We start from the raw sequence: 144,179 nt of genomic DNA, 5'->3' as shown, positions 1-144,179 counted from the left end.
GAAAAGCCCCCCACACCCTTCATGAAGAACGCTTTCAGACATCCTGCTGTAGACTAAACCAGATGTATTGCAGAAGAATCTTTCTTTTTTTTCAAATGAAGTATAGGAAAAGTAACCCATAGATGGTGTGTAAATGATTTTAACATCATATGACTGTACACATTCTGTACAGGTACAAGTAAAACATGCTGATGAAGCAAGGACAGATATACTGGGGGGGGGGGGGGGAGACATGTTGCCAGAAAATCCACTACTTCTGTCTGCGACCCTCCATGGGACCCGAAACCACAAGTACCCATACGGGGGTTGACCGAATGTGACTAAGGCATTGGGTATCCATTAACACTCTTCATCACCACAGTAAAGCGGACCACGGTTGCTTCTGTGAAGTGCTTTAATTTTGATAATGTACACTTCAAAGGCCACTAACCCGCTTATACCTTAGTCACTTACAAAAGAAATAAATTTTCAACCAGTTTTTAATCCTTTGGATTTGAATTTCATCACGTTTTTTTCAAAAAGTGGACCATATGTACCGTGACAACGCGCTGCACCACGGCTGCAGTAGAGATTCTGCGATACAAAGCGATATTTATATATGCTGATGATCACGATGTGTTACATAAAGCATCCGTTCAGAGAGAAAGTTCACCTCTTACCGCTTGTTTTAATCCAGATGATGAAGCTAAAGGTTGTTTTTAACCCTTGTGCTATCTTAGATGACCCCCTCCCCTTACACTGACATGTTCTCCCCTACCATGACAAAGGTGGATAAAGGTGGAAAGATTTCATGCAATCCATGGACACCAGTGAAGATCACAAATCTTCTTCTTTCTCTTTCGGCTTTTCCCATCAGGGGTCGCCACAGCGAATCATCGTTTTCCACCTCACTCTATCATGGACATCTTCTACCCTAACATTAGCCAACTTCATGTCCTCTGTTAAGACATCCATGTATCTCCTCTTTGGCCGTCCTCTTGCCCTCCTGCCAGGCAGCTCCATCTCCAACATCCTTCTACCAATATATCCACTATCCCTCCTCTGAACATGTCCAAACCATCTCAGTCTGGCTTCTCTGACTTTGTCGCTAACACAGGCAACATGAGCCGTCCCTCTGATGTACTCGTTCCTTATCCTGTCTAACCTGGTCACTCCTAAGGAAAACCTCAACATCTTCATCTCCGCTACCTCCATCTCAGCCTCTTGTCTCTGTCTCACTGCTACCGTCTCTAACCCATAGAGCAGAGCTGGTCTCACCACTGTCTTGTACACCTTTCCTTTGAGTCTTGCTGGCACTCTTCTGTCACACAACACTCCTGACACTTTCCTCCACCCGCTCCAACCTGCCTGCACTCGCCTCTTCACCTCTTTTCCACACTCTCCGTCACACTGAACTGTTGACCCCAAGTACTTAAACTCCTGCACCTTCTTCACCTCAGCCCCCTGTAACCTAACGCTTCTACCTTGATCCCTCTCGTTCAGACACATGTATTCTGTCTTACTACGACTGACCTTCATGCCTCTTCGTTCCAGAGCAAACCTCCACCTCTCTAGCTGTTCCTCCACCTGCTCTCTACTCTCACTGCAGATTACAATGTCATCCGCAAACATCATTGTCCAGGGAGATTCCTGTCTTACCTCGTCTGTCAGCCTGTCCATCAGCATAGCAAACAAAAAAGGACTCAAAGCTGATCCTTGGTGTAGTCCCACCTCCACCTTGAACTCCTCTGTCTGACCTACAGCACATCTCACCACCGTCATACTTCTCTCATACATGTCCTGAACTACTCTGACATACTTCTCTGCCACTCCAGACGACCTCATACAGTACCACAGCTCCTCCCTCGGCACCCTGTCATACGCCTTCTCTAAATCTACGAACACACAATGCAGCTCCTTCTGACCATCTCTGTACTTTTCCATCAACATTCTCAAAGCAAAAATGGCATCAGTGGTGCTCTTACGGGGCATGAAACCATACTGCTGCTCACAAATCTCCACCTCTTTCCTAAGCCTGGCTTCCACTACTCTTTCCCACAGCTTCATTGTGTGGCTCATCAACTTTATTCCTCTATAGTTGCTGCAGTTCTGCGTGTCACCCTTGTTCTTAAAGATCTGAACCAGAACGCTTCTCCTCCATTCCTCAGGCATCTTCTCACTCTCTAGAATCCTATTGAACAACTTCGTTAGAAATTCCACTGCTGTCTCTCCTAGGCACTTCCATACCTCCACAGGTACGTCATCAGGACCAACGGCCTTTCCGCTCTTCATCCTTTTCAGAGCCTTCCTAACCTCATCCTTTCCAATCTCTGCTACTTCCTGCTCCACAAAAACCACATCTTCCTCCCTTCTTTTCCTGTCATTTTCCACGTTCATCAGCTCCTCAAAATACTCCTTCCATCTTTTCTGTACACTCTCCTGGGTTGTTAGCACCTTTCCATCTCTGTCCTTAATCACCCTTATCTGTTGCACGTCCTTCCCATCTCTGTCTCTCTGTCTGGCTAGCCTGTACAAGTCCTTTTCTCCTTCCTTTGTGTCTAACCTGTCATATAGCTCATCGTAAGCTTTCTGTTTGGCCTTTGCCACCTCTCTCTTCACTCTACGCTGCGCTTCCTTGTACTCCTGTCTATCTTCCTCAGTCCTTTCTACATCCCACTTCCTTTTAGCCAACCTCTTCCTCTGGACGCATTCCTGTACTTCCTCATTCCACCACCAAGTGTCTTTACCGTCTTTCCTCTTTCCAGATGACACACCTAGCACCTTCCTACCTGTTTCCCTGATAATTTCTGCTGTAGTTTCCCAGTCATCTGGAAGCTCATCCTGACCACCCAGGACCTGTCTCAACTTCTGCCTAAATTCCTCACAAGTTTCTTCATTCTGTAGCTTCCACCACTTGGTCTTCTTTTCTGTTTTCCCTCTCTTCTTCTTCCTGACCTCCAGAGTCATCTTACACACCACCATGCGGTGCTGTCTGGCTACACTCTCTCCTACCACCACTTTGCAGTCATTAACCTCTCTCAAATGACCTCGTCTACATAGGATGTAGTCCACCTGAGTACTCCTACCTCCACTTCTGTACGTCACTCTATGTTCCTCTCTCTTCTTGAAGTAAGTGTTGACTACAGCCATTTCCATCCTCTTCACAAAGTCCACCACCATCTGTCCCTCCAGATTCCTTTCCTTCACACCAAACCTGCCCATCACCTCCTCATCACCTCTATTGCCCTCACCAACATGCCCATCAAAGTCTGCTCCAATAACAACTCTCTCTCCTCTGGGGAAACTCTCTATGACCTCATCCAACTCACTCCAGAATCTCTCCTTCACTTCTAACTCACAGCCAACCTGTGGCGCATACCCACTGACTACATTCACCATCACCCCTTCAATTTCTAACTTTAGGCTCATCATCCTGTCTGAGACTCTTTTCACCTCTAGAACGCTGTTTACAAACTCCCGCTTCAGAATCACACCTACCCCGTTTCTCTTCCTATCAACACCATGATAGAACAGTTTGTATCCTCCTCCAATACTACGTGCCTTGCTGCCCTTCCACCTTGTCTCCTGCACACACAGTACATCTACCTTCCTTCTCTCCATCATGTCTGCCAGCTCTCTGCCTTTCCCTGTCATTGTGCCAACGTTAAGAGTCCCTATTCTCAAACCTATGTTCTTGCCTTTCCCTTCTCTCTCTGGCCACGGACCCTTCTGCCTCCCCTCTTTCTTCGACCAACAGTAGTCAAATTTCCACAGACACCCTGTAGGTTAACAGCATCGGTGGCGGTCGTTGTTAACCCGGGCCTCGACCGATCCGGTATGTCTAAAGTGTTGTGGATGATTCGCATGGTTATTTTGGCAATTTTTACGCCGGATGCCCTTCCTGCCGCAACCCTCTCTATTTATCCGGGCTTGGGACCGGCACAGAGGCAACTGGCTTGCAACCCCTGTGGCTAGATTAGTGAAGATCACAAATCATTGAAGAAAAAAGGTTCAGAACACTGTCTAGTGTGTCTAGATCAGTGCTTTTCAACCTTTTTTGAGCCACGGCACACTTTAACCCCGACAATAAATCCTGCGGCACACCAGCATCCAAATAAAAAAAAAAGCAGAAATTCATGGTCTGTATTGATCGACCCCCCCCCCCCCCCCCCCCCGCAGTCTCATGTGGATTTTTGTGATAATTGTGGCAGAAAAAGCAGGAAGTTGCAGCTGTTTTTTTCTAGGAGATGAACGACCAGCTAAAGACGAGCTTTAGCTGGTATTTTTGTTAGAACTGAGCGACTTTATCAGCAGAATTAAGAACAAGGAAGTGAAGACTTTAACCACTTCTGATTGGTCAGACTGATGACATGTGATTAAGCCTTCAAGAATGATTGGCGGAGACAGTTAAAGGGGCGGGACTTTTCCTTACACAGTTATAGCTGCAGCTAAATCGCGGTACCGTGATTCTTATCAAAATGTCTTTAATAGAATCAAATAAACACAAAGAAAAAGTAATTTTAAGATCTTTTATATTCCAAACTACTCATTGTTTTATCAGGGCATGTTTGGATACACAGAGAGCTGATTTCTTGGAGATGGAAAATGTTTTTAGATCAGTGAATGAGTGCAATTTCCCACGGCGCACTTGACCATCTCCCACGGCACACTAGTGTGCCGCGGCACACTGGTTGAAAAACACTGGTCTAGATGACCCAACTCCCAATGTTAAAGTACCTAGGATAGCACAAGGGTTACAGAAGCCAGCGCAGTGATACAGAACAGTTAAGCTCGCATGGCTCGCGTGACACCACTATAATGAAAGGGCTTAAGGCACGCTTCATCTCTTTAATGGGATCATGCAGCACAGAGCGTGAGATAGTGGTTAGTTAGATAAACTTTTCTGGTTTGAGAATTGGTCATTCGTGAATTTATGTGGAAAAAGTGAGAAAAGTTGTGGTGTTCACATGGAAACTTCACAGATGAATCACAAATGAACCCACATAAGAAGTATGAATGAACCACCCAAAGAACACGTTAACCAACGTAAAAGCTAAATTTGGCCCAAAAATGAGTTTGTCAGTTGTGTAATTTTAATTGTTAACTGCGCCGTAGACGCGATACAACAGCTACACATCGGTGGTTCATGCATGAAAAGTCCGTTAGACATACGCGGAACGGTCGTGAAAAGAAAAAACTTTGCATCTCACAAAAATCATACACAATTGCGTTAGATTTTGTGATCATTTTTGTTATGATTTCCTATAGAAATGAATCACTTAACCCGTGTGCTATCCTATGACCCCCCCCTTCCATTGAGGTGTTCTCCCTACCATGACAAAGGTGGATAAAGGTGGAAAGATTTCATGTAATCCATGGACACCAGTGAAGATCACAAATCATTGAAGACAAAAGGTTCAGAGCACTGTCTAGTGGGTCTAGATGACCCAACACCCAATGTTAACGTGCTTATTTGTGATTTGTGACATGAACACGTCAATGTAAGGGTGGGGTCATCTGGACCCCATAGACAGCACAAGGGCCAATTTTATTCTCATTTAGATTTTCCCCCTCCTTGGACTAATGCTGGACTGCAAGTTCCCAAACTGGGTCACAGAGACGGCAGTAGCGCTGAAAGCGGCGGTCTTTAGGAAGCAGCTCCTGTGGTAGATGTTGAACCTCACCGTACTGGCAGAGTGTCAGAATGATCTCATGAACCCATTCAACCCATTACAATCACTTCTGAGAAGTTTCTGAGGAAATAACTTTAAAGCTGTAACATTTAGTTAATAACCATTAAAATGCTGTTAAAAGCAAAACTACATCAACTCTAAAGAAGGAGTTTCATTTCAGATTTTCAGTACAATTATCAAAATCTCTGTTCTTTAATACGATATTCACTAATCAAGCTATTGATTAGGAAATGAAAAACGCTAATTATGGATTTTCTACCTGAGATCGTCTCATCAAGACCCAGAAATGACGTCAACGTTTCATTCTAGAGCACAGAGAAACGTTGCTGAAACTGCTCATTCTACTTCCTCATTGGTTGAAACTACTTTCCTTTGATTTCTCCACAAAAAGTTCGACATAAAAAACCCTGAATTAAATTTACAAAATGACATTTTTAGATATTTGGATTTGGAGAAGTCAGATGTTGATTGAGAATAGCCAACGGAGTGGAGAACGGTCTACGGCCTACGGCCAGGGTGCATTTGTGGCCCACTAAACTGAACTAAATTATACATATCCTTTTCTATTTTTTTAAGGAATTAAGAAAGAGGGATAGAAAAAGAACCAAAGGAAGAAAACAAAGAAAAGATAAATATATATATAAAAATCTATCCTTTAAAATATACTGTATGTGTTAATACTCATTAACCCTTGTGCTATCTTAGATGACCCCACCCTTCCATTGATGTGTTCTCCCTACCATGACAAAGGTGGATAAAGGTGGAAAGATTTCATGTAATCCATGGACACCAGTGAAGATCACAAATCATTGAAGAAAAAAGGTTCAGAGCTCTGTCTAGTGGGTCTAGATGACCCAACTCCCAATGGTAAAGTGCCTAGGATAGCACAAGGGTTACAAATTAAAGCAGGTTTTCATCCACATGTTATTTCTTCCTCTGTTGAGGTCAATTACTAAATCCAAGCTCCTGTTTAGACCTTTCTGTAAAATTTTAGATCCCTTTGTGGCCCGCTCCTGGCTTAAGGTGTACCCCACCTTTGTCCGATAGTTGCTGGAAATGCCCCATCATCTCCATGACACCAAACGGACCTAAAGAATTTTAGCTGAAAGTCTCAGACATTATGCAATAAAAACGTGAACTAAAACTAAGCCCCAAACACCTGAAACTCATCTTTTTATTGTCCCCTCTCCAATGAAAATTGTTTTGAACATGGTCTGATGATGGAGCACATATATGAAGAAAATTATGTTCCAAAGTGCATTTGAGAGTATTTCTTTATTCAAATTGTTGTAAATCAGCAGCAGACAAAAAAAAAAAAAACATTTGAAAAAGAGCTTTTATGTGACAGAAATGACGCTGCTCTCTGATTTCTCAGCAACAGGTAGAGGAAAGGGGTTCCCGTCCATAGCTCACAGGTAGATTTCTAATGAACTCCTGCTGCTCTGCAGAAACTATGTCCTAGAAAACGACACAGGACTTTTGATTTGAACTAAAAACAACGTAATCCTAAATAAAAGACCACTCGGAACGGTTTGAAAACAGATCAGAAGATGGTTGGAGAGGGACTTTAATGAATTTACAGATCTGTTTAATCCATTTGTATAATCTAGCATTTTCCTCGTGAGTCTCTGGGATCCACTCGTCATGGTTCTATATGGATCTCTTTAACTTTTCATCGTTTCATTGACTCTTTTCTGCCTCGCCTCGGTCCAATCAGAGCTCATCTCATGCTGAGTCTGGTAGTTCAGCTCCATGACCCCCTCGTCCTTCCATTTCCTGATCCTGTGTTGAAGTCAATTCAACTCAATTTTGTTTCTATAGCCCAATATTTACAACCATAGTCGTCTCAATGGGCTCCATACCGGTAACTGTGTAATAAACATCAATGATAAAGAACATAAAGTCATAGAATTCAATAACAGACTAGACCCTCCTAACTTAGACCCTCCTTAAAAACCTTTGACCTTTGTTAGTTTTTTGTACCAGTCTTTTTGGAGGCAGGTGGAGGTTTTTGGTGATGGAGTCAGCCGCTGGACTGTTCAACTTATCCAATCTCTAGAGCCTGAGCACTCTGAGCTGCTTGGAGTTTGTCTGGTTTTGGTTATCAGATGATTTACCATAAATCTAATGGGCTGTGCACATGAAGATAATAAAGACTGTGTCTATCTTAAGCCCATAAAACCAGAAGAGGAAGTAATACATGTGCAGTCAAGGTACGACAAGTAACCGACCGAAAACCAGAAGAGGGAACTGGAGAGTATTAATGGCTGGTTGTGACACGTGGAAGTGGTGCAGACCTAAATGAAACATCGGCACAGAGAAGCGTCCATGCATGTTCTGCAGCCTGAAGGTGTGTTTTCTCACCAAGGAGCTGAAGTTCTGAGCCTCCCACAGCAGCCAGTCCTCGCTGAGCGTGTACAGAGCTTTGCCCGTCACGCAGTCCACCGGGCCTTTGGCGATCTGCTGCATGAGGGCGCTCACCAGGAAGAACAAGTGCTGGCCCACGCTCTCCTGCACCAAAACACGAACCCTGCTGGTTAAACTGGAGACATTCGTCAAACTATCGAGCTTTTTTCTGCTCCGGTTCACTCTGATCAGTTTGACACCAAAAAATGGCGGCAAAAGTTCTGTGCAGACGAGAAGGTCTGAGCAAAATGCATCTGGTTTTGATAACATCTGTTATGCAGCTGTCGTGTGAAAACCGCAAGTTTAAGACGTGTGGCTTGACATATTTATAACAAACAACTGTAACACTTTAAGATTAAAAAAAAGGAAACCGCTAAACTGCAAGTCCTTTCTGCTCAAACATTTTGCATTTCTTGTTGTCTATGTTTTTGAATGTTTACGTTGAAATTTCTATATGGAAGCTTTTTTCTTCAGGCACCAGACCAGCAGAGGCTTCTAAAGGAAAATCTCTAACAGAAATCTTCACAGAGGCAGTTTTTCTCACTAACAGACTCAGATGTCTGCAAACAACAGGGAAAATGATCCAGCATCCCGTCTCAGCGGGTTAGAACCGGCACCGTCCTGAAAGAACTACAGTTTCTTTCAGGCCTGCACGGCTGCAGAAGAGACGGACCACAGATGTGGTCGTATCACTGCTGTGGTTTCTACTGATGTTGTCGAAATTCTTCTGCTTCCTGTCTTTTCTCCTTTTGCAAAAGAAAGTTGGCTGCTGTCTTCATTTGCTTTTCTGGTTGCTGGGGTCAACCGTGAAGTGAATTGGTTCATTTCATGTCTAACATTCAGAACTTTTAGAGTTGAATCAGGCATAATACTGTATGTCATCACAAAGAAACGGGATGGGTGGTGTCCCTCAGGGCTCTGTTTTGTATTTACATTATGTTATGCTTCATAAAATACCTTTAGGGAAGCTGTCTTATGAAGGTAATAATGTTCTAAAAAGGACGAGCTTGTAGATTTGATGTGAGAAATGGTAAAATAGAATGTGAGATAAAAAAAATCTGCATCTATGTTTAAAAATCTTCTGCTGTTAAGTCTGTCAAACAAAACCACAACTGACAAATTCCCGTTTGCATGTGTTCATTTAGAGTTACAACCTCATATCTGTGATTAAAACCGCTCAAATCTGCTGGCGTGAATCACAAGTGCGACACAACTGCGCTGAGATGCTCGATTCCCTCGCTGGAGGGAGCGGCAGACGTTGTCCCTCGCCGCCATGGGGCCCTGTGTTGCCTGGGCAGCACAGAGTCACCAAGGTCCAGCGGCCGGCAGCAGGTCCGGATGTCGGGAAGGCGCCCCCAGGTCCCTCGGCTGGTGCCTGCAACAGCAACAGCCCCAGCCGCGGGGACCCCCCCCCCCCGTGGAGAGGGGAAGCGGGGACCACTGATTGATTGCAAAACGACCCTCAGACAGGCGTAGCCCCGGGGGTAACCTGGGGCGGCAAGGTGCGTTCGAAGTATTGATGATCAATATGTCTACAATAAAACAAAACAAAGATTTACTTTCTCAGAAAATATTGGTTGTAGCATGAAAACGAGGCTTCATTACCGGCTCATATATATGTAGACATTTATTCATTTTTGAGAGATTGATTTGTACAGAATGGTGTTTTTACGGAGCTTGCACTTTGTTGACAGTCCCTTGCAGGCCGCGTCGCTGCTGCAGCGTCTGGATTCACAGCTCGAAGAGATCATTTCAATTAAAAGGCAGGAAAAAAACAATCTTTTTCTTTAGAAATGCATTTGTGGTTCACCCTCCGTGTTCACACAAAGTGATTGAGATACATTTGAACGTTTATCAGAAGAGTTACTGAAGCAGGAAGTCCGGATCTGTGAGGATCTTTCTAACTCTCTAACTCTGATTGGTTGATCCCCCCCCCCCCCCCCCCATTCCAATTCAGATCAGTTTTGACACAAGTTTCTCCCAAGGAATGTGTCAGAAGTCCGAGCGCAGTTGTGATTCTATCACACGCAGCAGCACATTTGAACAGTTGTAATCTCAGATTTGAGGTTTTAACTCTAAATGAACACATGCAACCCTTATCAACCGAACTTTCCAATCACTCAAATCTGACAGTTTGAGGAGCACAGACCCGCAGGAAGCCGTAGAGGCAGATGGACATCCAGTTGGTCAGCAGCTTCTCCACTGTGGACTCGGTGCGTCGCAGCAGCAGTTTGGGTTGAGCGTTGCTCTTCTGGTGCATCAGGTCTTTGAGCAGAACCTCCATCACCTCAGTCAGGTAGGTCAAGTTGCTATGAAGTGCTACAGTGAGAAGGGACGCCATGGAACACCTGGAACAGAAGAGAAAATCTAAACGCAAAGCGTGGCAGGAAGATCCTGAGTAACAAAGGCAAACTTACCGATCTTTGATGCCAAAACTCTTCTGCTCTTCCATAGCTTGGACCATTGAAGTAAGAAAGAGTTTGTCCTCGATCAGCTTGAACAAAAGCTGGCAGCAATTATCCAGCTCAACCTTCACTCCATCCTGATGGCAGACAGTTCAGACACAGCAGCACGTTAAGGTGGAGTCACACCGCTGCTACCAACATTTTGTGCATTTTCCATGTAGGAAATTTCAGTCTTTGGTGATACATGCGTGATGTATGTACGTGGATGTATGTTTTAGCCAACAGGTCTTTACGTGAGATTGGTTTTGAGTAGGCCTGCACAATATACCGCAAATTTATCGTTATCGCAATATCCAGCTCTGCAATATGCATATCGCGAAAGACGGTGAATATCGCAATAGATCATAAACCCGAAATGTGTTAAAACAATCTTATGGCAGCTTGAAGCATTTAACGCATCAAATAAACCACTTTATGTTTTGACCAATCAGATGGAGGCCTGTTATGTTAGACGATTGTCACCTATGTCGATGAGGGTCATTTGGAGTATAATTTTTAATGGAAATGGGAATGATGTTTATGGTTATTTTTCTTTTTGTTTATATATCGCAAATTATATCGTAATCGCCATATTGATCACTTACATCGCATATCGCAAGTTGTCCTCATATCCTGCAGCCCTAGTTTTGAGCAGTTCAAAGATTTTTGGTTGGTTGAGAATTACGCAGTTTATTTTACGCAGTTTCTGCGCAACCATAACGTAAATCTTACGCAACTGTGGGTGATGTTTGCGAGATGCATTCGCAAATTTGTGGCTTTCTACGACCGTTCCACGTATGTCTAACAGACTTTTCACGCATGTACCACCGATGTTTAACTTTCTTATCGCGTATACGGCGATATCAAGTTAAAATGAAGTAATTGATGCACGAATCACTAATGAATTGCTAGTACCGGGGGCCAAAAAAGTATTTAGTCAGACACCAACTGTGGAAGTTTTCTCACTTAAAAAGATGAGAGAGGCCTGGAATTTTCATCATAAATAAACCGCAACAATGAGAGACTAAAAAGGGAAAGAAACTACAGAAAATTGTCTGATTTTTAAATAAATTATTTGTAAATTATGGTGGAAAATAAGTATTTGGTCACCAACAAACAAGAAAGATTTCTGCCTCTCACAGACCTGTTAACTTCTTCTGTAGAGGATCCTCTTTCCTCCACTGTTTACCTGTATTAATGGATCCTGTTTGAACTGGTTATCTATAGAAAGACACCCGTCCACAACCTCAAACAGTCACACTCCAAACTCCACTATGAACACCAAAGAGCTGTCTAAGGACACCAGAAACCAAATTGTTGAGCTGAACCAGGCTGAGAGACTGACTCTGCTATAATCTACTCGTCTTGATTGTTTGGAGAAAGAATGCTGAGTTGCATCCAAAGAACAACACACTTACCTCAGAGCATGGGGGTGGAAACATCATAGTTTGGGGCTGTTTTTCAGCAAAGGCACCAGGACCACTGATCCGTGTAAAGGAAAGAATGAATGGGGCTAGGTATCATCAGATTTTGGGTCTTTCAGCAGGACAACCATCCCAAACACACAAAGGAGGGGCTTCTTAGGAAGCATTTCAAGGTACTGGATTGGCCTAGCCAGTCTCCAGATCTGAACCCTGTAGAAAACCTTTGGAGGGAGGTGAAAGTCTGTGTTGTCCAGCGACAGCCCCAAAACATCACTGCTCTAGAGGAGATCTGCATGGAGGAATGGGCCAAAATACCAGCAACAGTTTGGGAAAACCTTGTGAAGACTAACAAAATGTTTGACTGATGTCATTGCACACAAAGGTTATGTAACAAAGTATTGTGTTGAAGTTTTGTTATTGACCAAATGAGACAAGGTGATTTTCTAGATTTTATTTTTTCATTTTGTTTCTCATAGTTGAGGTTTATCTATGATGAAAACGACAGGCCTCTCTCATCTTTTTAGTGGGAGAACTTGCTCCATTGGTGGCTGACTAAATCGTTTTTTGCCCCATTGCAAAGCGCAATAATCATGCACGGTGCATGTTCTACGTTGATGTCTGTGTTCTTTGTGTGGTTTATTTGTACTTCTTCTGTGGATTGAACATTGTTTTATTCATGATACGTCTGTGAAAATTTCAAGTAAAGACCACAACTTTTCTCATTTTGCTCATGTATATTCATGCATGACTAATTTTAATCCATGCAGTCTGCGCAAAATGTCCGTAGTGGTTGTGTGTAGTGGTCTTTACTTAGTGAAAACAGCCCAAACACAGCAGGCAACAATTACTACAAAACCTTACCGGACCAATGTCTTTGATACACAGCGCCATCAAAGCTTCACCCTGAAAAAAAACAACAAAAAAATCCCAGTTAATCTCCCAAACAAACATTTCTAGAGAGTCAAAAGGACAGAAAAAATGTGTACTGTTTTTAGACACAGTGTTCCTTTGTTTATCGCGAGAGTTACGCTCTAAAAATAACCTGTGATAGGTCAGATTTGTAGAGTAGATTATAGATGTTTTAAGGCGACTAACTCACTACACACTTTCTCAGACAGGAATGCACATTTTCACACTTTTTCTCTCTTGTTTAACCCTTGTGCTGTCCTAGGCACTTTACCATTGGGAGTTGGGTCATCTAGACCCACTAGACAGTGCGCTGAACCTTTTTTCTTCAATGATTTGTGATCTTCACTGGTGTCCATGGATTACATGAAATCTTTCCACCTTTATCCACCTTTGTCATGGTAGGGAGAACACGTCAATGGAAGGGGGGGGGTCATCTAAGATAGCACAAGGGTTACACTTCAAACCTTCCTTGGATGTATGGTTGGATGGATGAATGAACGGGTTACTCATGAATTCTGTAAGACTTTATGACGGACAGCAAATCTTAGAAACAGCAGATGGTCATCCTGACTGAGTCGGGCTCTGCTGGAGGTTTCTTCATCATCTACCACTTAAACAAAAATGTCCTCCTCACTTTCAACTTTTGCTTGTTTTCTACGGAAATTGCACCAAATATCCCTAAGTATTTTTTTTTGTGTCAGAGCTCTGTCTGTAACAAAAGACTGGTGTGCTCCTTTACTTTTCTGTGTTGAGTTGTGTTACTTTTCTTACATGTTCATGTTTTGGAGCAGGGATAAGGGCAGTGTTAAGAGGCACCTTTTTCACTTTTCTTACATATTTGAAACCATAGTTACAAGTATTTGCTCATATAAAAAGTTCATTGACTTATAGAAAATAGTCATGTTTGTGTGTATTTTTTATAAAATGAAATTCTAGTTCCTCTTTTTGTCTGTTTGTGTGACAAACTTTACCTCTGGAAAAAAGATCTTTGCTGCAAAGTGCTTGTAGTCCAGGAAAGGAATTGCTCCAACGTTCTCTATCAGGTCAGCTTTCTCAGTCTGCAAATCCACAAAACCTGCAGAGGACAGTTAATAAAAACTGATTTAAACTTCTGTACCCTGTTTTAAAAATGACAATAACAACAAAAAGTGTGGAAAGTGCCTACATTTGGTTTAATGTCGTGTCTCTTACTCCTGTGCATGTTGATAATGAGAGAATGCACCAATAACATTATTAGAATTTACTTTAAAAAGTTCAACATTTGAAAAAAGAAAAAGCTGTCCAGGATGTTTAACAACTAAAAAAAAAAAAGATGTGAAAGCAATGGTATCTGGCTTTGGACGTGGTAGCAGTAAAGGGAAGTGGTGAAACTTGATGAATCATTTGAGTCAAAAGACAGTTTCCAGAATGTTCTGTGACTACAGGGGCTTCGCTTTTTACAGGAACAAAAGCATAGAAACGTTATGGGTTCAAAGAAATTACCGAATGTGCAAAGACAAAACAAGTTTAAAAAAAAAAAGCCAACATAAAAAAAGTCTGTAAAATTGGATTGACTGACAGACTGAAACACTGCCACAGAATTATAAATAACCAAGAAACTTGAATTGACAAATGATATGAACCTCCTCCTTTGGTCTTCCTCTAGACCTCTTGCCTGGCAGCTGCAGACCCAGCATCCTTCTATCAACAGATTCACCGTCTCTCTGGACGTATCCGAACCATCTCAGTCCATTCTCTGACTTTATCTCCAAATCCTCTGACGTGGGCTGTTCCTCTGAGCACTCATTCCTGATTCCTGATCCCATCCATCATGGTCCCTCCCAAAGAGAAAGAACCTCAGCATCTTCCTCTCTGCTACCTTCAGCTCTTCCTCCTGGTCCTCCTCGGGCCAAAAACAAGGCTGGTATCACAACAGTTTTGTGCATCTTTCCTTTTATCCCTTGTGCTATCGTGTGGGGTCCAGATGACCCCACCCTTCCATTGACGTGTTCTCCCTACCATGACAAAGGTGGATAAAGGTGGAGAAGGGTATCCATGGACACCAGTGAAGATCACAAATCATTGAAGAAAAAAGGTTGACAACCTTTTTCGTTGGGAGTGGGGTCATCTGGACCCCACAAGACAGTACAAGGGTTTATCACACCTGAAACTTTTCTCCACCCATTCCAACCTGCCTGCAACTCGCTTCTTCACTTTTTTTCCACAGTCTCCATTAATCAGAACTGTTGACCCTGGATACTCAAAATCCTCCACCCATTTGACCTCGTCTGCCTGTAACCTCACTCTTTCACTTGGGTTCCTCTCTTTCACACTAATGTACTTCGTCTTGCTGCAGATAACCTTCATTCCTCTCCTTTCCAGGACAAACCTTCACCTTTTTAGCTTCTCCTCCACCTGTTCTCTGCTCTCACTAAGCACAATATCATCTGCAAACATCATAGTCCATAGTGATTCCGGTCTGACCTCATCTGTCAGTCTATCCATCACCACTGCAAACAGGGAGGGGCTAAGAGCTGATCCCTGATGTAATCCCACCTCCACCTTGAACTCCTCTGTCATCCCTACTCCACACCTCACCACTGTCTTACAGCCCTCATACATGTCTAACATACTTATCTTTCACTCCAGACATCCTCATAGTCTCTACCTTTTCTTGTCATAGTTCCAACATTCAAAGTCCTTATTCTCAGTCCAACACATGATTTTCCATTTCTCTCTCTTCTTACGATCGTGCCTTCCTCCTCTCCTTCTTCGCCCCTATCGGTGATCAGCGCCAATGGTGGTCCATGTTAACCACGGCCTCCACCGATCCGTTATGGATATCTGATTCATGTATTTGGTTTGCCAAAGATTTTATGTCGGATGCCCTTCCTTACATGACCCTCTGTATTTATACGAGCTTGGGATCGGCACTATGAGATCCACGCTTGGACCGCAATGTCGCTACTTTCTTTTTCCAAAAAAAGAAATGAAAATGAAAAATGTGTTTTATAATCCGGAGCGCCTCATGTCTAGATTAATTCTGGTTGTGCTCACTGATGCTGAAGTCTTTTGAGGGGTACCGTCAACAGTCAATCCGTACATGAAATAAAACAGGTGATGTTTTATTTCAAACTTGTTTTGCTTTCTCGCCGTGTTGGACTGCCTGGTCAGGCTTCTGTGTCTACAGATAACTGGACGATAAAATGACTCTACTTGGAGCAAAAGACTCAGCAGTTGTGTTTCTTTTGTGTGCAAACTCCTCAAATAAACTTAACAGATTACTACTGCTCCTTTGCTGGACTCAAACACAGAATAAAACAAAAAAAAATGTACATTAAGCCCTAGATTTAACCGCTAGGCCACATGTCCTGAGCTTTAGGCTATCAATAATTTTTCTTATTTCAACTAAAATACATTTTTGACCAAGGTAACGAGACATGATAGAATGCAGTTTTTAAGGGGGTAAAACGCCACTCTCTATGTGCGTCCTATTTGGGTAAAATAACACGTTTCACTGCAGTCTTGGGACAACAGAAAACTTAAGTAAATTACTCGCCCCTTTTTGGAAAAATATGTAAAAACGTTGCTTTTTATGGGTACTATGCTGCTTTTTAACGTAAATGTTCCTGGCACATTATGATTATTTTTGCTTGTCATAGAGCCTTGGCTTGTTAGTGTGTCCCACTGACCTTGTCGGATGTCATTCCTGATGTCAAGCTCCAGGTTTTCCATAAATCTGTTCATCTTGGCCGTCAGCTTCCTCTGTTTGTTACGGTAAACGATCAGCACCACTGAAAAGGAGCGAGCAAAGACACAGAACTGAACACGCTTGAAAGTTTGACTGCTTTAAGACGAGTAGCAGGGGGTCAAATTGTGTCTTCATGACTTATGCATGCTTAATGTTCCTACCAACTGTGATGACTGGTACCAGAAGAAGGGCAAGCAGCATCCAAAGTTGAGCTCCGGGTTGTTTTAGTACAACCGTCGTGTCTCCATACTTTATCTGTAGAAGATAGAGATCCTTATACTTTTAGATCATTGCTTCTTAGAATACAAGAACCCGATAAATGACTACAAGAAAGTCTCAAGTACTGATTGAAAATGTGCAATTAAAAAAAATCTAAAGTAAACACCAGTCCAATATTACAGAAACCCAGAACAGAAGGAACTATTGGAAAAGGCAGAAAAGCTTGGATTGATGGTGTAAATGGTTGAAGAGTAGTTTAAAGATGGTTTCTTATTCTGCCGTCTCAGCGACAGCTCTGGTATTAAAAGGTCAAATATTATCTTTGGAGGGTCAAATCCAGTCAAATGTGTTTTTTCTTATTCGTGAGTTTACCTTCAGCTGTTTAAAGTTGATGTTTCCGATGTTTTTGATCTCACAGATGAAGGAATCTGTCTTGTTGCTGCTTTCTTTAGCTTCCATGATGCACTGATACTCCTTCTCATCATGGATTCCCCACACTGACAGCTCCTCTTTCTTTATGTCCAGCTTGTCTCCCTTTTTCTAGAATAGGGATGAGAATACATTATTTTCAGTACATAACCAAAAGTTTTGGTGTAAAAATATTATAAATCGCCTTACCTGAATGATGACTTGGACGTCATTCCCCTTCCCTGCGTCTTTGAAGTTCGTGAACTTTGGATCTGGGTAGTAGATTATTTTTTTGGGGCATTCCAACGTTTTATTTGCCACTTTCATATAAACAGTGACCTTTTGGGGTGTTGCTGATGCAGGGGTGTGAAATTCAATAGTCTGCAAAAGTGGAACATTTTACTTTGATTGAGTCTGTGCACAGCAGCAAAACAAAAAAAAACGTGTTTCACAAAGCAGAACATAAACTGTAAGAGTTCTGTCCAAATTCTTATTGCATTGTGTTTCAAGGAAGCTCTGTTTTTCTGTGAATCTCGTTAGAAGGTTGGTATCAAAACCACAGTTTTAAAGGCAAACACCTGCTGGGGCAGCAGCTTCAAAGGCAAAGACACTGATCTGGTCGCTGAAGACAGTTGACTAACTGACAGGACTCTCTGAGAACTTTCCATTAAAAGGGTCATGGAGACCCAGTATGGTTTTTGCAGTACTAAAGCTGCATTTTTATTTGAAATGCATTTACAACAAAACAGCCCCAAGTAAAGAGGCCAAGTGTCATGTTTCAACTTTATTCTACCCTGAAACTCGTGTTTTCAGGATAGAACAAGGTGATTCAGTTTGGATTTTTTACAGAGTAATTTCTGATCCCTGACATCAGGGACTCTCAATAAGTCTAGCAGGAAGTTGCTAAAACATTCAGTACCGTTAGTTTTATAAATATTTACACAGTTCACTGTCCTTAGTATCAACCACTTCTACAATGTACTAAGATCTTTACAAAATGTTTTGTCTTGTTTCCAGGCAGCAGTGGATGCAGTTTATTTTTTTCAGACAGAAACATGGCAGAAACAGAGGTTAAGCTTTTTTTTAAAATTAAGAATAGTATAGTGAGAAAAAAAATCATACACTATTTTTTCATAACTCTACGTTTGGAGGACTAAATGTAGGGGTAGGGGAAGAATCCAGATTTGTCCTCTGTGTTAGTTATAAAAACACTGAGTGTGATTTTATGTGCAATGAAAACACACTTTGGAGAATAAGTGTACTTTTATAACCATGTTACATACAGGACAAACCATTTTAGGAAATTGTGTGAATGTAGAACAAATTTAGGTAAATTTGTCCTGCAGAAGAATTAAATGTTTAGACAAACTACAACACTAAATAGTAAATTACGTTCATTCAAAGTTAGATGTAGCATATTTAAATAATAATAAGGATTTAAAACAACGTGTTTCATTGATTCAACAACATTCTAGACTCTAGGACGTTTTCAAACCAATGTAACATGTAGAATCTACAGCATGTTTTATGAGAAAACAATGACAGTATTTTGAATGTCACCTTATTTTTGATGTTTATGTCATGCAAGACATGTGAAGGGTGGATGTATGAAAGCTCCTCCACAAATTCCAGATTAGAGCCGTTGAGGAAGACCTTTCTCTTCCCGCTGCAGGAAAACAGAGAAGCAGCCAATCAAGAGACAGGAAACTTGAAGTCAGCAAAAATCTTTTTCACATATTATCATGATTCTGATCCTTAGACTACAGTCACATATCCTGAAATGCCACCACACGTCTCATTTTAACATCACTTAATGTGATCCAGAATGCTCAGTTTAAAGGGTGTCATATCCAGAACAGGAAAAGTCACCCAATAAACCTGAACCTCCCTCATATTATTGGGTGGAACCCAATGCCTTTGTTAGAGTCCCTTTTACGCCTGAGAAGATATGTGTCTTTGGTAATGAATGTCTTCTTTTTTTTAACGTAGCTCCCTTTAGGGGTTGGCACAGGAAACCATCTGCCTCCAGCTCTTCCTCTGGGTAGCTCCAACCTCATCATCCTTTTACAAACATCATCTCTGTTCCTTTTCTCAACGTGTCCAAACCATCTCAGTCAGCTTCGGTGTATTTATCTCCAAAACATCTACCATGATCTGTACTCTGATGGATTCATTCTTGGTTCTATCCATCCTGGTTCCTCCCAAAGAGAACGTCAACATTTTCATCTCTGCTACCTACAGCTCCACCTTCCTGTCTCTGCACCAGAGGCAGTGTTTCTTTGACAAGGAAATTGCACAAATTGGATTTGTGATAATAATAATAAGAAATTCACCTTATGGAAACACGATCATTTAAAAAAATACTTCCATTGATAAAAAAAAAAACAGTTTTTTGCGCTTGGAGAAGGTTTTTTTTTTTCAGGTGCATTGAAATAGACATATTTCGCAAAACTGCAGTGGAAAAACTTCTTTCAAACTAAATGAGTCATGTGACCAACAACCGGATGGCGATGCGCTGCCTTGGTAGAAACTGGTTGCGTTGGGCGCTGCACAGCAGGCATTCATGTGGAATTGTTGGAGCCACAGCTCCTCTGTAAAATCACCACAAATGATTCCCCAACATTTCTTAATCTGTAGTCGCTCTGACGTGTAAGGAGCTGAAGAGGCCTGAAGAGAACGCCGACGTCTCCTTTGATAGATGATGATGAGCGCTAGGGCCGTGGCAGAAATCTGAATTTGTCTGCTGTAAATCAGAGTATTGCTCACATCAGCTGCCATGTTTCTTAATGACTAATCGCCTGAGTTGATTTGTGTTTATTCTGATAATTATGATTGAATGAAAACAGTGTTATTGCGAAACTATGTCTTTAATTTTGGTGACTTTTGTAGTATTTCAATAGAGGTTTGCTCATATTTGTAATGGAAACCCAGCTTGAGTCTCCAAACCTTCAACATGGCTGCTCTTACCACAGTCTTCTACACTTTTCCTGTCATTCATGCTGGAACTCTTCAGTCACACATCACACCTGGAACCTTCCTCCACCTGTTCCAACATAGAGCAACACGCCTCTTCTACTCTTTGTTCTGGACTGTTGACCCTGAGAACTTAAAGTTCTCCACCTCTGCTCCCTGATACTTCACTGTTCCACTTGAAATTTTCTCATTTACCCACAGATACTTTGACTTTCTGGAGCTTGGCCTTGATCCCTCACCTTCCCAGAGCAAACCTTCACCTCTCTAGCTGGTCCTCCACCTGCTCTCAATACAGATCACAATGTCATCTGCAAACGTCATGATCCACAGAGATTCTTGCCTAAGCTCATCTGTCAGTGTCCATCAACACAGCAAACAGGGAGATGATCCTTGGCGCTGTCCCACCTCTTCTGTCACGCCTACAGCACATCTAACATCTGGTTGTGCTCCGTCTTCCGGCTCTCATGCATGTCCTGCTCAACTTTACTTCTCTGCTATTCTAGACTTCCTCATGAAAATTGCTGCTCATCGCTCGGCTCCCTGTTATAGACAGACTTTCTCTAGATCTACAGAGACAGGATGCAGAGTTCTTCAGGAAGAATATGAAGATACCAAAACAAATGTGCACTTTTATACTTCTTAAACAAAAAGAAATAAGGATTTGACCTGTTTTTACCCTTTTTGTAAAATTGATGAAGATGAATTGAAAATATTGCAGTACATGGTATGTGTTTATGCTGAATAAGCATTGACACAGTTTATCTGTTTAGTTTGGGCGGGGGTCTTCCTCCCCTCTGCTTTAGCTTCTCCTGGAGAGTACCATTCTCTCTTCTGTGGTTCTGTTTGGAGTGCTGCACAGTTGTTTACTCTTAAGTTGTTTTATTTGGGTGGTATTAGAGTTTCTTTTAGGCTGCATTTACACTGCAGGTTTTGATGGCCAAATCCGATTTTCTGACTACATCCGATTTTTTTAACGACCCGCTTACATCATTACATCTTTTTAATAATTGTACTTAACCCTTGTGCTATCCTATGACTACCCCCCCCCCCCCCCCCCCTTCCATTGACGTGTTCTCCCTACCATGACAAAGGTGGATAAAGGTGGAAAGATTTCATGTAATCCATGGACACCAGTGAAGATCACAAAACATTGAAGAAAAAAGGTTCAGAGCACTGTCTAGTGGGTCTAGATGACCCCACTCCCAATGGTAAAGTGCCTAGGATAGCACAAGGGTTACGCCCCTGCAGAGAAGCTGAACACTTTTCCGTCTAGCCTAATCTTTTCTACTTATAGTAGTGTTGCAAATGCACAAAAGACAAAAAGACACTTTTAGTCACTGCGTAGAAAGGAGAAGTGGTCGGGTAGGAAAGAATGTCAACTTTAGTAAATGGCTTTCCCAGCAGATGACCCTCATATGTATATGACTCAAAGGTTTTGTGGAAGAAGCTTGAAATGGACTGTTTCTGGTGAAAGAGGACAGAATTAGCTCAAGAATTAGGAAAGGTCTCAAAAACCTCATCCAAGAGATTCTGGGGGAAATATCTCTGCAGATTGGTTCCGATTTGTAAGTGATTCTGGCGTTGCCATGGCAGCTTCCGTCTGGGAGGAGAACACACACATTGACCTGGCCCTTCTTTTCAGAGCTGGGAATGTTGAACGTCAGGTTCACGCCATTGTTGTTCCAGACTGGAGATCTGAGCAGAGCCAAGAGAAAACAAAACTCTTATATCATCTGCATAGAAAACTGGAAATAGAAAAAGCCTGAGACCATGACAGAAGCTCTGCATTATCCTACATCTTCATTTTTATAACTTAAAGTTGTCTTGTCATTAACAAAAACCAAGAAAAAAATTGATACATAATAAAATAATTTTTTTAAACCTTTTTTTTATCCATATAACTTTATTGTAAACATCAGAATCCCATAATCACAACACCAGAGTTCTTATTAGATAGAAAACATTTAAATTAACATTTGCAAAAAAATTAAGAATTTGATTTCACTTCCTACACCCCATGAAAAGAAAGAAATGTCTTTTATCGTCAAGAGTTTCAAAAATCTCCTCATTTCTTAACGTTTTACAATAAATTGTAGGGAGGAGTATTTCAAGAACAGACTGAAATGTTGTTCAGCTGCTTCAAACAGTCAAGATGGAAGTAATAAACCATCCAGCAGCAGCAGCCATCTCATTTTGAACACTGAATGAAACCCTGGGGGTCTTTGCCTCTCTGCTGCTGTTTGAAATAACTCTAGGGTTGGGGGGGTTGTAACAAAATTGAACCCACAACTTTCCTGCTCAAGGACTCGGTCGAGCACATTTCAAAAACAGATTTGTAAAAACATTGATTTGGGACATTAATCAACCAAGACAATAAGAAATATTTCCTTAATTTTTCGTTTTTAGTCACACTAAGACTTTGTGCTTGTTGAAAACCACCAAAGTGCTGCTTGCTAATCTGCAAATCTGTTTCAGGCTTCAATAACCTACAATTCGTTAAGCATATATGTGGTGGGTTAGTTTTTTTTACACTGGTTCCTTCTAGAACTTTCTAAACCAAATATAATACTTTACACTTATTTATTTGAGCTGTTTTAAGAATTTCTTCTGCTAATTCAGTAACACACCACAGTTTAGTTCCTTTTTCTGTTTTCCTTTTGGTGTTTTTTCAAGTAAAGTGATGATGAAATATTTTTTCATATATATTTTATTTTACAGGAAAAGATTCTAATGTTGTTCAGCTTTGTTTAAACTGCCAAACTGTTTGTTCAGCGAATTTAGCAAACACTGCAGCAGATTTAGCCTCGCTAAATTTCCCTCCAATCATCTTTTAATGTATTATCAAAGTTTTCCCAGTGTTCCTTTAATTATAATGATGCTGTTCTTGTCAAAATAAAATAAAAAAAACAGTATATTTTTCTAGAACATAATTTCTGCAGGGCGGCAGTAGTTTATTTGAAATTTTCCTCTGAATTGGGGGCAGAGCTGCTGGCGCAGAGTAAGCCCGCCCCCATTAACCATTATCCATCTGTTTACATGCTCCTCTGCTAGCTTACAGCTCCTCACAAACCAAACCTAACCTTACCAATGCAACAAAAATGGCAAGAAGTATTGGAGCGATCCATCAGTTTTGATCCAGCTCAGAAAAACAAAGATGAGCATGAATCTGTCGTAGATGTATCAGAATGGAGCGGAGCAGGGAGCTGGAGGCATGGCGTTGAGGATCCTACCTCACATCTACAAGCTTTTACAAACAGCATTTTTTCATCTGCTCCTGGTTCACAATGATCTGATAAATGAAATACTCAGAAATATTGTTTTGAGCCTATTTTTCTTTAAATATGTCCACTAGTAGGAGAAGAAATGGCACATGAACATGTTTTCATTGGAGTGGGTTTTTAAGAGAATATTTTCTTCCTCTTCTTTTTTTTAAGCTAAATTTTTGGAAAATATCACATTGATTCTTCTATTCTGCGCTACAAAAAGTTTCCTTTCACCCAATAACATTTCTATGACATTAAGAAACTTTATTCCAAAAATCTAATCTGAAAGGAGGAAATCTCAGGTTTTACACGTTTTTCCAAGGAAACACAAACCAAAGCGATCTCTCCTCCACAGAAGGACTCACTCAGGTTGGTTACAGTCCGTGTCAGTCTGGATTCTCACTCCAATCACATCCTGAAGGTTTCTGCCGGACAGAACAGCGCCGTTTCTGCCATGGAAAGACACATTGCTGGGAGTGATAGAGGAGATGACAGGCTCCTCCTGACAACAAAACAGACAAACACACTGTGCTTTAATATGTTCCACTTGATTGATGGTGACTAAAAACCAATCAGTCAAACATCAAAGGATGAAAGAATTGGTTTTGAGACTCACAGAAACCGGATTTGATGAGGTCTTTTGGCAAACACTGTCCTGCAGAAAGAAGATGGGACATCAGTTCAGCAGCAGCTTTACATTATATTCTATGCAGCACAATAAAAAGAGGAACTATAAGATGTTTGATTTCACATGTGTAACAGTATGCAAAATATAAAAACACGTGTTCATTAAAACACAAATGTATGTTTTAGTTTGGGGAAACTTATTTTACAATATTGAAAATAAGATAAAAAGAAAAACTAATATTGGAGGACAACATTTCTTTAAAGCCTAACGGCCATTACATTTATCTATTTGCATCAAGAGACTGAAGTATTTATTTGAGGAAAGCAAAAAAAGATTTATAAAGTTTGAATTTTTTTTAACTCAATCAAAGCTTTTTGTGAGAAAAAAAATCAAATAGAAGCAAAAAAAAAAAAAAAAGAATTTCCAGCGGGCACAGAAACTGAAAGGAAGTGTTTTTCATGGTCTGTGCACCAGTTTAAGAAAATTCACATTTAGCCCGACTGGAGTATGAGGACCAAACAGTAATATTGGGTTTTACCAGGAAGGATCAGAATGGAGAGGTTTATCTATTTTAAACTGAATCCTAACATTGATGGGTTAATAAAACATAATTTTAGCACATAGACTAACATGCTCCGCTTTTCTTCACCGCAGCAACTCTATGCAGGGAACAGATAAAACAGAAGAGGAAGTTACAGCAGTCAGGAGAAAAGGAAATGAAAGTTTGAAAGAAAGCCTTTCCTATAAGAACTACAGACCATTACTATTGTAAAAATGAAAATGCAAAGATTTGTGGTTTAAGAAGATCTAGTTTGATTGTAAAAAGCAAAGACTTTTTTAAATGATAGTATAGTTGCTAAAAGTATTTGTTTGCCAAATTTAAGTAGCAAATAGGTATTTACTGAATTCTGAGTGAGATTATGATTGGACAAAGGTGTTTTCTATCAAGAAATCCCAGTCTGATTTAGTATTCTATACATACATACATCTGAGAAGAGTCACTGACTGTTTCTGAATCACTACATGGGTAGAAGGCAGTGACACCAAAGGGCTGACATGATTATCTAGAGATCCACAATCGTTTTCTTCAGACCATAAGAGGCACATCTTTGACATGCAGCGTAGATTTACTCCTTATTTCCCCTTTGTTTTTTCTCCTACATAACAGCTTGGTTAAAAACATGTTGATTCTTCTAATTTTGTGTCATTTTTTTACAGCGTTGTCTGAATTCTAATGAAGCCAGCTCATGTCTTGAACCAGGTTCATACTTTTGCACAAAGTCATTGCTTTAAAAATCATGTTAAATGAAGACAAGAGGATCTTGTTTGAGTTTTTCCCTCGAGAATTTGTACACAATAGGAAGAAAATTATTGCTTTTACAACTGGGTAATGAGTAAAGTAATTTAATTACAAATGTCATCCAGTAACTAAGTAAAGCACTCAATTACTTTTTAGAAGTAATTTACCCAGCACCGTCTGGAATCTGGAACAGATGCTTGAGCCACATCAACTGGCTCCTCTCAACGTGGAGGATACTATGAGCTACTATAGGCTTCCTCTCGGTGAGCTTATAGTAGATACGTTGCTCCTCACTCTATCTCTAAGGGAGCCTCCAGCCATCCTGTAGAAGAAACTCATTTCAGCCTCTTGTATCTGGAATCTAATTCTGTCAGTCAAGTTCCAGAGCTCTTTTTTTTTTGATTTGATTTGAAATGGTTTATTTCAAGCAATCAAATAGAAATAATACACAAAAGCAATACAATCATCAGTTATACACTCATACAGTAACTAATCAAACTTAGGATAATTAGACATATTAATAAATATTGCTTGAAAGGGAGTGGGAGGAAGCGAACTTATATAATCCCACCCCGATTATACTGTAACCATTTTATTACATGATTTATCAATATCCGGTTCCTAGGTTTTATCAGACAGAATTAAGAATCATAAGGTATCAATAAAGCAGATGCCAAAGATGAATTACTTAAGTACTACGTCAAAAATAACTATTTTAGAAATCAACATGGCAAATGCAGATCAGTCATCTGAAATATATGCAGCTTATGTTACTTATAAAAGCCATTCATATGAATAAAACATAATACTATATCAGTAAAATAGACACAACACTGTTTCAGGAATTTTCATAGCAAAAATTTCATCAAGTATCAAAAGTTAAAAACATGTGCAAAATTATGCTACATTAGGAAAGACTTTTGAATCAATTTATCAAGTTTTGGAGAAAGTGAAGTAATATCATTAAAAGTCAATCAATTTAACAATTTTCAATAAGTGATTAATCATTTGTTTTACTTTTTTTTAATATTTTTTTTTTTTTTTTTTATAAAAAAGAAATGCTGTAGGGGAAAAATAAAAAGGGTCCATAACTGTAGATTGTCCAAGGTTGGGATTTCTTCTTTTACTGATAACAGCTGATCTCCTGGGTTCAAAACAGAGTTTTTAGTTCTCTTCCATGTTATGTCTGCAGACATTAGATTCAGGTCCATATCCTTCTTCAGCTGATATCAGTGACGGTGAAAGTTGAGGTCAAGTTGTCTGCAGGTCAGAACTCTGCTGTTATTCAGGTTACGTAAAGTGATGAATCCACGTGTCATATTTCTTGAAATTATTTGGCTCGTTGGTTTATTACTGCATGTTGTTTCAGACGACCGTGATCAAGCACTTCTCAAAGTCCTTCATGGTGTTCACAACCAGAACCTTGGCCCGGTCCTCTGGACCGAGCGGTTTGACGTAAATCCTGCAGCCTTTAACCCAAGTGTTCTCAATCTGCTTACGCTTCCTGAGAAGCTGTGCATGTTTGGAGATTTCAGCATTTCTTCTGGTCAGATCGTTGTTCAGATAAGCAGCAGATTCCTTCAGATTCCTCCTTTGATCCGTCAGAGCTAGCTTGTGTTTGTGATTCACAAACCTGATGAGGATCGCTGGTTTATCCGTCTCCTTTCTCCTGGGGAGCAGGTGGCAGGTCTCGATGGTATTGAGATCCAGGGAAATCCCTTTAGATGTGAGAAATGAATGTATTTGCTGTTCCAAAGACACTGCACCGATCACCGTATTGGCACTGCTAGCTACGCTAGCGCTAGCATTAGCAGTGCTAGCTCGAGGCTTGATTGGTACTCCAGTGAGAATGACATTATTCATCCTTACTTGCTGTTCCACATCGTCCAGTCTTTTCTCCAGAATCTCGACCTGGTTTTCTCGCTGCTCGTTTTGAGCCCGAAATCTTCTGAACTCTTCCATCATATCCCAAAGTGGCGTTAGCTTAGCCGACACTTGTTCCAAAAAACTTTTCAGCGTTTCTTGAATAATGTCAAGAGTCTTTTTGAGGTCTTCGTATTCCTGGGGTTTCTTCGGGGGCATGGTCAGCTCTCTTTTTTGAAAATCAACCTTTTAAGTAATTTGAAGATAGTTGTATTCGCAGAGAGGCACGCCACGCGTCCTGCCGTGTAACCCGGAACCGGAAAAATGACATTAGATGAGTATTAAAACAAAGATCATTAAGAGCTTCGCTTACTGTTTCAGGTTTCTTTTCACCCCAATGGACCAGTACAACAACCAGATAAGAGCAGATGCCGCACCAATCGCCGCACCAATTTTACTGTACTTGTGGGCAAGACCCCAAGATATTTAACTCCTCCATCTGGGGCTCAACCTCAAAAACCAGACTATCTTTTTCCAGGTGGAGAAACATGGCCTCAGACTTGACTCTGCTGACCCTTGTTAATGAAAAGTCATTCAAATGATTGATAATATCAAATGGTATACTGACAAAAGTACCATCAGCTTCCAGATTCAAATCCCAAGTCTTTGTTTTTTTTCACATCAGTTCTTGTGACACTTTCCACAATCATTTGCTGTCAATCGTGGAACCACAGGTTTTTTGTCCAAAATATTCTTCTCTTTTTTGAAAACATTTAATTTTGTAATTTCTTTCCTCAATATGCTACAGATTGTTTGATCCTTTAAGTATTTAGATTTGGAAGCCACCTTTTTTGCATTGCCTCTCTGCTTCCTGAGTGAAGATAATTCCTCGTCTATCCATAAAGCACTATTGTTCTTTTTACTGTTTCTTTTCCGAAGTGGAGCATTTTTCTCAACAGCCTTTCCTAAAATTGCCACAAGTGTTCAAAGAAACATTTACATCAATTTCCTGCAAAACTGTAGACCAATTTGAACTTTTGATATCATCAACAAATAGATTGGGATTCAAATTTTCTTTATAGGATCTATGATAAATAATTCTCCCACTGGATTTAGGCTTTTGTGCTTACTTTGTAATGGCAATCAAATAGGCTCTGTGCACGAAAGTAAGGAGTTCTACTTCCGCCGCCTTGAGTGTGAGGCCGACCATTTCCGGCTTGCGACTTCTATAGCAGCGACACGGCAGATTTTGATTCCGAAAGATGGTATATTTCACCCGTTTTCTACAAGGTTTCCCGAAAATCGACGTGAACGACATCTACAGGATTGTCGACCAGTGCGTGGTTACATGGGCAAAATATCGTGTCTAAAATATATAGTGTTGAAAATACCGAAAGGAAATCTGTCCCGTTGTAAACAAACCTGTGCTGTCACATATTTATGCAGCAGCTCGATAATATACAAAGCGATCTTCCAAACGTGCTTTTATTAATTTTATGAATATTATAAGTGCCTGTTCGCTCATGATCATTTTATATTTAATCCTCGTGGTCAGTGCTTTTTTTGTGGAAGAAGAACAGAACTGAAGAACAACCCAGTGTTAGGAGAGGCTAACAACACGGGCTAACAACATTAGCCTTTTGATGGAGACAAAATCCAGGACAAACCATGTGGGAAACGCTGCAATCTGCATCCTGGCTGCACGTAAATGATCAGCCTTTATTTGTCGGGGCACAATTAGAAACACAATTCCATGTGTCGTGATTTTTTTGAACAGTTTCTAAGGACTGAGCGGCATTTCTGCTCTGAAAAGCTCACACACACTGTGTGCTCTGCTCTGTCCTCGCGAGTCCGGCAGCCGCTAACCCAGAGCGGCGGTTCGGCTCGCAGTCCGAATTCTCACACATAACAAAACAACAAAACGCACACGTAACAAAGCACCCTCCCCTCAAACACATTAATAAATCCGGCTGCTCTGCTCAGAGAGGTTCACTCCGTCCACTGGCACCGGAGCCCGAACGCAGAGCTCGGATGCCGGGTCCAGACCTCAGTGGACACGCATCCCCCCCGCATTTCCTTCGTGAGGGGTGAAAGAGAGGGGAGACCCAGCGGGGCGAGAGCAGAGCGGGGCTTTACGCGGGGCGTCCGCAGAGCCGCTGGTCGGTCCCGTATGAGCTCACTAGCTTTCTCTCAGCGAAACACCGTCTATGCATGACGTAACCCAGAGCAGCAGTGACACACGATCGGAATGACCGTTTACATGAACAACGATCGGTATACCCAGCTATCTCGATCGGAAAGAAATTTTGATCCGAACGAGTCTGACCGGAGCAAAGTATTCTGATCGGCGTGTTTACATGACGCTTTATCTTTCCGATTGCTGCAAATACGAAACACGACTCGTCTTGCTTGGGGTGAAGTCCTCCCGCCGTGTTCACCATGATCCATTCGGCTCTCACCGACACATATACTGGAAAGCTTATAGTACTGTTGTACTTTGACAAATTCGCACACGGGTACACAACAATGTTGTGATGTCTTTGTCATGCGTTGAAACAACAAACGCCTTTCTTTTACCCGAAATCCGCTCCTATTTACTCAAAACTAGCAACTCAACAAAACTCCCCACAACAATAACACGACCAACAGGAAGTTGTCGGCCTCACACTCGAAACACGGAAGTTAACCGGAAGTTCTATCGTGCACGTAGGCTATTAGGATCGGAACATCCTACTCCAATAGAAACTGCCTGTTAACAGTTTTTACACTTGTTTTTTGTTTAAACTATCAAAGTTCAAACCTTCCCAGGAAAAAAGGCCAGTATTACAGAAGGAAAACAAAGATCTGTTCGCGATCGAATATTTATGTAACCCATGGTTTTCCAGCCCAAATGTAATCTAAAAACCATAAGAACCCCCCCCCCCCCTCCCCGCCACACACACACACACACACAAAAACACCCCAAAGGTTAGTCTAACTAAAAACCGCTCAACCAACTCTAAATCTGCCCAAGTTATGTCAACCCGCAAAAAGCTATTTTTGTCCAAAAATTAAAAAAAAAAAACACCCAGTTGGGCCAAATCTGGCAACACTGCAGCAGACGCAGCACAGAGGAGATTGATTGACAAGATCAGCAGCCAATCAGGCCACAGAACACTGCACTATAGAGAGAAACAAAGGAATGACTGCATTGAAAAAATTTGTGAAACAATGAAACAGCAAAGGGTGAACTGCCATATAGAGAGGGGCCACTGTATTGGCACATTCTGTAATATCAGCTGTTTGGTGCATTTAGTGGTAATTGAACTAGTTTGTACACGATACATGAAGTCTTTCAACATAAATTACTGTACAAGACAACTAAAACAATGTCTGTTTTTATTATGAATCATGAAAATTTTAGGTCTAATTTAGTTAACATGCTCCGCTTTGACACAAACAAGTACTGATTTCATCCAAACATCTAAAAGTAATGATGCATCCTTACAGTCTGGTCTCCTTCCCTGGCCCAAGAACAGCGGTTGTTTGTCCATGTACACCCAGCTCTGATACAATGCTGACACCTAAACAGGAAGAAGTCACAGTTGCTGAGATCAGCATCACTTGTAGGAGTTAAACAAAATTCTGAATAAAATGCACATTAAATTCTGTCAACTAAAGGTCAGAAATGTGTTGGCTTTTGTCACAAGAACATTAATGAGGTTTGATCATTTCTGGTTTTTCTACTTTTGACCTTGTCATAAAACAATTAACTAAAATACAGGAACTTTGAACTTTAATAAATGAATTGAAAGCACGCATTCAAGTTGAATGCTTCTGCCACAAGCCCCCTCTTCCATCCACCAGTTCCTGACACTCAGTTATAATAAAATGATGACATTGGTGGAAATTTCACTTACAAAGAAGAACTATGGTGTTCATGGATCCTAGAGCAGTTTTTGAGATGGACTTGTTCTGTCACCCACCCCTTTCCAAATGTGACATTAAGTGTAGATGACAAGCCTGTAAACAAAGACAGAGATGAGAACAGCAATGGTACTTGGTCTTTGCGTCTGCAGACTGTGTTCAGTAACTGTTAATAGAAGTTACAGTTGCTTTCACAGGGGGCTGATCCAGCAGACTTGGTTGGAACAGGCAGAGATGGCTAGTCAGTTTGAAAGGTCATTCAATTCTCTTGAGGATCTGAGTTGTTTGGACTGTTCCAGACTTCATGTTACCCTTCACATTTGTTAGTCACAACTGTCCTCATGGGTGACTTAGATTCTGCACATATCAGGGGGAATGTTTGTCCACTCTTCTTTGCAAATGACTTCTAAATCATGAAGATGTGGCGGCGGTTGCTCGACAGTCGGGAAGGTATTCTTGGGGTCAAGGCAGTATTTCTGTTCGCTCAAACACAACCATCTGAGTTGATGCCACACCTCTCTGTTTTCGTCTGACCTGACCAAAGCACCTTCACATCACATCACTCTCTAAATCAGGCGTGTCAAACTCCAGGCCTCGAGGGCCGGCCTCCTTCTGGTTATCCAGAAATCCTTCCTTATCTGCTAGTGATTACCTGGATCAGGTAAGTTTAGCCAATTTGTAGCTTCAATGGCAGGTTGGTTGGAAAAGATGTTGGACACCGGCCCTGGAGGCCTGGATTCTGACAGCCCTACTTTAAATAATAAAGGTGTTCATTAGCAAACATCAGGTGGACCTGCACATGTGTCTCCTTAAGCAGGGGGACTTTGCAACCACTGCAAGATGTTAAACCGCTGTGGCACAAGTATTCCTAATGGTTTTCTTGGTGACTGTGGTTCCAGCCACTTTGAGATCATGGACTAACTCCTGCCGTGTTGTTTCAGACCAATTTCTCACTGTTCTAATGATCATGGTAACTATGGTCAGATCTGGTTTGGAACCCAGACCTCAAGGTGGATTGATGGTCATGTTCTTGTATTTTGGCCCAACTGCATCAACAGTTGTCACCTTATAACCTCTTCTTGCTGATGGGTTTCTTGTCCATTCTGGTCTTATGCATGTCTGCAATCTTCTTAAATCCACTGAAAGCTCTTCAGTCTTTTCCATGTTCATGAGTTTGGAGTCTGACTGATGGACTGATTCTGTGGACAGGTGTCTTTTCTACAGGTGATTAGTTCAAACAGGTGTCTTCGATCCAGGTGACAGACTGATTAGGAGAGTCTAACTGGTCTGTGGGAACCAGAACTCTAAATCATATCTTGGGGATCAAATACTTATTTTCTTCAATGAAATCAGAATACATTGAAATAGGTTCTTTAAGGTGGATTTCATGTTTACTTTGTGATTTTATGTCTGTCATGGTTCAAAGGAATCTACCAATAGGATGACAGATTTTTCATTTCTTTTTAAGTTGGCAAACTCACAAAATAAAGCAAGGGATCACATACTTTTATGCTTCCATTGTATCATCAATGATACAATGGCTGGAAATCAGCCAACAGACACTGTGAAAAACGTTACACCAGAGGCTGTCAGGCAACTGCATCAGCAGTACCATGAAGAGCCTGCTGACAGCAGTGTGCTATGAGGACTGCTGCAGCAAAGACTGAGGCCCAACAGAACATGATGAGGTTACAGAACATTATTGGATGTAGTTTCACTTCTATGACAGTTATTACAGCTGGTGTCATGAAGATAAGAGGATCATTGTTCACACTCAACTCTAAAGGTTTTTCTCTTTTTGATGGGTATTGATCCTGCAAAGATGCTGAGAGACCGATCACCTCTGAAGTTATGATAACACTGTGGTGAAGAGGCATAGCTATCATCCACTACCTCACCCACAGTGAGTGCAACTGCTTTTATTACCAGCAGTAAAATTATCTTAGATACTCACCCTCAGCAGCAAGGAAAAGATGACTAGGGAGGACGACGGTGCATTGAGGGAACTGTGAAGACGAGTCAATGTTGTCTAGAGGCGCAGAGAAACGACAGGCAAAGCTGGATTTCATGTTTTCTCCAACAGTCGCATGTATCTGGACGACCAGTTTAATCTGAAACAGAAAAGAACATGAGAAACAAAATGGTGTCTGAGTGCAGAAGCAGAGAGATACCCACCCGTCCAGTGGTCTCCTTCACTACTTTGTAGGTCATCATTTTCTTCTGAGGTTTTTCAGGGATGGACAACCAGTTTGAACTGTTGCAGTCCACTTCAAACATGCAACTGGAAGAAGATAGTCATGAGATCTTGTTCAAAATACTACTTTAGATGAACAACACATGAAAGTATGGACCTGTAACAGACCTAGATGACTGAGAGTCTCTACTCAAAGTCACTCTATGAAAAACTACAACACATAGCTGTATGTCTTTATTCCCCCTCTAATTGGAAGAATTCAAGAAACACAGGTGTTTGAATCATCATCAAGGCAAATGGACTTCTTCTAACATTTGTGAATGAATGGTCCTCTCTCAATATCTTACTGCAGTCTAGTATGACTCCATGGCAGGATTCTCCTCTGCAATGAAGTTCAGCTAAGAACATTTTCATTCTACTAAACGGTACTATGTGGTGTTCTAACAAAGTGGAGGTGAATGGGTAGGACAGAAACTCAATCATAAAGTCTTAGAACCCGTAACCTAATAGTGCAGGTCAGCAGATGCTGAGGGGAACGATGGGCAGAGAAACCGTAACTACAGACAGTCAATTTCTTGTGGCTTTCAAATTTGATTAAGATCTGTTGGTTGAAAACTACATGGAATAGCCATCTATGTTCCAATGCACATGTAAAGTGTCACTGCAGGGATGTGAAGCACGTCACCATCATTCTATGGAGTAACCAATTCCTTTTCGTCTGAGCTTGGTTGTTGCCAGGAGATCTACAGCCTACCAGACTGCCTTGTATCTGTTGTGATGTTTGGTTGAGGAAAATTATGAGGTTGAGGTGCTTTTCAGAAGTTTGACTTGCCCCCTTAGATCCACTGAAAGGAAGTGAATACTTCAGTATACCGAGAGATTCTGGACAATAACATGTTCCCAGCTTTGTGGAAACAGTTTCGGGAAAGCGCCTTCCTGTTTTAATGTGACTATGCACCAGAACATCTAGGACACATGTGTCAAACTCAAGGCCCGGGGGCCAAATGTGGCCCGTCGTGAGCATAAAGTTTTTAATTTCTTAAAATACTTTTTTTTTGTTCATAACATGTAATTTATGTTTAGCTGCTGTTGTATTTATTCAATGTTTGCAGGTCTTATGTGTGTATGCAGACAAATTGTTGTCATCAAACCATCAGTTGGATGCGAGGCTGTGTGCAGCCTTTTTTTTGTCAAATGTTACACGTGTCATACATGTTCTTTTAGCTCAGTTTTATGTTATTTTTCTTTATTCACTTGACAGTTTGATCCTTCATTTATGGAGTTATGTGGGTTTTAATAAGCGGTCAAAATTTCAAAGAATTTATGCTAGAATAACAAGCAAACAAATGTTTTCTGTGCAACTGTAATTGTCACTTTAAAAAGTTATACTAAATAAATGAGTTTTTTAACATTAAGGAGTAGTTACATTTATTTTTCATTACATTTAGTAACATGTATAAGTTACATCTGGCCCTTTGAGGACAGACACTATGCTGATGTGGCCCTCAGTGTAAATGAGTTTGACACCCCTCATCTAGAAGGTCCATAAAGACATATTTGGCCCCCTTTGTGGCTACTTAGTTAGGCAGTAGTGTGAGTGGTCTTGCCCAAGGATCAACATTGGATGAAGCTCATTGCGACCCCTGGGAAACGAAATCTGGTTTCCCATGCGCCAGTCCTACAGTCAGCCATCCATCCAACCGGATTGTAGTTTAGTACATATACAAAAAAACTCATAGGCTAGCCAGAATCATTTAAGTCATGTCCTTCCATTTTAGTCTCACCAGCATTCCTCCTGTGGATGAACACATTTTTGGTTGCAGGTAATCTACAATATACACCATCTGATTCACGCCTTTTCTAGTTGTGGCAACCGTAAACACTACAAGTATTGACTATTATTTCACCCTGGTGGAAGAGTGTCCGCCCTGAGACTGGAAGGTCGTGGGTTCTAACCCAAGCCGAGTCATACCAAAGGCCCAATGCTTCCCTGATTGACACTCAGCATAAAGGGGTTGGATTGGGGGGCGTTAAACCACAGAATAGTTCGAAGAAGAAATTTCTCACACTTAGGTGGGAGACAACTAATGGGACTTTAAATTTAAACGATAGAATTGAGTTTACAGTTTGTTTATGTGTTGCTAGTGGTTGTGAAAGTTTGCTTGCCCTCCGACACAGTGAACAGGAAGTTCTGTGATGTTATTTGCAATCCTTCAATTCACGAAAAATAATCAAAAGGTATATTGGTTTTACATTAAGGAACTTTAAGTGTACCCAGATATATAGAGATAGGTTTTGGTTTTTGTCCAGCTGTAAAATAGTTTAAAGTCCCACTCCACTCATCTTTTGTTCTATCTTTGTCTGTTTGAAAGTGGCTGATAGTTCCCTGTTCTGTTGCATCTTGCTGAAAGGAAATTGCAGCAGTGAAACTCATCGGCTTGCTTACATCAGAGTAGAAAATCCCCCACAGCTGTAATAAAAAGAAAACTAACTATTTTCACTGCATCAGAGAGATTGATTAAATCTGAACCTAAAAATTTAAAATGGGAGTCAATGGGAAATGGCATTGTGCAAACATTTAAAAATCTCAAAGTCAGGCATGCAAACCTTTTGTTATTAATGTTTGTAAAACAGTGATGCATGATGGGATAAAACAACATTTATTAAAAAATAAATAAATCTATTATTAACCAGAAATAAAGTGGAAACTTGAATGTTTTATAAATGCATACAAAGTTTGTAATATTGAGTTCTAATGATCCAAATTATCCAACACATATTTGAAAATGTCAGCTACTTCTTCCCCGAGTCGGGAGTGGGTCATTTGCGCTCCGGCTGCCTTCCTTGGATGTGGTAGCGTGTCTTGGGCCCCCCTCCGGAATTGAACCCTGATTCCCCGTTACCCGTTATCACCATGGTAGGCACAGAAAGTACCATCGAAGGTTGATAGGGCAGACATTTGAAAGAGACGTCCCCGCCACGGGGGGCCAGCAAATTAGCTTGAACTGAATCCAGAAAACTTGCGGCGACAAGATCACGAGGGTTTTGAATGCAGAAGGCCGCATATTTACATGTATACGTGTATTTACTATGACTTTTTATTGAACGTAGCTTCACAGTACTTTTGCGTTACTTTTAAGGAACAAGAAAAAAAACTTTGGGTTTTTCCTAGTGGGACCCTTTTTGAGTTGAAAATAGATGAATCTTTATTTTTTACAATTTTTAGTTTCACCGACCTGTTGTTGGAGCCACACCAGACACAGAACGGATCCTGTGCACCCCAACATTCCTGCAGAGTTTTGTATTTGCTGCATTGTGACACAGGAACACGTAGAATCTGCAACGATACGCACATTAGTGAACAACTCCCCTTAAAAAAGCACAAGCATGAACATAAACGCTGAAAAAGGAAAGCACCTTCTTTTCAAACGGCACATAGATGTGTTTTTGATCCACCGGATCCAGTTGCATTCTGGGAAACACTTTACATTCATCACAGGGTTTGTAGAGCACTTCAGGGCAGAGGACTTTATAGTTTTGGCTCACAACAAGCTGATCAAGACAAGACAACAGGTTATAGAAGTCACTGTTTTATGACATTTTTCATTCACGATACAAATTATAATATTTCATAAAATAATAAAATAAACAAACTGCGGTCTTTCTGACTTCCTCAGATGTTTATCTTAGTTTATTCTATGATCTTCTAAGATGTGGCTGTGTCGTTAAAAAAGACTGGACTTACCGCACGTGAAATGCTAGTTATTTTTACAGCTGATGTTTTTGCACGCATTCACATGCGACCAGCACAGAAACGGATGGAAATACATTCTGTCCACACATAATCTGGCTGAGATGCACATTGCTGCATTGCCTGCATGAATTAGAAGTGTGCGTCCAAGGCTAAAGGCTTTTGTTGGTCGTATTAACGCATTGACCCAACCCTAAACCTAACCCTAACCCTTCCTCCACGTCCAAACGGCCAAGAAGAAAGTTTGCATGTATTTAGAAAATTATGTGCTAAGAGTCACGTTGTGTTTATGTTCATGACAGAAGTAAACTGACGATTGGAAAACGAATCTGATTCAATAAAAGCTGCTATGACTCAAAGTTTCAGGTCCTGCCTTCAGTCTGACCCTCAGCTGTTGTGATCAACATTGTTGTTTCCTGTTTCCTCTTAATGGTAACAGGAGTTTTATTTTGGTGCATAACAGTGACAAAAGCAAGAACTCTCAACAGAAATGTATATTTAAAAACTATAGCTGTCTGCATGTGATCTGGCTTGCATGAAGTAACACGACAGGAAAAGGATGTTACAATGCAATAGTTCACATTTTAGGTGTTGAAAATAAAACTGTTTTTCTGCGACTTTTTGACCAAAAACGTTTTTTTTTCTTAACTTGTTTAACTGAGTCATTATGCAGCCTACAAAAGAAACCAGGGAAGACTTCTCAACATCAGTATTTAACCGTTTCAGTTGAAAGGGAAAAAAAGAGAAATTGTAGGTGTAATTCATTTCCTATGCACCTTAATTAGCTGTCCATCCGCCGTCCCAACGAAGAAGACCATCCAGGTCTTCTGTCTCACAGCCAGCACAGACGTCATGCTGTTCTGCTTGTAGAGAACAGTTTCAGCTGTCAAGCTTTTCAACGTTCTCTGCTGAAAAACAGAAACACGTCTGTCATTGAACAGATTTGGGTCCGCAAACACCTAAAGATATAACAGCTATTAAATTGTGAAAGACTTTTGAATGGCTGATGGGTTAGTACAGTGGTTCTCAAACTTTTTCTCTTTTTCCCCCTTTGGGGGAGGAAAAATGTTCACACCCCCCCTCCCACTCCCCAACCGGGAAAAAACACAGGAGGTGGAACAGCTACAGTATTGACATGTGCACTGGACCAATTATTTATGACTTTGGATTCTAAAGACAAAGACGAAGCCTGAAATGGTGCAGCCACGTTAGATGGAGTTTACTGTTCAACTCAGTAAACTCCATCTGTGGGTGCACCCACAGCCACCCCCCATAACCCTACTCTCTACAACCCTCCTCCCCCGCCATATTGTCTAAGCCCCCCTCCCCAACCCCCTTAATGCCCTCCCCCCTCTGTGATGGGGAGGGAGAGCCCCAGAGGATCCCAGCGAGCCAGCCCCCAGGTCCGTCCCACCCATGCTGTTCCAGATTTTAGCTGCAGAATATTGAAACGCTGATTCCCCTTGTTTAGTTCTGACTCTGGGTATCAACAGGAGGCCGGCCCCTGAGGTCCTCAGAGTACGAGATGGTTCATATGGCACTAACATGTCAGAGATGTACTTTGGTGCGTGGCCATGGAGAGACTTGTACACAAGCAGAGCTGCTTTGAAGTCTATTCTTTGAGGTACAGGGAGCCAGTGCAAAGACCTGAGCACAGGACTAATGTGATCATACTTCCTGGTTTTGGTCAGGACTCGAGCAGCAGCATTCTGGATGTACTGAAGCTGTTTTACAGCTCGTTTGGAGAGGCCGGTGAGCAGGCCGTTACAGTAGTCTAACCTACTGGAGACAAATGCATGAATAAGTATCTCCATTACCGCAGCCGACAGGATACCCACAAGCCCGGCCGCCCTGAGAGGACCAGCCACTCCGGGGTCCCTCTGTGTGTGCTGTGTATTTGCTGTGTGTGTGCTGCTAACGTGCAATGTGTTCCACCAAACCCTCCACATAAGGCCCAAGTAAAACCGGGATGGAGGGCGGGCGCCGACGCGACCCCAGAGAGAGAAACACCCCCAGTGAGCCCCGCCAGCATACCCCACCCATCCAGTTCCCGGAGCCCTATGTACAACATTTGTTTGGGTGACGGCGGGGAGGAGTAGGCGGATGGGCACAACCGGGGGAAGAAGGCTCCCCCGAGCGACCGGCCCCCCAGCCGGCCGCGGTAGGCGCCCCCCCTCCCAGGGCGGCCAGGCAGTCAGGAGGCGGAAAGCCAGCCGCAGATAGAGGCTCGCAGCGCCGATAGACGGCCAGCAAAGAAGGGGCCCGGTGCCAGGACCACCACTAGCACAGGATGTGGTGCATCCGGGACCACCTCCGGAACAGGACGGGGCTGGGGTGCATCCGGGACCACCACTGGAAGGGGTCGTGGTGCGTGCCGGACCACCTCCGGAACAGGACGGGGCTGGGGTGCATCCGGGACCACCACTGGAAGGGGTTGTGGTGCGTGCCGGACCACCTCTGGAACAGGACAGGGCTGGGGTGCATCCGGGACCACCACTGGAAGGGGTTGTGGTGCGTGCCGGACCACCTCCGGAACAGGACAGGGCAGGGGTGCATCCGGGACCACCACTGGAAGGGGATGTGGTGCATCCGGGACCACTGCCGGAACAAAAACGGGTCGTGGACGGGGACGGTGGCGGCGACCACGAGGATCCCCCTTCAGGGCAAGATGGCTCCCAGTAAAGTCCAGGTGGCTCCCACTCCAGGCATATGAGGCAAACTGGGCCTGGTCGAAAACCCAATATGTCCTGGTCCGCTCTGCTTCTTGGCAGTAGGCCTCTAGCAGCCGCTCTGCTGGGTCCAGAAAATATGGCTGGTCCATTCTGTCAGGGTGAGGGGGGCTTGAGAGCAGGTAGGACCCAGACGCAGAGGCAGGAGGCACACGGTTCCAATGCAAGAGGGTTTAATAACAAACAAAAGGCGCTGCAGAGCAGGAATCAAAACAAAACAAAGCTTACTGTGGCGTGGCGAGGAACATGGAACATGGCATGAAGGGACGAAGACACATGAAGACGTTAACGGACCAGCACAAGAGGAAGGCAGAGACAAGACTTATATACAGACAGGGTAGACAAGACACAGGTGAACACGATCAGGGCAGATGGGGACCAAGGAAGTACAACTCAAGACATGACAAGACAGGAAACCTTTCAAAATAAAACAGGAAACAGAACCAAACAAGACAGAACAAGCACTAAAGCAAAAACCAAGACAAAACAAACTCAAACCATGACACTGACCTCCCTAAGGACTAGCACACCGCCCCCCCAGGCCCCCCCCAATTAAAAAAAGAAAGAAAAAAATAAGAAAAAATAATAATAATAACAATAATATATATATATATATATATATATATATATATATATATATATATATATATATATATATATATATATATATATATGGCCAACTACTGGCCAAGGGTGAAACATCGGCCGCGGGCAGACGACCCCAGGCCCCACAACCCCAAGCCCCAGCCCCCGCCACAGCGACCAGCCACCCAGCACGGCACCCGGCCGCCGTTCCCGGTCAGCCGCACTGACCGGGAACGGCCCAGGAACCCCTGCCAATTTGCCGGCAGAGTGCGCACCCCCACCCGAGCAACCAGAGCCCAAGCCGGGAGAGCGGTAGGCCCGGCCCACCCAACCAGCCAGGACCCGGCTCAACCCATCACCATCCCACCCCTACTAGGTGATGTGACTAATCACATCACAAATGGTGCAGCCACGTTAGATGGAGTTTACTGTTCAACTCAATGTTCTGAGCATGGATGATCGGGGGGTCAAAGTAGAGGAGGTTTTCTGTTTGTAAATCATGAACAGACAAGTTCAGCATAAAGAAAATCCTAGTTGGGATTTTAGTCTATTTTTTTTCTAACAGGGTTACTTTTCACTGAACACTGGCTGTTCTGCTTTTCCTTGAGACAAGAAAAAAACATTTAATTGTTCGTAGTTATTGAATATGTGAAAAGGAAATGTGAAACTAACTACAGTTTTGATTCTAAATAACTTTATTCTCTTTGCTTTTTAAGAAAAACACTTTCCAAACTTCAATTTTGCCTTCAAATACATTTAATACACTATTATTTTTGCAGTGATTAATTGTGATTATTCAGAGAAAATCATTAGTTTAAATGCAGTCAAACTTTTAATTCATTGCCCAAAATTTTTTAGTTGTTTCATTCTTATTGCCAGTCTCAATCATCATCCAACCATCTATTTTCCAAATCTGCTTATTGTCTTTTAGTGTCACAGGGTTGCTGGAGCCTATCCCAGCTACTGTTTGGTGAAGGGCGGGGTACACCCTGAACAGTCCATCACATGGCCACACGACCAAAAACATTCACATTCTCACATTAGGACAACGTGGAGTCATCAATTAACCTGTGAAGCTTGTTTTTGGACTGTGGAAGGAAAGTATCTGTAGAATAGGAAACTCACTGGCCATCTTTTTAGGCACATCTGTTCCACTGTTGGTTAATGTACACTCCTAATGAGTAGGGCTGCACGATATGAGGAAAACCCGCGATATTAGTGATCAATATTGCAATGACAATATATGAACCAATAGCAAAACAACCAAAAACATCATTTCCATTTCACTGCAACAGTTTAAAAATTCAACTCCAAATGACCGTCGGTTACATAGGAGGCGAACATCTAACATAAAAGAGCTCCAGCCGATTTGTCAACAACATTGGATTGGTCAATTGCAAAAATCGGTTTATTGGATTCGTTAAATACTTCAAACTGCCGTAAGATGGTTTTAGTACATTTATTATAACAATTTATTGCAATTTTCTCCGTCTTTTGCGATATGCATATTGCACAGCTCGATTGTGTGATTATAATAAATTTCAGCCAAAAATAGAAAAGATCCAGTTAGCAGCAGTTCTGTGGGCAGAACAACCAGACTGGTTCCAGCTGATAGAAAGACAACAGGAACTCAAAGAACCACTGGTTCCAACCGAGGTCTGCAGAAGATCATCTCTGAAAGAATAACACGTCCAACCTGGAGGCAGATGGACTACAGTAGCAGAAGACCACACCGGGTACCACTGCTGTCAGCTAAGAACAGCAAACTGAGGCTACAATTCACACAGAATCACCAGAACAGGACAATGCAGATGTTCCTCTGTCTCATTTATGTTTTCTGAAGGTCACTTTATCTTATGTGAATGCCACTTTTTGCTGTCATATTTCTGGATGTCTTTTTTGCTGCCGAAGATGAGAATCTCCCCATTGTGGGATAAAGAAAGTTTATCTTATCTTAACAGAAGATGGAAAAACGTTGTCCGGTCTGATGAGTCTCCATTTCTGCTGCCACATTCAGATGGTAGGGTCAGAATTTGGCCTCAACAACATGAAAGCATGGATCCATCCTGCCTTGTATCAACGGTTCAGGCTGGTGGTGGTGGTGTCATGGTGTGGGGCATAAAGTATTTTCCTGGCACACTTTGGGCCTCTTAGTACCAGTTGAGCATGGTTCCAACCCCATATCCTACCTGAGTATTGTTGCTGACCATTTCCATCCCTTTCTGGCCACAGTGGACCATCTTCTTATGCTACTTCCAGCAGGATAAGGCGCCATGTCAGAAAACTGGAATCATCTCAGACTGGTTTCTTCTTCCACCGTCATCAGATCTCAACCCACTAGAGCACCTGTTGCCCTCTGAGAGGCGCATCAGAGGCATCAGAGCCAAAACAAACAGACTCAAAAACAGCTTTTCCTCAAGGCAATAGCCATGCTAAACTCCAAAATGTACCTAATAAAGTGGCTGGTGAGTGTGGATGCGCCCTTTTCAAAGGTCAGAAGACAAGGAGGGCTAAAACATCTATCACCATTCACCCTTAAGCAGCATCTGTGGACTTCAAATATTTCCCAGTTTACTGTTGACCACAGGAATGACAGCAGAAAATGAAACATTTAAAAAGGATTTTAGTGTCAGGACAGAAGAATTCTTCAGCCACTTACCGCATTTGTGGGTGGTTTCTTGAAGTAGAAATCTGGTTCCTTGTTGGGATTATTGATGACAGGAGGGCTGATGTCAAACAGAACCAGCTGGGTATTGGTCTGTCCTCTGTCCACACAGAATACCCCGCTCCAAAGCACCCGCTCTCCACCTGGGACAACCGAGGAGGCCAGCAATCTGCTCCCATCCCATCCACTGATGTTGAGCGTAGCGGCTTCCAGAGATTCCAGAGTTTCTTCTTTACTTTTAGAAGCTTTAAGCCAAAGAAGACGGACTTTGTTTTTGTCCACGTTGGAGAGGATATAGATAGTTTGGTTGATCTGAAAGCCATCTACAAACTCCACAGTACCCTTACTTTCAATCACCGGAGTAAAGGTTTGGTCTTCAGTGAGAGAAAATATACCTCCGTCTTGAGCCTCAAGCGTGTTCTGCAGATTAATTGTCTTTGCATCAGACCTAGTACTGGGTTTATTTGGATCTTGCTGTATGGCAGTCAGAATGTAAGTTTCCTTCTGAGGTGGATTCTTCTCCAGTTCCACCAGGAGGCTGATGGATGCGTCGCTTTGCATCAGTGGCCCCACCTGAATGTCTTCACTGTGCAGAACTTTAGAAATGTTCTTCAGGTCCAGAACCTCACAGTATCCTCGTGGTTTTTTCTCTGTCACGCCGCAGATGAGCAGAGTTTTATTTGCCACAAAAGGCAGGAGCACGTTGACGGTGAAATTTGACTTCCATAATTCTCTTTCTGAGACACAATGAAGCGAAGCATCCCCCTGCCCCTCCCCACCTGACAGACCCCTCAGAGTGGGACAGTGCAGCGGTGTCAGGTTGTGGCTCAGCTGGTAGAGTTTCTCCTCCGTGGCGATGTAAACTCCGTCTGGAGCCACGGCCAGGTGTCGCACTTTTCCTTCCAAAGTGAAAGTTGTGTCCTCTTCCAGACTCACGGCAGGTTCTGCCCAGAGGGGAAACAGCAGAGAGAGAAGCAGGATCATGTTGAAGCAAAGCTGTTTCCTCCACAAGCTCCCCGTCTGCATGTCACTCTGCTCTGAAGATTACAGCTCAAAGGAGAAGTGCTTAGACGTGAGGCGAGGAGGCGGCGCATCCACCAACGCTGAGAACTGCAGAGCTTTTTCAGGTAGTGAGCTTTTCCTCGGTTTATTTTCTGCTTCCTACAGATACAGATACCAACTGGAACCAGATCTGATGCTGTCATTGATGCCAGCTCACCACAGAATAAGACAGAAGGAGTTGTTGTGTTCATCAGTCCTGAACAACCACTGCATGTTATCTAAAGAGTTCTAAAAACTAATCAGAGGATCAGGGATCAATAGACATTTTTCAGGGTCAATGTTTGCAGTTTAAGACTTCTAAAAACACTTTCTGACTTTTTCTCAGTAATATAACAGTCGCTTAAAAGAGTAAATCTATGCCGCCACCTACTGGGTATGTTGAGTAACTTTAGCAGCAATAAGAATGACACGATTCATTAAATTTACTGTTATAGATGACCACTTCAAGACCTGCTCCTTTGAAAATCGTGCTTCATGTGTTTTAACATGTTTCATGTGACATTTTTGTCATGATGCAGGACTTTTATAAAGAAAATTAAGTTAAAAATGGCATTTCTGAATATTTTGTTATTCAAATTGTGGTAACTCTGGAGCAGATGAAAAAGTACTGTTGGAAAAAGCTGTGATGCAGGTGTTACTGTCGGCGGGCCACAAGCTCTCAGGTTGTCTGCAATCTTAAAACTTCCTGCAGATTTGGTCCCGTTTTTCAGCTGCAGACAGCTCGTATCCACCTGTAAGAGCAGTTGTGACTGAGGCTGTAGATGTCAGCAATACTCCCTTATGATACTCGTGTAGGTGAAAGTGATATAATTCTCAACATGAGTTTGTTCACTTTATGATATTGGAAGACATCAAAGCAATAAAACACTGGAGGCTGTTTGCAATGACAAAATGTGCTGCAGGCAAAATAAACATGAATCAAGTTGAATCCAGATGGTAATTTTTTTTTTTTTTTTTTTTTTTTTTTTTTTTTTTTTCTAACTTGTCCTGTCCAACAGCTAGGCAGACAGATGAGAGCTGAGGGCCTCTTGGGTTGGACATATTTTACTTTAACAAGAGGGGTTATTAATCTTCAGACAAACCAAAGGTATGTCTGAATAAACCCCTTTTGTAATTGAGGCCAAACTTTATTAATTTCAAACATGTCTGAAAATCTTTGGTGTTGGACCGGACGGAAAAGGAAAGAGGGGAACAAGAGAGAGGGACGTTAGAGAGAGGGGGGGTAGGGGGTGATAATAGGAGGGGAAGGGGGATAAGACCATGAAGCAGCATAAAGCAGCAAGTTTACTGGTTGTTAATCATTATGGTAAGGTTCAAATGAAAAAAAAAACAAAAAAAAAAAAGAGGGCGGAGCCTGTCCACACACACACTCAAATGTTATAAACACACCTGTTAGTTGCAAAAATGTCCACCTGTCGACATGTACACAAAACAGATAGTGTTCACATGCATACTTATGCCTTAAAACCAACTAGTGTGAAATATTTCAGTCATTCAGTCTGTTGAGCTAACACCTGTGCTCAGGTGAGTGTTTATGTTCTTCTAAAATGGATGGTGGAACGTGAAAAGAAGGAGGGAGAGTGCCCAGCCATCCCCACCCCAAGACCCCCACCGCACCAGCAGCGGCAGCCGGAATCCCCCCAACGCCACACGGGAACCGGCAGGGAACAACCGCCGCCCGGGCGACCAAGCCCGCCACCCAGGCCAGGGCCAGCAGGGCCGCCGCAAGGCCCCCAGAGCCAGAGAGCAGGGAGGCACGGAGGGAAAGAGGGCGCCGCCCCAGCCCAACCAGGAGAGCAGCCCCCCCGCCGCGCCGGGAGAACCCAACGCAGGGCCCCACCGGAGAAGGACGCCCACAGCCCCAGACGAGCACCCCACCACCACCCAGGAGTTCCGGGCATCCCCCCGCCCCAACCCCAGGTACGAGCCAGGACCCCCCAAGGGAGACCCACTCCGCACTCCAGGCAGCCATCCGCCCGGCCCACGGTTGGTCCAGGGAGGAGCGAGGCAGGGGCCCGCCGCCCCCGCCCAGAAGGGGGGAACCCCGGGGAAAAAAAAGAGGGCCCACAAGGGGTGTTGTAAATATGGCCCGACCAGGCTCGGCCACAGTTGGAAATTTGGCAGGGCCCAGCACTCAGGAGCAAGGACCAGAACCCACCCCCCAGGGACACGAACACCCCCGGCTCAGATGTAATGTGAACCCCCCCACCGCGCGGAGAGAGCACCGCCGGGCCCAGGAGGCCAGCACCCCGGGGACACAGCCGCCGTTGCAAAGGGGCCCGTACCCCCCACCAGGGAAGAGGCAGGGGACAGATGGTCCCAGGTCCCACCTTCCTTGCAAAATGTGTGTGCGTGTATGTGTGTTTGAGAGAGTGTGTGTGTGCATGTGTGTGTGTTTATGTTGGGATGTATATATTGAGGGGGGAGGGGTGTGTGTACTAAGGGGGGTGTGGTTAAAATTGGCGGGTAGGGCACTAAGGGGACGTCTCCTGATTACTCACAGTGACGTCCCCTCACCCTCCCCACCAAGGGGCCCTAAATGTCTAAGGTGCGGTTAAAATTGGCGGGTAGGGTGCTAGGAGGACATCCGCTGCTTGCTGGCAGTGATGTCCAAGCACCCCCCCTACCAAGGGCCCTACATGTCTAAGGTGCAAATAAAACCGAAAGAGGGGGGGCCCACTCCATACGGCAACCACAGGAGGGGGGTCACTGCCTAGTAAACCCCCCCCCCAAGGCTCATCGCAGGCTAAGCCCCCCACCCCCTCACCCTATTATGAGGTTATATGAGGAAGGGGGTAAGTTGGGGACAGATGATAGACTGTCCCCCGGTGGTCAAACAGCCGTCCCCCGCCCCCCCCCCCAGCAAGGGGGCCAGGCCCACCCAGCCCCGGGGCCCCACCCCCGGAGGCGCAGACACCCCAGGCCCAGCACCACCACCCCCACACAGAGAGAGGGGAGCCAGAAAGCGCCGGCCCCCCCCGGAGCAAGCCCAGGCCCCCACCCCCAAACGCCGGCCCTAGAAGAGCTCTGGTCAGGCCTCGACGGGACCGAGGCAGCCAACCGGCCGGGGAAACCGCCGATGGCCTCAGCGGAGACCCCGACCCGTCAACCCCCCCTGCCCCGTACCAATAGTGCCCCCCCCCCCTCCCCCAGAATGCCCCCCCACAGGACAGGGCCGACAAGACCCCCACCCCACCCCACCCCCAGACCCCGCAGCCGAAGCGGATGACACCCAGAGCGACCGGGGGCCCCAAGAGGGTTGTCCCGTCCCGCCCCAGAGCCAGGGAAGGGCCGATCCCAGCCCCAGGCGTAGACGGGAAGCCCATCCAGCGCCGCTGGGCCCCTCCCCCCGAGCAGCGCCCCCCGCCAACCCCCCCCAGCACAGGCAAAGGGACCACCCCCCCAAGCCAAGCCAGACCACCACCCCACCCCCCACCACGCACCCCCACACCCAAGCCCAGAGGACCACGCAGCGCCCCAGGCCGCCCCACCCAGGCGCCGGACCCGACCCCCCGACCAACGGAGCCCCCACCACCCCCGGCCAGGCACCGGAGGCCCCGACCCCCACCCCGGCCCACGGCAGAAGGGCAAGGAGCAGCGACGACCATGCCCCCCCCCCACCCCCTAAGTCACGGAGTTAGCTATGGGAGACCAGAGAGACCGAATTCTTTCAAAGTTACTTGAACTTTGGGCTGACATTTTTTCCAAGCTGATATGATCAAGCAGCAGATTTCTGTGTTGACTTATATTTATATTTTTTTTGCTTTTCCAATTTATTAAAATAGTTTTTTTAGCAATGCAAAGAGTTATGAAAATGATAGATGCTAATCCTACTTCTACATCGATGGCACTCATGTCAACAAGCACACAAAGTGACGGTGAAGCAGTGATTGAAACCTTAAGCCAGACTGATAGATCGGCACATACCTGCTGCCAGAGAGCCTGGACAGGCGTGCAGAACCATAGTGCATGCATGTAATTGTCGGGTAGATTACTGTCACAGTGCTGACAAATGTCTGAGTTACTGAGACCCATCTTGAACATCCTCTGTCCAGTGTAGTAAATTCTGTGAAGAGTTTTGAAATGGATTAGCTGCAGATTTGGATTTTTTGTCATTTTAAAGGTGTTTAGACAAAGTTCTGACCAAAAACTTTCATCTGTGCTGATGCTCAAATCCGCATCCCATTTTGTTGTCGGAAGTGAAATATTGTTATCTAAATTACATAAAAGTTTGTATATTTTGGAGAGAGTTTTATTCATTGAGAAATTGATCAGAGTGGTAACTACATCTGGTAGCTTTAAATCGTTGTCTCTGTATTTAAACTTTTTAGTAATAATTGATTTAAGTTGCTGATATTCCAAGAAGTTATATATTCCATGTTTGTCTTGAAGTTCCTGGGGAGTTATGAATCTTCTATTAATAATTATGTGCTCTAGTTGTTTTATGCCCCCTGCTTGCCAAGCTGGGAAGTGGATAATTTTTTTGTTTATGAGGATGTCTGGGTTGTTCCAGATGGGTGTCATTTTGCACGGTTGAATTGATGATTTTGATATTTTGAGAAATTCCCACCAGGCTGTTAAGGTGGCATTTATATTAATACTTTTGAAACAATCCTGTCTTTTAACTATTTGACTAATAAATGGAAGATCTGACAGGTTGATCTTTCCACATAACGCCTGTTCCAAGTCTAACCATGAGTTGGTTTCTGGATTATTTTTTAACCATTTTAAGATGTATTGTAATCTATTTGCAAGAAAGTAATTGTGGAAGTTAGGTAATTCTAATCCTCCACAGCTTTTTGCAGATTTTAAAGTATTTAGACTAATTCTTGCAGGTTTATTGTTCCATAGAAAGCTTGATATGGATGAGTCTAATGTTTTGAACCATTTTAATGGCGGTTGTGTGGGAATCATTGAGAAGAGATAATTAACTTTGGGTAAGATTTTCATTTTAACCGTGGCTACCTTGCCCATAAGGGACAAAGGCAGGTTGGTCCAGCGTGTTAGATCGTCCTGTATGTTTTTCAGTAATGGGGTGTAGTTTAGCAGCACCAGTTCTGATATTTTGGGGGAAAAATAAATACCTAGATATTTTATATTGCCTGATTTAACTGGTATTGTGAGTCCTTGCTCCGCATTACTGTTCAGTGGTAATAAAACAGATTTATTCCAATTAATGGAATAGTCTGATATAGAAGAGAATTCATTAATGATTGTTGCCGTTTCATTTACAGAATGTATATTACTTAAAAACAGTAATATGTCATCTGCATAGAGACTAATTTTATGATGGCTGTGTTTGGTTTTAATTCCTTTAATACTCTCATTCTGTCTTATTGCTGCAGCTAGAGGCTCGATAAATATTGCAAAAAGAGAGGGGGAGAGTGGGCAACCCTGTCTAGTTCCTCTTCCAAGAAAAAACCTGTTGGAAGTCTGTTTATTAGTTCTAACTGATGCAGTGGGGTTGTGATATAATATTTTGATCCAATTGATGAATGATTCTCCAAACCCAAACTTATGGAGGGCAGCAATGAGGAACTTCCAGTTTACTCTATCAAAGGCTTTTTCAGCATCCAGTGATAGTATAGTCATTTCCTGGTTTTTGATGGTGGCAAAGTCTATTATGTTAACGAGTCTGCGGACATTGTCATCCGAGTGTCTGCCTTTGATGAATCCAGTTTGATCAAAGTCAATTATGTGAGGAGTGACTTTTTCTATTCTCTGTGCTAGTGCTTTGCAGATAATTTTTACATCTGCATTAATTAAAGAAATGGGGCGATAGCTTGAAGGACTCGTGGGGTCTTTGTCTGGTTTTAGAAGAAGGATAATGTTGGCAGAGTTCATGTTAGGTGGTAGAGATTGGCCTTCATTGATAAATTTTACCGTTTTATAAAACGTTGGTGCCAGTTGTTCCCAGAATTCCTTATAAAACTCTGCAGGAAAGCCGTCAGGCCCTGGTGCTTTACCATTAGGCATAAGTGACAGAGCTTCATGAAGCTCAGACAACGAGAGCGGAGAGTCTAAATTTGTGATTTGATCTTCGTTTAACTTGGGCAGGTTTATATTGTTGAGAAATGAGTTGATGCTTTGTTCTGATGGATTGATCTGTGGAGTGTATAAGTTTTGATAAAAGTCTTTAAACGCATTATTAATTTTTACCGGGTCATGGGTGACATTCCCTGTTTGGTCCATAATCGAAGTGATTGTTGATTTTTCTTTATTAATTTTAAGCTGATTAGCTAGAAATTTGCCAGATTTATTTGAGTTTTCATATCTTTCCAGTCGAAGCCTTTGTATCTGGAATTGTGTTTGTTTATTGATGATGTCATTTAACTGCAGCTTTAAATTTTTCAGGTCCCCCAGTATGTGTTCCTGTGCAGAAGCAGCATAAGCAGTCTCCAGAGTTTTTATTTTATTTCCTAATTCTAATAAATCTGCTTTCTCCTTGCGTTTTTTATGCGTTGAATAAGAGATGATTTTCCCTCTCATGACTGCTTTTGCTGCTTCCCAAAGAATACTTGGTGATATTTCAGAAGTATCGTTGAATTCTAAGAAGGTTGCCCACTCTTTTTTAAAGAATTCAATAAATTCCTGGTCTTTTAACAGAGACGTATTAAACCTCCAGGTTGAACCCGAGGGTCTGGGTACTTCCCTTGAAATAGTAACAGAAACTGGTGCATGGTCACTGATAATAATTGGATGAATGTTGGAACTTTTAATTTCTTTCAAAAGGGAGTTACTGACTAATAAATAATCTAAACGAGATTGTGAATGGTGAACTGGAGAAAAAAAGGTGAACCCCTTAGTGCTTGGATGACATGAGCGCCAAGCGTCGCAGAGACCCAGATCATTCATGTACTGCTTTAGAATACTTGCAGACTGCCATGTACGCTGGTTTGCTGCTGTGCTGAGTCTGTTCAAGTTCAGGGTCCAAAACAAGGTTGACGTCTCCTCCTATTATGATTGTGGAGTCAGAGTGAACTGAGAGTGAGGTGAAAAATCTGTGAAAGAAGGAAGAGTCGTCGAAATTAGGACCATAGATGCTGGCGATGCAAAAGTCTTTATTCTGAATGGATATATTAATGATTACAAATCTGCCTTCTGGGTCAGTAACTGTATCCTTATGAGTAAATGTAACATTTTTATTAATCAAAACTGCAACCCCTCTTTGTTTGGAGTTGAAACTGGCAGAATACATAGCTGGATACTGGGAACAGCACAGGAGTTGACCAGCTGATAATGATAAATGGGTCTCCTGCAGCAGAGCTATATCTGCTTTAAGATCATTCAGGTGATTTAACACTTTCAATCTCTTTGGCCCAGAACCAAGTCCACGCACATTCCAGCTAACGATGTTAAGACTGTTCATAGCTGTTCTAACCGGGAGAGTGCAAGGCTAAATAGTGCGTGTGCCCGTCCGTGTGCGCGTGCCCGCTGTGCGTACCTGCTACACTGACAAGCGCTATGCGTTGTGGGTGAACGTGTCTTGGCTATGAGCTGCATGTTACGTGCGTCCTGTGTGAGCCTAAGTGAGGTTTTTGCAGTTTATCAACGTGTGTGTGCGGGATCGCGTGTGCATGCTCTTATGCGCGCTAGTATGCGCGCGCGCCCGTTCCGTGCATAAATAAATACTCACCGTGGTTGCGTTGACTTTACCTGATTCACATATGAGGACATGGGAAGGGGGGGGGACAAGAGAAAAGAGAGAGGGAAAGAGAAAGAACAAAAAACAAAAACAACGAAACAACAACAGAAACATGAATGTGAGAGAAAGAAAAAACACTTTTCCTGAGAGGTGTGGATTATTGATGATCCGATTATTTCCTAGTTAAATAAGTTTGCGGGTTTCTTCTGGGCAGCGCAGATGTCAGTGCGCCTCTGAAAGCCTTCAGCACAGCCAGGGTGTTACCTCTGGGTCCCGGAACAGCTTGCCATTCACAAAAAGTTTATCAACAGCAACCACCGCGCGTGCTCCAGCAGACAGGTGCTTCCTCCTCAGCGGGAAGAGGATTTTCCGACGGCGGAGGATCTCGCCTGGAAACTGATCATTCACGCTGTAATGTGTGTCCTTCAGCTCTCGTCCTCTGCTTTTTACCTGCATCTTTTGTTTATAATGTTCAAATTTAGCAACAATAGGACGGGGACGCTGATTGTCCGGCCTCTTTCCTCCGAGCCGGTGAACCCTGTGGAAGGAGATCTTCTGGACTTCTTCCTTGGGGAGTTTCAGGTGGACCTCTATAAAGGACTTAACAATGTTCTCCGGGACTTCCCCTGCCTCTTCTGGAATCCCTGCGAACACTAGATTGTCCCTCATGCTCCTCGCCTGAAGATCCAGGAGGGTTTCCTTGATGGATCGGTTTTCCTCAGAGAGACGGGCGGTGTCGTGGCCCAAGGTCTTGACGGTCTCTCTGAGGGCCTGGTTCTCCGCTGCGAGCTCCTGCACCTGCTGTTGGCTGAACTCCAGAGACTCTCGCAGACCTTGGAATTCCTTATGGAGGATCTCCAGCAGATTTAAACGGCAATCAAGGCTGGAGAGCCTTTTATCAATTGAATCCAGGATATCACTCATGTTGCTGCCTGGGGAGGAGGCAGCCCCCGGGGAGTCTTCGGGACGGTTGCGTTTGGTGGACGGAGTGGCGGTGTTGGATTTCTTCATGAGGCAGGTATTGAAACACTCGTCGATGTAATTCTCCAGATCCTCCAGGTCCTCCAGGTCATCCAGGCTGGCAAATGCTTGACAAACTTTTTCAGATTTTTATTTTTTAAACTTTCTGGATTATTTAAATATGGCGGTGTAATTAAATAAATCAAAAATGTTTGTTCACAACTTACGCGCCGCCAAGTAAACTCACCACACTCCTCTCGTCGGCTCTCGCGATACTACAGCATCACGTGCTCCACCAGGCGCTTCTCACTTCCATTGAACTCAGATCATCTCGACTCTCATCTTCTCCCTCGTTTGACCATTTATTTTGAACCACACAACGTTGAACATCGCACATGGGTCATTTTATAATCGCTCATGTTTATACTCAGTGTGAAAGTTGGGCCTGTTTGTGAGAGCACAGAGCTGACATCTTGGCAGGAATTGAGGAAAGACACACACGAAGCTCTTCCTCCACAGCTCTCAGTCTTTGTTGGCCAGCATGGGGAACTCCTTGGCAGCTGCCAAACAAAAACTGTCCAGACGTAGAGCAGCAAAGTTTAGCTCGAGACCACGATCTTGTCTCAGTTCAGTTAGTTCCTCCTGCTCCTGTAAAGTCATGTCCTTTCCAACAGCTGATGCTGAGCTGAATGGGTCCCTAACCCAGTCAAGGCAGTCTGTGGAGGTTGAAGGAAAATACAATGTCTTCTCCTTAAGAGTTTTCAGATTCTTAACTACTATCTGACACAGTGCTGCAGTATTAACATCTTACCATTTATTGGTGAGTGGGAACATTTCAAGATTGCCACTTTCCACATGTTGCTACCAGAGTTGCACCTTTGAACGGAATCCGTTTATTTTATCTGTACTTCAATACTTTAATCCAAATGAAAGATAGCTTTCGTTGTATTGCCTCCCGCCAAAAACCTTCCTGGAGGTCACTGTCTTTGCCTTCTTTTGACCTTCACTCATACTAGGGCCTTCATCTAGGTCCGAATTTTGTCCAGAGTCCAGTTCAGAGCCAGAATTTTCCCTCTTCAAAAACGTATCCATGACTTTCCCTGTTGTCCTGTCATTCACAATGTCACCGTCAACGCCACCTGCCACTGCATGCATGTGTCACTAGTCCCCTCGACTACAAGCACCAAGCAATTAGTTATCTGCTGCTGCCACCTACTGGTATGGAAGAGTACTGAAGAGTAATGGTTATTCTGCCAGGCACTAGCATGCGCAGGCACTCAAATTGATCATTTCCCACGGCACACTTCACATTATCTCGCGGCACACTGGCACAGTCGTTGAAAAACACTGACTTAAAGAAATAAAATAAAAACTTGTTTTACATTGCATTGAGGGGAGAGCAAGATCAGAGTGGGGACATGAGAGCTCCATGCATACAGCGTGGAGCTCTCATGTGCGCCCTAACCCCAACACCTAACCCCTAAACCCCCCCAGGCCCAGCACAGGCAAAAAGACCACACCGGACCCACACTCAACCTCCCCACCACGGTCCCCCACCCCCAAGCGGGGAAAACCACGCGGCGCCCCAACCCGCCTGCCCCACCCAGGCCCCGGACCGAGACCCAACCCCCCAACAGATGGACCCCCCACCCCCACCGCCTCCGCCAGGGAACCAGAGGGCAACACCCCCTGCCCCAAACACGGCAGGACGACAAGGAGTAGCGGCGCCCAGGCCCCCCACCCCCTAAGTCATGGAGTCAACCACAGGAGACCAGAGAGACTGAATTCTTTCAAAGTCACTTGAACTTTGGGCTGACATTTTTTCCAAGCTGATATGATCAAACAGCAGATTTCTGTGTTGACTTATATTTATATTTTTCTTGTTTTTCCAATTCATTAAAATAGTTTTTTTAGCAATACAAAGAGTTATGAAAATGATAGAGCCTAATCCTCCTTCTACATCGATGGCACTCATGTCACCAAGCACACAAAGTGACGGTGAGGCAGTGATTGAAACCTTAAGGCCCGTACACACCGGGACGAATATTCGCCAGGCGTTATTCGCCAGCGTTTTTCGCCACATTTTTTGTGTTCACACCCAGGCGATTTTCGCTGACGATGAGTGGAGTGAACATGCAATTTCATTCCCTGACATTGGATGGCGCTTAATGTAAAACAGAAATACTCCTGTACACAAGGTGGCGCTGCGCAACTTTACGATTCTTAAAGTCGCTTTTCACTCAGAAGAAGAGAGCAAGTATTTACGCGCTTGTCAGAATAATACAAAGAAAACATGAATATTTCAAGCACCAGTTGCTCCAACTGCTGCTTGGTTCGGGGATGTTTTAGAATGTCCGTCATTATTGCTTCGCAGCTGTGTAGACGCTACTTGGCGTCTATCTTCTTCGCTGGTATGTGTGCTCAGCAAGGCAGTTTTGTGTTTGAGCGCACCCAAGTTGTGTTTTACTGTAACTTCAGAAGCTCCAGACACGTGAGCAAAAGCGCCATTCTCATTGGTCGAGTAGATTTCGACGCGACGCGTCGAAAAAAAAAAACGAACCCGAGGCGTTTGTTTTTTTGACGCTTTAACGCGTGGCGTTTTTTCGCGTCGGTGTGCACACTCTCGTTGGTGCCCTTTGTTTAGTCACGAGGCGTTAAACGTCGGCGAAAATCGCCGGCGAAATTCGTCCCGGTGTGAACAGGCCTTTAAGCCAGACTGATAAATCGGCACATACCTGCTGCCAGAGAGCCTGGACAGGCGTGCAGAACCATAGTGCATGCATGTAATTGTCGGGTAGATTACTGTCACAGTGCTGACAAATGTCTGAGTTGCTGAGACCCATCTTGAACATCCTCTGTCCAGTGTAGTAAATTCTGTGAAGAGTTTTGAAATGGATTAGCTGCAGATTTGGACTTTTTGTCATTTTAAAGGTGTTTAGACAGAGATCTGTGCTGATGCTCAAATCTGCATCTCATTTTGTTGTTGGAATTATTATCTAGATTGCATAAGAGTTTGTATATTTTGGAGAGAGTTTTATTCATTGAAAAATTAATCAGAGAGGTAACTACTTCTGGTAGCTTTGAGTCATTGTTTTTGTATTTAAACTTTATAGTAATTATTGATTTAAGTTGTTTATACTCCAAGAAGTTATTTAATCCATTTTTGTCTTGTAGTTTCTGGGGAGTAATGAATCTTCTATCGATATTAAATGCTGTAATAATAAATAATAATAATAATAATACATTTTGTTTATAAGGTGCCTGTCTGAGCACGCAAGGTCGCCGTACAACATATATACAGTATATAAAATACAATAAACAGTTAAGACAACAACAATTTAAATACATACACATTCAAATAAAACATTTTAAAAACATGAAAAAGTTACTGTAAAACTGAACAGGCCATTTGGAAGAGATGAGTTTTTAGCTTTGATTTGAAATGTGGGAGTGTCAGTGTTGCGGGGGTCAGGGGGGAGTGAGTTCCAAAGCCTTCCAAAGAGAAGTGAAAGAGAGACTACTGTCGAGGATGACACCCAAACTCTTTACCTGAGGGGAGGGAGAGATGATGGAACCGTCAATGGAAAGAGAGAAATGAAATGGTTGGTTTTGCTCAGGGTGGATTTGGTGCCTATCAGAAGAAGTTCAGTTTTATTGCTATTGAGTTTTAAAAAGTTTGAGGTGAACCAGGATTTGACTTCATTGATGCAGTCAACCAGCGCTAATGGAGGCAGTGTGGTGCTGGGTTGGCTGCAGAGATAGAGCTGGGTGTCATCCGCATAGCAATGAAAATGGATGTGGTGTTTTTGGAAAATATGACCAAGCGGGAGAAGGTAGATAATAAAGAGGAGTGGACCGAGGACAGAACCCTGAGGGACACCAGTTGTGATAGGGACAGAATGAGAAGTGAAAGATTTCAGTTAGATAAACTGAGTACGGTCAGACAGGTAGGAATGAAACCAGGAGAGGACGGTGCCAGAGATGCTAATGGAAGAGAGTCTGTTCAGGAGGATGGAATGAGAGATGGTGTCAAAAGCTGAACTGAGATCAAGCAAAAAGAAGGATGGATAATAAACCACAGTCAGCAGAGAGGAGAAGGTCATTAGTGACTTTTAGCAGAGCAGTTTCAGTACTATGAAGGGGACGGAGGACAGATTGGAAAAGTTCACACACATTATTGGAGGACAGATGAGCTTGAAGCTGAGCAGATACTGTTTTCTCAAGAATTTTTGAAATGAATGGAAGGTTGGAAATGGGACAGTAATTATTGAGGTCTGTGGGATCTGAACCTGTATTTTAAGTATGGGAGTGACAACAGTGCAGGAGGAACAATTCCAGAGGAGAGGGAAGCATGGATCATGTTGGTGATGAGAGGACAAAGAGAGGGAGCTGTAGCTTTAACAAGGATGGTGGGCAGTGGGTCAAGCTGGCATGTGGAAGGTTTGGATTTTGTAATGCATGTAGATATTTGACTAACTGTGGGTAGGGTAAATGAAGAAAACGTAGTGTCAGACGTAAAATACGGAATGGAAGATAGAAATGGAGCAGAGTAGGGGGTCAGCTGTTGATGGATAAAGTGGATTTTTATGGTGAAAAATGAAGCCAAGGAGTTGCAGAAATCAGTTAAATAGAGATGTGATGGAAGGGAGTTAGCAGGTTTGGTGATGCTAGAGATAAGAAAAAAAAGAATATTTTAATTTTCTTTATTTGAATTGATTAGATTGGAGTAGTAGGCAGATTTTTTGGAGATGCACTCTTTGAGTGTGCTGTGTGTACATGTCTTTGTGGATAGTTAGTCCGGTTTTGATGTAGAGTCTTTCAAGTTGGCAACCTTTTGCTTTAAACTGTCTGAGAATGAGGGTGTACCAGGGTGCAATATAGGTGAAAGAGACAGATCTGGATTTGAGTGGAGCAAGTGTTTTGAGGATGTGGTGCAGCTGTGTGTTGTAGTGTGAAACAAGTTGATCTGGAGCTGTAAAACTGTCTGTATTTAGAAGTTCACTGATCAGGGTAGATAAAATCTCCAGGTTGATATCCTTAGCATGACGGAAGGCTTGTGATTGGAAATAAATAAATTGACATCAAATGTAACAAGCATATGGTCGGAACACGGGATGAAGTTTGATTTACAGTCCATGGGTATTACACCTGAGCAACAGATTAAGTCTAGAGTGTGAGTGAGGTGGGAAAATCAACCAACTGTTGCAAACGAAAACTGTCCAAACAGGAAAGGAAATCATTAGTCAGTGAGTTGTTGACAGTGTCCAAGTGAATATTTAGGTCTCCTCATAATAAAACATTCAGTGAAAGTGCAGAGATATATGTTACAAAAGTTGAAAAGTCTGACATGAAATCCTTGTTTGGTTTTGGCGGTCTGTAAATAGTGGCGATGATGGTCGGGGTAGATCCAGAGAGCCGACATACAGTGGCCTCAAATGACTGGAAGATAGAAATGTCAAAGGAGCTGCTCTCAAACACTCACGAAAAATTTACGCAAGACCACCACCACGACTGGTGGCACGTGGTTGGGAGAAATAAACAAACTTTGGTGATGGGAGTAGCATCGTTCAGATCCATGAAGATGTTCTTCTGCTGCCACATTTCAGTCAGGCATAAAAAGTCCAACTTACAGTCCACCATCAGATCCTGGATGAGATGGCCCTTTTTGGTGAGAGAGCGGGTGTTCAGTAGACCAAGGTTTACTTTTGAGTTGCCGTCGGTGGTTGTGTTCGACGCTCTTGGGACGCGCACAAGGACTTATTCAGCACGGCGACCCGTGCTTCTCTTTGGGCTGCCAGTAGTGGACCAGTAAAGACGGGATGGAGCTGGAGTTTTCAAATTGAAAGTTCCGATGTGAGCCTTGATGAATAGGTCTGCGACAGGGAATGGGGAGAAGATCCAGGCGTTGGAAAACAGCAGGTGCATTATGTAGGGGTTTGTGGAGTTTAGCCTTAGCGGCAGGGTGCTGGAACAGAGCTTTCACTGGGTGGCGAGTAACCCACAGGATGAACCAGCGGACTACCAGCCACCCACAGTTCATCCACATCACTGTTTAAACAGGTTTCCACTTGGAGGTTAGCAGTGCAGGTCCAACAGCAGAATAATCCCAAAGTGTTTCTATATTTAAAGGTCCTTAAAAGCAGCCAGTTATGCAATTCTTGAAAGAGTAAAGGCAGTCCCTCCTTGAAAAACTGGATGAAGATTATTTGCTGGACTTTAAATATGTAGTTGTAGAGTTAGATAAGTTAATTCTTCTCGCCTGTCCGTCCTGGGGGAGGATCCCTCCTTCATGTGGACACCCCTCAGGTTTCTTCGTTTTTTCCAGATTCCGAGAAGGGGGGTTTAAGGGCAGGAATGCCAGTTTAGTTTAGTCTGTTTAAAGTTTCAGTATTATCCTATTGAATTCTATGCATTTATGATCCTTTTTGATTTTATCTTTACTGTACAACCACTGGTACAAAGCCCATTGAGACGACTGTTGTTGTGAATTTGGGCTATACAAATAAAATTGAATTGAAAAGTACTACTGTGGAAGAACACACTCAGATATTTCGTAAAATAGATAAATCAGTCAACACTGCACACAGGCCAACAAACAGAGGACTGAGCTGGCGGCCATCTTGACATCTAATAGTGTTACGCCCCCTGCTTGCCAAGCTGGGAAGAGTAACATTTATTTGTTTATAAAGGATGTCTGGGTTGTCCAGATGGGTGTTATTTTTAAAAATATTTTACTGACATTAGCTACAAGACATCAACTCATGCGGGGTTACTTCCTGGACATACCGATTCTTTTCAACCCCTGAGTATAAGCCAGAAATGTGGTTTATGTTTCTCCAGACATTTTGGATTATTCAGTGAGACAGGCCATCAAGTCAAAGTAGAAAGATGTCTCATCGCGCCTCTCTGCATGGAACAGTGTACGGTGAGGGCATGTTTGTGTCTCTTGGTAGCACAAGTGACCTTCCTGTTGCAGACAACCCCTCATTCATTATTGAGCATTTTTCTTGCTGGTACTTGAAGCACATCAGATGTTATGAACTTAACAAGAAACTCTCTGCAGATCTAGTTGTTGCTGAACCAGAAGGGCTAAACAGCTACGAACAACCTTCAAGGAAGACTCTTGGTCTCAACCAGGTTTTTTTTTTACCACATTAATGGAATTTATCTTTTTTTTGGGTCATGTTTTTTGTAAAGCTTCAACATATCAACAAGCATGTAGTAAGGGGATCAAAATGATGTCCAAAAGAGTCAGAGATCATCCGTCCGTTGATTTGTTTCTGTAAAACTCGAATGTTTGTTTTTGTGTTTCAGCTAAACAACTAAAAATCTTCTTATAATCAGCGGGGGATAGATATGGTTGGCACCCTGGAAGGAGGTCTATAGCACAATCATACAATTGTACTGTAACACTCTACGGTTCATTTAGAGTCTTACAATTGTCATGGGTTGACTTTAGATCATAATTAAACAAACAAATGAGTCAAGATCTACTTTTTTATCTAGCACAATTCACAATTTCTAGTTACACTCCATGAACCGCGCTCACAATATTTACAGGTCCGTATTTAAATTTGGCGCTTTTTTGTCCATCTAGTGTCCTCTGCCTGTAAGCGTGGAAGTGGCTCCAAGTCAAGAATTCCTCCCAAAGTCAAAAGAAAACTGAAAGGATCTCACCTGGGACTGCGGGTCAATGCCAGGGAGGCTCACTCTGATCTTGGTCCCTTTCCAGCCACGTCCATCCAGCGGCATAAAATCCTGTTGGTCTGTTTCCGGGTGGAACTCCGTGGGCGGTTGCTCCTTAGGGTTAGGAGCAACCCTCTCTGTTCTTTAGAGGTTGCACACTTCTTAGGAGAAAACCCCGCCTTTTCTGTTTCTCTTTAACCTGGAAGCCATGACGGGTGATCACACCCCAACTGATTGCATCCAGCTGTGCAGGGGTGACGTCAGCGGCATCACGGGTACACACATACACACATACACAAAAAGAAAAAGAAAACATAGGACCTGTTCACTTTACAGGGTTTAAAAATCAGAACACAGGATACCCTTATGTGCCTGTGTCACAGTGCTACCTCTCTTGCCGTCAGCTCATCTTTGAGTGCGTTGAAAGACGTCCACCAGCTCCTCGTCCGCCCAGCAGGTGCTGGCGCCAAAGACCAGAACTCCACGGCGTAATCTGAGAAACTAGAAGCTCCTTGCTGAAACTCCTTGAAGAAACTCAGAGGCTGCCTGGTGGGACATGGTTGGATCAAATACCATGAGGAATCGGGTAGAAAAAGCTTGAAAAGAGTGACAGAGCTTGGCCCCTCTGTCCCACTCTGCTAAACCCCCGTGCTTGACCCAGCCTGACAGAAAACTCAGAGGAAAGGCCACCATGCTCTGATCAGAGAGGAACTGACTCTGGAGAAATGGAACCGGCATGAAGTGAAAAACACCCGGCAATCCTTAGCCGTCCCATCAAACAGTTCAGATGAACCCAGTTGAACTTTTTGGGAAGGAGATGGGGTAGCGTGCTCCAGTTGTGACAATTAAGGCTGACAATTCCCCAGCTGTTGTGATCCTCCCACTGGGTCAGACATGATCGGCTCATAATGTCACAGTTAGGCAAGCAGGAGGAAACCCAGATGTCCGATAGAACCACAAACGCGTTTGTAGCAGTCCAAGGGGTTTAATTACAAAAGACATATTTGAACAAAGTACTAGAGCTCAGCAAACTAGGCAGGGAACAGAACGAGCAGACACTGAAGGCTTGGAGGTCTGGATAACAGTCAGGGTGGCAGATCTGGAGGACCAGGAATGAGCAGCCCTGCCTTAATCCCTTAACTCAAGGAGATTGCTCCTTTAAAGCTGTGGCTCCCAAACTGTGGAACAAACTCCCACTTTCCCTACGCTCACTGAACTCTGTCAACACGTTCAAAAGGCAACGTGAAACCCTTCTCTACAAACGAGCTTTCCAGTCCCAACAAATGAGCCGTTGTCTGGCTGACTAGTCTTGTTTTATGTACTTTTAAAATTGTTTCTGTATTTCAAGTTCTCTTAAGCACTTTGCGACTCATGTCTGTGAAAGGTACTATGTAGATAATCTTGATTTACTGTGTTGAAGTTGCTCTCGGTGAGAAGGCGCGGGCTGGTGTGGGTTTGTCCAGAAGCCATAGCTTGGTTGCTAGTTGTTGAAGTTCAACCGGAAGGGTTGATCAGAAGGTCATGTTCTGCGCCTTGAAGGTGTGTAACAGAACTCTGCCCCAATGGTGAACCCCATTGTCATCTTGAGTGACCCTCATGCCCATGTGGGCTACGGCAGTGGCACCTGCATGGGGGTGAACCTGAACATGGGCCACGTGTTGTTTTTGGACTTGTGTGATCATCACAGTTTCCCAATATCAAACACAGTGTTCATGCACAAGTGTGTCTATTAGTGCACTTGCCCTGGCAAGAGGGTTTGGAGCGGTTTAGGTAACCATTGGCTGTGTTTCTTTGTCACTCAGGGAGAGAGGGGAAGAGATGTCAACCAATAACTAGCTCATGATGAGCTGAATCCGCTGGTGGGTGAGGAGGCCGGGAAAGAGTTGGCAGACCCAAATGTCCTGTAGAAGATTGCTGGGAACTTCTGGCTTAGCTCTCTGTCTAGAGCCGTGGTCCCAAACTACCACCTGCTGGCCAGATGCAGCCCGCCTCCACATTTGACCCAGCCCCCTGAATGACATCACAGATGCATGATTTTTTGTAAAGTGGGTAATAAGGGTTTTCACATCCTTCACACAAATCCAGAGGTGGAATTTCCTCGCTCCTAAATATTCATCAGTCAGCTGTCAGCTCTATCAGAACAAAATGGAAGCGTTTAGGAACAACAGCAACTCAGTCACTAAGTGGTCGACCACGTAAACTGATGGAGAGGGGTCAGCGGATGCTTTCAACTCAACACAGAGGATAAAAAGGGACACACCATTTTATGGGTTAAATTTTAACTTAGAAAAAACAATGAACTCAGGGTAAAAAAGAAATAAAATAAAAAAACCAACAATGTATCGCAAGAAGTAAACCCAAGAAGAAGTAACCCAAGAGTTTTAAGAGCGTAGCTTTTTCATTCAAGTTTCAAATTTATAATGTTTTATATTTATTTTAAGTTTATAATGTGTACTTTCCAATTAAAAACAGATTTTAGCATTTCTTTTTTTTACCTCCAATTTGCTTAGTCCTTTTTTCTTCCCTTTAAGCTGCTCTTGATTTGACTCCATAAACGCCACACTGATCACGAATCTGCTTCACCTTTTTGAGATGTACAACTTTATTTGCATTAAATTACCATTTTAATTTTAAAAAAGCGTAACTTTTTCCTCATACAATTGTAACTTTTTAAAAGACAAATTTAGAATTTTATTCTGGTGACATTTTGACTCCTAATTTTGAGACATTTTTGTCATAGATTCATTGTTTTTTTTCTTTTATCGTGGCCCTTATACTGTTTTAAATTTAGCACTGTTACTAGAAAAAATTCTAGTTAAAAAAGTCATTATAAAAACGTGTCAGTCCAAAACATTTTCGTAAAAGCGTGTTAATAAAACTAGAAAGTGTTTTACCTGCTGCTGCCGCTAGGTGTCAGTGTGGTCCTCCTGCAGCAGCAGCAGCAGCAGCCTCCCCTCGGCTCCGCTCCGTATATTTCCTCCCTCCTTGTGCTGCGTGGATTCATTTACCTCCTCCTGAACTGCGCTTCGGTCCACCTCCAGAACCGGCTCGGTCGCCTCGGTCTCCATCCTCACCCGAGGAGCTCGCGGAACTTTTTCCTGTAGCATTCCTCCTCACCTGATCCATCCGCGGGGGGGGTCTCCTGTCTGCAGGCAGCAGCTGCTGGTGAGTCTGTGCCTGCGGCTGCGCTGAGGTGACGTCCGTCCCGCAGACCTGCTGCGCAAACGAGGGGCTTCACCTGCCAAACTGGCGGGGCTTTCAGGGGAGGTCATGGTAGTGGGGTCTGAAAAAAGGAATCCTTCTATCCTTTCATTTGTGAAACTACACTGAGGGCGGGAAAAAACCCTCTTCTTGGGCTCCAGGAGGTAATTATTATGCAGGGGCAGTTCTGGTGAAACAAAAAGCCCCAACCTCTGAGGATTAAGGGTCAGTCGCCCCAAACAGGGAGAAGAGTGCAGACTGAGCTTCCTGAGAGGGAGCAGCTGGTAGGTTGAAAGATTGTTTGATTGGTTGTTTGATTGGTTGCTGTTCATCGTTCGGCATATGTTGCACAGGTGCTTTTGGAAGATTTTTTTACACCAGACGCCCTTCTGACACAACTCTGTTCTGATTGATTGTTTGATTGATTGTTTGATTGCTGTTCATCGCTCGGGATATCCTCTCAGGGATCCAGCTTTCACTGATTTGCACATTGCAGGTTGTTTTGGCAGAGATTTGTAGCCAAATTCCCTTCCTGACACTCAATCAATCACACCGTGTGATAGTAAACGTGTGTGATTGATTGATTGATTAACATAAAAAAATTGATTAACCAAATGACAGAACAAGACAGTTTATTCAGAGCATTTTGTTTGTTCACAAAGATGCTTTTTTAAAGTCCCACTTTGATCATCTTGTGATCTTTTTCCAAAGTGGTCCTTTTGATTATGATGACGCTGGTTTGAGCCCAAATCAAAAACCGTTGTTTTCTAGGACATTGTTTCTGCAGAGCGGCAGGAGTTCAATAGAAATTCACCTCTGAGTTTTGGGTGGGGCTGTTGTAAGATCCCTCTCCCTTAAGCTAGCTCACAGCCCTTTGCAAGCCCAACATAACATTAGCAGTGCAACAAAATGGCGAGAAATATTGTAGTTATCGGGCCGCACAGTTGGATGGATAGAGAGATGGACTTTATTAATCCTGAGGGAACTTACATATCCATTCATTGCTCCACAAAATCCACAATACATTTAATAGAAAGAAATTTTAAAAAGTACTTGAGGGACAAATAGTCATAAAAACATCAAAATAATTGAACTTACTAAAAACAGAGTAAAAATAATAAAAGTAATAAAAGTTTGAGAAAGATATCTATACATCTTCTATATCGCTGCTTCAAGCTTTTTTTAGTTCCATTGCTTCTTCTACTCTGGATTCACAATAATTTGATAGAAGAAACGCTCTGAAAAGCAATTTGGAGCTTAATTCTCTTTAAATATGTCCTCCATCATCAGATAAATGTTAATCGGAACGGATCTTTAATTGTATTCTTTTGTTAAAACGATGAAAAATGTTTGTCTTTCTCTTCTATTGCAGTCGTATACGTTTTTTCCTGTTACAAGAAAACATTAGATGTTCTTTAGTTTTGCTTTTGTGAAGCCCATCCATCCATCCATCCATCCATCCATCCATCTTCAGAGCCCGCTGAATCCCTTTTGGGGTCACAGGGTTGCTGGAGCCTATCCCAGCTACTGTTGGGTAAAAGGCCGGGTTGGTACACCCTCAACAGGTCATCAGACTGTCTCAGGGCTACGCTCTCATTCATACCCAGGAACAGTTTAGATTCACTATTTTACCCATGAAGCATGTTTTTGGACCGTGGAAGGGAACCGGAGCAAACCATCTCGTACACGAGGAGAACATGCAAACTCCACACAGACTGGACGCAGCCGGGATTTGAACCCAGGCCCTCCTGCGACGAGGCAATAGGGCTCTTCCTTTAGTTATTCTTTTCAACTTTAAGGATTTATTCTTCGATTGCACCTTGGATCACGTGTTGAGCAGTAATTCCCTGTTCTGCTGGTGGTGTTGCTGGTTTTCCTCTTGTCTTCTGATGACAGGCCTGTGGTTTGATTCCCTTCTAGAACTGCTGGAGCCGCAGGTCTCCGCCCAAAGCTTGGAGCACAGCCGCCTGTAATCTCTGTAAACCACAGCATCACCACCCAAAAATCAAGTTTCAGAATAAAAGAAAAGAACAATCCAGCTGGATTTTCAGACGCACACACTCAGTTTGGATGAGCTTCTTGTGGGGCGGAGTAATAACCAACAGTAAAACACGAGTATGTGTACTAAGAGCTCAGGGCTTCATCTATTATCATGTTGTTCTGAAGGTTATTTTGGGCCTTAACTTTATTTTTACTAAGAGATACTTAAAAAGAAAAAATAAAGACCTGGTCAACAGCACTGCAGCTCAAAATCCACAGAATCTTTCTGTGTTTCTACAGAAATAGTATTTGTCAGTCACAGATTCTGCAGGTTGATCCATGTCAAAAGCTGTCGTTGGTCAGTGATATTCCTCATAGAAACACTTCTGGCGGCTGTGGTTCAGGCAGTTGAGGAGGGCGTCCAATGATCAAAGGGTCAGCGGTTCGATCCCCGCTCCCCCCAGTCAACTGTCATGTACTTGGGCAAGGCACTTCACCCTCCCTGCCTCCAGTGTTGCTCCACTAGTGTGTGAATGTGTATGAATGTGGCGGTGACAGTCAGGGGGTCCGTAGGCGCAAACTGAGTGCATGCCGAAGGTTAAACCACGTTCAACTTTGACTAGTCAAGGACTTGAAAGTGACGTATGGATGGCGCTCCTTTTATTTCACCAAAGTGTCTTTATTCAGGAGATTTGCACCGCTTCAACATTTCCCACCACGCCTCTTCCAGCTGTAGGAGGCAAACATGCGCTAGTCAACAGATGAGGAGGCCCCTCCCTGCTCATCCTGTGTAAACTAAGGGCAGGGATGCCAGTATAGTTTAGTCAGTTTGTTAGTTCAATTTAGTATTGTCCTATTGAATTCTATGTATTCATGATCCCTTTTGAGTTCGTGTTTCACTTTTTCAATTACCGATATGAAGCCCATTGAGACGACTGTTGTTGTGAATTTGGGCTACACAAATAAGATTGAATTGAATTAAACACCATGGGGTTAGTGTTAGTGTGTTCTTGAACACGCGTCACATGCCTCCTTCTGTGTCTTGGAGTTCGAGAGACTAAATGTAAAAAGAATCTAGGAAACTCCATTCTATCATAAAAGTTCACCTTAATGCTTTGTAGTGTAATCCCAGTTGTCAAAGACAGAATACAAGGTTTCACTGTAGCTATTTTGGTCCATTCCTCCCTACAGATCTTCTCAAGAGCTGTGTGTTTTGGGGCTGTTGCTGGAACTCAAACTTTCCCCTCCCTCCACAGGTTCTGTGTTGGATTTTGGTCCAGAGACTGGCTAGAACACTCTAGAACCTTGTGGGGCTTTTTACATAGTCCCTCTTTCTGGATCATCCAGATGGTCTCTGGAGAACTTTAGACGGGTCTGTCTGGACATGTGCTGGTTTAGGCAGAGGTACCTTTTGAGCCCTGGAGGATTTTAACCCACGGCAACTTATTGTGTTACTTTGATAACTTTCGTTGCGTTAGCTCCAGCTCTTTTCAGGTCAGTTCTGTTCTGAGGTGCTTTCCTATCTGTGCTTCAGATACTTTGTTCCATCTGGTGAGATCATTCAAGGAGCCCCAGGTGGAGGGAGAGTGTCAGTGATCTTGTATTCCTTCCATTTTCTGGTAATTCACCAACTGTTGATCTCTTGACTCCAAGCTGCTGGCTTTTTGTAGATTGGTTCATTCCAATCTTGTCCAGGTGGACTATCTATTCCCTTCTATTACCATTTTGCCCCTGTGTGGGGCGGCTGTGGTGCAGTGGTAGGGCAGTTGACCTCTGATCAAAATATTGCAGGTTCGATTCTCGTCTTGTGTCGGGACACATGGGAATGTGTGTCGAAGTGTCACTGGGCAAAACACTGAACCCCACCGTGCCTCTGGTTGTAGGCGGGCGCCAGTGTTCGGCAGCAGAGCCGCCACCAGTGTGTGAATGTTTGTGTGTGAATGGGTTTGTGACTGCAAAGTGCCTTCGAGGAAGGTAGAAAAGAGCTCAACAGGTACAATCTATTTACCATTAGGTAAAGTTAGGCGACTGAGCTGAAGTCTCAATAAAAGACCTTGATAGGCTAATAAGTGGAACTGCAACTCCATAGTGTTTAATTATTTGTATTTTTAAGTCATTTACCTTTTTTTTTGTTGTTCTTAATATTTGAGCAAAACATCAGTGGTTGTTGTTAAACTTCAATAGGAATCCATTATTTCATGTTTTTATCTGACTGACTGCAAACATGGTGGATGTAATATTAAAAATGTGTTAAAGTTGGACTTTCAATTAAATCAGGCAGTAATACATAATTGAGGATTAAATACTGCTAATTAATTAATTGCCCTGCCGGTTTAGCTCGTGCTGGTCTGCGGCGCCTTCCGTCCGTGAAACCCGGGTTCGACTCCAGGCTGTTCCCTGTTCCCTTCTCTACCTCTGTGCCGGTCCCAAGCCCGGTTTGAGAAGGTTGCGTCAGGAAGGGCATCCGGCGTAAAACATTGCCAAGTTTCCCATGCGACTTGTTCGCTGTGGCGACCCCTGATGGGAAAAGCCGAAAGAGAAACAAACAAATACTGCTAATTAATCCCTGATTAATATTTGGGGTGTTTTTTTTTCTTTTAGGAATGGTGGGTTTTAAATGACTTTTAGGCTGGAAAACCGTGACTCTATCTGGCAACACTGGCAGAGATTAAATGACGATTTAAGCATTTTTTAAAAAGTGGTCAAACGAAGCAGCGTGATCCGAGGGGCTGTGAAAAGAGAAAAAGGCAAAGAGAAAGGAAACTTCCAGAAGTGCTGAAAGACAAATAAAACAGGAGAAACAAGCACAGAAAAAAAGGTTGTTTCTTCTGCTTTTTTAGTAAAACTTGACAAATTACAGAAAAAAACAGAAAATTATCATTTGTTCCTTCTAGGAAATGAGGGATTAACACATCAGTGCATTTAATGTAAATGTTTTTACAAGTAAAAAAACTGTATATAATATAAAAAACATTTCTTTAACATTTAAATGTTAGTTTTTAGATTCTCATCAAAACATTTGGATTCTTGACATTAGTGTTGCTTAAAAATGGACCAGTAAGGAAGTTATTGGACATTCTGCCCTATAGTTAAGGATTTTATATAAAAGTATTAAAACAACCGCTGCAGAGGGCCCCATGTTATAGATCTTCTGGAGCCCCCATATGCTAAGTCCGCCAGTCTGTGGACAGGTGTCTTTTCTACAGATAACTAGTTAAAACAGGTGACAGTAATACAGGTAAGGAGTGGAGGACAGAAGAGCTCATTAAGAAAAAGGAAACCATTATGGTAAATAATAATCGACAGTACATTATTTGGTTTATTTGTTTAGGCTGAGTTGGTTAAGCGCAGGGCTGGCACATGTGAAACGAGGGTTCAATTCCATGGGGGAATCCAGTGTGGGTCCTTGGGCACCCATGACACTATATATCACTGGAGACACTGACCGACCTCCTTGCGTTCAAAACAGGAAGCACCTGCTGGTCCCATGAAGTAGGGGTGCATCCGTACGGATTACTAGCAAAGACTGTAAAAAAAATGGACAGATGGAGATGTCGAGACGTCACCTTACCTCCGGCTCTCACAATACGGGCGGCGCCCCGTTGAACTCAGTCGACAGTGATTGGTCCGAGTCGCTCTGAGTCATCATATCTATGCCAAAATCTGTCGCCATTGTCTTACATAAAGTTGTGCTGAAAACTTCCCAACAAATTCTCGTTTTTGGCTCCAGTTGGTCACAGTTCAGTCCTACGGCGGGCAAAGCTGTCCTGCTCCTCACTGTCTGAGGCCACCAAACTAAATATAACAAATATACTTTTAGCTCCAGCAATCTGGCAGTCTCTTCCCAATGTTCCCCCTGTCACTGCATGTCTTCCGTTAGACTGGATCCAGGGGAGTTGGAGTGGATAATGATCCCCCTGTTTGACACATAGAGATGCCAATGTTTCCAAAAGTCTTTAGACCTTATAAAACTTTTTTTTCTGTAGACATCGAGTGAAACTTTACCTTTCTTGTGATTTATATTTTTACCACTGCCTTCTAATTTGAAGCTGTCACAACCTGTGCTTCTTGAGGAAACATCCCCCCAAGGGAGTTTAGGTTTCTGTTGGGTCTGATTCAGTACATGTGATGTGTGTGTGTGTGTGTGTTGGTGTGTGCACGTGTGTGTAAGGGGCTGAATGATGAAGTGGACAGAGGCCATAAATGGCAAAAATGTGAAGGATGATCGTCATTGTGGAGACAGACTTGTGTTTTCCTCTCTTCTGGTCTGAATCCCTGCTGCATTGTGGGAAAAGGGAGGATTTCTGTTTTGAGCACAAATGAAATGTCAAAAGAAGGAAACCTAGTAGGGGTGTAACGATACGATAAAATCTCAGTTTGGTTCGGTTCAGAATTTCATAGGGCTAGGTTTGGTACTGCTATTTTATGAACTATTGTTTTATTGTTATTTATTGTGTGTGAATTTCTCCCCTGGCAGATTAATAACGTTTGTATGTCTGTCTTAGGGTTGGGCGATGTCCCCTAATTTGGCCGTTGAAGATGTTTGCTGTCAACCATCGGGATGGACGATGACATCGTCGGGGGGGGGGGGGGGGGGTATTTTTTACATTTTTCGTTCTTATATAACTGCTATTCGTTATTTTGCTTTTTCATTTTATTTCCCAACTAATGGTTAATCCGCGATGATCCAGTATAAACTGAGGGAAGTGACTTTAACAGAAAAAGTAACAAGCAAAATAGAAAAGTAGTCCGCTCCCGCACTTAACTAGCGAAGTGGACCGGCGGAGGGCGGATTTACAGCTTTATGTTTGATGGGAAGGGGGGGGGGTACATGAGCGGTATGTGTGGGAGATTTAAGACTGCGATCCGTCCCGTAGCTCCAAAGCTAATGTTGTTAGCCCGTGTGTTAGCATACTGCTAATCCTGGCTACGTTCAGAAAAAGCACTGACCACACGGATTAAAATTCAAATGATGAGCGAACATGTGTTTCATAATAACCGTAACATTATTAAAAGCACATTTAGAAGATCGTCTCGTATTTTACCGAGCTGACATGTCAATGTATATAGCCGCTCGGCGCTGTTATCGTTTTGTATTGAATTGTTACCTTCAATAAAGTTTGGAAAAAAAGCCGCTCGGCGGAAGTTGTATCCTCTTCCGGTTTTCAAACTGCGCATGTGCGAATACTGCGCGTGTGCGAATGATTTATTCCGACCGAAATTGTGACCTTAGTGAACGTTTTTATATTCTGAAAACATTTTTCTGGGCCCATGTACACGGTTGGATTCTAATCCGACCATTGATCCCATCAAGATATTTTGTACATGTAACCGCGGCTTATGGTGTCGACGCGCAACGTGGCGGGGGCGTGGCATCACGATGGTGGTCTCTCCATCGGGATGTCAGTCACCCATCACGATGGACGATGATATCGTCCATCGGCACAACCCTAGTCTGTCTGTCTGTCCGGTTCAAAAAGGCAGAAAAAAATTACTTACAAAATGCATTTATTGGTTTTACATAACAGTAAATAAAATGGACCTATGCAGATGATCTGCTTAATAAAATCAGAAAAACTATTAGCTGCCAGGAACCAAAAACGTTGTAGACCTGATTGTTCCGGTCGTTGATGCCGTTTTAAGTTGGTTAACAGATTGGATGTGTTACTGTGTTACACTATCTTTGTGTAACATTGTCAACACACAGCATTCCACTTATCCAATTGTCTTTTTCCTTCATGCATGCTGACAACAAAGCCAAATTGTCCCCCCCACACAGGAGAGCGTAAGGAGATGGGGGGGGGGGGGGTCCTCATCTCTGGCCTGGCGTTTGCATTAGCCATATGTTGACATGCTAACTGTCCGTCACCTAATAGCGTCTTGGAGGAAACTCACGGCTAACATTAGTTCCTCCTCGGCGCAAAGTTAATACAGTGGCGACCTGGGGGTTAGCCCCGCCCAAAGCCGCTAAGACTCATGGGAAGTGAGAAATCTTGTGTGTTGAATCCTTAACCATCACTGAGAGAGCTATGAGGAGAAGTGAGGTTCATGTTGTTGTTGCTGTTTGTGTGTGTTCATAATAAATGGGTTTATTGCTGGAAAGGAGAGTAATCTATTTCTCTGTCTACTCTCTCTCTGAAACTGTTTTATGGGCGAGTGGAGTATGAGGCAAGGACAGTCATCGTAGCTAGTTAAATAGCAGCTCGGCTCTCGCTTCCCCGCTACGAGTGACAAAGCAGCTGGAACGTTACGATGAATATGCGGGAAAAAAGAAAAAACATACCGAAATGGTACAGACGTGAACCGAACTGAAACTGCCGTACATGTCCTGCTGACATGTCTTTAGAAAAGGAATTCTAAAACTTCCAATGTTTCCTAGTTTTTGTTTATTTTAATTTGTGTATCTTGTTGACAGTGTAAAGCTATGTACACGCTGCTGCCATCGGCAACACGCGTTCAAGTTGGCACTTCTTACGAAAATGCTATGTAAACGCGCCTTTTGGGCTCCGCGTGCCAAACTCTTGTGGTCACGTGTAAACGCACAAAACTTGTAACCAGTGAACGGACGTTTCCAGCCAAACTAAGTCGGACTTTAAATCAGATTTGGAAGTGATACGGTGAAACTCACCAAACTCAGCAGCAACAAGTCTGATTGCTTCTGCGTTTAAAAAATAAATCAAATTAAGGCCACTTGCCTGACATGATGGTAGTCCACATGCACAATTGCAAGGATGCTAGCAATCAACCAAACTGTTTCAGTTTCGTACCCAAATTGTGAGATTTGCGTTGCTTTGACATTTCGTACTTTTGAACTGTAGGTGTTGGACATGCGCTAGAAAACAGTAGTGTGTAGTGGTGTTCATGCTTGTAAAGCCATGGGTTCATGGTGTGAACTTAGCTTAAGCTTGGAAAAGGAAGTCAAGTATTTCTTTTACCTGTGCATAATTGGACTGTTACCGTCAATTCTTACCTAAGAAATTGTTAAAATAAAATAAAAACCGAGTGAATCTGTGTGACATACAAATGTCTTTCTAGTCATTTTTCAATAACTAATTGTGTTCCACAGCATTGATGGCATTTTTTAGCAGACAAAATAATCAAAAAATAGATCCAAAAATGCTAGAGATGTACAAAAACAGTTTACTTTAACATCTTGAATATTTTTTTCAGTGGAACTTGTTTCACTCAGGCTGTGTTTGAATTACTCCCAAATCCCTGAAAGACTTTATAGTGTGGGACTATCGGGTTCCCTCATTTTTAACATAATGTGAAAACACACTCAATGTTTTAAATTTATCAGCTCTGACAATAAAGTCACCTATTTACTAAAGTTAAAACTTAATAAATATGAACATTTTATGGAGGCTGTTTGTGAATCCACTGTGTTCTGATGATGAAAACTTAGATTATTAAAAAAAACAAAAAAAAAGCAAACACAATGCATTGTGAGGTTAAAAGAATAACCGAATTTGAGTGTGGCGCGATCACAGACGGAGCGGGAACTCCGGGTGAGGCTCTGAAGCGCTGTGCCTCATGTCTGACGGCAGGACTCAATAGTAACAGTATGGAGAGAAATTAGACTCAGTCGGATTTGTGCGTGCGTAATTCTTGATTTGTGCGTAAATTAGGATTTGTGTATGCATATTCTTGCTTTCTGTGTGCGTAAATTAAGATTTGTGCATAAATTTAGATTTGTGCGTGATTTGTTACTCACATAATACGTTTTGTGTATAAGTTAAAAAAATATAAAATGAAAAAAATGAAAAATACAATTTACGTATGCACAAATTAAGATTACAACAGCTTGAAACTACTTACACACACACCTTTAAAAAAACACGCACAAATTTCTTGTTACGCACACACGAAGCCAAAGTTACGCACGGATCTACCGTGAGACTGTTTTCACGTCTCACAAATTCGTCCGTAAGTGCTGCGTTTAAATACCAGTGGAATGCTCGGTCATTAGAATTTTCCTATCAGCCTTCCCTTCTAAAGGTATTTCCATCAGTGGGTGTAGCAGGGCTTAAAAAAACTTTAAAGGAAAATAAATTAAAAATTCTGATAAATTATTATCTGAGAATATGACGTTCACTTTTAAACGCTAATATATATGTTAAAAGTATATTATTCTCCGATACAAAATGGGTAACAGGAACGACCAGGGGCACTGTTTTTTTTTTCCGGAAAAATCAAAGGCAGTCAGACTGAGAGAGTCACGGGAAGAATGGCGGCCCATCTCGGTGGTCAGCGCCCCGAAGTAAGTAGCCTCTATGTTCAACACTAACATCTACTGTCTTGATTTATTGATTGAGTCATTGTCTGGATACGTTTAGAAGGGAAGGCTGATAGGAAAATTCTAATGACCGAGCATTCCACTGGTATTTAAACGCAGCACTTACGGACGAATTTGTGAGACGTGAAAACAGTCTCATGGTAGATCTGTGCGTAACTTTGGCTTCGTGTGTGCGTAACAAGGGATTTGTGCGTGTTTTTTAAAGATGTGTGTGTGTAAGTAGTTTCAAGCTGTTGTAATCTTAATTTGTGCATACGTAAATTGCATTTCGTATTTTTTTCATTTGATATTGTATTAACTTATACACAAAACGTATTATGTGAGTAACAAATCACGCACAAATCCAAATTTATGCACAAATCCTAATTTACGCACGCACAAAGCAAGAATATGCATACACAAATCCTAATTTACGCACAAATCAAGAATTACGCATGCATAAATCCGACTGAGTCTAATTTCTCTCCATATAACAGAGACGTGCGCTAAAAACTCTGCTGTAGGCCCACAGAAAAGGCTTCAGGTGAGGCATGCCTCACCAGCAGGGGGCAGACATGAGCTGACAGCTGCTTTGTAGCTACACTGGTGCCGTAGAAACCGACTAAGGACGTCTTTCTCCACTGAGAGAAGAAACTCATATAAAATAAAGGAAAATCAGGAAGACTTTTCCAAAAGATCATAGAGGTTTTTGTGGAGAAGGATCGACACATGGACTTAAAAAGTCAAACATGTTTTTCAATGTGTGTTTTTTAAAAATAACATGGGAGTAAGTGTACAAAAATGTAAGTAAAATAATTTATTTTATTTATATGATCATTCTCACAGATAATATTTGATAACACTGACTAAGGCACCAGAATTTGAAGTTGGAAAAATACCAGAAATAGTTACTGAGGGTCAAATGTCTGCTGAACTCACCTGTATACTTTAATTTGCTTACAGTACAGATGAATAAATTTATACACAAAAAGAATGTTCTCTCCATGTATATAAAGAAATATTCTCTGGAGAACAAATATGTTGTGTGTATTTTATAAGCTGTTAGCTGCTCTGATGAATGGTGAAATATTCAGTTCTTTCATTGTAAATCTGACTCCAGAGGAGTTGGTGCCTCACCAGCTATCAACCTCACCGCTCGTCACTGTACCTTTTGTTTACGAACGAAAGCACCGTTTTAATGTTAGTTCGTAAACACAGCAGTGTAGGAAACATTCACGGGGGCCAATAGGACAGCCTAACGGGGAAGCAGTATTGGAAGAGATAACCAAAGGGGTGGAGCTAACCACAAGATCGTAGAGACAGCACTGACCACCATATGACAAGATGGCGGGTTAGCACAGAACTATGGGTGACCTGCCAGGACTGAAAAAAATGACGTAATTTCACTGTGAGCATGTTCAGTAAGTGAAGGTAGGAAAAAAGATCACAGGTATGACAGATGGTCAGAACACCTGCAGCTGAAAAACACTGCATCCTCTTTGAACAACAGCAACTCTTCAACCGTTTCTGCAATAGACCCTTTTCAGACAAAATGGCGACATCTCCGCCACTGTGTAATGTTAGTTCCACTTTACAGGCGGGTAAAACTGACAACTGAACGCTAGGCCTTAACCTTTCAAAACCACAAAATGTCACATACTTTCCAAGCTACTGGAACTCTTCAACTGTTTATGCAGTTCCAGTTTCCAAAGGACAGAAAAGCAGCTTTATGCCGATCTGCGACACTTTACTACTCTTAAGTTCCGTAAAGTCTTGCATATTGGTGCAAAGCTGTGTCAGAATCAGCTGGTTTTGCGTTAATTGCGTAAAAATGTTACCATAGTAAAATGTGGCGCAGCAGTGCAAAGCTGCTTTTCTCCGCTTCAGAATCCGCTGGAAATACAGTAATTGAGTAAACGGTCAAAGTAATTTAAAGAATTTCAACACTGGCAGGTTAAAAGGTCAAATCTAAAATCAACCAAATTACGTTTCTTAGAATACATTATTTTGATGGAAATTGGGATGGACAAGCAAGCCTGGTGTAACTCTGCATACATTAACTGCTTCCCGTTAGCTTGTCAAGTCACATTTCAGACAAATTACGCAGCAAACAGCCGCTCCATGTAAGGGTGTATGGACAGACACACATGAGGAAAAAACAGTTTTACTTGTGACTTTTTTTCTCTCTCGCTATGTCTTGAGTGAAAGAGCAGAAAACTGGAAGCTTGCCACTTCATAACTTGAACCAGTATGAGGTTGGCTCTCATGTTTCTGGCACCAACACTCACCCAAACACACTTTGTGTTTAGTTGGGCTGCTGTAACTGAAATCTGATTGACATTTTTCCTCCCATTAATTTTTTTCATGTTTTTTTTACTTCAGCCAAGTCTGAGATCAGTGAGGAAATTTGCTCATGTGATCTAACGTTTACAGCAGCAGCTGGAGACAGATCCTTTCATTAATGGGGTAACGTTATACTGATGGCTGTAAAAGTAATGTTTTATTTATCTTAGTTTTTCATATCTTAATTCACTATACAAATGACCTCTGTTAGGCTGTCAAAGGCCGGAGGTTGAACTCATTGATGGTCATTTAAAACAAATGATCACTCAAGGTTTTGGAGTCTTTTCAGTTCAAAACACATACATATGTTAAATGAAGAAGGTAGAGTGAACTTTTAGTCACATTTGTAGCATATAAAGAACCACAGTAGCAAATGTATTTCTAGTGCACTAAGACACGTCTATGTGCTGAGTTTTCTAAGTTGTGTTGGACGTCCCAGGACAGTCACACCACAATGTAAAGGGGTCAATTCAGACGGTGTCTTCCCAAATCTACAATTTGTGTCCCTGGGACCTCTGTGTAATGCTGGGTTAACACCTAACATGTTTTGTGCGTCAAATTCTCATCCACTGCCTCACTGTCAACTTTGTCAACTTTGCTGTTCGATGCTTTTCCAAAAATGTGTTCGTAAACTCGATGCTCCAGACGGAAGTGGGAGGAGCTACCATCAAAAGTTTTGATCAGGTCAAGCTTGGATCACAATCAAGTCGATCTCATCATCAACACGTCATGGGAAAGAGCTGGATCCCTGATTGGTTGACTCAATGCAAACTGTTTGCCAAAGTTTAGATGCTTGAACTCTGGACGTGCTGCCACGCCTGAAACGTGCTGCTGCCACAACGCCACACGAGGCGCTCAAAACCCACTGCCGGACCTCTGATGGCGTCTGTACATTGACTTAACACTGAAACCAGACGCCAGCTTTAACAGCACCGTCATTACTAACAAATTGCCTCAACAGATGGATGTGGGGCAAACAGTTATTCCTGCTTTCATTTAGTCTCGTTTAGAGAACTTAAACTCTCTTTTTACCTGTTTTAACAAACAGTCCCTAAATCGTCTTTAGCTTGTCCAAAACTCACCAGAACCAGTAAACGGACACAGATCACTCCTCTGTTGTCTACTTTACATTGGTTACCTATTAAATTAAGAATTGATTTAAAAATAAATAAAATTCTACCTTGGGTTTTTGTAACATACATCTTTGACCTTTTAAACCCATAACCTTCGGCCAGATCCTTCAAGTCTTCCAATCAGCATCTCTAAACATTCCAAAAACGTGCTTTAAGATTAGAGGAGCTTTTTCCTTTCAAGCTGTCGCTCCTCAGCTTTAGAACTGCTTTCCACTGTCGCTGCATGAGATTAACCTAGTTGAGTTCTAAATCCCAGGTCAAGAAGTTTTTATTCAGAAGAGCTATTTAGTTCATTTTAGTCCTTGTTTTTTTGTTTTTAACTTTTGGTTGACCTTTTTAATATTGGCATATACCTCCTCTCTGTGTTTGGTTTGATTTTATTACGTCTTTCGTAAAACAATTATGATTCTTTCTGTAGATTTTACTGTGGATATTCTATTCTATTCTATTCTATTCTATTCTATTCTATTCTATTCTATTCTATTCTATTGCTCACCCATTTCCCTTCATTTGGAACGGCCAGGTTGATATCATATCCTAGTGAGATGACAACAATCACATACCTTAAAAAATGGCTTTCAACTGCCTCAATGGAAACCAATCTGTCACCTGACATCATCCTACATTCACACCTGCAGACATTTGTTCAGATGCAACTCTGTAAATGTAAACTACTCTTTGTTCAAGGAGAACAGGCTTCCAATACCTCTAAAAAGAAAATGTACTCTGATGTAAACTGCCTTAACATAAAGCTTACATTTGTGTTCTTTCTGAAGCTTATAGTTTCAGATTTGTTGCTTTGAGTTTCATATATCAGCATTTTTGGGTAATTGACTGGTTAATGCTTTTATTTCCTGAGAAATCTCCAACTGAAAAGTCTGAGAGAAATTGTTTATGAATTGTTTCCTAACCATTCAAAGATTGATGGATGGCACTGCCTGATCAAGCCTACCACTCTGGTGTTTTTTATCCCATGGATGTCATCAGGTACTTTGCAAGTGAGTTTGTTGAATCTATATACTGTACTGAGTGACCCCTCCCCCCTGGCCTTTCAAACAGGAAGTACCAGATGGTTCCAAGAAGCCAAAATCCAATACACTTCTATAGAGAAATAAATAGTAGTCATTCAGTCATTCTATTGGTCAGAATAACCATTCTTGCTCTGTTACCTTTATTTAACATATTCTTGATAATCATCATTTTGGTTGTATTTTTTCTGTAGTTCAAGTTATTCAAGTTATAAACCGACCAATAAGTTGCCTCAATAGAAGTATGTGGTTTCACATTAAACCTTTGAAATGTTGTTTTGACAGATTTTTTTGTAGCCAGCTTATAAGTGGTAGGGGTGCGGACTTCCAACAGGCTCACTCCTGATTGGCGAGAGTGGTTGCCAAGGAAATGTTGACTCAGACTAATCACTGCTTACTGATGTTGTCTGGTTCCAACATGACGGTGTCCCATAGCAACTGAATTCCCTTCATTACACTGAAGCCGAAAGTAAGCCATTTTCTATGGATGACATCAAACATCAGTCCAGTTCTCATCTACAGTCAATGGTTGAACCTTAAACAGATTTTTGTTTCTCTGCTGGTCTTTAATCTATCAGTCAAACCAGTTGGTTGCATTTGTTGCATCTTCCCATGTAGTTGTAGTGAAGACTGTCTCTGCTGTGTTATCTCAGACAGCATTGCTATCAGCTGGAGCTGAACTTCTGGTGTCTATTCAGAAAATGAACTACAGGGTCATCTTGGTGTGGATTTCAAAAAGACTCTCTGTCTCCGTTTGTTTTGTTGTTGAACTTGCAGGAGAAGCCAAGATAAAAGACAGAGTGTGAAGATGGAGAGTTTAAATTTATTATCCGACAGGAAAACTTCCCAGCGGTTCGTTTACTCATCAAACCGGCTCGCTCTTGTTGGTGGATCAGTTTGACAAGTGGTTGCATCGCTCCATGCTTTGATCTCTTTGTCTTCTATCTTCTTTAATTTCCTGCTATATCCTTCATGCACTTTGGAAGAATGACAGGAAATGAAAAATACAGGCAATCTTTTCAGTTTGTAAAGTGGAGCCTGATAGATTTGTGGTCTTTGTTCCTGCGAGGTACTTCACAGAGCACCAGTATAATCAGACAACAATAGCAGAAGGTGCAAACTATGAATTTTGTTGGCAAAACTCAGTTTGTTTGGTTTCTGTTGCTTTGGCTCCATTCCCAGAATGCTTTGCCTTCCTGCAGGCCTACTGAAGTAAACGTCGACATGTCCTGTACTGGAGCACAGTTACTATCTCCAGCATGAGTGATAAAGAAATTTTTTGGTAAATGGCATTTACTTGCACTGTATATAGCGCTTTTCTACCTACAAGGCCCAAAGGGCTTTACAGTCACACACACATTCACACACTGGTGGCGGCTCCGCTGCCAAACACTGGCGCCAACGTCATGGGAGTGCAAGGCGGGAATCGAACCTGCAATCTTACGATCATGGGTCGACCGCCCTACCGCTACATCACGGCCACCCCAACAGTATGGCCATCAACAGTACAGTACAGACTATGGGTTGTAATTTTAGGCCCTTTTTCATCCATCCATCCATTTTCTGTCATTTCCTTTAGCTTCTCTGGTGGAATACAGACGTGTTCCCAGGTCAGCTGATGGGCTCAGTCTCTCCAGCTCGTCCTGCGTCTTCTCCAGGGTCTCTACCTGCTGCTTTCAGTTTCTATCTGTGAAGTACAACAACTTTAGCTTCTATATATATACTTCTATATAAATTCACTGTAAGTTTAAAAAAACCAAAAAAAGGAAAACACTAGAATCTAAACGATGACCGAACAAAAAACTTAACACAAACGAATACAATTTTACATAACTAGCAATCACAAAAAGAAGCCTGATGAACAGCTGCCAGATTTACGTTTACATTGCTGACTAAATTCATTGTTTGGTCTAGCAATAGTCAGGAATGACTCAATTATTGCCAGAAGCACAAAGGAGGGAGTATGATGGTATGTGACTGCTTAGCAACTTTCTAAAGTTTGCTTTCTTAAACATTTCCTAAAACAACTTCATATCAAACTTCACATCTGTTTCTTCAAAATGCAATAAAGTGGGGATCATTTCCCCAGATATGCCTGTGCTTAATCATTTGTGGATGAGAGACTAAGAAGGCAGCTGCATGTGTGTCTGTTTGTCTCCTCAGATGGAATCTTCCTCCTGCATGGATGAGAGGATGGTCGGCTGACGTCTGAGCTCCCTGATTGGCTCACCGAGCTCCGCGGGTCGCAGCTGCCGCCATGGCCAAAAGCCCCGAGGTGAAGCTGGCTGTTTTCGGCAGGGCGGGGGTCGGAAAGTCAGGTAAACCACACGTCTCCGCTTTCATCATCACGCCGAAAGAATGACAGCTACGCTTTGGTAGTGAAAGTGCTCATTTCCCAAACGCTTGGAAGGACTTAAAGCAGTTCTGCTATCTGTCGCTGTTGCTACAGTGCGTTTATTCCCGACTGTCATCAGTTTGGTGTTTACCGTGAATTCCTGTCGTACTCCAGACAAACCGAGACTCCGGGGGAGGAGGTGGTTGCCTCAGGTCTAGATAAGTCAGAGGAATCGCTTTCACTCAGTCTCGGCATTCCTTCATGAGCGAAAGCAGCGGCTCGGATTCGGCTGACAGTCCGTGCCCTTCTCCTGAGCGTTTGCTTCCCGTCAGCGACGAAGATAAACTGACAGGTCAAACACTCCAAAAAGAAAAAATGGCTGGTTTGGGATCTCTTACATGTCAAAGGTGGTGATTAAAGTGTCAGAGGAGGTCACGCCAAGTGCTGTACTGAAAAACAACATGACTGAGGAGCTTATACCCTTGAAAGGAGCGAGGCTGTAAAACATGACAGCGAGGTTCAAGAGGTCAGACAGAAAAGTCTGGATTCCTGTTTAAGACTTGAAGGGATTTAAGATCCAAACAACTGAGGAAGTTTGTGGTTATGACCAACGTTTGCCTCCTGCTGCCGTCCACTTTGTCCCCAGAAATGTGCAAGTCTTCTTAAGACACTGTCGTAACTTTTTATGCAAATTACCTCTTTCTTTATTCAGAAGCCAGTCAAACCCAAAACTGTTGTGAAAAACTCAATATTTAATTTATAACTGCTGTATTTTATTTTATTTTATTTTATTTTTTAAACTTGTCCTGTCCAACAGCTGGGCAGGCAGATGAGAGCTGAGGGCCTCTTGTGTTGGACATATTTTACTTTAACAAGAGGGGTTATTAATCTTCAGACAAACCAGAGGTATATCTGAATAAACCCCTTTTGTAATTGAGGCCAAACTTTATTAATTCTAATCATGTTTGAAAATCGTTGGTGTTGGAGCGGACGGAAAAGGAAAGAAGGGAAGAAGAAAGAACTTGCTGTATTTTCCGCACACATGAAAGCCTTATTTTCCCAAAAACCACAATGCGCCTTCTATAGAAAAGGAATTAATTCTGGCTGTTTACTGCTGTTGAATGGATTTTGAGAGGCAAACAACTCAAAAAACAAAATGTTTGGTTTGGTATTGTAAAACACTAACACGGCTAACACTTCTTGCAAGTCGTCATTTAAAGAAAAAAACAATAGATTTTGGAATTAGTACAACATTTTTCCGCCAAAAGCACCTTTGGGATTTCATGAAAGCAGCCGTTTTGATATGAGCAGGAAAAACTCTTCTTCTGCCCCTAGTGGAATGATTATGAATTACCGGGCCGACAACATGGATTAGGTGGCATACAATGGGTTTTTAATTAAAGTTAATGAGATAAAGGTCTCAGAAATCCTCATATCCAATACGATATAAATGTTTAGAGTTGATAGAGTCAGCTAAGTCTCTGTTATTTACTGTTATTAGCTGTTATTATTGAATTTCTGCAAATAAAAGAACCTCTTTAAAACGGCTGTTCTTATTCTGGATGCTGAGCAAAAGTCATGCCAGACCAAATCCAACCGATTTATACCCTCCTCCCTCTAAAACACCTGCTGACCAGGTTGCAACTGAAAACCTCTGACATGTCAAAAGTCAAATTCATGTCAGTAACTTTAGAGGACAAGCAAAGTTTACACGAAACTACAGTACATTTGTTTTTGCTTTCTGCTTTGTGGCTGAAAAATTCCTTTTACTGCTGAGGATTTGACCAACATCTGTTTATCTAAACTCTCTATAGCTGGCCACCATTTAGACTTTAAAGAGCTACTCCAATAAACCAGTGTTCTTGTTTCATTTTTTGTCATCATGAAGGACACATATAAAGAAAATTAGGCTCAAAATTGCATTTCTGAGTATTTCTTTTTGAAAATTGTTATGACTCAAAAAGTTTTCTGAAGAAGAGCGTGTTTGGGAATTCCCTGCCCCGCCCCATCCGGCGGCATCCACTTATAGACCCATGGATGTCTTTGTTTCCCTCGTCGTAGTGTTCACTTGGGGTGTGAGGGGCTGTAAGCTAGAGGAAGAGCGTGTAAACAGAGAGCTCTCAGCAACAGGAAGGGGAAGGGAGGGCAGGTGTAGTCCCGCCCACAACTCGGAGGGGAATTTCTATTGAACTACCACTGGGTCCGCTATGAAAATAGATCAAAAGATGAATGGAGAGGGTCTTGAGATGCATTAAAATCTACCTTCATCCAGGTGTTATTTATAAAAAATCTGCTATAACAAATAAAAAAAAGAGCTGTTAGTTGTACAGAAATGTCCGTTGCTTTGCAAAACTGCAGCTGGAGGTGTTTTTTTTACCTCTTGCGTGTTTAGTTGATTCTTTCCTCGGTTTGCTGGTTGTTGACTTTTTATTCTTTATTGTTATTTCTAAAGGCTGTCAGGTTAATGCATTTAAAAATGGGGTCAGCAGCTGTATAGTTAAAACCCAATAAACTCTGGAGATTTTTCCCCAGATTAGAATGAGAGCATTTGAGTTTCAAATGTTGCTTGGGCCTGAATGAGCAATCTATAGCAGATATCAAGCATGGAGAGGGGGAGTCATGATCAGGGCTGCTGAACTCTGGTGTAAAGTCTTAGCCACGTGATGCTCAATACAGGATTTGAACGCTTAATCAGAAAACACAGCTGGAGAATGATTGACAGCACAGCAGAAGTCCATGTGAAGACCCTGAAGTAACGTACGTGATGTGAAATACCAGTGTTTACCTTTTTAATTGTGAGAGAGACATTTATTTTGGTTATGTTAAACCAGGGGTCAGCAACCCATGGCACTGGAGCCACATGTGGCTCTTTCATCCTTCTGTTGTGGCTCCCTGTGACTTTGGAAAATAATGAGTATTTTATAATAATTAAATTTTATTTTAGTTTGTTCATCTGCTGGCTCCGCACGAAGCGCGAGCCACGTAAAAAACAGCTTCGTAAGGGGGGCGCTAGTGCGCAGCTGTAAGATGTAAACGCGTTTTCCACGGCTCTCCACCGAAACTCGAACTTTTTCATTATACACCACCTTAAACTTTTTCTACTTTTCGATATTTTTGTAAGTAGACGCACCGCTTCCCATTGCGGTATTTTTTTTTCTTGCAATGCCGCCGAAAGTGAAACCTTTGAACAAGACGGGAACCCTCGAGGGATATGTTAGCAACGCGGCTAGCGGTGCTAATGCTAACACTAGCATTTCAAGCGAGTCCTCTGCCAAGACAGCGGCCGACCCCCGTGAAGACAAAAGCTATGCTTTGTGCAAAGAGATGTGTCGGGAGATGGCCACCACCATACTCGGGAAAATTGATGAGCGGTTTGATGCTCTGGAGTCCAGGTTTCAGTCCATTCACTTGGAACAAGCGGACATAAAAGCTCGCCTGGAAAACCAGGAACATGCGACGAGCGCGCTGGATGAGAGGCTGGAAGCATTGGAAGCCAAGTGTACGGGTCTAACGGAGTACACACATCAGCTATAAACCAAACTGCATGACCTGGAAGCACGTTCTCGCAGGAACAACATTAAAATTGTCGGCATACCGGAAGGTGCGGAAGAAGGCAAGATTACGGAGTTTGTTTCCAGACTTATCCCAGAACTACTGGGAAAAGATAATTTCCCACATCCAGTGAAGATGGACCGCGCACATCGCTCTTTGCAACCAAAACCTGCTGCGGGAGCTAAGCCACGCACCATCCTGGCCCGAGTTCATCACTTTCAGGAGAAGGAGCTGATCCTGCGTTGCTGCAGGATTCAAAGAGGCTGTGAGTACAAAGGGAGCAAGATTCACATCTATCCTGAGTACACCAGCGAAGTTATGGATCAACGCCGTGCTTTTGGAGATGTGATGCGAGCCCTGCGCAGTGATGGGATTAAACACGTGTTGCGGTATCCTGCAAAGCTCCATGTGTACTGGAATGATGGACAGGCGCCCTCTATCTTCAACAACGCAGAGGAGGCAGCGCGCTGCGCAAAGAAACGCAAGTCACCTGTGAGACAGTAAGGTCTCTGCTTTGCTCCACAGTTTGACTGAACAAGTTTGTGGAGTTACTTTCTAAATGCGCTATGCGCACTGATATGTCAGTCTGGCAGGTGTAAAACTGATCGACAATTAATGCGGATATTTATTCTATGTTGGTGGTGTGTAAATACTTTTATTTTAATATGATACCATGGTGGTGGGTGTTTCCCGCTCTTACTATTTGTCCGGCAGCTCCTGGTTTAGTGAAAGGGGAATGTTATGCGTCAAGTTCAGGACGCATTCATTGGGGAGGGGGGAGGGTTTGTTTTGTTTTTTTCTTGTTCTATGGTTCAGGTGCAAAAATTGCATTATTTTCTCTTTATGTCTCATTACTGCCAGTTTTGACTAGACTGTTAAGCATATTACACCTCATGTCAGTCATTCTTTTCTCATTGTCCTCATCAGAATGCATAGATCACAAAGTAACGTGCATGTAGGAAACAGAGAATTACAGATGGTGTCCTGGAATGTTAGAGGGCTTGGTTCAATAGTAAAAAGGGGGAAAGTATTCAAACATTTGAAATCTCTTCATGCGGATATAATTTTTCTCCAGGAAACCCATATTAAAGGTACAATGCAGCATATTTTGAAGTGTAACTGGGTGTCTCAGGTATACCAGTCATCTTTTACATCACATGCCCGAGGAGTAGCCATATTATTTAGGAAAAACGTCCCTTTTCAATTATCATCTGTGAAAACTGATCCACAGGGCAGATTTGTGATGATCTCAGGCCTGATAGATTCCTTTCCATTAACCTTCTTAAATGTGTACGGCCCGAACACGGATGATCCAACATTTTTCAGGAAAGTTTTTGACTTATTGCCAGATGAAAGTGACTCAAACATAATAATATAAGGAGATTGGAACTGCTACTTAGATCCTTTCCTTGACCGTCTATCCTCGCGCCCTCCTCCAGAAAGTGTATCACTGCGGGTTTTACACAATCTCATGAAAAATAGAAATTTAGTAGATATTTGGAGAATTCAACATCCCACAGATAAAGATTATTCTTTCTTTTCCAGTGTGCACAAATCTTATAGTCGGATAGATTATTTTTTAACCAGCTCTAACCTTATTTCACAAATCACAAATTCTAAATACCATAACATTTTGATATCAGATCACAGCCCTGTGTCTATATCACTGTCCCTAAATCTACCTAAACAAAAATATTCCTGGCGCTTCAACCCCACCCTTCTTAGCGATGAACATTTTAGTAAACATATTGCTTTTAAACTTAAAGAATTTATTGAAATTAATGATAATGGGGAGGTGTCTGACTCAGCGCTGTGGGAAACACTGAAAGTTGTTATACGTGGTGACATTATTTCTTATACCTCAGCTCTCAAAAAGGAAAAAAATAAAAGGCTTTCTGAAATTAAAATTGCCCTTTCTATTCTAGAAAGAACATATCAAACTTCTAAATCCCCCTCTGACTACAGAGACATGCTGAAACTTAAATATGAATACAATGTAATCATGAGTGGTCAAATCAATAATACATTATTGAGACTGAGGCAAAAACATTTTGAGATAGGAAATAAGCCCAATAAGCTCCTAGCACAACAACTTAAAGGAATGCAGGCATCGAGAGCTGTTCATAAAATAAAAAATAAAAATGGCACTCTTCTAACAAACCCGCTAGAAATTAATAATCGTTTCAAAGAGTTTTATCACGAACTTTACTCTTCTAGTCAGAACTTATCACAGCGTGACATAGATGATTTCTTTGGCTTTCTTCATTTGCCCAGGTTAACTGATGCTGCAAGGCGTCATCTTGACTCCGACTTCACACTGCATGAAGTGATTGCAGCCATCAAGTCATTTCCATCAGGCAAGGCTTCAGGCCCTGACGGCTTTGGCTCAGAGTTTTACAAAAAATTCTGTGATGATCTTGCTCCTCTCATGCTTAGGATGATATGCGATTCCAAACGCAGAGGTAAATTACCCACAACTCTGTATGAAGCCAACATCTCCTTAATCTTGAAGAAAGACAGAGACGAGGCCGATCCAGCGAATTACAGACCCATTGCTCTCCAAAACTTTGATCGGAAGGTAATTACCAAAATTTTAGCAACCAGATTAAACACGTATTTGACTTCTATTATCCACCCTGACCAGACAGGATTCATCCCTGGCAGACTTTCCTTTTCCAATGTTAGGCGTCTTCTGAACACCATCTATGCCGACCACAATGGCTCTGATGAAGCTGCGGTTTTGAGTCTTGATGCGCATAAAGCCTTCGACCAGGTTGAATGGCTTTACCTGTTTGAATCACTGCGAAGGTTTGGGTTTGGTGAAACGTTTATATCTTGGGTGGAACTAATATATGCAGGTCCGTTGTGCTCAATCCTGACTAATGGGGAGAGATCATCACCATTTCCGTTACAGCGTTCTGTCCAACAGGGCTGCCCTCTTTCTCCTGCCCTGTTCGCCTTAGCTTTGGAACCTCTTGCTGTTAAAATAAGAGCACATCCATATATCCATGGCCTTGTGGTTGGAGGAGCAGAAACTGTTATTAGCTTTTATGCAGACGATGTATTGTTATACTTGCGCAATGCTGAGGAGTCTGTGCCCCTTCTTATTGATTTGATAACAACCTTCGGAAAAATTTCAGGGTACACAATAAATTGGACTAAAAGTGAATTAATGCCTTTATCTAAAACTTATCCGCCAAATTCTATTCAAAACGCTACTTTTAAAATAACCTATGACCATTTCACTTACCTGGGCCTGACTATTCCTAAAGACCCAAAATTAATCTTTACCTTGAATTTCACAAAATTTTTATCAAAATTAAAGCAGAATATTGACTCTTGGAAGACCCTTCCCTTAACCATGATCGGCCGAATAAACTCCATAAAAATGGTTTCTCTGCCTAGATTCTTGTATTTGTGTCAGAATCTTCCTATTTACCTCACAGCCTCCTTCTTTAAAGAGTTGGACTCAATAATCACTTCTTATATCTGGAATAATAAAAATGCTCGAATCTCAAAGTCGCATTTGCAAAAATCCAAGTTGGAAGGAGGTCTTGGCCTACCGGAATTCAAACACTATTACTGGGCTGCTAATATCAGAGCATTGATGTTCTGGCAGCAGGGATCGCCGGACACCATTGGTCCCACCACTCCGCTGTGGGTTAAGATGGAGGCCGGGGGAGTGAGAGATTTCTCATGTTTACAGGCTCTGCTCTTCTCCAAACTGGAGAGGGCGGAGTCTCTCCGGAAACTGGGTTTTGTCCTAAAGCAATCAGTGCGCATTTTAAATCAAATTAAAAGCATTCTTTCTTTGCCAGACATTTCTGTTCAGTCACCAATAATGCCATAAAAAAATGCCATAAAATGCCATAATCACTCTTTCTTGCCTCCTTGGGATGACAAATTGTATCAGGAATGGAATGAGAGGGGTTTGTCCAAACTTGAAGATTTATACATAGATAAAAAATTTGCATCATTTAATCAACTTAAACAAAACTTTAACATTACCAATTCACACTTCTATAGGTACTTACAAATTAGACATTACTTGCAGTCCAAAATTAAATTATTCCAAGATCTTCCAGCTGAACATGATCTTTATGACATTTTCAAAAGTCCCCCTGGCTCCAGACACTTGGTTTCTAGAATAGTGCATTTATTCGATGGCAGCACCAGGGTGACATCAACAAAAATAAAAGATGCTTGGAGTGAGGAGTTGGGCATAGAAATATCAGAATCTATGTGGGAAAAGTGTTTATCCAAGATTCACTCGTGCTCAGTTAACAGCAGACACCAACTCATACAATTTAAAATCATCCATCGGCTCCACTACTCCACAGTACGGTTGCACAAAATATATCCTTCAATTACTCCCATTTGTGATAAATGTAAAATATCTGAAGGCACATTGGCTCATGCTTTTTGGTCTTGTCCCTCATTGGCTGGCTTCTGGAACAGAATATTTGACTGGTATGCCAAAGCCTATGGTTGCTTTATAACACCCGATGCAGAGCTCGCCATTTTTGGCTGCGTACGTACTAGAGCTATCCCAACTGTAATGCAACAACCACTAGAACTTGGGTTAATGACTGCAAAAAGACAAATTTTGCGAGAGTGGAAATCTATGGCTTCTCCATACTTTAAAGTGTGGCTCACTGACATGCTATCTCTCATCCACATGGAAAAAATTCACCATGTCAGGACTGCCTCAATTAATGTTCACAATAAACTCTGGACACCATTTCTAAATCACTTACAGAAAGTTAAAGTTATTTAGCTCTGTGTTGAGACTGCATTTTTCTTCCTTCTATTTATGTCCTGTTTGGACGGCCTGTGAATAAATGTTGAATAGAATGTAACTGGCAATTGTTTATTTACTTGTATTTTTACATTGTGTTTTGTAATGGTCTAAAGAGCACCTGAACTGTTTGTTTTGCCTGTTTGATTTTGTACACTTGAAAATAAAAATAAAATATTGCAAAAAGTAAAAAAAAAAAAAAAAAAAAAACAGCTTCGTAATGAGCTCGTATTTATCGGGCGAGACCTGCAGAGCTGATAACAGGGAGAGGCATGCGGGGCGGCTTCAATAAACACTCCGATCTTCTGCCGGGAACTTGACGTACCGCGGGGCAGAGACCAACTCGCTGATGACAGACTGAGAGCTTGCGCCAGTGTTGCCAGATAGAGTCACAGATTTCCAGCCGAAAAGTCATCTGAAAACCGCCAAACCCAGCCAAAAACCGCCCAACACAGCTTTTGTTGATGTTTTTTTTCGTACTGGACTGATTTAGCAAAATAAAAGATTTTTCTAAATAAAAGATAGTTCAGACTAATAATAAAATGTGTAGAATATTGAATATTTCTTCAGCAGGCCACCTTCTTCCAATGAGTAAAAAAGGTTGCCGACCCCTGTGTTAAACACACAAACTTAACACATCAACATAAACTTTGGACAAAATTCACAGAAAAAGGCTTATTTCCCCGACCCTGATTACAGACATCACATCTACCTACAAACTGATAAAATGTGGAAATAAAATAAAAAAAACACTTCTCAAAAATTACTTCACAAATTAATTCACAACCAGAAGAGTCTCTCAGTCCACAAGGTATTTTAAATGTATGGATTTTTTTAAACTGATGTATGGAGTTTACATTCTTCAGATTGTCAGATTAGATAAATTCCACATGTTGACCCCCTAAACAAAAATACGATTCTTTATTGCATTAGTTCTGACACTTTGTTTTTAAATGAATTTTTACCCCGAAAATCATAATTATTAAATTTAATTTTTAAACAAACTCAGTATTTTGGCAGGTACACATCGTTTTTTAACTTTGAACAAAAAATTCCATCATCGTAATCCCCAAATTTAAGTGCCCTTAATTTTGGAAATATTTGTTTTGTGGATTGACTGTATGAAGAGTGATTTACAATTCTAATTCTAGTTTTAGGACAATACTTTAACTCTTACTTTGTTTGTGTCAAACCTATTTTTAAATACATCTTTGTGACGTTGCTCCTCTCATTTTAATTTTTCCTGAGGGCTTGATGATGGAGAGCTTTTATGGCCTATTACATACATCTAAAGAAAACTTGTATTGTAAATTGGGTCTCTTGTGGGGGTGTCAGAGCTGAAGTCATCACCAAAAATAAATAAAAAACGAAGAAAATGAGCCGAGAAGTTCAATCAGAGAAGAATGTCGGGCCCCTGTCGTTATCGGCGGACTGGAGAACGCTGGTAAACCTCCACTCCCACGCCAACAACCATCGTCTGTGCCGCACATTTGCTTTATTTATTGAGCACAAAAGCAGGATGTCAGGCTCTGTTGTCAATTCTGACTCAACAGTATTATATCAAATCATCCAGACGTGGCCTTTGAATGGAGAGAAATAGATAATAATTTATCTGTTTTAACAATTCCACTTTAGAAATACCAGAGAGAATAAAAAGTGACATAAATTGTATTCTCATTCAAGGAAACATCAACCCCTAACGCAAACTCAGCTCGAAAACAAAGAGATCCAGAAACACTTTCCCCTAATAAAAGCTGATTCAATTTGAGTGTGTTTGTAAAAATAACTGTTTTTAATATTGATTTCTGGAGCAGATACCCCACCCCCCTTGTATAAAAAGCTCTCCGTTGGGACGCAGTATCTGAGATGGGCCCAAAGTCTCCCTGCTCTGCTTCATTCTGATGCATCCACTTGCAGACAAATAGAGCTGAAGTCTGGACTCTGGATCTAAACTGAACGGCTGGATAGCTCCGATATTAATCACTATTTTTGTTGCACTAATGTTAGGCTGGGGCTGTGAGGGGCTGTAAGCTAGCAGAAGGGAATAATGGGATATCAGTAAAGTCATGCCAAAAGTCCTGGCCACAACTCAGAGGTGATTTCATAATGAACTCCTGCCGCTCTGCAGAAACTATGTCCTAGAAAACGACATAGTTGAATTTTGGCTAAAAACGGCATAAGTAAGGGTAAATGGCCGACGAAGCAACCATCCTCCGCTGGACGGTTGCTTCCACGAAGTGCGTTAAAAAGTGATAATGCACAATTCGAAGGCCATTAACCCGCTTATACCATGGTCACTTACAAAAGCAATGAATACTAACCAGTTTTAAGTCCTTAATTCTTGTTTTTTTTCCCCGATTTGGATCGCTTTTCTCACAAACAGTCCGCGTCGCGCCGCACCACCGCTGCAGTCAAGATTCGGCGATAATATATGCTGATCTTTCTGATGGGTTGAATAAAGCATCAGTTCAGAGAGAACGTTCACCTCTTATTGCTTGTTTTTGTCCAAATGATGAAGCAAAAGGTTGTTTTATAGAAGCCGGCGCAGTGATACACAACATTTAAGCTAGGTGACCAGAACTTCTTTTTTTACCGTGCTGTTATCCCGTGGTTTATCACTTTGTAATACACACCCAGCAGCCAATCAGAATCGAGTATTCACCCGGACCATGGTATAATCATAATTAAAAGACCACTGGGAACACTTTGAAAATAGATCAAAAGATGATCGGAGATGGACTTTAAGTCACTTGTAGTCTTCCTTACAGTCAAGACAATATATGTATGTCGGTACCAGATGATTGCTTTTATCATGACTCATTTTGTCCACCAATAGATGAACAAAACCATTTGTTCTTTGAGCAATCTGACTGTCCATGGGCTCTTTAGGGTAGTAGTTGCGCCAGGACAGTCTTTGGTCGGGTCAGGTTTGGCTAGTTATGGTTTTTTTCTCCTTGCAGGTAAATAAAACATATATACTTTAAAGCTACAACAGAAATCCAAAGTCAGTGGAGGCTGAAGTACACCCACAGTCTGAGATCTGAAGTCTGAGATCGAGAGGAAAATACTTAGAAAAGGCAGGCCGACACATGAACAGACTGATGCTGCATACACACCAGGCATGTGTCGCGCATTCAGGAATGCGCTGAACGCATTTTTGGCATACGGTGTTCACACTGGACTGTCGCTACCTGATGTTGCATGTGACTACAGTTGGAAGAGCGAAATGTCAAAGCGGTGTAATGGTTCAGGCTATTTCTTTTAGAGCTCTATTCCAATATAGGAAAGACAGCCGCAGTTATTCGCCATCTATACATCACTACCAAATCAGTGTCCCTGACTGGTCAAAGCTCTACTTTCAATACGTGTTTAATGGGTGCACGTTTTGTATGTAGAGCCTGAAAAAGGTCCTAAAAACCTGCATAGGTAGGCACGAATGCGAAAGCTTTGAACGAGGAAATACACATTGACATGCATTTACATTGGCTTTCTATTGAAAGCCCATTGTGAATGTGGCATGAATTGTAATCAGAGAAAGATGTAGGTGTCAAAAAATGCCAGAAAGGAAAAAGAAAAAACAGCTGGAATGTGTGCAAAGACACAACAGACTGACAAAACGACAACTCACAGGTAGAACAGATGAGTGATCCGGCTCCAGAATGTTATGCGGGTAAAAGCAGGGAATGAAGGGGAACCAAAGGTCACTGCAGGTCAAGACAGTCATCTCCAACATTCCAGTTTTACAGTAAACCCTGATGCGTGTACTAGACAAGCATCAGCCTCTCAGCTTGGGTCCAAACATCTCCGTGTGATGAAACCAAGTTTCAATAAACAATAGAAATGTTAAGAATACACGTGATTATATCTGAAGGACAGAGGAGAGGGGATGAAGGTTGCTTATCGGAGTCTTACAGACAGAAAACAGCATCTTTGGTGTTTTTAACAGGTTCTTGTTGCAATTTTTTTGTACAGAGGAAATTAAGCTTAAAATAGCTTTTCTGAGTATCTCTTTGTTCAAATCAGGAGCAGAGAAAAAGAAGACGCTTGTGTTTGTGATGAAGAAAATCACCGCTCCCTGCTTCGCTGCTAGTTATGGGTGACGGGAAGGGGGGGCTTACCCCGCGCCAGTAGACCCGCCCACAACCCTGATGTAAATTTTCTAATGAAATCCTCAGAAAATATGTCCCATATTGGGACATATTTTATAAAATGGGCCAACGGTTCCCCCGGGGAACCGTTGGCCCATTTTAGCCAGTTTAGCAGCACCATTTAAAGACCTGAATCATTCAAAAAAACCTTTTCGGACTCGGACCTCTCAGTGCTCCCATGTTTCCGTCTTGACTCTAGACTTCATTGCTGCCTGACGCCACTCGTTCCTGTTTGAGTTGGACTTCGGGGTGTTTGCGCTTGGCAGCGCTCATCAGCAGCCGACCTGCAGGACGCCCAGCATCGCTGGCTTTTTTCGCCCCGGCTCGCTGCAATAACCGGACCTCGCCCCATGCAGAGCTCTAATAAAGAGTAAACTGTATTACCTGAAGCGAGGCTGTTCAGGCCCTTTGCAGCATTCTGGTTTATTGACTCAGCGGGGCAACCGGGGCTAAAGAAACCAGATATCCATCTGAGGCTTTGCTGTACACAAACACAAAAGCTGTTGAACATTTCCCTGCAGGGGGGCTCATCTAGAGGTCCAAGTAAAAGTTCAGCATCTGTGCTTTCAGCAGTCTGCAATAATGTCTCAAGCAGACGGAGCCGGGCAGCCCAACGTTTGCAAATTCATACAAAGATGAATGACTCATCACTTTACAAATAAGTTAGCAGGCAGTTAGGACAAATAATAAGCTGTTTAGTAGAAATTGGGCCTGCAACCTTTAGGTGTTGATTTTTTCTTTTGGGTAAATCAGAAACACATGTTTGTATTTTAATTATTCTCATAACATTTTTATAAAACAGATTTGAACAGAGTTCAGCAACAGTCTTGAACATGTGGTAAATAAACAAAGCACTAACGAGGACCTTTAGCTTCGACACACCACACTATAGCTATGCTAATGCTGTTAGCATTTTAGCTAACACTAATGAAGGTTTAGGAAGAAGAAGACACCATGAGACTATTTTTTTCTACTTTTCTTTGTTCCCTGTCTCTGATATCCCACTGTCTATTCTCTGTCTCTGCCCTGTCTAAAAAGAAATCAATGCAAATATAATATATTAACAAATTTTAGCCTCAAACACACAAGGGTTTATACAAATATGCACCTTGTGTGTGTGAATGTATACAACCTCTTATGTCTCTTTAACACTCTGTCCAACACAAGAGGCCTTCAGGTCTTACCTGTTTCCTTATTTTAAAGTTAAAAAAGGAAGAGGACAGAAAAAATGAAGTGAGACATTACGAAAAAATACGGGGAAAAAATATGTAAAGTGACTCGTAATGTCAAGGAACATATTCATCTAAAAATGAATCAAGAATTGTCGCTCGATGAAGTCTAACTGAAGTCTCTTCTTACCATCGACTGTATATGAGAGCTGGACTGAGCGAGTGAGTGTGGCTTCGTGTTGGACGGTTCAGGCTTCAACGACGTGCGTTAAAAAGTGATGATGCATACTTCGTCTGCCATTAACCCTTACGTCTTTGGTATGACTCGGCCTGGATTCGAACTCACGACCTTCCAGACACAGGGCAGACACTCTACCACAAGCTGGTTATAAAATGACTTACTTCCACATATGAAGTCAGTTCTATCACGTACGCCGTCATGTTGGAGCCAGATGACGTCAATAAGCAGTCATTGGTTCGAATCAGTCTGAGTTATTGTTTCTATGGCAACCATTCTCTCCAATCAGGAGGGAGACTGTAGGAAGTCCACACCCCTTCCACTTAAAAGCAGACGACACGAAATCTGTCAAACGCTTTGAGATTTTTCCTTATATTTTGAGGCATCTGATTGGTTAGTTTATAACTTATTTTAAATAATTTTTTAAAATGTAACATCATAAAAAAAAACTTGATTAGAAAAACCATGTTAAAAACAGTTATTCTGGGATTTTGTCTTCTTGCAGTCGGACAGTTCCTATCCTTTTATTTTTTTTTTAAAGGACATGAATGATTTTAGGTTTTAACCTAACCGAGCGACATAAAAAGGGGTCATCTGGTCAAATGAATTTATGCGACCATTTAAAGAAAGATAACTGATGAAAGTCTGGGAAAGTTCATCGTGGTTTTTAAAAATGCGCTCCTTCTTTTTCCTCTTTTAGTATTTTCACATCAGATTTAGGTATTTAAACTTCTCATACTTTGCTCTTTAAAGGGTACAAATTAGATGTGTGAAAATAATAATTATAACATTTAAAAAAAAAAAAAAAAAACTTAATAGAAACTAATTCACTTAAAAAAGGTAAACTGCTGGTTCTGTTTAGTTAAGGAATGTTTTTTCATCTAGATCAGGGATGTCTAACCCATTTTCACTGTCCTCAAAGGGCCAGATAGAACTTATGTAACTAAATGTAATAAAAAATAAATGTAACTACTCCTTAATGTTAAATAACTCATTTATTTATTATAACTTTTTAAAATGACAATTACATATGTTTGCTTGTTACTGTAGCATAAATCCTTTTAAATTTTGTCCGCTTATTAAAACCCACATAACTCCATTAATGAAGGATCAAACTGTCCAAAGAAAAATAACATCAAACTGAGCTAGAAAGAACACGTATGACACGTGTAACTTTTTGTCTGCATGCACACATAAGACCTGCAAACATTGAATAATTACAGCAACTAAACATAAATAATTAGTAATCAACTAAAGAACATTTTTATTTTCAGAAATTCAAAACTTTTATGCTCTCGCGGGCCACAGAAAATGACATAGTGGGCCGCATTTGGCCCCCGGGCCTTGAGTTTGACACATGTGATTAAGACTAATAGCTGGTTACAAACTGATGCGGTTTCTTTAACCCTTGTTCTATCCTAGGCACTTTGACATTGGGAGTTGGGTCATCTAGACCCACTAGACAGTGCTCTGAACCTTTGTTCTTCAATGATTTGTGATCTTCACTGGTGTCCATGGATTACATGAAATCTTTCCACCTTTATCCACCTTTGTCATGGTAGGGAGAACACGTCAATGCAAGGGGGGGGTCATCTAAGATAGCACAAGGGCACCCCGGCCGTGTCCCCGGGGTGCCGGCTTCCTGGGCCCGGCGATGCTCTCTCCGCGCGGTGGGGGGGTTCACATTACATCTGAGCCGGGGGTGTTTTTTCCAACTGTGGCCGAGTCTGGTCGGGCCATATTTACAACACCCCTTGTGGGCCCTCTTTTTTCCCCGGGGTTCCCCCCTCCTGGGCGGGGGCGGCGGGCCCCTGCCTCGCTCCTCCCTGGACCAACCGTGGGCCGGGCAGATGGCTGCCTGGAGTGCGGAGTGGGTCTCCCTTGGGGGGTCCTGGCTCGTACCTGGGGTTGGGGCGGGGGGATGCCCGGAACTTCTGGGTGGTGGTGGGGTGCTCGTCTGGGGCTGTGGGCGTCCTTCTCCGGTGGGGCCCTGCGTTGGGTTCTCCCGGCGCGGCGGGGGGGCTGCTCTCCTGGTTGGGCTGGGGCGGCGCTCTCTTTCCCTCCGTGCCTCCCTGCTCTCTGGCTCTGGGGGCCTTGCGGCGGCCCTGCTGGCCCTGGCCTGGGTGGCGGGCTTGGTCGCCCGGGCGGCGGTTGTTCCCTGCCGGTTCCCGTGTGGCGTTGGGGGGATTCCGGCTGCCGCTGCTGGTGCGGCGGGGGTCTGGGTGTGGGGATGGCTGGGCACTCTCCCTCCTTCTTTCCACGTTCCACCATCCATTTTAGAAGAGCATAAACACTCACCTGAGCACAGGTGTTAGCTCAACAGACTGAATGACTGAAATATTTCACACTAGTTGGTTTTAAGGCATAAGTATGCGTGTGAACACTATCTGTTTTGTGTACATGTCGACAGGTGGACATTTTTGCAACTAACAGGTGTGTTTATAACATTTGAGTGTGTGTGTGGACGGGCCCCGCCCTTTTTGTACTGCATTTGAACATTACCATAATGATTAACAACCAGTAAACTTGTTGCTTTATGCTGCTTCATGGTCTTATCCCCCTTACCCTCCTATTATCACCCCCTACCCCCCCTCTCTCTAACGTCCCTCTCTCTTCTTCCCCTCTTTCCTTTTCCGTCCGGTCCAACACCAAAGATTTTCAGACATGTTTGAAATTAATAAAGTTTGGCCTCAATTACAAAAGGGGTTTATTCAGGCATACCTTTGGTTTGTCTGAAGATTAATAACCCCTCTTGTTAAAGTAAAATATAAGTAAAATATGTCCAACACAAGAGGCCCTCAGCTCTCATCTGACTGCCCAGCTGTTGGACAGGACAAGTTTAAAAAAAAAAATAATAATAAATAAATAAGATAGCACAAGGGTTCAAATGAAAAGTATCCATTGCAAAAATGATCACAGGAATGATCATTCTGTGAAAAATCCTCCAAGGATGGAAAAAATGTCTAAGTGAATAAAAATGTTTCCAATAGCTGTTGTTTTATTAAAGTAAGCCACCCTTTTAGGACATTTGCTGCAGCTAAACTGACAAAAACACATATTATACTGAATCTTTTCACAATTTACTGATTTAAAAATGTCAAGTTTTGTTTGTTCCAAAAATCCCTGAAACCTCAGAGGTTCTGAGATGCAAAGGTTTTCACAGGAGGGCTGGATGTTCTCTTTTCAGCGTGCATCGTCAAAAACTCTCCGCCTCCACCCCGACTCATGTAAAAGCCACAGACCAGAACAAAAACAGGGGCAGGAGCCGACAAAAACCACAGTGTGCCACCTCCAGCGCCAGGAGGAACTATCAATCAGCCGCATGTAAACGCAGTCAGACGGAGACAAAACAACCAAACCAGCAGAGAGCGTTTATTGTTGTGCTGGTTTAAAATAGAGCCAGTCTGGAATGTGACGCATGCAACCTCAGCGCTCAGGCAGCTGCAGAAAGGAAAGTCAAAGAACGCCGATTGTTTGATTGACAGCTGGTCCATCAGCTGCTCTTCCTCTGACTAAAGCCGGCAGCACATTTCTTCATCCTGCTGTGGGGTTTCTGAGGCATTTGTGCAGCTGAGCGAGCTCCACGCTGAAGACGGACGGTCGGCTGTTTCTGCCCTTTGATTGAGCTCAGTGAGGCGAGAACGTCTTTCAGGCAGACGCTCTAACGCCCATGAAATAAAAACAGTATAATCCTGATGAAGACCACTCGGAAGGCTTCAGAAGGACACGTCACTTTTTCAACCGAGAGATTCCAACTGCGACTGACTCCTGTGCAGTTTGAGCGTCGTCGGTTGTTACATTTTGAATCGATTGTGTAACGGTTTAGGTCCATTTGATCAACAGTTTGCCTCAGACAGATCGACCCCGTTGGATTGTAGAGCATATTAATCGTCACACCTGGGGGGAAAAAAGCATTGTTTTTTTTCTTAAAGATACTGTAAAACGGGAAAAAACCTCTATTAAATGTCACACTGTTCAGCTAACACTTGAAAATGTCAATAAAATAGGATGAAAATAAAGTTTTGGTGTCACAATCATGGCTGCACCTGCAGACATGAACATAATCCTCGCAGTATTTTAAAAGGATTCTTACGGCTGCATCAAATGTAAAGTCCTAGTGCGACCCAAGTGTCATTTCTTCCAGCATAGATCCTTGCTGCTCTTTGTTTCACGTTCATTCTGAGGCCGTCGTGTCTATTTTCAGAAAAGCTTTTGCTGCAGTTGTGTTTGGTTTAACTCAGCAGCAGCGTTTGGACCTGGAGGTAAAAGCCGTGAGGCTTTTCTGAAGAGCCCTGAACTTTTCTTTGTCTTCAAACTCAGCAGGTCGGTCTCCATCCTCCTCCTCCTCCTCCTCTGCGGCGTCTTTCTGTCCCCAGAAAAGAACCGAGCGTCTCCAGTGTTTTCCTTTTCAAAGCCCTCTGCCCACGTCAGCGCAGAGGCCTCCCCCGAATCCATTCACCTGCCACGAACGCACGCCGCTGCGAGCGCCGATGCGTTTGACTCATGCGATGACGACAGGCTGTGGCAGCAGGGGGGGCTTTTGAAGGCTGTTGAACTATTTTGGGCCGCACACCTCTGGCTCCCGTCAGCCTCCACACTCGGTCCATTTTCCATTCAAGTATTCTGATGGCCGCCGTGAGTCACGGTGGTGATTTCCCAGCCTGCTTTTCACAGCCTGATGCTCAGGATGAGCCGACCCTTTTAAAAATTCATGATGGCTCCATTAAATAGAATTATCCTCATTTTTTTTTTTTTCCTCTGTTGAATTTGTTTTTGGCCTACCTTGAACTTTATATGCAATACTTAAAAAGCTAAAAAGCATTTATCTTCCAGCCTGAAGCGTCACCTTTTCAGTTTTCTTCAGTTTGATGCTGGAAAAAAACGTTTATTTGCCGTCATCAAGCAGGCATCATTTAAATCTATCATTTCAATCCATTTGCAGATTCACAGAGTAAAAAACATCCATCTGTGATGATTTCAAACCAACCCTCAAGTCCCACTCTGATCCTCTTTGGATCTACTGCATAAGTGTTTCCACTTGTCCTTTAATTAGGATTAGCTGAAATCTAAAAACCTGTTGTTTTCTAGAGGCCGTGTCTCACAGCCACTACGTACATTCGGTGCATATTGCACGGATGAACATTGGTGAATACATGTGGAAGAAATTGAGAACGGTTGTGGTCTTTGTGTGAAAGTTTCACAGATGTATCACCAAAACCAGTCCATTCACTCCGTTTAAACCCCACGAAGAGTATTATCAATGCAGGACGTGAAGCGTGCGTGATTGCTGCGCAGTTAAATGCGATTCAGGCATCCAAAACAGGAGGCTGGATCCAAATGCAGCAGGTTTATCAGCTCAGCTGAAAGTCCATAAAGCTAAATCAGGGTCAGGCAGGCAGGAGTTGATAACAGGGGAAACTGGAATAGTCAGGATCCAGGCGAGATTCGGGGCAGGCGGCAGGGAAACGGAGTCAGAGACGGAACAGGGTCAGAAGATCAGGTCCAAATACGGTAATGCAGGCAGAGTGGCACAAACAATACGTCACACTGAGTGAGGCTCAGTGCAGTGCTTAAGTACACTGTGTGTCAATGAGAGTCAGGTGTGCGGCATCCAGAAACTGTGCGCTGGGGTTGCTGGGAGATGTAGTGTGGTTAGAACTCTAGGGACAGTTCCTGCCAACGACCAGAGGGGGCGACAGAGCTCTGACTTCTGACACTAAAACAGTTGAACAAATGTTGTTTTAGTTCCACTAAAACCTGTAAACCTTTACTGCCCGTTGGATGAGAGGCAAAACGTCCTCAATTTAAAAAAACCCCTATCACCAGATGACCCCTTTCAAAACTCTTTCTGCCTTTGGCATTGTGTTTGTTCTATTAGGAGGTCTAAGCTGTATTTGGGAATGCAGCAGCATTCAAACCACATTGTCTGTGATAGTGGTCATGAATGTCAGTTCAGGTCCGATAACGTATAAATAATCTGCAGTCGCTGTGTGGGACCTCTTAAGTGCTTTTACTTTTTAGGAGTTGGAAAAAAGAGAATGCGTGAGGACTTTGGCAGAGCGCAAACCCTTTGACTTCCGGATTGAAACTCATTTGTAAACAGAAATCAGAATCCGTTGGAATTATGTGAATTCTCCAAACAGTAAGAGAGTCAAACAATTCGAAGAGGGGCGGTGCTGGAGGTAAAGCCTCAGTGTTATGCTGGTAAAAGAACCCTTTTAATTGTCGTCAGCGTATTTTATTTGGTGTCTGCTCCCTGATTTGCAATGACATGACCAGGTTGGTACTTGGTGTGACCAAAATCTTAATCTAAATGCCTCCATTAGGGGTAAAAAAAAGTATTATTTGTATTGTAATTTATAAAAAGGTGATCAGGCAGATGGTTGCTGATATAACATGATGAGAAATGATTTGATTTTCACCAAGTTTTCTCCCCGGGTCAAAATTCCATCATTTTATGGTTTTTCCAAAGAGTTCCAGGCAGGAATGTTTATTGAAAGAAATGTTTTTTGATCACATAATAGACTAAATAAAATAAAGAACAATAAAAAAATAGAGTAGAGCTTTATGAATCTCAGAGGAGCACATGCTGAAATTGCCGCTCAAAGCTCATTACATGAGATTGGCCTGTAATAAGCTGGAATCTACGAACCTCATGGTCTAATGAGTTTATTTGATGAGTCATGCTCTGAAAAGCAGCCAGCTATAACTCAATCAGGACAGCAGTAAAGATTACGAGATGCATTCTGGGAGAAGAAAAGCAATATGTTTCATTCCTGTTAGTGAGGTTACAGATCAGAGTGAAATGCAGTTAAATCTGAGTTAAATGTGAGTGTAAGTTAGTTTTAATATTTAATTCAGTTTTTGAGTTGAGCTAAAGTTAGACTTATGAAGCTGATGTCAGACTTCCAGCTCAAAAAAAACTCAGTTATTATATTGTTTATTTGTACATTTTCATGCTTGGTGTGAAATGTCATAGCGGTGCAAAACTAGTGAAACTTGCTCCAGCCTTTGTCTTTCACAGCTCTATTCTATTCCGACGTTTAAACCACAATTACTAACTAAGGAAGCCACTTTAACCAAATAAGGAAGAAAATATACAACAAAAAATAGAAATGTCTTATAAATCATACAGTTAAAGTCCTGTAAACAAAGAAAAACATAAATAAACAAACAACTCAAATCATTACAACCAAAAGGCATACAAAGAAATCCAAATCCTTTCCACTTCCTATGTCCAACTCCTAAACGGAAGGTGAAGGCCAGAAGGTGAAGGCCAGAAGGTGAAGGCCAGAAGGTGAAGGCCAGAAGGTGAAGGCCAGAAGGTGAAGGCCAGAGGGTGAAGGCCAGAAGGTGAAGGCCAGAAGGTGAAGGCCAGAGGGTGAAGGCCAGAAGGTGAAGGCCAGAAGGTGAAGGCCAGAGGGTGAAGGCCAGAAGGTGAAGGCCAGAAGGTGAAGGCCAGAAGGTGAAGGCCAGAAGGTGAAGGCCAGAGGGTGAAGGCCAGAAGGTGAAGGCCAGAAGGTGAAGGCCAGAGGGTGAAGGCCAGAAGGTGAAGGCCAGAGGGTGAAGGCCAGAAGGTGAAGGCCAGAAGGTGAAGGCCAGAAGGTGAAGGCCAGAAGGTGAAGGCCAGAGGGTGAAGGCCAGAAGGTGAAGGCCAGAGGGTGAAGGCCAGAAGGTGAAGGCCAGAAGGTGAAGGCCAGAAGGTGAAGGCCAGAGGGTGAAGGCCAGAAGGTGAAGGCCAGAAGGTGAAGGCCAGAGGGTGAAGGCCAGAAGGTGAAGGCCAGAGGGTGAAGGCCAGAAGGTGAAGGCCAGAGGGTGAAGGCCAGAAGGTGAAGGCCAGAGGGTGAAGGCCAGAAGGTGAAGGCCAGAAGGTGAAGGCCAGAAGGTGAAGGCCAGAAGGTGAAGGCCAGAGGGTGAAGGCCAGAAGGTGAAGGCCAGAAGGTGAAGGCCAGAGGGTGAAGGCCAGAAGGTGAAGGCCAGAAGGTGAAGGCCAGAAGGTGAAGGCCAGAGGGTGAAGGCCAGAAGGTGAAGGCCAGAGGGTGAAGGCCAGAAGGTGAAGGCCAGAAGGTGAAGGCCAGAAGGTGAAGGCCAGAGGGTGAAGGCCAGAAGGTGAAGGCCAGAAGGTGAAGGCCAGAAGGTGAAGGCCAGAAGGTGAAGGCCAGAGGGTGAAGGCCAGAAGGTGAAGGCCAGAAGGTGAAGGCCAGAAGGTGAAGGCCAGAAGGTGAAGGCCAGAAGGTGAAGGCCAGAGGGTGAAGGCCAGAAGGTGAAGGCCAGAAGGTGAAGGCCAGAAGGTGAAGGCCAGAGGGTGAAGGCCAGAGGGTGAAGGCCAGAGGGTGAAGGCCAGAAGGTGAAGGCCAGAGGGTGAAGGCCAGAAGGTGAAGGCCAGAAGGTGAAGGCCAGAGGGTGAAGGCCAGAAGGTGAAGGCCAGAAGGTGAAGGCCAGAAGGTGAAGGCCAGAAGGTGAAGGCCAGAGGGTGAAGGCCAGAAGGTGAAGGCCAGAAGGTGAAGGCCAGAAGGTGAAGGCCAGAAGGTGAAGGCCAGAAGGTGAAGGCCAGAGGGTGAAGGCCAGAAGGTGAAGGCCAGAGGGTGAAGGCCAGAAGGTGAAGGCCAGAGGGTGAAGGCCAGAAGGTGAAGGCCAGAAGGTGAAGGCCAGAGGGTGAAGGCCAGAAGGTGAAGGCCAGAAGGTGAAGGCCAGAAGGTGAAGGCCAGAAGGTGAAGGCCAGAGGGTGAAGGCCTTGGCCACCGTTCTGTTGGTGGTCAAGGTGAGAAACATGACATCTAACAGTCATGAGCTGTTACAGGCGGGTGACAAGTAGATACAACTCTTTTGTCACAGACGCCATCCACTACCAAATCGGAGACCCTGATTGGTCAAACCTCAGCTCAGGTTCAATGGACAGTCCTTTTGAACCTGGAGCCCAAAAATAGACTTTCAAACTTGCGCTAGCGTGGGCGGAGAGTTTTGAACTCATGAGAGTCCAAATCTGCATTTACAAGCGTTTTAACAGACTTTTCATTGGAAGTGGTCACTTGAACGCACGTTTCTGAGCTCGGTGTGAGCGTAGCATCAGTGGATAACTTCTACTTTGGCCCCATAAACTGGAGTATCCTTCCGGTTATGTCACTAACCATGGCAACTTCCTGTCTCAAGTGAGGTGTGTCTGTTTCAGAGACGTTTGAACATGACATGCCCTTTTGATAACCACCCTGTGGTTGTGGAGGCAAAAGCTGATGAAGTGATGCTGCCGGACGTAAAACTTTAAAAACCCGTCTAATGTGACGGACCACAGGTCAGCTCTGACCGCAGAACACCCCCCCCACCACCCTGTGATGAAGAGGAACTGCCTTCATGTCTGATGAACCACAGAGATGGGAGAATCACAGGAGACCTGATCTGTGGAAAATCACTTCAGTTGTTCACTTTAGATGATGTCATATGCCTGTCAATGCATGACACATTGAATCCATTAAATATGATATTTATTAACAGGGGGCAATAAAACGACACTTAAATATATCACAATATAACTTTTTCTCGATAGAAAAAAAGAGTCTATCGTGATAGACTTTTATTTTGAAAGGTCTTAAAAATGAAAACCCGCTAGTTGTGAGCATTTCCTCCTCTTGAGTAATAATTTGCTCTCCTTCTGGTGAATTTTTCGGACCATTAATCTGCGGCCATTAACCCGCTTATACCATGGTCTCTTACAAAAGAAATAAATATTAACCAGTTTTTAGTACTTTTTTTTCTCAATTTGGATCGCTTCTCTCACAAAAAGCGGGCAAGTTGTTACGCCGCGTCGCACCACGTAACAAATAGTCCGCGTCGCGCCACATCACCGCTGCAGTCAATATATATATATATATATTTATATTTTGCTAATTAGGAAACCGCTTGAATGATTGTTGGACTGAAAGGGTCTAAAAATAAAACGTTTTCCACGTTCCCCTTTTTTTCATTGTTGAGTCTCTGGTTCCAAACCGCAGTTTGACTCTTGACGTCCCTGAATCCGGGCTCCATGGTAACTCCAGACGGATCCAGACAGAAACGCCATCCATCCTGAGCGATGACGTGTTTACTGCTGCCTTGCGTGTTGTTGTTACTCTGCTCACTTTTGACTTCCCACATCCGCCCTCGGGGCTGCAGAAAAAGAAAACATGGACGCAGGCTGGTGAGCGAGCTGCGATCTGATGAAAAACATTAGCATGTCGGAGCAGAGCATCTATATTAGGCTACGATAACTCATTGGGAGGATTTTTGGGGTTTTTTGTTTTGCACCAACCAGTGCACTGGAGCCCCGCATGTCTTCCTCTATAAATGCTTTGTGTCTGCTCAGAAGCTCCAAATAGACACAGTTTCATGGTTTGGGATGCAGACGTGCCTCAGGGAGAGACCGGTGGTGACAGGAACTCTGGGAAAACTTAGGGACTTGCTTGACCTTCTGCACAGGAAGTGGTTTAGGTACTTTTTGGTGGAAACAAAGCCGTCGTCTAATTCAGTCATTCCACAGACGGAACAAATGGAAATAAAGCTCATAAAGGGGGAAAAGAAATTGACAGAGGCCCCTCTGCCAGGTTCCTAGTTAATTTACCACCGTACCTTGAAGGGAATTTACGGGTAGCAGCCGTCAAACTAAAGATGAATTTCTTTGAACTCTATAAGCTGCAAACTTGTTTTTCAGCCTTGTAACTGCTCCTCTTCCTCCTGTGTCTGTCCTTTCTTTCAGAGAATTTCTCATTTAATTTCCTGCAGAAGCTTTTCAGATTATGAAAGTGTGTCCCTGAACCTGAACAAAAGTGGCTGCCAGAGCTGCACATGGCTGCCTTTGCTTTTACTAAGGAAAACGCTGAGTTAGAGCAGAAAGTCTGCATTTCTGCCCCTAATGAGGAGAACAAACCACATTGATCAGATGTGCTTGATAAATGCTGATGTCACGGCCTTCAGAGCTGATAATGGATCTTCCGGAAGTGCTTGACAGAATTGGAACAAACGTTTCAAGGCTGGTTGAGTTATTTTGCAGCAGTCGTCTCCCGGCCAAGGAGTTGCTAGTTTGATTTCAGGCTACTGCAGTCACTTGTCGAGGTGTCCTTGGGCAAGACAGAAGCTTTAGCTTCCTGTAGAGGAGCAGATCACCTCCCTCATCACTGTGTGAATGGGGACATTAGATCAGGGTTTTTCAACCTTTTTTGAGCCAAGGCACACTTTATTCTTGACAAAAATCCCGCGGGAGCATCCAAAATTAAAAAAGGAGAAACTCTATAGTCTGTATTGATCTACAGTCCCTCCATGATCTCACAGGCATTTCTGTGATAATTGTGGCAGAAAAAGCTGGAAGTTGCAGCTGTTTTTTCTAAACGTTGTAATAAAAGTTAAGTTAGTTTTCAGTAATAATTTTCAACTAAATTATTTTACATTTTACCCTGATAGTTGTTTTTTCCTCCAGTTAATTAACATGCAATTTTATGTAACCTCACAAAAAAAATATATTCTTTCTAAATAGTGATTCATTTATTTAATATTTATTTTAATGTTAATGCAAAGGCAACTGTATATATTGAACAATTACAGTATATGATCACAATGTTTGATAAATTTACACAAAAAACTAACATTATATTTATGTTTTCTGTAGCTACACAAAAAGTGAACATGTTGAAGTTTTATTAGTTTTTCTTTTGTCTTAATCAAAGATGAAGTCTTTATAAACTTTAACAAAAATGTTTTATTTCTTTTTAGATGATTAAATTGTTTGAATTTAGTTTAATTGTGTCTGTTGGCCATTTCACCTTAATGCTTTTTTCTTAAATGTTGTTATTACTTCTTCTTAAGTTTAACATCTAAAATAATCCAGACGTTCTTAGAGAAGTGTTTCAGTTAGAAAGATGACTTGGACCAAACTCTGGGATGTTTGGCTGTTAAGAAACACAAACCTGGAAGGAGAACTAAACTGTTGACCTCTGACCTCTGATTTCCTCAAGAAGATTTCAAAACTGGTTGATGTGTGTTCGTTGTGCTTTAAGACGTTTAACAGGGAAGAGTCATTGTACGCTGAGACGCTGTCACTTTAACCCAATGCATCCTGGGAGATGTAGTGATGGCAGACAGACTAGCGCAGGGGTCGGGAACCTTTTTGGCCAAGAGAGCCATAAATGCCACATATTTTGAAATGTAATTTCGAAAGAGCCATACAATAATGTAGTGTCCCTTCCCCACACTGAGGCACGGAGACTTAACCTCTTTTAAAGTTCTTTATTCCGATTACTGCAGACCGCAACAAACGCCGTTCAATTAATTCAGCAACTCCTGAATCTCTCTCGCCGAGACGAGAGCGCTTCTCCCAACTTTATATTCCCCTGCTCCCGCTGCAGCCCTCCCATTTCCCTTATTCGGCCCATAGCTGAACCCCATTGGTCCAAACTACCTAACAACAGGCTGAGCGACAGAACTGAGGGCCAATCAGATCTCTGCTTGACGCGGTCAATGAACTCCAGAACTTATAACGCGGCCCAACAGCCAAGTTAAACTCAGTCCGCGACAATATGTTTAAAACTAAATATACAAGTGAATGTGTGCATTTGATTTAATTTCAACATTTTTAAAGTACAATAAGTCTGTGGATTCTTTTTAATAACATAGTTATGCTGTTGCTAATAAATGATGAGTATTTCTCGTGGTAGTTTTGCTGATGGTCTAGTCTGGTTGATACGTGGTGAGTTTCTGCTTCGTGCAGGCGTTGAGACTTTAAACGTGATCATAGGTCTGAATGTTCTGTAAATGTGAGACAGACTGCTCACATGCAGACGGGGAGCCAAACATACACTCACACGCTGCAGTGAGTGACGGGCAGCGGGTTTTACGTTTTTACAATCCCTGCGCGATTCACCTGCTGCCTGTCCCCACAACACCTCAGCCCCACCCTCTGCTTTCTCCCTCACACATCCCGTCCCCGCATCTGCGCGCTCTTTCTCAGAGACGGGAGCGCGCAGTTTTAGGCACGTCAATTCACAGGTTTCCAGCTGGTACAAACTCTGTGAAATAATAGATAATAGTAACTGATAGCGCTGGCGCAGATTTCTCTCTCTAAGCACTGCTACTACTGCACGCCTCTGGCATCGCATCGCGCCCGAGAAGGACTGGTCTAATGAAAAAAAAAAAACTATAATTAAAGATTTGTCTGCGAGCCACATGTGACCATCAAAAGAGCCATATATGGCTCGCGAGCCATAGGTTCCCGACCCCTGGACTAGCGTCTCTGAGCTTCATTTTGTTCACTTGTTCCACGGTCTGACACCGGATTCTGTGGAAAGCTACACCGCTAAAGACGAGCTTTAGCTGGTATTTTTGTTGGAACTGAGAGACTTAATGAGCAGAATCAGAACAAGGAAGTGAAGACTTAAACCACTTCTGATTGGTCAGACTGATGACATGTGATTAAGCCTCCAAGAATGATTGGTGGAGACAGTTAAAGGGGCGGGACTTTTCTGAAAACAGTTATAGCTGCAGCTAAATCGTGGTACCGTCATTCTTATCAAAATGTCTTTAATAGAATCAAATAAACACAAAGAAAAAAGTATTTTACTATCTTTCATTTCCTAACTACTCAGTGTTTTATCAGGTTCTGTTTGGATGAACACAGAGCTGATATCCTGGAGATGGGAAATGTTTTAGATCAGTGAAAATGGGTAATTGCAGACGGCACACCTGACCATCTCGCACTGGTTTAAAAACATTGCATTAGAGGAAGTGTAGAAGATCTCCAGACCATTTACAAATTTGTAACCAAAGCTGCAGAATAGCTTTTGGGCTCCTGGGATTGCTGGAGCCTATTGCAGCCACTGTTGAGTGACGGTTCAGAACACCCTGAGCAGGACACCAATCAGTCACACTCAAGCTACGTTCACCCCAGCCTCGGCAGCTAGCGTTCAAGCGAACACTTCCAATGAAAAGTTTATGTAAATGCACATAGACAAACATTTGTGGCTTCCACGTTCAAAACTCGTTCTCAAACTCTACACGAAGGAGAAATTAATCATTGACACCGCTTTGACATTTTGACATCCACACCAAGCCTCTTCCAACTGAAAGTGGCAGACGGGCAGTAGTCCTTCGCAAAGATTCAACAAGTTCTTGATGTGGACTTACATGTGAAGTGCTTTCAGTGGCATTAGCTGATGGGAAAACGTAAAGGCAGAATGATTTATTTAATCAGCCTTATAATTGGCTGAATAAAGTATTCAACTCATTGTTTTCCTGTTTCTCTGTCTTCATTCTATTATCTTCATCCATTTATTGCAGCTTAACACCTCCTACAATTTTCAGCTATTTTAATCGTTCAACTTTTCAAATGTTCAGGTCTTTCAGCTTTTTCCAGCTACGACTTTTGCTCCTTCAAATCCTTGAACTTTTCAAAATATTCCAGGATTTCCAGGATTTTTGAAATCCATGGGGAATCCTTGGTGCAGAAGCTCGCTGGTTCGATTCCCGGCTCTGGCATTTTTCACAAACAGTTCTTGTTGTTTTATTTGTGATCTTCACTGGTGTCCATGGATTACATGAAATCTTTCCACCTTTATCCACCTTTGTCATGGTAGGGAGAACACATCAATGGAAGGGGGGGGTCATCTAAGCACAAGGGGTTAAGTGTCATTTTCGTTCAGTAATACAGCATCCAGCCCTGCATTTTCTTCTGGAAAAGCAGCTCCTGCTAGTAAATGACAATTTTCCTCTGAGAGCTGAGCCTCACGTTACAAACAAAGGTAAAAAGTAATAAATAAATAGATAAGACAATAAATGCTTGACCTGTAGGAGAGCTGTGGGTGGTTGGGTTCTCCGTCCAGGGTTGTAGAGAGGAGCGGCTGCATCTTAAAGGGAGCTTAAGTTAGCGTTGCAGTTCCTTTGAGGCTAGTGCATCCACCATAAGGGATGTCATGAAAATGGAACATACCACTGTTGTGCGTGTGGTAAATGTATTGTGAACTCATAGTAAGGATATTGTACAGACTTATGACGTACCGGAGTATCTGTTGTACGACGGCCTTACGCCTCACTCTAGATGCTGTCAGGCGTGCTTACAGCCCCAACAGCCCCCTACGTAGTGGGCAGGGTTTGCTGGTGGTTGAAAAACATGAAAAATCGTACATCCTGCCTGCGTCTCACCTACTCCACCCTTCTTTGCCCTCATGTGTTGCAGAAGTGTGTTGCTCGCAGCATGCCAGTAGAAAAATGTGCATGAACATTTTCACTCTGCGGGCTCACCGAGCGCTCTACGACTTTGATATTTTCTGCAGGCCACCTGCATGCAGATGCAGTTTTTTCCATTTTTTGTTATCTGCAGACAGCCTGTATCCATCCATAAGGGCAATTTCCAGTCTGACACCACCTTTTTACCCTATATAAATGGTATTGCTCCTCCATCTGATATTTGGGGGTTTTCTTAGGAGGATGTTCATGGTCTTCACCTTTCAGGTGGCTTTAGGCTTCAAAAGTTTATGATCAGAACTTGGAAAAACAGCGTGTTGTCCCCCAAAAACCAACATCTCTTCCGTTCAAAAGTGTTGAACAGATTTTATAAACACAATTAATGGCAACGTTCTTGCCTCTAGAATTTAAGGCGATTTCGTCCAACCATTTGATCTCCAGTCATATGAGCACAGCCTGTAGCATGACATGACCCAACATGACACGAGCACAATGGGCACAGAATGTGACAATTGTGGCAACGCTCTGGGAGAGCTGGGAAAAGAGTATTTTTGTGACTTAAGAGAATCAAATAGCTGTGGGTGTCCGTCTGAGGGTCTCTGGCAATCAACGGAGTCTGTTCAATGAATAACACAGCACCTGCTCACAGCCGGGCCACAGGCGCCACTAATTGCTCTCACTTAGTTTGCAATTAGTCCTACATGCTGTCTAATGTGATTAAGTCACCTCAGATTAAAGAAGCTTTTAGCAAAAGCTTCTCATGGACAACATGTCGGATGGAAGATCTTATGTCTTGGCTCCTTTTCTTACAGTTTGTAGCGAGGCTGGCCTGGAAAGTTTGACTGAGTCACTCATCAGTTTACTTTTCTGATGTAAATCTGCTCAAAACACTACATTGTGGAAGCTTAAGAGTATGGAGCCCGTGACCTGACATGGGTAAAAACAGTAAATAATTTGTTCTCACGAAATAATAATTTACATGATAATTCATTTATAATCACAGATGTGAGCAATACTTGGATTTACAGCAGTTCCTCCACATTTCTGTCTGTGTGTGTCTCATTAAAATGCATGGAAGACACGGAGGATGTTTAAAGATCGGCTCTACAAAAGCATCGGTAATCACGTCTCCATATCTGGTTCATTCACATCCCATTACACTCTGTGCTGCTGCAAAAGCTGCTGCATCCGTGTCTCTGTAACTCACATTAACCCTTGTGTTATCCTAGGCACTTTAACATTGGGAGTGGGGTCATCTAGACCCACCAGACAGTGCTCTGAACCTTTTTTCTTCAATGATTTGTGATCTTCACTGATGTCCATGGATTACATGAAATCTTTCCACCTTTATCCACCTTTGTCATGGTAGGAAGAACACGTCAATGGAAGGGGGGGGGGTCATCTAAGATAGCACAAGGGTTAATTCAAGAAAGGAAAGATAAAAACAAGAATCAAACTAGGTGATCTATTCATTATTGTCTCGATGAAAATAAGAAAGAAAACCATAAAAAGTGTGGGATACCTGTGCTGGCTGCTTCCCCATACCGCAGTGGCTCCTCCGGCACCCGGGCAGCTGGCTGGCAGACGGACAGCCGCTTCGGTATGGGATGTTGTACTTTAGGATCGACCATGAAGAATAATATTCAGGACATGCTAAGGCTGCACAATATGAGGAAAACTCAGGATACGCAATATTGGTGATTAATATTGCGATGACGATATAACTTGCGGTAAATAAACAAAGAGCAAAACAACCAAAAACATATTTCCCCTTTCATTGCAACAGTTTAAAAATTATACTGCAAATGACCCTCGTCGACATAGTAGACAAACATCTAACATAAAAGCTTCATCTGATTGGTCAACAACGGGAAGGAGTCCATCCGATTGGTCAAATGCATAAAGGGATTTACTTGATTCGTTAAATACTTCAAGTTGCCATAAGATCGTGTTAGCACATCTAGAGTAACCATTTATTGCAAGTTTCACTGTCTTTTGCGATATGCATATTGCGATAATGATAAATTTGCGGTATATTCTGCAGGCCTTGGACGTGCTGAGGTAACTTGTCTTTTATTAACACACTCTTTAGCGGTCACTTTACATCCGAAGGCTACATGCTTTCTATATATCCCATCATGCATCTAGACTAATCAACGTGTCACTGTAATTGAGGTGCATCCAAATACAACAGGACAGATGTATGTCAGAATATTACATAGGAAAAGCAGAAAAACATCTGTGTTTATGAATGACTTATTATGACGTAATGTTATTTCGTGGGAACAAGTTTTATTTTATTTTTTTTACCCATGTCAGGTCACGGGCTCCGTATACGAGGGTAGAAAACACAATCTAAATATTTTCTAAGGAGTTAAAGATTTAGCTCCAAACTAAATATTCAGTTAAGAAGTTAAACATTTAATCTGGATTGAAATATTTATCTATAAAAAAATAAAAAGTAATTTGGTTTTTGTCGTCAAATTGGATGAAAAACATCAGGTGCTGCAGATGAAATGAATGGGGATCCAACTCCTCTTTAAGACCTTAGCAACCTGAAAATAAAGCTGGAAGTCATTATGAAAATAAATGGCGATGATGGTTACTGTGTTGCTGGAATCCCAAACCCTCCCTGAGGTTTAATAAAGCCACATGAATGAGGGCATGATACAGTATGGCATGGCAACCCAACACAGCCAAGACTCTGAAGGCTTCCTGGAGCCACGCCAATGTGTTGTGGCAGCTGGACCAAGGATGTTGAAGTGTTCGAACACCAAGATGGTTAGTGAAACCAGACATGAGCAAGTCAAATGTGAGCAGTGCGGCCACCACAATGTTTAAATGTGTGGACGGTTCACTGTCATGCTGTAAACATTGTAAAAAAATAGAACAACTGATGACCAGACCTTTTTACTTTTAACCCTTCAACACAGGAGATGTTACAGGCTTTCCATCATTCTATCTTACCTTGTGAGATGTTCCTACCCATAAGACAATTGATATTTATAGCCATCCAGTTGTCCAGCCCTATCAGATAACCCTACCTATATGAAGAAACGCACCGTTTTTATGTCAGGTTATAAACACGACCGGGTAGGAACGGTTGACTTTACACTGGAACTCAACCAGTCAAGGAATTCATATTCCACGCCGCGCCGCGCTCACAGCATTTGAGTGGCATCGTGGACACGGATCTGTAGCAGAGCGTAAAAACAACTTACGAGTCCCCGAACTTCAGTAGTGAGCTAGCCTAAAAGTTCAGAGCTAAGTATACAAGTCTACCGTTTCATTAGTTGTATTCAACATCAAATAGTAACCACATGATTAAAGACCTTCATGAGATTTATGGGTGGTCCACAAATAAAACACCAAAATTATGAAACAATTTCAGTCTACGCATTTCCAATGAGTGTGGGTAGGAAAATTGCACATGTGGGAAACACCGGCGACATCTAAATACACTCTTTGACACACCGTAACACTTTGACCGTTTACGCGATCAACATGAATCAGCTGATTCTGACGCTGAGAAAAGGGGCTAACACGTTACTAAACACGTTACTAACGAAAAGCTGCTTTTCTCCCATCAGAACCAGCGGATTCGCGTTGATTGTGTAGGCATTGCACAACTAATGCAAGAGTGTTTCATGTGAGCACAAAGCTGCTGTTTTCCACTGCGCTGGCATTTCGTTAACTGAGTTATGGAAGTCAGAAGAATGTAAAGACTGGAGCTAAAGCTCTGGTGTTAGTGGATTACCAAAGTTTTCTCTGCATAGCAGGAGTACAGTCTTTGCTTTAACCTGCCTTTCTCTCCTTTAAAGGCAGCAGGCGGAATGTAAAGCTATAGTCTATTACCATTACTATTATCAACAGTTTTACTACATCCAGAAATGAATCAGTTTCTGTAAAAATTGCACTAAACACTCAGTCCACGATAATGTTTCCTTAAATTCCTTAAGTTAAATGGCACCAGGTAAGTTCCTCTGTCAGTTCAAGTACTATGCTACTAGTACTTTAGGATGTGGGAGGAGCCGACAACAGCATCTGCTGCCGGAATTAAAAAAAGACTGACTTCTGGGGGGTATTCCAGGAAGCATGTTTAAACTATCCTGACTTTAAGCCTGAACTCTGGCTGAAATCCACCTGAACTTGTTTACTCTGGGTATGTCGGTTCCAAAAGACCGGACATGAGTTGGCATAATTACGCTCGACTTGGTAACCCTGGGTTAATGCACGTGCACAGCAGGTACATAAAGACATTCTCAATAGATCGCCGATTTCCGGAGTCACCATGGAAACGCGTGGAGAACCAAAGAGAGAGCAATACTTCAGTGAGACGGAGTCTGAGGTTTTAATGACGGCGTATGAAGATTATACGTCCATCAAAAAAGTAACAAGTTTCTGCTTGTAGTAGAAGAACAGACAAAGTAAACGCACAAGTTTCTGATCTTATTTCCATTTTCCTTGTGACGCATATATATATAACTTATCCAATTTTGCCACCTTAAATGAATTACTTCTGTTGGTAACAAATAATTGAGTTAAATTTAATCAACCTAATTTCTTACGTCTATAAAACTCAATAATTGTTTATACAATAGGGTTGGGCGATGTCCCCTAATTTGGCCGTTGACGATGTTTGCTGTCAACCATCGGGATGGACGATGACATCGTCGGGGGGGGGGGGGGGGGGGGTATTTTTACATTTTTCGTTCTTATATAACTGCTATTCGTTATTTTGCTTTTTTCATTTTATTTCCCAACTAATGGTTAATCCGCGATGATCCAGTATAAACTGAGGGAAGTGACTTTAACAGAAAAAGTAACAAGCAAGATAGAAAAGAAGTGTAGTCGCTCCCGCACTTAATTAGTGAAGTGGACCGGCGGAGCGCGGACTTAAAGCTTTGTGTTTGATGGGGGGGGGGTTACATGAGCGGTATGTGTGGGAGATTTAAGACTGCGATCCGTCCCGCAGCTCTAGGGGTACGAGCTACCGAACTCAGAACCGGGTCTAAACGTGTGTCTGAGCACAGCTCGGATTGTCAGCACACACAGCGGTTTGAGCATCAAAGCAGAAATGTCGCTCAGTCCTTAGAAAACATTCAAACAATCACGTGGATTTGTGTTTCCAGTCGTGTCCCGACTAAATAAAGGCTGATGTTATTCTTACACGTTTACGTGCAGCGCCACCCAAAGCTAATGTTGTTAGCCCGTGTTAGCATACTGCTAATCCTGGCTCCGTTCAGAAAAAGCACTGACCACACGGATTAAAATTCAAATGATGAGCGAACAGGTGTTTGATAATAACCGTGACATTATTAAAAGCACATTTAGAAGATCATCTCGTATTTTACCGAGCTGACATGTCATTATATATAGCCGCTCGGTGCTGTTATCGTTTTGTATTGAATTGTTACATTCAATAAAGTTTGGAAAAAAAGCCGCTCGGCGGAAGTTGTATCCCCTTCCGGTTTTCAAACTGCGCATGTGCGAATACTGCGCATGTGCGAATGATTTATTCCGACCGAAATTGTGACCTTAGTGAACGTTTTTATATTCTGAAAACATTTTTCTGGGCCCATCTACACGGTTGGATTCCAATCCGACCATTGATCCCATCAAGATATTTTGTACACGTAACCGCGGCTTATGGTGTCAACGCGCAACGTGGCGGGGGCGTGGCATCACGATGGTGGTCTCTCCATCGGGATGTCACTCACCCATCACGATGGACGATGATATCGTCCATCGGCACAACCCTATTATACAACTCAAATTTATGTATTTATCCAACTAAATGTCATATTACTCCAATTCAATTAAATGTTTTTTCAATCTTAATTAATTATATTTCTTGATCTCTTATATTTTCTAAGTATGAGCCGGCAGATATGCTCATTTTTATAACAATAAAAAGGACGGGGAAAAAATTCAAATTCATTAAAGAATTCTCTGTCTTTGTCATTACACTGATGTTCGGTAGGGGTGTTATATAAACTCATCATCCTCTCCTTCACTCTCACTCATGGTGCAGAGACATAAGCACAGTAGGACAAAAGAACTCAACAAAACATGGCAAAACACAGTAAAACAGCTAAACAACTAAACACATCTGGTCAAAAACCCACACTTAAACCAAAATCCGTCCAGACAGGCAAAGGGAATGGTATCCCACAATCCCTTGCGGTGCCGACCTAACAGCAGCACCAGAGTTCCACCTACTTAATTGAATTTATTTGAATGAAAGTAAAATAACTGTCTGAAAACTACGTGTTATTTTTAAACTGACTTAACAAACAAATGATTTATCTTAACTGAAGCAAATAATTAAGTTAGATTAAAGTAAAAAAGTTTATCTTTCCAACATCCATACGTGGTCTTATCACCCTCTCATGGTGGAAAAAGTATTATCTGAGCTTCTTCGTCCTTCAACTTCCTTAGCCTCAAACTTACCGTGGGAGCTAGCATAACCTGCTTTCTGGAATCCCCCCCTGCTGAAGTCTCCTCAGACCTTCTAGGTAGCCAATTTTACAAACACAAAGTCATTTAAATATTGTGCTATCTTAGATGACCCCCCCCCCCCTTCCAATGACGTGTTCTCCCTACCATGACAAAGGTGGAAAGAGTTCATGTAATCCATGGACACCAGTGAAGATCACAAACCATTGAAGAAAAAAGGTTCAGAGCACTGTCTAGTGGGTCTAGATGACCCAACTCCTAACGTTAAAGTGCCTAGGTTAGCACAAGGTTAAGTGGCTCTCCTGAATTTAGCAACATGGCAACTCTTAGTCACTCACCTAATGATGCCCGAACTTCAGCTCTACTTTGATTAATTAAGATGTTGACTTAAGATTAATTACTATGATTTTATTTTTAGACTGATTTGGAAAAAAAAATCCAAACCCCCCCTTTTTACAAATGTTGAATGTAAAACAAATAACTCAACAAAATCTAACCTTTTATTATAAGACTGTGTGGGAAATAGCTTTTTTTCTGAAACCTGCCTCTTTGAGGAACTTCACCATTTGGTACTTTTGGACTAAAGTCAACTTTGAAAACACAATCTGGGAGCTTTTTTTTGGTCACTTATCGTATTTTTCAGAATATAAGTTGCGGTTTCTTGCATATTTTGACCAGGGTGCGACTTCTTTTTTTTTTTTTAACTTGTCCTGTCCAACAGCTAGGCAAACAGATGAGAGCTGAGGGCCTCTTGTGTTGGACATATTTTATTCTAACAAGAGGGGTTATTCATCTTCAGACAAACCAAAGGTATGGCTGAATAAACCCCTTTTGTAATTGAGGCCAAACTTTATTAATTTCAATCATGTTTGAAAATCTTTGGTGTTGGACCGGACGGAAAAGGAAAGAGGGGAACAAGAGAGAGGGACGTTAGAGAGAGGGGGGGGTAGGAGGGTGATAATAGGAGGGGAAGGGGGGTAAGACCATGAAGCAGCATAGAGCAGGCAGGTTTACTGGTTGTTTATCGTTACGGTACGGTTCAAATGTAGTACAAAAAGGGCGGGGCCTGTTCACACACACTCAAATATTATCAACACACCTGCTAGCCGCAGAAATGTCCACATGTCAACATGCACACAAAACAGATAGTGTTCACGAACGCATACTTATGCCTTTAAACCAACTAGTGTGAAATCTTTCATTCATTCAATCATGCAAACTATTAGTGCAAAGGTGAGCTAACACCTGTGCTCAGGTGAGTGTTTATGTTCTTCTAAAATGGATGGTGGAATGTGAAAAGAAGGAGGAGGAGCGCCCAGCCACCCCCACACCCATACCCCCGCCGCAGCAGCAGCGGCAGCCGGAATTCCCCCAGCGCCACACGGGAACAGGCAGGGAACAACCGCCCCCCGGGCGACCAAGACCGCCACCCAGGCCAGGGCCAGCAGGACCGCCGCGAGGCCCCCAGAGCCAGAGAGCAGGGAGGCACGGAGGGAAAGAGAGCGCCGCCCCAGCCCAGCCAGGAAAGCAGCCCCCCGCCGCGCCGGAAGAGCCCAACGCAGGGCCCCACCGGAGAGGGACGCCCACAGCCCCAGACGAGCACCCCACCACCACCCAGGAGTTCCGGGCATCCCCCCGCCCCGACCCCAGGTACGAGCCAGGACCCCCCAAGGGAGACCCGCTCCGCACTCCAGGCAGCCACCCACCCGGCCCACGGTTGGTCCAGGTAGGAGCAAGGCAGGGGCCCGCCGCCCCCGCCCAGGAGGGGGGAACCCCGGGGAAAAAAGGGCGGCCCATAAGGGATGTTATAAATATGGCCCGACCAGGCTCGGCCATGTTGGAAGTTTGGCGGGGCCCAGCGCCCAGGGGCAAGGACCAGGACCCACCCCCCAGGGACACGAACACCCCCGGCTCAGGTGTAATATGAACCCCCCCACCGTGCGGAGAGAGCACCGCCGGGCCCAGGGAGCCGGCACCCAAGGGACACGGCCGCCATCGCCAAGGGGCCCACACCCCCCACCAGGGACGGGGTAGGGGACAGATGGACCCAGGTCCCACCTTCCTTGTAAAATGTGTGTGCGTGTATGGGTGTTTGAGAGGGTGTTTGTGTGCATGTGTGTGTGTTTATGTTTGAATGTATATATTGAAGGGGGAGGGGTGTGTGTACTAAGGGGGGTGCAGTTAAAATTGGCGAGTAGGGCACTAAGGGGACATCTCCTGATTACTCACAGTGATGTCCCCTCACCCTCCACACCAAGGGGCCCTAAATGTCTAAGGTGCGGTTAAAATTGGCGGGTAGGGTGCCAGGAGGACATCTGCTGCTTGCTGGCAGTGATGTCCAAGCACCCCCCCTACCAAGGACCCTACGTGTCTAAGGTGCAAATAAAACCGAAAGAGGGGGGGCCCACTCCATACGGCAACCATAGGAGGGGGGCCACTCCCAAGTAGCCCCCCCCCAAGGCGCATCGCAGGCTAAACCCCCCACCCCCTCACCCTAATATGAGGTTATATAAGGAAGGGGGTAAGTTGGGGACAGCTGGTAGACTGTCCCCCGGTGGTCAAACAGCCGTCCCCCAGCCCACCCCCAGCAAAGGGGCCAGGGCCACCCAGCCCAGGGGCCCACCCCCGGAGGCGCCGACACCCCAGGCCCGGCACCACCCACCCCACACAGAGAGAGAGGAGCCAGAAAGCGTCGCCCCCCCCCCCCCCCGGAGCAAGCCCAGGCCCCCCCAGGGTGCGACTTCTATCTGATTTATTAAAAATAATTAGCAACGACCACTAGAGGGTGCTGCAGCTCTGTGTATCAGTATTTGCTACCTATAGCGACACAGAAGAAGAAGCGCCGCTCGGTTTCACGCCGAGCTTGGCGGAATTGTTCCGATGCATCGCAAACAGACAGCAGATCCACAGACGTGTTGGAGACAATGTGACAGTCAACGCAAACCAGTCCCAGACCTTCTGGAGCTGTTTGCAACGGCTGCTGTCATGTCTTATTTTCTTTATTTTTGTTTGTTTCTAAGATTTATTTTGTTTGATTTCATTCACATTTGTGTTATATCTTGTTTAAAAAAACAAAACTTCAGTTAAAAAAAAGAGTTTAGTTGACTTGGTTCCTTATGTTTATCTGAATAAATGTTCTAATATACTATACCTGTTTCATGAAGCTAAACGAGCATCAATGTGTTACATTAGTGAAGCATATGTCCAATCTACTGTTGTCATCAATTCTGTTAGTATGATTCACCTTTTCAAGATAAAATCTGTCTGTTCTTGTTGCCATATTTTATCACAAAGTTCTGCCACTTCTGGTGAGAAATCTGCTTTTCTGTCCATCAATGCTGATAAAAGTTCCAAACAGAAGATTTGAGAAAGTTTTTTTTTTTTTCTAGCTTTGAAACAGCTGATCGTGCACTAACGCTCGTTCTTTGCTTGATTCCTCCTTCCTGTGGATCACTCACCTGAAACTCATTGTTGTTGTCCACACACATGCGTGTTCACAAAGGCTCCTCTCTGCTCCGTGTGCTCCTCTTTCAAATGGGAGCAGAAAGCAGGAGATTCTGTTACTTCCGATGCGGGGAGGACCTTAAACCCCACCGTTTGTTCTGCCACCAGAAATCTAGGCCGCCGCTGCAAAAACAATATAAAAACCAGCCCTCAACAGGAAGTGCAGATCTGGCAACAAAAAGGTGAATGATCGTCGTCGCGACTGTGATTCCCAGAGAAACGAAACCAACAGGGCCGACTTTAGAGCTCAGTGGAGGTCATGAAAACAGATCCTCATGAATCTGTCTGTGCGTCTCAACGAGGCCAAACGACAAACTCATTTCAGGCCGTCAGCCTCTGTCCTGAGCTCAGAGGCTGGACTCAACCCCCCCAGCAGCGTGACGGAACGTTCCGGCTTTCCCCCTCTGAGTTAATTGGAAAGCACTTCTGGCATAGATGGATGTTTTATCACAGGTCAGAGGTCACTTTCAAAAGTGAAGCTGTTGTTTGCTTCCCAAAAACAGAAAAAAAGACACCACTTTGCTAAATGGAGGGGCAGTGAGAGTTGGATTCGCTCTGGAATGGAGCAGTCCAGTTTTCCTGACGACATCTTTGAAGGACTAAAAACAAAAAGAAATGATTTTCATCCCATACTAACTGTACAATCCAAATGGTTTTTTCCAAGATCGTTCATTGCTTTATTTTATTTTTAAACATTTTTTAAAACTGGACAATTCAGTTCAATTAACGACTTGCCTCAGACAGATCATCATCATAGGAATATAAATTCAGTAATTGATTAATATTATTATTATATTTTCCTCCAGTTCATCACAAAAGCTCAGATAACTCAAGATGCTTGTATGAGACTTTTGCATCCGAGGAAGGTGCTACGGGAATTCTTGAAGGGGGGGCGGAGATGAAGAGCACGCTGGCTCCTAAAAACAATTTGACAGCGAGCAACATCTGGTTCCACCGAATCGCTGTAACCGAAGTTTGTGCCCCTGCATGGAGAAAGACATCAGCTGACTCAGAAGTGGGTGGAAAATATCCTGAAACGCTGAGGAAGATAATTGCAGCGAATAATCCGGATGAATGGCTGATAAATAAAACCGGCCTCTTCTGGGAGAATCGACGCTCAAAACACGCCGCTGCCCGATTGACGCGCCGTGCCCGACACTCACATGGCGCCTGACCTGACCTGAATGACGAAGGAGGAAGCTGGTTTTAGGGCACAGTTATAAAGCCCGCTATGCTAGAGTCTATTGTGTTCCAATGTTCCAATGATCTGGAATAAATGTTTTAGAAAGCATCAGAAATGTTTCCGAAGGAGCGAGGATCATGACGGACATTCTTCAGCTGCGAGGGCGGGGTGGAGTGGGGGGCGGTTCTTGGTATTTGCGAATGTGTCTGGGCCCTAACCCCCACGATAGCCTCACAGCAAGAAGGCCCCTGGTTCAAGTCCCGGCTGGGGGACCTGAAACAGAACAACAATGGGGGGCCTTTCTGTGTGGAGTTTGCATGTTCTTCCCGTGCATGCGTGGGTTCTCTCCAGGGTTTCCGGGTTCCTCCCACCATCCAAAAACATGCTTCATTGGTCAATTGGCAACTCTAAATTGTCCCTAGGTGTGAGAGTGAATGGGTGTGTGATTGCGGCCCTGCGACTGACTGGCGACCTGTCCAGGGTGTCCCCTGCCTTCACCCACAAGGGGCCGGGATAGGCTCCAGCAGCCCCGTGACCCCTAAAAGGACAAAACGGTAGAAAATGAATGGATATCGTAAAGCAGCAGTTTCCATCTTATCCGTTTTATCCACACATGGTGAGGATCTAATTGGACAAATTTCTAAACATCCCCCCTAAAATGTATTTCCTCTTCAAACATCAGAAGTCCAGTTTAGTTTCATTTTCCTTGTTCAGTTGCATCGTTGTGTGTTTGCTGGTCTGATAGCCTCTTATTACATCACTGCGAGAGCAAAGTGCTGTTGGCTTTGCGTCATCAGCAGGCTACCACTGAAGAGGCTCATCATTTCTGTGCAGATTATATGTTGCTTGACGGTGAGGCCATTAGGACGGCGGGTCGGCTGTGCGTGGTTGTGGTGGTGGGAGGCAGCGGCGGGGCGCGGGGCAACTGCTGCATGCATTAGCAGATGGCAGCAGGTCTGAGCTCTGATAAGTGATTTTGATTGTCTGAATGGAGAAACAGTCGAGGGTTTTTACATGAGTGTGCGTTCGGAGCAGCAGCTTGATGTGAGGAGCATTGTTCACGACACGTCATGATGCTTTTCATAACATCTCTATTCTATTGAAAATGTCACAACAGTCTGACCAGTAACATGTAAAAATGTAACAATATTTCTTTGTCTCTTTATGTTATGCAGCTTTGGTGGTGAGATTCCTGACAAGACGCTTCATCTGGGAGTACGACCCCACCCTTGGTAAAAGCACATTTTGAACTTTATCCACACATTTTTACCTGACAAGTCCACTCCAACAACACTACAATGTGGACTTTAAAACTGTACAGCTTAAGGTACTAAAAATGACTTAAAAAAAAGATGGATGGACAAATTGAATTCACTTTTATTTGTGTAGTTTAATATTACATCCTTAAACTGGCATCCCTGTCCTTAGACCCTCCTTCGCGGTAAGGAAAAACTCCTTAAAAAAACAGATTTTGGAAAAAACCTCAGGGGTGTCCACATGAAGGAGGGATCCTCCCCCAGGACGGACAGGTGATTTACCAGAACTCTTAGAGAAGAATTAACTTATCTGACTCTACAACTACATATATAAAGTCCAGCAGACGAGCTTCATTCAGACGGAGTTGGGGGGGGGGGGGGGGGGGGTCTGGAATCTGGAAGCAATCCCACTCACCCGGAGGGGAGAGGCAAAGAGGGAGAGTACATGAATCACTGCACCAAACAGAGGCATGGAGAACTAAATGATGAATAATAATCAAGAACGGAGGACAGAACCCCAGTGCACCAAACGCTCCTCCGTTTCTAACTTCTAGCAGCTTCTAACAACTGATTGTTATTGAAATTTAATTCAAATATGTTAATAGTAAGTTTCATGCACTATGGCACATTAAGTGGATGGTATTTATAATAGAAAATCTACATTTTTAGGATATCAATACAATATAGTATTAATCTAAGCGGGGGGAGGGGCCGCCATGGCCCGGTTTATGAAACCATCTTCCCTCTGCGGAGAATCATGTATGATGGATCTAATAAAAATTGTAATTATTCCCCTAAACTCCATTACAGTGGGTTAGGTAGGGGGGCAGTAAGTTAAATAATCTCTGAATACTAACTAGTCTGACAATAATCCTGTCCAAAGAGGAATGTTTTCAGTCTAGCTTTGAATGTAGAAACTGAGTCGGCCTCTCTTCCATGAGCTGGGAGTTTATTCCATAAGACAGGGGCTTGGTGGCTAAACGCTCTACCTCCAACCGTACTTTTACTAATTCTAGGAACCACAAGCAGTCCTGCATTTTGCGAGCGAAGTGTTCTCATTGGATGGTAAGGGACTATGAGGTCCTTAATATAGGACGGGGCCATTCCATGTAAGGCCTTATAGGTTAACAGGAGGATCTTGAACTTGATTCTAGAATCAACTGGGAGCCAGTCAAGTGAAACTAACACAGGAGTGATGTGATCTCTTCTGCTAGTTCCTGCTAACAATCTAGCTGCTGCGTTCTGAACAAGCTGGAGACTTCTTAATAAATAGATGACTGTCAGATAGATTCATGGATGCATGGAGTGAATAGGAGTTTTTTTAATGACTGTGTTCTCAGAATCAGCTCTTCCTGTTGTTGCAGCATAACTAACGGTTTCTCAAAATACATGTTCAAAACAAAATACCTATGAACAGTTGTTGCTGCCTTTATAACCTATCCAAGATGCCCCATTGTAATTCTGGGTTGTTAGCCCAATCATCTGAATCTGGTTGAGAATTTCAGGACCACAATCCAGAATTCCTGCTGCTCTGACTGCAGAGTTCTGGTTCTTGCAGCTTTTAGTTTTTGCCGCCGCGTTTATTTGATCTAACTTGTCATTCTGTTCATGGCGATTTCTTTTTTCTTTCTTCTGAAAAAGCTCAGAGAGTAACTGTTCATTTGATTAACACCACAGATGAGGTTTCTTCTGGACAAATGGAAGTGATTCAGTCCTCTCTAAACGAGTGGCCTTTCCAATCAGCGGCGGCGGCTGAAACCACTCAGCACTGTAAATATAGGACACAAAGACAAAGTGGTTCATTTCCAGGAAGCTTTTTGTTTCCTGCTTGTAAACAGCAGTTAGAAACCGGTCTTTTTCTCTGACATAAACGGCTTTAAATCGGCGGAAACAAACAAATCCTGTGAGAGATTTTTTTTTCTTCAGTTTTCTGGTATTAATTGTCAATCAGACGCTGTTTGCCAAAACTCTTTTGTGCCGAAGTGTCGGGCGTCTTTTGTTCATCATGAAGCAAGTTTTTGGCAAAGAAATCGTTTTTATTAGAAGGTCAGACCAGAGGGGGGGGGGTCGTTGTTATTTTTAATTATTTCCCTCTTGTCACCGTGGCGATGATGTAACCAAGTGTTGCCATAAGCTCCAGCGCCCTGCTGCATGTGCGGCAAGGAAACTCCATCAGGAACGTGTTTTTGGAGTCTAAGGGGGGGGGGGGGGGGGGGGCAACGGCCTCCTTGGTTACCACGAGAACCGGCGCGACGACCAGCAAAGCTCAGCTGGACGGCTGGATGTGAAGAACAGCACAGCTGGTGGCGTCAGAGTCGCCACGAAGAGGTGGAGGCATCATCAAAACCCTATTGAGGGCATGTCAGTCAGGGGGGGGGGGGCGTTAAAAATGCTCTGCCCTCCATCGATCTCACTATGACTCCCAGCAGCTCTCCGTTCACGGCGTGATGACGCGGCGCCGCCTCTGTTTGCCCATAAGGGGGTGGACGCGTTCAGCTCACGCCTCGATGGTCAGACCCATCAGGACCCCGCCGCCATTTTTCATGATTGCTATTGCATAAAAAAGCTTAAAGTTCAGAGGATCCCCCCCCCCAAAAAATGATAAGTGTCAATAAATGTTATCAATCATTTACAGACATTTCAATTCTAAAGTAGTTTCTGTTTCGTTGATTAAAGAACAACTTTGTAGCCCAATAAGAAATACATTGATGATGTCATCAACAAACAATGATTATTATTTTTAAATAAAACAAACATTTTCATTTCTGTGCAGATCAACTGTAAAACCTTTACGATTATATAAGAGCAGCATGTCTGACAAAACAAATGTCACATTTATGTTTTGGATTTTTAGTTTGTTTTATTGAAAAATGGTTTATTTTAAGCAATCAAAGCAAGAACAATTCAATCAGCAGCTATACATTCGTGCAGAGACGTATCAAACTTAAGATAAAAAAAAGCTGTAAAGCTGAGGCTTTATTATATCTATTAGGTTTAAATTTTGTTCATTTTCAGATAAAAATAATGTTGTTTTTTTCTAAACAGCTGTTCCAAAGATCACTCAGACTAAACACATGTTTCTTTGTCTGCTTTGAGCATTTCTTCAACATTATAGTCGTATAAATTGTACATTCAGTGCTTTTGTTGACATTCGTATCAACAGTTCATTTGTTAACTTCATGTGGCCCAAAACCGTCTTTTAAATGTCTGATTACATTAAAGTATCTTATATCTGAACGCTAGATTTCTTTAAACACACCTATGGTAAATCCAAACCTGTGGTAAATGTGTGCAGGGCTGCACGGTGGCGCAGTGGTTAGCCAGTAGACCAGTAGGGTTTGAGACCCGGCGGGAACCTTCCCATGTGGAGATTCCATGTTCTCCTCATGCATGCGTGAGTTTATACTCCGGCTTCCCCCCACAGTCCAAAAACACGCTTCATAGGTTAACTGGTTACTCTAAATCAGAGGTGTCCAAATCCGGGCTTGAGGGCCGGTGTCCAACATGTCCAACAACCTGCCATTGAAGCTCCTTATTGGCTAAACACACCTGATCCAGGTAATCAGTGGCAGATGAGACATGCCTAGTAAACGGTTAAAGCCCCTCCTGCTTGTCCAATGTGAGCAGCACATTTCTTGTTTCCGGGTTAGGGTTATAGGGTCAGAAGAGCCCGCCTTCTTGAACCTGTGTTACATGTGATCGTCGCTTCAGTCTGTATTAGCTGCTAGTTTCCAGCCGTTCTCCTCGCGATTCTCACCGTCGTTGCAGTCATGAGTGCAGGTTCAGGAGTGTCATCCTGCTGGATCAGACGACTGAATGCAGACAGGGATCTGCACCTCTCTGTGGATCTCCACCAGGAGGACCTCAGCTCCTCCGGCTGCCACAGATCAGCAACCTGGAACCGTTTCCAGTTCAGGAGAGGAGAAGGCCGATTTCAGCAGAGCCCCCGTGGAGAGCTGCCTCCTGAAATAGACGTCCCACAAGTCTCAGTGTGAGGCCCTGGGAGAAGCAAACTGCTGCACGTGCCCCCCCCCCCCCCACGGCTCTCTTTGACATTCATTGACGTCACTGGTGTGCAGTTCAACCGCAGGAGCGGTGGGGGGGGGGCACAGCTGGGGGGAGAGCCCGGCAGGTGATCAGCTAGTCTTCATCTTCCTCCATCACTTCAACCTCAACATTTCTCCGTTTTTCAATTCGTTTGGTAAAATTGTTTTTTTTAAGTCCAGCTATGATGGAAGGCAGACAAAAATGCCTAAAATTGAAATCATCAGGATTTGGAGTCACCAGCCACAGAAAAAAAACACAAGTTACTGAAGGATTTGAAAAGTAAACATGAAAAAATGTGACATAAAATTCCTGCAACGAGTGGCGTTTTGTAGGCAGGGGCTGCCCGCCTCCTGACACGCCTTTGTCACGCCATGTCTTTGGAGGTTGTTCTGGGCTCTTTGGATACATTTCCACGTCTCCTCAATTTGTCATCAATTTTCCTCTTCCGGCCACGTCCAGGGAGGTTGGCTACTGTCCCGTGGGTCTTAAACTTCTGAATACCTCCCAGGGGGGTATTCCAGGATTCCAGGAAGCATGTTTAAACTCCCCTGACTTTAACCCTGAACTCTGGCTGAAATCCGCCTGAACTTGCTTACTCTGGGTATGTCGGCTCCAAAAGACCGGGTATGAGTTGGCGTAATTACGCTCGACTTGGTAACCCTGGGTTAATGCTCGTGCACGGAAGGTACATAAAGACATTCTCAATGGATCGCCGATTTCTGGAGTCACCATGGAAACGCGTGGAGAAAAAAAGAAAGCGCTATATTTTAGTGAGACGGAATCTGAGAATTTAATTACGGCGTATGAAGATTATACGCCCATCAAAAAAGTAACACGGCTGCATCATCAGCAAAAGAAAGAGTTTCTGCTTGGAGAAAAGGAACAGACAAAGTAAACACACGAGTTTCTGATCTTATTTCCATTTTCATTGTGACGCATAAATATGTATAACATATCTGATTTTGCCAACTTAAATGAATTACTTCTATTGGTAACAAGTAATTGAGTTAAATTTATTCACGTCTATAAAACTCAATAATTGTTTATACAACTCAAATTTACATATTTATCTAACTAAATGTCACATTACTGCATTAATCTTTTTTCCATCCTAATTAATTATAATTCTTGAACTCTCATATGTCTAAGTTTGAGCCGGCAGATATGCTCATTTTATAGCAATAAAAAGAACGAAACAATATGCACAAAATGCATAAATTCATTTAAGAATATTCCATCATTGTCATTATAACACCAGCTGGTAGTGGTGCTATAAAACTCATCATCCTCTTCCTCCCTCTCACTCATGGTGCAGAGACTTAAGCGTAGTAGGACAAAATAACTAGACAAAACACAGTAAAACAGCTAAACAACTAAACACATTTGGTCAAAAACCCACACTTAAACCCAAATCCGTCCAGACAGGCAAAGGGAATGGTATCCCACAATCCCTTGCGGTGCCGATCTAACAGCAACACCAAAGTTACACCTACTTTATTGAATTAATTTGAATGAAAGTTAAATAAGTGTCTGATAACTACGTGTTATTTTTAAACTGACTTAACAAAAAAAAGTATTTATCTTAACTGAAACAAATAAGTTAGATCAAAGTAAAAAGTTTATCTTTCCAACATCCATATGTGATCTTATCATCCTCTCATGGTGGAAAAAGTATTATCTGAGCTCCTTATCCACTAAATCATCTTCAAATGGACACTCCATGCTGCTTCACCTCTCTGTAAACAAACTAACCTTCAACTAAACCTGCTCCAGACCGGGTTATGTTCAGAGCATGAGTTGCTATGGCAACTTGACCTACCCTGAAACATACCTCCATTTCTGGAACAGAAAGCTGAGGTTATTAACTTCCTTAGCCTCAAACTTATCGTGGGAGCTAGCATAACCTGCTTTCTGGAATATCCCCCTGAACTGCAGTGAGACACAATAACAACGTAAACAACATATTCAGAATTAATTTCAATACAATTGGAACTAATGACATTTTATCAAAAAACAAAAAAAAACATTTTTATTTAATAACATTAAACTTCTTTTCTTATTTATCACAAGTCTAAAATTGCTGTTGGGGTGTAGCTGCTTAAAATGTGCGAGTCAGAATACAGTGGGTGTTAAAAAACACAGGCTGTAGGATGTTTTATCCTTGTTTAAAAAAAATAGAGGACTTAATCAATTCTTAAGACTCTCATATTTAGGTATTTTTCTCTGGTAATTGGAAATATTGTGTTGTAAAATAAACGTGTATTGCTCAAATAAAGTGACATATTTTTAAAGTAGTCTGTATGCTGCTTTAGGTGCTACAATAGTCCAACTATCCTTATTTCTGACTAAAGTGTGTCAATTTTAAAATCCAAGATTGTAAGTAAATTATGAGACACATAAAACTTTCCAGTTTCTCTAAATCAAGCAAATCTGTTTCTTGAAATAAAACCACTCATTCACAAAGAAAACCTCTAAAACATGTCGTGTACAGTAAAAATAAATATGGGGTGAAATGATTAATCCAAAGAAATTCCGATGTTTTCCAGCTCAAACGACACGACATGCTGCTCCGTCTTTCTGAAAGTAGTTTGGCTTTAATCAGATTTGTAAACCAGACCCAAATACTTTTCTCAAGTCCTCGCCGCTGATGGAAGAACGGCTCCCTCTGTCGTCTCTGACTCGCTGTAGAAGTGACCGGGACGGAGGACGAGCAGCTCAGGCGAGACGTTCAGGATCGTCAGGGAGGCCGGAGTGAACGTGTCCACATAAGGACGCCCCCGTTGGAGATGCTGGTCAGGGATTCATGATGAACACCAGCGTCATGTGAGCGTGGAGGAGGCAGGAGGTCGGCTCAGGTGACCTCTGAAGGGAGCAGCCCCGAAAGAATGAAAAAAATCCAAAACCGAGACATTTTGAGGTGTAAACGTTGAATTCCAAGACATCTGAGAGCTTTTTGTGAAATGACTTCTATTCCGTGTGAAAAAAATGAAATGTGGATCCCGGTGGCCACGACTAAAGAGCTGCTGACTGAAATGCAGCGCATTGAAAAAGCAGGACTGCAGGTGTCCTCACCTCCACCGTTCCAGGAGAAAGGCTTCTTTCGCTTTGATTCTCTCAATTTGACCAAACAAAGGCAGAGTTGAACCCGCCTGGCCCCCGTAGCCAACAGGAAACACCTGATTGGGCGGTCGGGTCCTTCATCACAAATGAAGGCCGCATCATGTTTCGCCTCCACACAGTGATCTGATTGACAGCTGTGAAAAAAACTGTCCTCTGTTTCCAGAATCCACGTACCGCCATCAGGCCAACATCGATGACGAAGTCGTCACCATGGAGATTCTGGACACGGCTGGGCAGGTGAGACCAGAACCGCATCGGTCGGTCACACACAAACCTTCTCTGTGGTCGTTTCTTTGGGATTTTAAGCAAAATCCACAAACCCCCTGTGTCGTTTTCCAGGACGTCGTTTCTGCAGGAGGTCATTAGAAATCCCCCTTCCCCTCCCTCTTGCTGAAAGCTCTCTGTTTACATTCTCTCCTGCTAGCTTACAGCCTCTCACAACTCCAACAAAAATTGCCAACATCATCAGATCCGTCCATCCGTCCGGTTCTGATCCAGATTCCAGGAAAACAGAGACCTTCATGGATCTGTTGGTCTGCAGGTGGAGGATCAGAAAGGGGCGGAGCAGGAAGACTTTGGCCCCGCCCAGCGTAATTTCTCCTTCACAGATCTTTTTCAAACTGCATGTTTTCGTCTGCTCCTGATTCACAACAATTTGAAGAAATTGCACTTTCAATCTTTATTTTCTTTATTTCTGTCCTCCAACACATGAAAAACATTTATTTTTAGTCAGTGGGTCTTTAAGAACAGAGAATCCATTCAGGTTCTGCAGTCTCTTCCTTGAACACAGGTGTGTAAAATCACCTGGACAGGTAGCCGGCTCCTCCAGCCTTTTGTCTCAGGACGTCATTGAGTTCTGTGATCAGACGTTCCTCTAATGAGTCCTGCTGGGAATAAATATATATTCCCGAGTCGAGCTCTGATCAGAAGATTGCAGGTTCGGTTGGTGGAGGTGGCATCATGGTGGGGGTTTGGGTGCTGGGCTTTAGCTCCAGTGAAACAGCCTCATTTTCCCTGAAGGACAAACCCACACTCTCAGTTTAGAGGAGTGTTTTTCAGTCAGGGACTATAAAGACTAAAAAGCATTGACCCGGTCAGGAGGAGCTCGTTCATCCAGACAGTTTCACCCTGAGGAGGAAGAAGTATGAAAGATCAGACAGTTGGTGGGGTCCCTTTGGGGTTTTTATCAAGGAAAAGCAGCATTTTGTCTCAAAAGAGGTTAACACTGGTTTAGAGGAAGAGGAGGATGACGATGAGGAAGTTCTGTAGGTCTTTGCTCGCACAAAGAACAAGAGGAAGATGAACAGTGAACATTTTCTCTGTGAGTTTGCAGGAAAATGTTCAGAACAAGTCTCTGAAGTTCCAATAGGAGTGAATGGCAGAGAAGAGGAAGATGAGGAGCCTCTTCCTCCAGCTGAATCCAGAAGGATCCTGAAGATAACCGTGTTAGATGAAGGACGCAGACGTGTTTGTATTTTCTCCTGAAGCAGTGAAAGCTGCACTAAAGAGACACAGATTCATTGAACAAGATGTAAAGTAGAAATAGAAAGTTGTTCATTTTTATTTTCAATTCCTTCTAGAATTGTCAAAAATTCCCCTCATTTGGTTTTATATTTGTGAAAAGTGAATTAAAAAAAATCAGACGAGCTTTGAGTTTTCAGTTTTTTACACATATCCATACAGCGTCATACATTTGACAATTAAAGAATAATAATACATATTTCAGTATGAATGCAGTCTTTAAAGATCCACTTTGACTAAACTTAAGGTTTTAAAATGTCCTTAGTGCTTTTTTCTGATGATAGAAGACATTGACGAAGAGAATTGAGATTAAAATTGCATTTCTTTCTTCAAATTGTCATTTAAGAGCAGATGAAAAGTGCTTTTGGAAAATGATGGTATTAGTGACATCACAAATACAGTGGGCGGGGTCTCGAGCTGCAGATCGTCTTCGTTTTACACGTCTGGATCAGAACTGGATCAGAACTGGACGGCTCCAATGTTGCTCCCCTTTAGCATTAGCTGTGGGGTGACGGGAAGGGGGGCGGGGGTGCACCACGCCAACAGAAACATCTGTGGCCGAGAAAACAACACGGATGTTTGGCTTTCAGCTAAAAAGATCATAATGATAATTATCCGGGAACGTTGTCACAACTCTCAGCTCTTCTCTCTCTTTTATTGGGTTTTTCATAAACTTGACGTCTATTTTTCTGCTTTGAACGTGTTTTTTTTTTCTTGACACGCCATCGTGACGAACAACGACTGAGTCTGCTAAACAAAGTCAGCGGATTTATTCGGTTGTTTTCCTGTCCTCGGCCGAACTGCCTCCTAAGTGAGTTTTTGCCCAACTTCCCGTCTGCCTGCACAGAAGGAAAACAGTCATTTTAACAGGATAATTAAATTGACATATTTAGGTCTGAACATGTCATTTCCCCACAACATCCTAATCTGGTTAACAACTCAGCTCAGAGTTTATGGAACAGACAGAATAGTAGTTTAGTTTTAGCCTCTTTCCAACACATTTTGTTGTGTTTCTGAGCGGATGGAAGGTCCTTTTTTAGGATTTTACTTTTTAAATCAAAATAGCGGTAATTTAGCTTTTATTCCAGCGTCATCCTGAGTAACATGAATTAGAAATGAAGCCATCTTTCTCAAACAAACGAAGTGACGTTTTCTGATGGGGGGAGATTTTAGAAAAAAGGACCTGAGAGCCGCTGAGTCAGCCGCTCCGGCCTCCTGTGGCGACAGTCAGCGGTTGTTGGCGTGGACGTGAGAACCGACGCCGCTCCACACTGACGTTTCCTGCCGCCGCATGTCCTCCTGCAGCAGATAAATGTGCTACAGCTCGGCTCTAAGTGGGCGTTCCGCTGGAGGCTGGCTTCCCCTGCGACACTTCAGCGCCGTCATCATCGCTCTTCCTCACTGCACTGCGGCCGGTTTTCAACACTTCAGCTTTACAAGCAGGACTTCCAGGCTTTTATGGGCGGGGGCTCCAGTTTGAGAAGTTTTTGAGGAGCAACAAGAACAGAAATGCACGTCAGCTTTAATAAAAAACCTTCTGAGAGCTTCAACCATTTAGCTTTTAGCTCAGAAAACAAGTGATCTGCCCCCAGAAAGAACAGAGTCATCATCGCATGTCGTGCTCTTCAAACAACCACAACCTTCAGTTTGTGCTTTGAAAGATGTGAACGCTGCAATGTTAGAGCCTAAAGTCAAAGACACATCTCTGTTCTTGTGTCCTAGTCTGCAGGACGTCAGACGGTCCACAGACTTCTTTGGACTTGTTGTTTTATTTGTAGGTATATTCCAAGTAATCAAGGAAATGTCTAACTATCAGAAAAGAACATTTTCCCATCTCAGGCGTTTGTTTCCATTTATCTTGGATCCTTTTTTTCTAGATGTGGTTCCAGAAACACTTCAACCCTGTTATGGACACTAAGCTGTCTGAATGGAAGCAGAACATTTTATTTGAATACTTTCAATATTTTCACAGGAATCTGATGTCCCCTCTTCTAATCTAACCATCAGTTGTGTAGATTAAAAGCAGTTGTGTGTGAATTAACACTCACATTGTGTGAGTTGGACCAGAATAAACTGTAGGTTCAGAGCAGCAGCTGAATAGACTTAAGAAAATAAGTAACCACAATAATGAATATTAACTATTAAGTTATTTATAAATGGATGCTAACTATCAAATACTCAAATGATTACACGAACAATTAAACCTGAAAACCCAAATAAAATTTATATCGAAAAAAAATTAGTTGGTCAAATTTTATCTTGCAAGGTTTTCAACAACAAAAATACTCTTCCTTTAATGAATCTTACAGTTTTTCAATTTAAACTCATTATACCATATTGGTTCACAAAAAGTCAATAAAAAAATAAAAAAAATTCTCTAAATCAAAACAAAAAAGAAATGAGAAGTCTGTTCCGTCCTGAAGCAGTTCTTTCAGATCCCGGTGACTCAGCGCCTGTTGTCAGTCTCCTACCACGATCGAACGCAGTGTTCAGTTTCTCCTTTGTAACAATCAGGGTTCAAAGGTCATTTTACTGTTGTTCGTGTTCAGACTTCCGTGGGCGGCTCGCCATCACCATACTTCAATTCTCTGCGGTGTGTTCTCACGACGGTGGTGAATCCACACATGCACACAGTCATGCAAGTGCAATACAAAATAAAATATATATAAATACATATACAGTTCAGTCACAGCACTTAAATACTGGCCACGCTAACGGCTAGTTCACACGAATGTTAGCTTGCTAAGCTAACGGCACCTCGTGGCTCATTAGCTCAGTTCTAAGTCAGTCAAGATACTAAAGAAAACTCCAAATAATGTCATTTTGTCTGCAATCATCTTACATATAAAAAACAATATCAAAATAAGTCATATTTTATAATAAAGAAAAAATATCGATTATATATTAATTATTTGACTCACCAAATCCTTTGTCAATGTCAAACAAAAAACGTATTATCTGGGAGGCAATATCTCGAAGATAACTGTCTTTCTTTCCAGGGAAAACATATAAAAGAATGTGGACAACTTGCTCACGTTCTCTTCCAACCTGAAGTCCAGCTCACAGATCACATAACTCACGTATCCCTCCGCCATGTTCTTATGTGCTTCCCAACCTACAGCGCCCTCTACAGGATAGAAAAAACTCCTCTAACAAATCCTAGTAACCTGGGTTACACTAAACTGATTCATTTTCCGCATTCATGACTAAAATGGCTGTGGACCAAGGAGAGGACTCTGGAGGGACCTCACCTGTCCAGGTGGCTTTTGCTGCATGACGGCAAAACCAGAATGAGGCGGAGCTTCTTCCCCTCAGGCCAGTCAACTTTGGAACCAGGGAACACGTAGAACCTGATACAGATCTATACGTCCATTCTAGGGTTGCTGGGGACTATCCCAGCTGCTGAAAGGTGAAGGCGGGACTCCCCCTGGACAGTCCATTACAGGCCCACGCAGAGACAAACCCCCATGACTCCACTGGGAGTCACCAATGAACCCATGAAGCATGTTTCTGGACCATGCAAACCCACACATGTACGAGGAGAACACACAAACTCCACGCAGAAAGACCCCAGCTGGGAGACGTTTTTGTCTTGGAATGTGGGAATTTCTGGCAGAACTCTTCCACAAGTTGGAGGCATAGATGTTAACAGATCACTTTAGCGCTCACAATGTGATTTATTGAAACGAAAGATGATTCCGCTGCACGTCTGCAGGTCAGGAGCAGACTTTACTCCTAAACATCTGCAAAGACGCTGATGCATCTAAAACAATCATCACCTTTCCATTCACCTGTGATGTCATTTCCTTTATTCTCCCCTGCAATGTCAATCGCTTTTAGTCCAAAATGTTGGAATTGGAATAAAGTGACGAATGAACCAAATCTATCAGTTTGTCAGTGTGCTTGGAGAAAAGAACAACTTCCTCCCTTTTCTCTGTTCTGTCACAGGAAGACAACCAGCAGAGGGAGGGCCACATGCGCTGGGGGGACGGATTCATCATCGTTTATGACATCACGGACCGAGGAAGTTTTGAGGACGTGGCTCCACTCCGGAGTCTCCTAGAGGAGGTGAAGAAGCCCAAGAACGTCCCTCTGGTTCTGGTGGGCAACAAGTCCGACTTGGATCACGTGCGTCAGGTCGCCACAGAGGAGGGGGAGCGACTGGCGGCCGAGATGGCGTGCGCCTTCTACGAGTGCTCGGCCTGCGCCGACGAGGGCGGCGCCGTGGCCGAGGCTTTCCACGAGCTATGCAGGGAGGTGCGGCGGCGCAAAGCGGTCCAAGGCAAAGCCAGGCGCCGCAGCTCCACCACCCACGTCAAACAGGCCATCAACAAGATGCTGACCAAGATCAGCAGCTAGGAAAGAGCGGCGCCGGCGGGGAGGACAGTTTTCCCACAGTAGATTCTGACAGCAGGAGACGTGCTGTCAATGTTTTTTTTATTCTGATTATTTCCAAAAAAGAAGTCAAAACGCGTTTTCTTTGTCTTCTTGCAACTTCTGAGAGTTGCAAGAAGACATTTGAAAGTTTTAGCCTGAATTTCTTTTCCAGTTTGGGTCAAAAGACTCTTGACGAAACGATACAGTCGCAGGTGAAGGTGTGAGAAATGATGTTCTCCGCATTTAAGCATTAAAATCAGCCGATAGCTGCAGACAAACACAGATCTAACAGCCTGTTTCTCTAGCCTCACATGGAAAACCATCCGGTTCCTTCTGTCTGTCCGTCACTTCTGTCTGAGGAACCAAACAGGAGGTTAAGGAGGCGCTCATCGCATCTGATGAGCAGATGCTTTTATGATATTTAACCAAGAATGCATCTGTACATGTGTACATATGGTAGTAAACGGCCTAAAGCCCGGCTGTGTCCTACAGCTGGAGTGGACGACGATATAAAAAGAGGCTGTGAGTCTGTAGATGTGGTCTGAGTTTGGCCCAAACAACCGTCTGTGTAATTAAAAGCTGTGCCATCAGGTCTGTCCTCAACTGTTTGATTTCAGTGACATCACACTGTGAAACCCCCTTAACCCTTGTGCTATCCTATGGGGTCCAGATGACATTGACGTGTACAGTTGCGGCACACTTGAGCAGGTTGGTCCACACCAAAGGGTTGGGGGGGTTCTCGTGGATAGTCCTTCATTAGGTTGAAGCTCACCTGAACTCTGATGGGGGGGCCACCTATGGGTCTAAATTCTCCATCCATACATGTTTAAATGCCTTTTGGGGTCACATTGTTGCTGGAGCCTATCCCAGCCACTGTCGGGGAAAAGTGGGTTGCACCCTGGCACAGGTGTCAAACTCCAGGCCTGGAGGGCCAACATGTTTTCCAACCAACCTGCCGTTGAAGCTCCTTATTGGCTGAACACATCTGGTCCAGGTCATCAGCAGCAGATGAGGCAGGAGTTCTGGGAAACCAGCAGGAGGCCGGACCTCCAGGCCTGGAGCACCCTGGACAAGACCAAACAATCACAGGCGTTTACAGCTAAAGGAGTATTCAGGATCCCTGATGAACCTGTGAAGTGTGTTTTTGGATCATGAGAAGAAACCAGAGCGCCCGGAGAAAACCCACACCTGAACACGGAGAACCGGGTGGAATTTGGACCAAACCATTCCCACTACACCACCATGCAGCCTGGGTGTGTACTCATCCACAAGGTAAAGCTACAGTTCAGACCTAGGAAGTGAACTGAAAGGTGGACTTTGCTGGGAAAAAGTTGGAAGATGTCCTCCAATCCCTGAATCCCTTTTGGCGTCACGGTGTTGCTGGAGCCAACCGGGGAAAGCGGGGGACACCCTGAACAGGTGAAACCAAAACGTGGCATTCAGAGGAGTTCCCTCACTTGGAGGTTGGGGGTTAGACCTCCTCATGTTTAGTTTGCAGCAGGATTTTATAACATCTCTGTGCAGCGATACACAAACACGTCACACGTCAATTTCTTTATGTGTCAAATATCATCAAAAGCCCAAAAAACTCTTTCTAGTTGAAATAACTTTTGGTTAGAATTTGCCTGAGGTGTAAATTATTTCAAGCAGCACTGAAATCTGATTTTATTAATTCAAACAAACACAAAGTAAAGTGACTAAACTCCACGGCAAATGTCCCGACGTGGTGACGGACATTTACTGACTCAACCATTCGTCTCAGTTTTCTGAAGACAGGAACGACACGTTGACTGGAGTTAGCTCCGCCCACTCCTGCCGTTGTGAGAGTTGACCTTTCAGGCAGGACTAACGTTTTGTGCGCCGCCGTTTCACGGGTTCGTGTGATGTGGAACACGCTGGTGCATTTGCACATTTGTCTTCCGTTTTGGCCTGGAAAACCAGCCATCTCCTCTTCCTCCTCCTCTTCCTCAGGCGGCGGGACAGTGAGGAGGGCTGCTGCGGGTCACCGACTCCTAACAGAGCGCTGCTTTTAGAAAGGAAACCTCCCAAACTACGCCCTGTAACTCCAGATGCCAGCTCGGGGGGAGGACAGAAACCCTTCTTTAGTTTGGCTGGGGCAGAAGGGCGTGGCTCTGCTATCGGCTGGGTAATTACAAGAATGGTAAGTTTTATAATGAGCGGGGTAAGAAGCCACACTCCTCCTCCTCCTGCAGAAAAGAAAGGACAATGCCAGCTTTTCCAATAGCTGGAGGTTCAGATGAATCAGGTTTCTTATTGGTTTGGTAACGTTTAGTCATTTTCTGGCAGAACTTATTGATGCCACGGCAACAAGAAGGGAAAAAAAAGCTTTAAAATCAGGCGTCGTGTTTCATAACTTTGACAGGAAGTATTTGTTATTTAGAAGAAAAACCAACAGAAGAAGAGTTTAGGAAAATGGCTTTGTTTACCGAGGGAGCATTACCCCTCTCCATTTCCTCCGGTTTTTCCCTCCCCGCCTCCAATCCTGTCAAGTGGCTTTCAGGAAAAGATCTGCAGCCAAGTAAACTCCTAAAAATAAACACAAGTAAACATGCATAAGGCGATCAAACTCCTCATATCTGCTGGAAAAAGGACTAATTCTCCAACAAACTCTGGTCTGCTGGGCCTGTCGGTCAGAAATGTGGCGGATTTACCAGAGCAGTCAAATCCTCCGCTTCCCCCTGTTTGCATGTTTAAACAGGAAGTGTGGGACGTCATCAGGACGGATTCCTGCTCCAGAGACATGTGTGCCCCCCCCCCAGGGATGTTCCAATTATTAGTCGTCTTATTGAGAGACGCTTGGCTGTGAGCTTTAGTATTCCTGAAAACATCCATGGATTTTTTCAAGTAAAAGTCTGTCACCCATGACTCCCAGATCAGGAAACAGCTGATGCTTTCATCGTTCGTCACATGTACTGGATGATAAAACATCAGAGAAAATAATCAGAAACGTGAGTTTTTCACAATTACTGTATTTTCTGCACAGTACGGCGCTCCAGATGACAAGGTGCACGTTTTTGTTTTGCTTTTACGAGCGCCTCATGGTGCAGAAAACACATGGAATGATATTCTTTGGGACGTTTGTTCTCCTGGTGAGAGAGCAATGCCACGTCAATGGGAATCACCCATCGACTGTATACGAGAACTGGACCGAGTGAGAGTGACATCATCCATGGAAAATGCTTTACGTCCATCTCCAACCCAAGGAAGTCAATTCGGTCGCCGTTTTTTGACCGTTACGGACGCCGCCGCGTTAAAAGCCAGACGACGTGATTGGTCAGAGTCGGTCCGAGTCCTCGTTTCTATGGCAACCACTCTCATCCACCAGAAGTTAGCTTGTTGGAAGTCCACACCCCTTCCACTTAGGAGAACCTGTCAATTAAATTTTTCAAACATTCGATGTGACTCCACCTACTTCTTATGGAGGCATTTGATTGGCCAGTTTATGACAGGTGGCTTGGATGAGATGCTGTCGCCGGCCAGATGTCCCTCCCGACACAACCCGCTGGGTACAGGGGGACCCAGACCCGGGCCCCTTAAATGGTTGGGCTGCGGCGCCAAGGGTCCAGCCCATGGACCCACACTGGATCCAGAACCAGCAGAACATCTGGTGCAAGAAGAGACTCTGCAGTCCAGAACGGTGAGAGCAAACGAAAAAACCTTTATTCTGAAAAACCTGACAGTCAGTGCTGATGACATCATCAGCAAAGACAGTCCCAAAGTAGAAAACGCTAGACTCTGGAGTTTATGTAACCCTTGTGCTATTCTAGGCACTTTAACGTTGGGAGTTGGGTCATCTAGACCCACTAGACAGTGCTCTGAACCTTTTTTCTTCAATGATTTGTGATTTTCACTGGTGTCCATGGATTACATGAAATCTTTCCACCTTTATCCACCTTTGTCATGGTAGGGAGAACACCTCAATGGAAGGGGGGGGGGTCATCTAAGATAGCACAAGGGTTATAATAAATTCTCTTTGAAAACTTTTGAAAACTCTTTTTTTTTTGGGGGGGGGGGACTTCAGTAACACAAAAATGGATTTCAAAAATATTTTTATAAAAATTATGTTCTTTTTTAAAAACTTTTTTTTGACTGAATTTCTGTTATGAATAAGACGATAGAATGAGGAAAAACGCTGAGCTGCTGAGCTCATTTAGCCTTAAGACCCACTTTGTACGAATCAGAAATGACTTCTGTCAATCCAAAAAATGTTTAGAGGCTGTTTGTGTATTGATCAGGAGTTGGGACGTGGCTCCGCCCCTTTGCCCTGTGATGGTTTTGGTGAACCGTCCAGGGCAAACCCCCCCCCCCATGAGGAGCTGGGCTGACGAGGTTGAGAAAATGGATCATCACAGCTGCTTCCTGTTTGGTTTCTATTCTCCCGCGCTGAACTCAAAAGAACTCTGATCCTTTGTGATGCTTTGATTTTTTAAATATTTTACTCAAATTCTTTGTTTTTTAAGTTTTTTTGAATTATTTTGGGTTTTCAACCAATAATAAACAAAAAAAGAACAGAAATTAAATTTATTTGAAGGAAGTTAGCAAACACAGAAAACTGATCATCCCAGATTATCCCAGTGAATCCCAGGATAATCTCTGTAAATGAAAAGAAAAGACTCAAACTTCCCCTCAGAGTCCTGAAGTCCTCCAAGGACCAGGCAGTGAGTGCTGAGCGGGGCAGCCCGCTGTACCACAGCCACCTCCTCGTCTCTTCCCTTCAGACAGACGGGAAAAACAATTCCTTGAACTCTTGAACCCACTTTGCAACCCCACCGCCGCTCCTGTGGAGCGACCTCCTACTCGTGCACGCCCACCTCCTGCACGTGCACGCCGACCTCTTACTCGTGCACGCCGACCTCCTACTCGTGCACGCCGACCTCCTACTCGTGCACGCTGACCTCCTGCACGTGCACGCCGACCTCTTACTCATGCACGCCGACCTCCAACTCTTGCACGCCGACCTCCTACTCGTGCACACCGACCTTTTACTCGTGCACGCCGACCTCCTACCCGTGCACGCCGACCTCCTACCCGTGCACGCCGACCTCCAACTCATGCACGCCGACCTCCAGCTCATGCACGGCGACCTCCTACTCGTGCACGCCGACCTTTTACTCGTGCACGCCGACCTCCTACCCGTGCACGCCGACCTCCAACTCGTGCACGCCGACCTCCAACTCGTGCACGCCGACCTTTTACTCGTGCACGCCGACCTCCTGCACGTGCACGCCGACCTCTTACTCGTGCACGCCGACCTCTTACTCATGCACGCCGACCTCCTACCCGTGCACGCCGACCTCCAACTCTTGCACGCCGACCTCCTACTCGTGCACGCCGACCTTTTACTCGTGCACGCCGACCTCCTACCCGTGCACGCCGACCTCCTACTCGTGCACGCCGACCTCCTACTTGTGCACGCCGACCTCCTGCACGTGCACGCCGACCTATTACTCGTGCACGCCGACCTCCTACCCGTGCACGCCAACCTCCTACTCGTGCACGCCGACCTCCAGCTCGTGCACGCAGACCTTTTACTCGTGCACGCCGACCTCCTACCCGTGCACGCCGACCTCCTACCCGTGCACGCCGACCTCCAACTCGTGCACGCCGACCTCCAACTCGTGCACGCCGACCTTTTACTCGTGCACGCCGACCTCCTACCCGTGCACGCCGACCTTTTACTCGTGCACGCCGACCTCCTACCCGTGCACGCCGACCTCCTACCCGTGCACGCCGACCTCCAACTCGTGCACACCGACCTCCAACTCGTGCACGCCGACCTCCAACTCGTGCACGCCGACCTTTTACTCGTGCACGCCGACCTCCTACCCGTGCACGCCGACCTCCTACCCGTGCACGCCGACCTCCTACTCGTGCACGCCGACCTCCTACTTGTGCACGCCGACCTCCTGCACGTGCACGCCGACCTATTACTCGTGCACGCCGACCTCCAACTCATGCACGCCGACCTCCTACTCGTGCACGCCGACCTCCTACCCGTGCACGCCGACCTCCAACTCGTGCACGCCGACCTTTTACTCGTGCACGCCGACCTCCTTCCCGTGCACGACAACCTCCTACTCGTGCACGCCGACCTTTTACTCGTGCACGCCGACCTCCTACCCGTGCACGCCGACCTCCTACTCGTGCACGCCGACCTCTTACTCGTGCACGCCGACCTTTTACTCGTGCACGCCGACCTCCTACCCGTGCACGCCAACCTCCTACTCGTGCACGCCGACCTTTTACTCGTGCACGCCGACCTCCAACTCGTGCACGCCGACCTCCTACTCGTGCACGCCGACCTCTTACTCGTGCACGCCGACCTCTTACTCATGCACGCCGACCTCCTGCAGAGGCCACAGGTCATGTGTCGCTGCAGCGTCTCACTTTCTGAACAGGAACAGCTTTATTACACTTTGATAATTCATGATATCACTATAATCTGGTTTAGAGGCATTTGGACCCCATTTGTAGAGTCTTACTCAACGGTGGATATGAACTCACAACCTTCCAGAATCCAGGCAGACGCTCCACCACTAGGCCTTTGAGTCAGCTCAGTGGTGGAAGAAGCTGCAGCAAAAAAAAGGCAAATGAGGGGAATAAAACGTGATCTAGACTAACAGGATGCAAACCAGACTAAACTTTAGCCTGAATATAGAGAAAAATAAATCAAATTCATTTTTTTAAACTTTTAGAGAAACGCTGTAAAGATGTTTGAAAGTAAGGAGTTGATGTCCAATCTTCAAGTGACAGGGACTTCTAAGGAAGGTTGGAACAGAGAAAGTGCCACTAAAGTCCTCCACAGAGACTAGTGACCTTTGGTATTAAATACAACCATAAATAAAAGAGCGATCATTTGATGAAAGGTCGGTGTTTTTGTTCGCCAACATCACATTTTTCAAATGAAAGACGTCTTTTTCATCTTTGATGAATACATGTGATGGAAATGAATCCGTTGGAGGAAACCGTGTTTCTGCAGAGGCTGAGCGTCCTATAAGTCCAAAGACCTCGGTGGGGCTGGGGGACAGGTTGGGGGCGGGTGGGGGCTCAGGACTCCCGGGCGGTGGCGTGCCTCTCGTCTTGGGAGATAAATCTTTAACCATTGATGCAAGATTATACTTCTAACCTGTAAATAGTTGTGTGCAGACTTTGTTTTCTCTTTAGTTTTGTTGCGAACTAAGTTGTGTAATTTTAATTTACTTACGACACTTTTATGTTTTAACTTTGTGATATTGACTACCCCCCACGCTAACCCCTTCTCCCCCATCTCTGACATCCCACTCGGTTTCTTTCTCTCCTCTTCTGTTTATTTTTTCTTTCCGGTCCAACAAGAACTGCATCCAAATGTAATTTTTATAAATAAAGCTTAGCCCCAAATACAAAAGGGGTTTAACCCTTGTGCTATACTATGACCCCCCCCCCCCCCTTCCATTGAGGTGTTCTTCCTACCATGACAAAGGTGGATAAAGGTGGAAAGATTTCATGTAATCCATGGACACCAGTGAAGATCACAAATCATTGAAGAAAAAAGGTTCAGAGCGCTGTCTAGTGGGTCTAGATGACCCCACTCCCAACGTTAATGTGTCTAGGATAGCACAAGGGTTACTCAAAGAGGTGGAGTTAGTCCTTCTGAGGAGCATATTGACTTGGTTAGCCAATCAGAGTCCACAGTTTAATGACGTCCAAGGTTCTGGATGTTCTGCAGGATCATTTCAGTCAGAAATAGAAAAATATTTTTTACAACAAAAAGTTTTTTGATTTGAACTGTTAGACCATAAAACATTCCTAAAAATAAAAAAAAACCTTTGGCCTAAAAACATGTCATAAATATTTCATTACATTCAATGTTATGCTTTCATAAAATGTAAGAATGTCAATATTTACATGGGAGTCAGTGCTTGAGCCAGCATTATGGTCACCATGACAACCAAGGCCTTTGCATCCTTTAAAGATTCTCTCAGTGTCAACCCATACACACACCAACCCATACACACACCAACCCACACACACACCAACCCACACACACACCAACCCACACACACACCAACCCACACACACACCAACCCACACACACACCAACCCACACACACACCAACCCACACACACACCAACCCATACACACACCAACCCACACACACACCAACCCACACACACACCAACCCACACACACACCAACCCATACACACACCAACCCACACACACACCAACCCATACACACACCAACCCATACACACACCAACCCATACACACACCAACCCATACACACACCAACCCACACACACACCAACCCATACACACACCAACCCACACACACACCAACCCATACACACACCAACCCACACACACACCAACCCACACACACACCAACCCACACACACACCAACCCATACACACACCAACCCACACACACACCAACACACAGACACACCAACCCATACACACACCAACCCACACACACACCAACCCATACACACACCAACCCACACACACACCAACCCACACACACACCAACCCACACACACACCAACCCATACACACACCAACCCACACACACACCAACCCATACACACACCAACCCACACACACACCAACACACAGACACACCAACCCACCCACACACCAACCCACACACACACCAACCCACACACACACCAACCCACCCACACACCAACCAACGCACACACCAACCAACGCACACACCAACCAACGCACACACCAACCCACCCACACACCAACCAACGCACACACCAACCCACGCACACACCAACCCACACACACACCAACCCACACACACACCAACCCACGCACACGCCAACCAACGCACACACCAACCCACACACACACCAACCCATACACACGCCAACCCACCAA

General features: G+C 43.3%; 3 protein-coding genes across 6 annotated transcripts in view; 2 read left to right on the top strand and 1 right to left on the bottom strand.

Moving 5' to 3' along the window:
* Positions 1 to 44,136, bottom strand: part of plxnc1 (plexin C1) — a 62,118-nt gene extending 17,982 nt beyond the window's left edge. The window contains exons 1-21 of one of the 3 annotated variants that reach the window (XM_023952137.2): positions 43,064 to 44,136; positions 37,867 to 37,998; positions 36,757 to 36,891; positions 36,576 to 36,676; positions 33,321 to 33,426; positions 33,100 to 33,256; positions 31,139 to 31,241; positions 30,727 to 30,802; positions 24,065 to 24,103; positions 23,814 to 23,950; positions 21,701 to 21,880; positions 18,773 to 18,878; positions 17,423 to 17,593; positions 17,177 to 17,344; positions 16,747 to 16,840; positions 16,527 to 16,628; positions 13,827 to 13,930; positions 12,808 to 12,849; positions 10,496 to 10,620; positions 10,228 to 10,426; positions 8,037 to 8,183 (exon numbers count right to left, since the gene is read on the bottom strand). In XM_023952137.2, coding sequence (XP_023807905.1) covers positions 8,037 to 8,183; positions 10,228 to 10,426; positions 10,496 to 10,620; positions 12,808 to 12,849; positions 13,827 to 13,930; positions 16,527 to 16,628; positions 16,747 to 16,840; positions 17,177 to 17,344; positions 17,423 to 17,593; positions 18,773 to 18,878; positions 21,701 to 21,880; positions 23,814 to 23,950; positions 24,065 to 24,103; positions 30,727 to 30,802; positions 31,139 to 31,241; positions 33,100 to 33,256; positions 33,321 to 33,426; positions 36,576 to 36,676; positions 36,757 to 36,891; positions 37,867 to 37,998; positions 43,064 to 44,095 — 3,456 coding nt within the window. In that variant the 5' untranslated portion in view covers positions 44,096 to 44,136. Of the gene's footprint in view, positions 1 to 8,036; positions 8,184 to 10,227; positions 10,427 to 10,495; positions 10,621 to 12,807; positions 12,850 to 13,826; positions 13,931 to 16,526; positions 16,629 to 16,746; positions 16,841 to 17,176; positions 17,345 to 17,422; positions 17,594 to 18,772; positions 18,879 to 21,700; positions 21,881 to 23,813; positions 23,951 to 24,064; positions 24,104 to 30,726; positions 30,803 to 31,138; positions 31,242 to 33,099; positions 33,257 to 33,320; positions 33,427 to 36,575; positions 36,677 to 36,756; positions 36,892 to 37,866; positions 37,999 to 40,047; positions 40,205 to 43,063 lie in introns of those variants that run through there. The other 2 variants (XM_023952138.2, XM_078941761.1) reach the window with 2 other exon arrangements.
* A 19,289-nt stretch (positions 44,137 to 63,425) lies between these two features.
* rerg (RAS-like, estrogen-regulated, growth inhibitor) lies at positions 63,426 to 135,877 on the top strand. 2 transcript variants are annotated; one of them, XM_011490862.4, is made up of 5 exons: positions 63,426 to 63,587; positions 80,546 to 80,700; positions 122,142 to 122,198; positions 129,553 to 129,626; positions 134,859 to 135,877. In XM_011490862.4, exons 2-5 carry the CDS (start codon positions 80,640 to 80,642, stop codon positions 135,267 to 135,269), a joined length of 603 nt encoding a protein of 200 aa, XP_011489164.1. In that variant the 5' UTR covers positions 63,426 to 63,587; positions 80,546 to 80,639; the 3' UTR covers positions 135,270 to 135,877. The 2 variants fall into 2 exon arrangements, with proteins under 2 accessions (XP_011489164.1, XP_011489165.1); XM_011490863.4 differs by lacking the exon at positions 63,426 to 63,587 and adding an exon at positions 63,676 to 63,907.
* A 4,174-nt stretch (positions 135,878 to 140,051) lies between these two features.
* On the top strand, positions 140,052 to 142,313 carry LOC144989589 (uncharacterized; the record flags this gene model as incomplete). Its single annotated transcript, XM_078942302.1, has 1 exon — positions 140,052 to 142,313. A coding segment is annotated over one exon (1,677 nt), but the record flags the coding sequence as incomplete, so codon positions are not given.
* Between the last annotated feature and the right edge of the window lie 1,866 nt (positions 142,314 to 144,179).

This window comes from Oryzias latipes, chromosome 23 (assembly GCF_053564925.1).
Source record: "Oryzias latipes strain Hd-rR chromosome 23, Olatipes_Hd-rR_3.1".
In the NCBI taxonomy this organism is placed as follows: domain Eukaryota; kingdom Metazoa; phylum Chordata; class Actinopteri; order Beloniformes; family Adrianichthyidae; genus Oryzias; species Oryzias latipes.
The sequence above is the reverse complement of the archived record's forward strand: the minus strand, read 5'-3'. Positions and strand labels throughout refer to the sequence as shown.

Coding starts and splice junctions, on each gene's coding strand:
- rerg (XM_011490862.4), top strand. CDS start 80,640: ATGGCCAAAAGCCCCGAGGTGAAGCTGGCTGTTTTCGGCAGGGCGGGG. Junction 122,199..129,552: donor GGAGTACGACCCCACCCTTG/GTAAAAGCACAT, acceptor CTCTGTTTCCAG/AATCCACGTACCGCCATCAG. Junction 129,627..134,858: donor TTCTGGACACGGCTGGGCAG/GTGAGACCAGAA, acceptor GTTCTGTCACAG/GAAGACAACCAGCAGAGGGA.